Source organism: Phoca vitulina, unplaced genomic scaffold (genome assembly GCF_004348235.1).
Source record: "Phoca vitulina isolate PV1807 unplaced genomic scaffold, GSC_HSeal_1.0 scaffold15, whole genome shotgun sequence".
Taxonomy (NCBI): Eukaryota; Metazoa; Chordata; class Mammalia; order Carnivora; family Phocidae; genus Phoca; species Phoca vitulina.
This window is the reverse complement of record NW_022589718.1, coordinates 15,070,726-15,214,904: the sequence shown is the minus strand read 5'-3', so window position 1 is coordinate 15,214,904 and position 144,179 is coordinate 15,070,726. Positions and strand designations below refer to the sequence as shown.

Here is a 144,179-nt window from a genome sequence, read left to right as displayed (position 1 = left end):
TGTGGCCATATTTTTTAGGGACACGGGAATCTTCACAATGGGTCAGACCCAAGTTCAAAAGTCCAAGGAGGCCCCAGGCCCCATTTCAGGAGGACAGAATTGTCCTCCCTGACAGATGTCTTCCAAACAGTTTAGGTTTGTGACAACAGCAAAACAACTTCCTATTCATGTGAATCTCTTTCAGTTTACAGAATTTTTCAGATATATTTTCTCTCTGGATCCTCAAAGCAGTCCTTTGAGGTTGATTGGCCGCATCGTATTATCTCCATTTTGTAGATGGGAAGACGGAGGCTTGGAAAGTTGCAGGGCTGGCAAGTGATGGAGTTCCCAGCTTTACCGTTACCCCTCCCTGTTCTCCCATTAGCAACCTCCTCCAGGGATGTGATTCATAAATACCTCCCATCATCTTTGGAATGCATTTCTATTTCCGATGTGTACTGCCTCTTGAGAAGCTGCATTGCTCACATATAGTCTTCCCTATTTGTTCTCAGATCGCCTAGTTGCAGTGTTAGTGGGTAGAGAATAGTTATAGAATTATATCATATAGGGGCGCCTGGGTGGCTCAGTCTTTAAGCGTCTGCCTTCGGCTCAGGTCATGATCCCAGGGTCCTAGGATCCAGCCGCGCATCGGGCTCCCTGCTCAGCGGGAGGTCTGCTTCTCCCTCTCCCACTCCCCCTGCTTGTGTTCCTGCTCTTGCTATCTCTCTCTCTCTGTCAAATAAATAATTAAAAATCTTAAAAAAAAAAAAAAAAAAGAATTATATAATATATAGTTAGCCATAAAGCATGGTGAGGGTGAGCCCGGTCATACCAGCAACCACCACCAGCAAACATGTTTGTAACCACCTTTCTCAGGAAAGTAAGATAGGTGTCAGGAAAAGCACCATTAGGGACACATCCCTGGGGTCAGGAGAATTTCTAGGACAGAACTGAGTATCAAAAGTCATTATGAAGATATGCGCTAAAAGAGTCAGAAGCAAAAGCTGAACTTGGCCTCTGTCTGAGGCCTCGAGGATGTATTTCCCACCCGTAGTTATGCAGATGAATCATTTGGGGATTTGGTCGAAACACAGCCTGGTTCAGCAGGTCTGGGGCGGGGGCTGAGATTTTGCATTTCTAGCTAACTCTTAGGTGATGCTGATGCCGCTCATCCGAGCCACACTTTAAGTAGCAGGATCTAGAAAACCACCAACTAGTGGGTTGGGAGAGAGGTTCCACTTGATTCTCATTCCACAGGTTGCTATTCTGGAGCTAAGTCAGTGACAACTCACTTCTGTGTTTCTTCATCAGCAATCGCTCTGTATTATCATGAATATCATTCCTTTATACAATTCTTGATCTTGGCTCTATATTCTAATCACCCGGGAGGCCTTTTAAAACTTGATTCCCAGGTCACGTGTGAGTAAAACTAAACCAGAATCTCTGCGGGTGTGCTCAGAATGTTTAACCTCTCCCTGGGACAGTGAGGAAGGCTGAGAAGATCCCCATAACTCTGGCTCCAAGCTATGCTGCTGACATTTTTAAGTCTGGGCCTTTCCTTTGCCTTTGTTAATCTGAAAGTCGGCTGGAAATAATTCCCTCAGAAGCCTATTTGCAAAGAAGTCACCTTCTCTGGAAACAGAGAAGATAATCATTTTAAATCCCTGTAATTGATTTAAAATTTTTTATTCTTATGATCCTCCAATTTTTTTCATAATGTCCTCATGATATAGGTTGCTAGTACATTTGTCCCCACTCAACAGGAAAAAAGTGTAAGACATTGACAGGGAAACAGCCACACCCAGGCTGAATAAAATAGCCTCATCTCAGGAAATTAGAGGAAGGTTCACAGTTCTGAGCCAATGTATTGTTCAGCCCATTGAACATGTCTAGTAATGACATTCACTTGATACCTGAAAATTAAGTTTTCAGAATTGCCCCAGAACATAAGCATGCATTCATCCACACATTCATTTAGCAGGTATTTACTGAGGGCCTAATACGTTCCAGGCACTATTCTTAGGTGCAAAATATGGAAGTCATAGCCCTTGGCCTCAAGAACTTAGAGGCCATTGGGAGAAGTCAACTTATAAACAAAGAGGCAACGTGATACAAAGATGAACTCAGATGCAGGAGTCAGACAGATGGAGATTTGAATCCCAGCCCTGCCACTTTCTTTCTTAGCTGTATGCTCTTAAGTTATATACAGCCTCAGTTTCCACATCTGTAAAATCGGGATAATAGCACCTATGTCAGAGGGTTGTTGTGAAGGGTAAATGATGTCTTCCACGTGAAGCCACTTAGCCCAGCGCCAGACATAGATTAAGCAAGCCAGGAATGTGAGGCCCGTACAGCTCACTGGTAGCTCAAAGAGGACAGATTGGTCCGACTGGGCGGACAGAGGCACTTCTGTATGAAGACCTTATGGATATAAGTAATACTGTGCTAAAGTCAGTTAGCCAAGAACGGAAGGGGGATATATCTAGAGTAGCTCTGTAGCCGTCGAACATTCAACTTACGAAGGACAGAGATACCCCATTATCTGAGGGGCTGAAATCAGAGAGGCTCTTGATTCGCCTTAGAATGTACAATAAGATTTGATTCTTCCTGTCTGCTTGTGAATATCCTGATTGTATATATTTCCTGTACATGCATATCCTGTAAGAAAATAGATACCATAATAAGGGTCTCATCAGCGTGTCATTACTGTCAAATCAGAAAATGCATGTGAAATTCTAAACAGTAAAGCATTGTACAAAATTCATGCCTGCACTAATTATGCAAGGCAAGACAGAGTACTCTCTCCAAGAAGCATGCCAGGCAGTCCTGATCGTGGTGACCATGATAGCTTTTCCAGAGCCTTCCAGCTGACCTCTGCTCTTCCCTGCCCCCAATTCCCCACCCCATCCAAATCTGAGTCTAAAAAAATCAGTCTTCCCACCCAGGGGAACTGGGCACAGCTGATGAAGAGAGGCCCTGAGAATAATGAGAAAATTGAGTAAGAAAGAATGAGTCAAGCAAACTCCACAGACTGGTCAGAAGTTAGAAAGGTCTTAGTATGCAAGGACCCATCCCCCTGGAGAGCAAGGGAAAACATGCAAGGCAGATGACACCTCCATTTGCCTAAGGAGGATGAGTCAAAGATTAGAAGATTAAAAATACACTTGACCAGGGGCGCCTGGGCGGCTCAGTTGGTTAAGCATCTGACTCTTGATTTCAGCTCAGGTCATGATCTCAGGGTCTCGAGATGGAGCCCCACATCGGGCTTCGCCCTGGGCGTGGAACCTGCTTAAGATTCTCTCTCTCCTTCTCCTTCTGCCCCTCCCCCTCCCAGTGCACACTCTCTCAAAAAAATTAATTAATTAATTAATAAAAATAAAAATATGCTTGCCTGAAACTATAAGATGGATAAATAGTAGCCAGAGTAACATTGAGCTAGGGCAGATGGGAACCCAAACCAAAGGGCATATGTTAAAAAGCTTGTACCATGCCGGGACTCAAACACAGATGGAAATCAGAGTGTTGACAGCCCCCCATGCGTGGGCACTGTCATGTTTTCCTGCCTGCCATCCAAATACCTCTGAGGAATCCACCATTCAGTGAGTCTTGGTAGGAAGGGAGATCCTGGGATTTGGAGTTTGGAACAAGGGAAACAAAGCAATAGGAATCTGTTCCCTGCCCCAGTGCAGGGACGTCCAGTGGCCGGTGGCAATAACAACATGTCCTAACAAGCCTACTTCTTTGGCTTGGCCTGAATGGAGCTTCTGGAAGCCAGCTGTCATCTTATCTGACCTGGGGATCCAGCCTGCTCATGGACTCAGATTCTAGGAGCTGGCTGCTTCCTCAGCCTTTCGCCAGCACCCCTTCACCTCTAAGGTGCATTTTTAGACTTTTTTTGTCCTGATCATTGCCCTGACCCCATGAAATTTTAATACCACAGATACTCAGTATATCTGTTTACATTCTATGGCCCTTTGTAGAGTGTCTAAAGACCATTGTAATATCTAGGCTTTTGTTTGCTTGGCCAAAAATAATGTTCACCTGTTTTCTGGTGGCCACCTGTTTTCGAGATTGCCCCCACCGAGAAGGCATGGAGTCCTTTCTCCTTCTTATGTGGACCAGAGTCATGAGCCCCATCTCTTGCTGGTAAACCCAAATCCATAAAGTTGATGTTATTCCCGTGTAACCTACATTAGAGCTTTATAGGATTCTGTTAAAATTTTGAAAATTTGAAAGAAATTAGTATTTAAAAAAATACCAATAATACATACCCTCTCTGTGTCTGCGCCAAGTATTTTACACATTAGCTAGTTCACTCCCCACACTACTCTAAGTACGTGTCATTAGCTCTGCTCTACAGATCAGAACCCTCGAGTTTAGGCAGGTCAATAACTTGGACAAGGTCACCCTGCTGGTCAGTGGCGGAGGGAGAAGGTGGGCCTTAAACTGCGGTGCAGCGTAATTTACACACCCTCCCTGCTCACATCGCCTCACGGGAAGTTTGCTTTGGAGCTTGAAATGGAGCTCTGTTTGCAGAGCAGTTAGTTGTTTTAAAAATATTCACTTGTGGGGCGCCTGGGTGGCTTGGTGGGTTGAGCCTCCGACTCTTGATTTTGGCTCAGGTCATGATCTCAAGGTCATGGGATCTAACCTTTGTCGGTTCCTCGCTCAATGGGGAGTCTGCTTTTCTCCTTCTCCCTCTGCCCCTCCTTCCTCTCTCTCTCCCTTTCCCTCTCTAATAAATAAATAAATCTTTGAAAAAAATACTCAATTGCCTTCCCATTTACAGCCCTGTATGTCTTACCTTCCCCTCTAGTCAGCGTGAGATAGGGAAATGGGGTGGGGATGAAATTTCATTCACTAAGTGGTAGTGCATGTACCAGGAAGGGAGTTAGGGCAGCAGCTAGTCGGCTACCATTATGGAAGCATTTTAATATTTACCAGCTGATAGAGTCATACCCGGCGTATGTGGTTATATGTGGATGTGGCATTTATATGAGGGCACTAGGAAAGTTAGAGAAGAATGCAAAGCAAATTAAGAGAAAGAAAGTAAATATTCAGCCTCTAACATTCAAAATGGCATTTTGAAGTAAGAAGATAGACTTGAAAACCAAAATCTGTTGAGGGAGATACCATTTTCTAAATGTCTTCCTCAAAAATATGGAGAACCAAGTCCACAGGACTCAGCGGGACTTTGTTTCCTAGTGCAGAGAATATCTGGGTTATGAAGGATGTCCCCCTAGGGTAGGAGGACAATAAAACCTGTTGAGAGGAAAGGAGCCTGAAGCCCAACCCCTCTAGTCCAGAAGGGTTTGAGGGGGAACAGGAGACAACGAGAAAGCAAAGAAGGCAGGAGCCAGAATATTCATCCACACCTTACTCTTTTCACCTAACCTTGGGGGGAGAGGGGGCAGATTTAAAAACATCAGTCTGAGTAAAGTGACTCCCAAAAGTAAAGGGGGTTTTCTCTGCTTCCCCTGCCTTAGCCTTGGCACCTCCAAAACAGTACAGGAGTGATGCTCAGAAGGTGGCAGTGGGGAAGAAAAGTAGATGAATAGTTCTGATGGTTGATCCTGCCTCTTCCCATGGTATAAAGTTGCCCAGAGGGGACCCAGAAACTCCAGGGCTAGAGGCTTGACAGAGGCCTGGCATGAAGACAGAGAAGCTGATAAAGGCAGCATCTTTTAAGATGTGGAGCAAATATTCAGAACCATGGGTGGTGGGTGCAGTTCCTTGTGGAAATGGATGAAGACCACCCAAAAGAGAACAAGCAGAGGCTATTTATCAGAGCTTGCTGTTGCAAGAAGTCAGCCACCATCACTTGCATTTTTGCAGAGCCTGGAAGACAGACAGAGGAATGGGGCCGTTTTATAGTGAGAAAAAAGGGAAGGCTTATGAGAGACGATGGACTCTGAAAAACAAACTGAGGGTTCTAGAGGGGAGGGGGGTGGGAGGATGGGTTAGCCTGGTGATGGGTATTAAAGAGGGCACGTACTGAATGGAGCACTGGGTGTTATGCACAAACAAAGACTCATGGAACACTACCTCAGAAACTAATGATGTAATGTATGGTGATTAACATAACAATAAAATTTAAAAAAAAAAAAAAGGGAAGGCTTCAGGTATGCCGTGATTGGAAGCTGTGAGCATGGGGAAGCTGTAAACAGACGAACTAGAAGGTAGGCATCATATGTGATTGGCTTTCTCTGGTTGGTCCTGAGTTGGAAGCAGAGACAAAAATTAGAGAATCTGTCAGTTATTAATGAAGCCCTGGCCATTTGGGGCTGATTCTTTAGGAAGCTATTTTTTGGCTTCCTGGATTGTTATTAGAGATAGCAGTCTGACCTCCTTCAAGTCTGACTTAGAGTGGGCTGGCTTCCTGGGCCGCTTATTGTATATTGGGGGTTTCCCAGGTGGTTCGGTGCATGTGGTGGGTCAGAACTCGATTCTTCTCTATGGCCTGGCCATTGTCCATTGTGTGTTCTGTCTTTCAACCTCAAACATAAAGGCCACATAGGACCAGTCATGTCTTATGGTCACAAGTTTGGATGAGGAGTAATCCACCTCTCCCCAGCAGAGATCAGTGAAGATCCAGTGGACCTGGGTAGAACAGAGAACACCCCTCTTCAGCCAATACACAGACTATAATGTGGAACAATGCCTTTTCAGAGAGGTAAGCGCCATAGGGTTGGCAAAATTGTTACAGAGACTCTGCCCCCCTTCTCTGTGTCCATCCACCTCTGTCTACCATCCCCTTTTAGCCATCGGGGTCCTGCTGTTTTCCTGCCTTTAGCTCAAAGGAAAGACTATGATGTTAGTCATTTGTACTTTATTTCAAATCAGGGTAGGCATTTTCCTTAATTTTTTAATCTGTACACTGTTTACTCTTTATTATTTTATAATTATTATTTCATTTAGTTATGAAACAGGCTATGGGTCTTTTTTCAGAGCTCCTGAAATCACAACACACAGGCTCTTAGCTGATTTATTAGGTTGACCCTTATGAAATTGCTGATATTCAGTCATTTTTATCCCACAAAATAGCAATTTCATAGAGTCCAACCAAAAAACAAACGAGTGTCATGAGTTTTACTCCTAGGAACCAACTGGGTGACTAGAAAATACTTAAAAAAAAATTACAAGACCAATTTAAAATTCTCGCTTTTATTTAGGAAAACTGCTAAGATGTGTGCCCCTCCCCGCTTCAAAAATACACACAACGGTAACTGACGGCTCCTATTATTTGTCTAAAGTGTGGAGGGAGAAACTAAAAGCACATCCCTCTCTCATGCAGCAGAAGGACTTAACCATGACAGGGGAACAATTTTCTGAACCATATTTTACTTCTTTCATTTATCTACTCCGGAGTAGAGACCTTATTTTAGGCCTCAGAATGATACATTTGAATTTCTCTCCAGGATGTGATAATGAATAAAATTAAATGTAATCTCCTCTGCAGAGAGTTGGTGAAGGGAAGGCAGAGGGAGGCTGGAAACCGTGTTGTTAGCCGGTAAAGAAATATAGATGCCAATATTAGGTAAACTACGAGCAGTTACACGTTCCTCCCTGGCTATCAATTAAGGGGAAGCCATCGCAACGCCCTGATGTTGAAAAGTGGGCTTGTCATTGATTTTCTAATGTGCTGGTGGAAATTTTGTCAGCCACTGTCAATTTAAAGCCCCATGTAATTACACTTCTTGCAAGAGAGATTCTGATTGTATTTTCTGTGCCAAAGCCTTGTCCCCAAATGCTGTTTCATGGTAAATCAAAAGGGCAGCGGCAACAATTGGTGTCACAAGGACCACATAAAGCTCTCTGAAGAATTTTCCTTTAATTAATGAATTAGACACTATATCCTTCCGATGGAGGCCATCTGAGTCATTTCTCTTTCCTACTAGAGTGAAAACCTTTCACATGTGGGACAAATTCAAGGTCGGGGAGTACTGCCAGTGGAATTCCTGAAGCAAAAGAGCTGTCTACCAGGTTATTTCACATTTTTGTTTATAGATAGAAGGATACTCCATTGACATAACGATAAAGTTTCGATTCCTCTTGACTCTGATTCTTTCGAAAATCACACCTAGCACATATGACTATTTCTTCCACTCCCTTGATACTTAAAAGCAGCCTTATGATGTATCTTATGTTGTTAGTTGTTCTTATGTCTCTTATGCTGTGAGTCCAGTGAGAGAAGAAGCCACGTGCTCTACCCCAGCGTGCCCATTTCAGTGCTGACCATAAATACGTATCTGCTGAGTAGTAAGGGGGCCTTCGTCTACACAAGCAGGACGCCGTGCAACTCTGGAACCCAGGATAGACCTCAGGCTAGCACTATTGCTAAAAGGTATTGATTTGAACCCTGGATTCAAATTCTAGGCATTAAAGTTTGACAGTTTTCTCACGATAATGGAGGATTTTGAGAAGCAAGTGGAAGGAAAGCTATTCTATGCGTGGACATTAAAGAGAAGCACATGGGAGCCTTAGCCAAGGTTAGATGATTTTCAAATGCAAGAGCCAAAGGAAAGCAGATAACTAACACAGTCTCCTGTGCCCTCCCTCAGAAAGGAGCCCTGGGGTTCTGGCCTTTCCACATCTCTCCCACTCACAATGACTGCTGTGTGCTACAAAACGGATTTTGCTCTGGCCCCTTGGCAAGATCTCTTCTCTCTGAATTCTCTAATAATGTCTCTACAAGGTTTCTGTACACCAAAGAAATACAAAACCAAAGATATCACAGGAAAAGTCAGAAAAACCTCACCCTCAGCTTCACCCCTGGGGGCCAGACATTCAATGTGAGAGTTTGGCACTAAAAAAAAAAAAGGAGAACATGTAAGAAAAACAAAACAAACAAAAACAGCCCCTTGATTCTTTGTTCCTGTTTGTTCTCTCTTTGTTTGAAATGAAAATTTCACCTTGGAAATCAGGAACAAAGAAAATGGCCAGAAAACATAAAATTCTCCCGTTTGCTTCCGGCACGGGGGCTCCCTGCACTGCCCATTGCTGTGTTTGCCAGATAACCCATTACAGGCGTAAAAACCTCCAAACCCCGGCAAATACATCATTCTGAAAGCTGGGGCTTCCCAAGGGTAACATCCGAGATTATCAGTCAGGCAGAAATGTTAACATCCATTTTCCCATCGCTGTGAAGGCTTTTGTTGATGCGGGGTTTTTTTTTCTTTGCAGAAAAGGCACAATGCCCTGCATTATGGGAACATTTTATGCAAAGCAGTTAGACTCTGTGAAGCGGCTCTGTGTCAGTCACTGTCCCCCAAGCAAATGCCCATTATGGAGGGATTTTCATCCCAGTGCAAAGTCACCTCACATAGCCCTCACATGAAAGGGTTGACACGGCTTGTCTCCACTCCCAGGTGAAAGGATCAGGCTTTGAGCTGACGGAGCTCTCAATGTGGCCCAGCCAAGGGGAGGCTCTATCCCACAGCAGGAAAGGGAATCTTCCCCCTCTCCATTCCTGAGGCTGAAAAGCAGGTCAGACCCTGGGTCAGTCTAACACTAGGAATCATGGGATTTCTGAGCTGGGAGCAAGATCTCATTTTATCTACTTACAGCCACAGAAAAACTGAAGCTTGGAAAAAGGGATGGGGTTTGCCCAAGGTGAGGGAGCCCATTCATAGTGAATCAGAATCTATATTTACTGAGCCACATACTGTCTATATGCATTCATTTCCTTAATAAGTAAAAATACTAAGGCTGGATCACTGTGCAGAGTTCTGAAGAGCTAATAATGAATAAGACACAACCTATGTCTGCAAAAGACACAGCCCAGAAGAGGAGGCAGAAATAAAGAGATAGACATGATGGCAAAAGATTGAACAACCTCAGTGCCTCTTACCAGGGAACTGGTTCAGTCAATTGCAGTACATCCATACCATGGAATAATAGGCTGTTGGGAAAACAGTCCTCGGCAGATCTTTAGTACCGATGTGGAAAGATCTCCAAGTTGCATGGCTGCGTGAAAAAAGCAGTCTGTGTTTTTCAAATGTAAAATGATAGGTTTGGATTTTTTTTAAAAAGTTTTATTTACTTATTTGAGAGAGAATGAGAGTGAGAGAGATCACGGAGGGAAAGGCAGAAAAAGAAGCTGACTCCCCCCTGAGCAGAAAGCCTGACACGGGGCTCGAGCCCACGACCCTGAGATCATGACCCGAGCCGAAGGCAGACGCTTGACCAGCTGAGCCACCCAGGTGCCTGGATGGGTTTGGATTTTATCAGTCGTTTTCTGAGCCTTTTTAAAAATTATGGTAAAATATACAGCAGAAAATTTACTATTTGATCCATTTCTAAGTGTACAATTCAGTGGTATTAAGTATATTCACATTATTGGGCAACCATCACCATTCTCCATCTCCAGAACTTTTTTCATCGCCAAACCGAAACTCTGTACCCACTAAACTTTAACACCCCACGTCCCCTCATTGCAGCCCCTGGCAACCACCCTTCTAGTTTCTGCCTCTGTGAATTTTTTTTTAAGATTTTATTTATTTATTTATTTGAGAGAGAGAGATTCTAGGAGGAGAGGCAGGGGGGAGAATCTCAAACAGACTCCCCGCTGAGTCGGAGCCCAACTTGGGGCTCGATCCCATGACTCTGAGATCATGACCTGAGCTGAAACCTAGAGTCCGATACCCAACCAGCTGAGCCACCCAGGCATCCCCTGTCTTTCTGAATGTAACTACTTTACATACAGTGTGTGTCCCTTGTGACTGGCTTATTTCACTCGACATAATGTCTTCAAAGTTCATCCAAGGTTGGTTGTAGCATGTGTCAGAATTTCACTCCTTTTTAAGGCTGAATACTATTCCATTGTACACACATACCGCATGTTATCTAGTCGTCTGGGTTGCTTCTTCCTCTTGGCCATTGTGAATAAAGCTGTTGTGAACACAGATACACAAATATCTCTTCAAGTCCCTACTCCAATTATTTTGGTTATACACCCAGAAGTGGAATTGCTGGATCATTTAGTAATTCTATTTTTAACTTTTTGAGGAACCATTATACTGTTTTCCAGAGTGGCTGCACCAGTTTACATTCCCACCAGCAGTGCACGGGGCTTCCAATTTTTCCATGTCCTTGCCAACACTTGTTATTTTCTGTTTTTTGTTTTGTCACAGCCATTCTAATGGATGTGAGGGATATTTTATTGTGGTTTTGATTTGCATTTCCCTAGTGATTAGTGATGTTCAACATTTTCTCATATGCTAATTAGCAGTTTGTAGATATTCTTTGGTGAAATGTCTGTTCAGGTCTTTTGTCTATATTTTAATTGGGTTATTGATTATTTTGTTGTTGAATTCCAACCTTTTAAAAATCTGTGGAAACTACTATCTTTAATGAAATTGTTTGTCTAAGCCCAATATACAAAACAGGAAAAGGCAGTGCGACTCTGGTTGATTTGTATTAATGTGGAGTGCCTAGAGCTCTGGCCCAGACCTTCCCAAGGGATTCTCATCCCAACTCTGTCCCCTCTATCCCTCTTGTGCCTCCCTCCAGCAGGAGGTGGCCTCTGGGACACCTCCATGCAAACCTCAGTGCTGGCAGAACTGAGAAGGTTTGAAAACCACTAGACTAGGTAACCTCTAGGTTATCTCTCAGGTAACAGGCTGTGTTTATGTGAAAAACTGCCAAAGCTTAATTTGCATAAAAGGAGAAGCTATTTAAAGTAAGGGAACCTTCACCAATACTTACTTTCAGAGGGTTTGCTGTGATGTTCACTTCCTTCCAGGAAGACCCTTTAGTTTAACATGTAGGTCAGATTTATGCAATATTTTTATGAAACTCTATGAAGGTTTTATTCATGTGTTACCATTATTGTAGTGAATCTGAATGCTCACCATGTCTTTTGGAGCACACTGCTTGGTAAGTCTGTTTGCAAAGTTCTTAAAAAATAATATGCTACTAGAAATATCCCTATAGTACGTGGATGGCAAATTTTCCTTAATTTTTTTTCTCCCTTCCCTATATCCACCCTTCTCCCACTTGCAATGTGACTTTGCAGCTCCCTCCATTAAGAAGTAGAGTCTGTTTTTCCATTCCCTTTGTCTGGGCTGGCCTTGTCATTTGTTTTGATCAATAGATCAAACAAAAAAGAGGTGGAGACTGTGTTGGGCCAGTTCTGAGCCTCATTTCTACTCTCATTCTTAGAATCCTGTCCAGAAACAGTGAAAACAAGCCTGGCCTAGCCTGTCTGATAATGAGAAACAAGTGGTTCTATCACTTTGTTGCCCCAGTTCACAGCCAGCCAATAGCTACACATGTCACTAAAACCATCCTAACCAATCCAGCCCCAACCACCCTACCCACCGACCCCAGATATTGAGGGAGCCCAATACAGATCAATAGAATTGCCCAATTGGCCTATAGCCCCATGAGTAAAGACGAATGCTTCTTTTTCTGGGTTACTGAGATGTTGGGGGGTTTATTACATGGTGATACCCAACTGATGTTATCACAACTACTTCTTATAATAAAACCCAAAGTGACAGAGAAGGTGGTACAAAAGAGGTAGCAGTTCTGAGATCCTTTTGGATCCTCTACAACTTAAATCTTTCTCTTAGTACCTTCTTTTTTTTTTTTTTTTTTTAGATTTTATTTATTTATTTGACAGAGAGATACACAGCGAGAGAGGGAACACAAGCAGGCAGAGTGGGAGAGGGAGAAGCAGGCTTCCCGTGGAGCAGGGAGCCCGATGCGGGGCTCGATCCCAGGACCCTGGGACCATGACCTGAGCCGAAGGCAGATGCTTAACCATCTGAGCCACCCAGGCGCTCCTCTCTTAGTATCTTATTCTTCAGCGGGTACTTTGCCTTTCACCATCAGAAAGAAAACACTACAAATTGAGTTTGAGGGGATTTGCACAAACCACAAAAGGGCCTGGAAAAAATGTCTCATTTCAAAATTCTCAGAGATGGATAGAAACAAGTAGTTGGGTCCACCAAGGAAGCATCCCTTGAAGGGGTTTGGTCCCCTACCGCCATGTGCTTGCACTTGATAAGCCACATTTGTATATGATATCCTCAAGCTTCACCAACATCATCTGAGGTCATTGCAGAAACAAGATGCATTTGTTTCTATTTGACTATAAAATGTTAAAAACAAAACCAAAAAGCAAGCAGAAATAACATTGTATCTAATGCCCTTTCCAGGTCAGAGAGCAGAGGGCCACAGTTGAGTCCCAAATGCAAAAGGGAGTGTGAATCCTGAAATATGTCCTCTCTGTAAGCAAACAAGGGGCCAGCCTTTCTGTGTCAGGAGTCGTCCTGCAGTCATTTCCATGGTTAATTTCAGGCCAACCCTCCCCAGTGTCAGATGGTCACTGCAGCTCAGCCTTCTGGCTCCCATCTTCCCAAAGGCTGGGAGGTCTTTCTTTTGAAAGCGAAGCAGGAAGAAGGAAAATGAGACTAATTTATGCAAATGTATGCCACATAAATCAGACTATGTCTGCCAGATAGCACAAATCGCAGACTTCCCCACTCTGCACAGAGAGTTCCAGACACCCGTTCTTTAGTTTGGTGGCAGCGTACCTGGGTCACCAACTAGGTTTTGCCACAGTAATTTGTTTCTTTACTTTCAAAGAATAAACAGGCACAATTCAGCCTAACATACAACTTGAATAAGTAAATCCACAAAGGGGACTTCAGTGTCTGGAATTCAGCAGGCCTGCAGAAATTTAGAACATTTTAACTTAAGATAAAGTAGAATAAGAAAGAATTTTAAAAAGGAAGAATTTGAAAAAGGAGATGAGAGCTTGGTCAACATTGACAAATATCTCGGGGACATGGGAGCTCAGGGAAACTCAAAAGAAGCAATGATTTTTTGTGAACTTGGTAAGCTCAATATGGTGATGGAAGCCAAATGAGAGTTGCGTTAGGAATGAGCAGGAATTGAGTAAAGATAGTGGGTGTGTTTATAGGAAGTTGAGGTAGGAGAGATAAGAAATGCAGATTTAGCTTAAGGGGCAGGAGAGGTCAAGGAAGGGATTGTTTTTGGTGAGCAGGGTAATGAATTGCAGAAGTGTGACTAACCCAGAGCTGCTAGCAGACAGAGATTAGCTGCACCAGAGAGAAAGGGGGCAAAAATACTGTCCCAAAATAGGCAAGAGAGAGAGGATTCAGACTGTGTTTAAGATAGAACAGGTTTAAAACTTATCCTTCAGGTGTTTACATGTGCAACTTTATCTCCTTGTCTGTCATAGAAACTAATTTAGCTTATTAGCCATTTCAACTCAGAATCTCTGTCACTTTGGGTTTAAAGTAGGGTCAATTCAAGGTTTAAACTCAGGTAATTGGATATTAAAGATTGTCCTCCCCTTTCTTCTCTCTTCCCCAGGAGGGATCTGACTTTCCACATCCTGGCACTTTGGCCTCCGCTGCAGTGTAGGGGGATGCGCCTGGTCGTGGGCATCACCATGACCTGACACATGCTGCTCACGTCCATTCTCCCATGTTCCCACAGTTTCTGCTGTCACCTTCCATCTTCTCTGCATTCTCCTCAACAGGACCTCACTGGGACGTCCGTGCTCAACCACATCCTTGCAGACAGGGGGCGCTTATCTGCCACATATCATGCTGAAGGGCTGCTCTCTGGCCCACCTACTCACCACGCCTCCAGCCACTGTCCAGCCAACGCACGCATATACACGTGGAACTTATCTATGAGTCTTCTAGAGTCCCCAGCTAATTCCCAGTACACTAAGCACTGGTCCCTCCTGTCTGGAATCCCTTAAACTTTTCTGGGGTACCCCCCCCATCAGCCAGCAGAGGGTAGGGCTACCACTTCTCAGGCAACCTCCAACCATTTCCCTTTCATCCTCCCTGATGGGCCAGCTGTGGGAACTTTCGTGGCCATTCCCAGTGGAGCAGATGCTGCTCTTTGGATTTGGGGGAAGATATACTCTTAATGCTTTTATTATTTAAAAATATTGAAAAGAACTAACTGTGAATTCCACTCAAGAATCTACAGCAGAGACCACAAAATAAACTCAAAGCAGACTGGAAATAGGCATTGGTTAAAAAAAAAACAACAAAAAAAAGGTAGCCAATATGTTCACTATTGATTCTCATGGACTTCCCTCAAATCCCACTCAGTAACCCTGGAGGCCCTCATCCTTCCTCTTCTAGAAAGTCATGTCTCTGTTGGCATCTCATCCATGTCAACAACTGTAGAGGGTCTGAAATTTTGCTCTCCTTGGAAGCTAACAAATTAACCCATCACAGTTTCATGGATGTTGGCAGAAGACAGGAGACTCGTGGGTCAGAGACAAAGAACTTTATTACAGCAATAGCAATAGCTAGAGCATTAGCATTTTCTTGCTCTGATTTTCTTGCTCTGATTCTCCAAGTCTCAAATGCAGTGGATTGACTTACGAGAGAGGAACCCTGAATTTAGGGAATCCAAATCTTTTATAATAAGCACTAGGCATGCCTGCCCTTTGTTCTGTAGGAAGACATTATCTCTATCTTTCGAAACTGTTTGCTATACAGTCTGGAAAAGATATTCCAGGACAAATGCAGCCAGTGCCTCTGCTCAGAAACTGTACAAAAATGCAAGAATCTCATGGAGAATTGTCTCCTAACAGGGTGGGTCCCTTCTCTGGTTTTCAGTAACCTAGAGAATGTTTATAATTACATTGTTTCATCATTTCACTAAGAACTTGGGAGAGAGAAAGAGCCAAGTGTGTGTTTGGAATGCCATTTTTGCCTCTGAAATCCTGAAATTTGCCTAAACTTTGTTATGAGCATGTTTTGCTCTCCTAACAGAAAAGATAAACTTAATTTATTTTAAAAAGAAATTTTTTTCTTTATGTATATGATAGAGTTTAACATGTTATGCAGGTTTTACCATTTCTTTCATTCTGTGTACTTGTGATTGCATTTTATCCACATGGCCCTAGTGAACATCACCCACCGTGTCTATTGCTATAGATGGAGGGAGAGGATGAGAGAAGCTGCTTTTGAGATTATGTCATATGCAAATAGAGTAGCCTTGCCTCAGTCATGCTATGGGAACTAATGTGTCAGATATCCCCATTCGAACCAAAGTTCTACAGGAGGAGAAAAGTTTCCCTCAGACAGTAGAAGCACTGCACTGATTTCTGGAGACAGAGAAAGGTGAATCTCTGCTTTGCTCAAGTTGCCCTTTCACATTTCTAATGTGGCAAAATCTTGACTAAGAGAAAAAGTGTGGGGCATCTGGGTGACTCAGTCGGTTAAGCATCTGCCTTTGGCTCAGACCATGATCCTGGAGTCCCAGGATCGAGCCCCACGTCGGGCTCCTTGCTCAGTGGGGAGTCTGCTTGTCCCTCTCCCTCTGCTCCTCCCCCAGCTTGTGTACGCACTCTCTCTTTCTTGCTCACTTTCTCTCTCAAATAAATAAATAAATAAAATCTTTAAAAAAAAAATTTTAAGAGAAAAAGTGGTTATGTCTCCATCATTCCTTCTGAAACCATCTTCAATGGTTTCTCCTCCAATATTCCTTTAATGTTAGGTTCCCTTAGTTCTCATATGCAGCCCTCTTTTCTTTTCACTCTTTCTCATTTTAGTTGGCCTTATCTATTCCCAGGAAAACAATTACCTTATAGATTGCTAGTATACCAATGTAGCTGCTCCCCAGAACAAGAGACCCATATATTGACTTTCCCAAGTCCCTCCTAGATCAGATGATCTACCAGGGTTTAGGTCAGTTTTATGATTTGCTAAAGGTTGTGTCATATAGCCCTCTCTTAGATAAGAGGAATTAATCTTTCATGTATGAACTTTGGCACACAATGGGCCTTTCATAAATATTTATTGGACAAGTGAAAGAGCTAGATAAGAAATAAGGGATGTAGACTGAAAATGGTTAATGATCATGTCTTTATTTGTAGATAGTACTTTTATATAATATAATTTTCAATGAACTGTCCTTCATACACATGAATATCACTGCTCCACTATTAAGGCAGTTCTTTCCTCCCATGCTGGTGATGAACTTGTAGTGAGTGATCTACCGTTACTCTTTTGTCTGGTCCTGCTTGTAAAATGAATGGCATGTACTAGTGGCCCGATAATAGAAGCTTCTACCTCCATGCTTCCTCCTTTCCAAGGTCTCCTTATACCTCTCACTCCCGCTCTCCTTACATACACCAGTTCAGCGGGGGATAGGGTAGTCTGGTTATGAAACAGAATGAAATTAACTGTGTCATATAAGGACTGAAATCAGGACCTCATGTGTATAACGCTTGTAGCCAGTGAAGAGATGATAAATCTTTGCATTTGTAAGAGTTAGCTAAATGTTCAGCTTTACATTATCTGCAGTAGACAAATTAGGGAAACAACCCAAGTGTCTATCAACTGATGAATGGATAAAGAAGATGTAGCATATATACACAAAGGAATCTTAGCCATAAAAAGAATGAAATCTTGCCACTTGCAATGACATGGATGGAGCTAGAAAGTATTATGCTAAGTGAAATAAGTCAATCAGAGAAAGACAAATACCATGTGATTTCACTCATATGTGGAATTTAAGAAATAAAACAAAGAGCAAAGGGGGGAAAAAAGAGAGAGAAGCAAACTATGTATAGACAACAAACTGATGGTTATCAGAGGTGGGTGGGGGGATGGGTGAAATAGGTGATGGGAATTAAGGAGGGCACTTGCTGTGATGAGCACCAGGTGTCATATGGAAGGGTTGAATCACTATATTGTACACCTGAAACTAATACTACACTGTATGTTAACTAACTGGAATTTAAATAAAAACTTTTAAAAAAAGAAAATAAAAATTTAAAAAGCCAAAACTCATAGAAATGGAGAATAATGGTGGTTGCCAGGGACTGGGGTGGGGGAAATTGAGAGCTTTGGTCAAAGGTAAAAACTTTCAGTTCGAAGATGAATGACTTCTGGAGATCTAATGTACAAAGGGATGACTGTAGCTAACGATGCTTATTGTAAACTTGAAAGCTGTTGAGACTTTAGATCTGAAATGTTTTCACCAATAAAATAATGGTAATCATGGGGAAAAAACAAAGTTCAGCTTGAAGGGACATGCCTTGGGAAGGGGCTCCCAGAGCTAGACAGGTAAATACACTAACTTTTTTACTTATAGCGAAATTTCTGAGCTTTATACGCATTATCAGTTGTAAGGAAAATCTTGTAATACTACTGCAATCACCTTGATTTCCTTAATCATATGTATATATCATATATCAGATGGGGGGGTGGGAGGGGAAGAATGTAATGAAACCGAAGCATGCATGCAATGTTTGCATCTTCTGCCTCAGAGGTCTGTGTCTCTTTTGGCCAAAATTACTTTCAGAAAATATGAGTCCTCTGTAGTCAGCTTAAAGGCTTCCTGGAATGTCATGGCTAAAAATGAATCAAATTCCTGGCTAATTTCCTTCAAGACAAGACAATACAAGATGATATTACACTGCTTGCTTCTGCCTGAAGTTCCTCCTATCTAAAAATAAATAAGCATATTTAACATGAAAGAAATCCTAAGCCTTAAAAAAAAAATCTTGATTCCACTGGTTACATGAAACTCTAGTGTGCACTCAAGTGGCTATATTTGTCCTCACTTTGTCGTGGTTTTAGGTGCTTCTAGGCATACCAAAGAGACATCTTGCTTAAATTACCAAGGTTCTGTGCTTTTAGGAGACACTGGATTAGGAACAAGGCGCCTCAGCCAGACTCTCCCCGGTCCCTCTGAGCATGTTCACAGCCTCCAGACAAGCCAGCTACTCTAAATGAATTTCAAGTATTTGAGTTGATCACCACCTCTTCACTGTTTTGTGCTCAAGCCTTAATTGTGAAGTGTAACTTCTTTCCCACTCCATTTTTCTATGTTTTATAGAAATACAAAAATATAGAAAACATTTTCTGTGTATTTATACATATTTGTCTATAGTTGTATATATTAATGAACTCTCCCTTCAATTAATTTGTCATGCATTTTGGGAAGCAAGTTGGTAAATGTATCAAAAGTCATAAACTGTTCATAGGTTTCCTCCCCGTAAATCCATGTGTGGGACTCTTTCCTAAACAAAGCACCCTAAACACATCTAAAACATTATTACAGTATTATAGCATTGAAAAGTACCCAAATGTTCAACAGGAGGGTGCTAATTAAATAAGGCATAATCATATTTACAAAGGGTTTTTAATAATATTGGCAAATGTCTGTTATTCTATTAACTCAAAAACTGGATGCAAAATTGTATTTTCTATATAATCATAGTATTCACAATGCAAGCACAATCCTGACAGATAGCATTTTATAAATATTTATGAAATGAATAAAGGAATGAATCACAATTATGTTAAAAAGAAAAGATTCTTAGGGCACCTGGGTGGCTCAGTCATTCAGCGTCGCCTTCGGCTCAGGTCATGATCCCAGGGCCCTATGATTGAGCCCCGCATCAGGCTCCCTGCTCGGCGGAAAGCCTGCTTCTCCCTCTCCCAGTCCCCCTGCTTGTGTTCCCTCTCTCGCTGTGTCTCTCTCTGTCAAATAAACAAATAAAATCTTAAAAAAGAAAAGATTCTTGCATAGAAAAAGAGACTGAAGCAATGTTTATACCTTGAAATGGTTTCTCTAGATGATGGAGCTAGGCATGATTTTTGTTTTCTGTATTTTAAAAGTTATTGTAATTTTTTGGAAGTTATGATAACACCTAGTAGGTTCATAACAGAAAAAATAAAATTTATTTGGTAAAAGAAATATGTTCAGGAGCATTTCTGAAAAGTTTAACACACAAGAGAAATTCAACTGTATATTTAGGCTTTCACTGTCTAATAACTTTTTTTTTAAAGATTTTATTTATTTATTTGACAGAGAGAGACACAGCGAGAGAGGGAACACAAGCAGGGGGAGTGGGGGAGGGAGAAGCAAGCTTCCCGCCGAGCAGGGAGCCCGATGCGGGGCTCGATCCCAGGACTCTGGGATCATGACCTGAGCCGAAGGCAGACGCTTAACGACTGAGCCACCCAGGCGCCCCCATTGTCTAATAACTTTTAAAAAATATGGTCTATAACTTTTCCATCTAAAGTAGTATTTCAGATACTAGTTGAGAAATGTCATACATGACATGACATCATTTATTTATTATTTATCATCATAATCAAACTACCGCTTATCGAGTACCTGATTTATATCGGGTGTCGAGAGAACGTGTATACCACTGTTGTGTGGGTCTCAGCCTATCGCTAGTGAGGCCGTCAGCTCCGAGGACCCGAGACACTCTCCTGGGCCCCTATTACCTGCAGTGTAGCAGCCCCGACAGCCATTTCCTACCAGAGCCGATGTGGTGGCTGGACTGGCTCTCGTGGTCCTTATCGTGATCACAGACACCTGAGCAAACACCGTCCGGGAACTCTGGAGAACAAGCTATTACACACAGCTCCCGGAGGGTGCATGGCACGCCTAAGGGCCACACAGCAAGGTCACAGGTAGAAGGGAACGCAGACCAGGGTTCTGCCTTTATTAGGGTCAAGGGTGAAGTGCCTAGGGCTTTAGGGTTCACTCTTTATTTACAAATTTAAAGCATAAAAGCAGGAATTAGGGAGCGGGGAGTAAGTGGGGATCACTCAAGTGATCAGTTATGCAGGTTACCCAGGGCTTTCTAACAGCGGAGCTTCATGGAGGCTGGGGGTGGGGGTGGCCTGGTTAATTACCTGGTCGTGCGGCTGGTAGCTGCGCCTACAGCCGACAATGTGTTTACTCAGATGGGTGTCTTGGAAATGGATGCTGTGGCAATCAGAAGTTTAATGTCAGGCATTTATACTACCACCATTTAATTTAATTTTACTTTTATTTTATCCCTTCATTTAAAACATTTTTTTGAGCACCGCTAAATCCAGGACACTGTTTTAAACACAGGAATATAAAGATGAATAACAAAGCGTCTTTACCATGAAGGAAAGTATAAGGAGATTTGACCTTATTCAAGGACAGCAGCACTATGTATGCTAACAGACATTTGCGGGGGCACGAAGGAGGGGTGATTACATCCGGGTCACAGGTGAGGGTCACCGGAAGGGCTGATGATTGAGCTGAAACTGTAGGATTAAAGCAAAGGCCCTGTTGCCTCCAGGCTGGAGGGAGAGAAGGCAAGCCCGGGACACAGGTCAAGGCTATAAGAGGAATGGCCTGGCTCCTTCTTCAGAAACCGATGGTCGGGTTTCCCCAGGTTCCCAAAGTTCCCTAATGCAGACATTCTAGACATCTTTCCATGTTCTAATGCGTATCTGTTTTCGTATTTTCGTGCCATTTTACGAAGAACATGCTTGCTTCTCTCCTAGTAATCCTCTAAGCTTCAATGCATATTCTTAAACGGCTATAAAACACCTGATCCTTTTGAGAATAAAAATAGCCCATAAACACTTGCTTCCATAATGATGGAAAATCTTGACTTTAGATCTTGCTGACAGGTTCCTGTTAGATATTTAAACCAAATGGCTTCCTTGAATTAAGGGCCTAGGAGAGAAAAGGGTAGAAGACAAGTGTTTCTGTAGATTCTGTCAAACACTAGAGCATAGTGGACCATCGTAACTTCTTGAGACCTGAGTTTATACTGACTACAAAATAGGTCTAGCACTCATCATAGACTCAAGCTCATTTGTTAGTGATGAAACCACACTACCTAACATTTTAAAGAACTATCTGAATGCCGGGCACTCTTCAAAATTCTTTAGACAAATTGCCTCCATTGAACCATCGTGCCAACCCCACAACCCCACAACCCCTTAGAAAGGTCTTCTAATCCTCATTTTACCAATGGCTAATTGTGAAAATTCCATTCATGTTAACTATTTTCATTAGTCATTTGCTGTCTGCAGTAAACAAATTCAGACATACTATAACAGTTTCTAAAGAAGTGATCTGGTTACAACCTTCTGTTTAAATACTATGGATTCTCCTCAAATTATCAGAATGCACTAACTCTTAGTTAAGCACTTACACATGGCAACTATAACATACCTTAGGCTAAGGACAAATTAATTGCATCTTTATATACTTATAAAATATTCTGCCTCGAAATGCACTGTACTAAAAATATTCTTCAATGATCTATCTTAAAATGACATGGTTCTAAGGAAGTGACTTGAATTTATTTAAATAAGGGAAAAGGAGGTAGAGGGCATTCCAGAGGGGGTCCCACCACTGCTGTTTGCATGGATCTTACCTGGAGGTCATCCAGTCACTAACTCTGGACTGTTTTTAGGAACTGCCAGGTACACAGAGTTCAGGGATCTCCTTCTTCCTATTAACTTGATTATAATGGTTTCCAGGATGAATAAACAAACTCAGAATTTAGCACAGGAAGCAGCTATATCATATTATAAATCATAATACCCACAACTTTGCCATCTAAATAGATAACGTATCTAAGTCAAGTATTTCTATGGGATGAAGTTTAATAGTCCTAAGCAGCATGGAATTTTTAAAGAGTAGAATTCCCTTCTTCTCAGGGTATTACAAACCCTTGAGACCTTCTCCGATTTTTCCTACAGGTAAATGAAAAAATAGTACAACTCTAAGGGTACTTATGCCTTATCCAAAGAATTGCAATTTTGACAGACAGATAGGAAACTGAGACCTAGGACCGTAGGAGTTAGGCTGCTATGGAGTGAATGGCTGATCAGCTTTGTTTCTTCTTGATTCTCTACACAAAACAGTTATTGACAAAGGAGAATCAGAATCCCTTACTCCCATAGCAATGTCCCTCTGGGATACCACACTAACTGGTAGGAGACAGAAGATGAAGAGGGGGTGTGCAGGCTTTAAACCTGGGCCTGAGAAGGACTTCGAACAGTTTTCTATTCAAAATCAGAAGCCATTTTTGATGGGCAAGCAGAAAAAAAAAAAGATACTGGTCTTACTTTTTTTTGTTTTTTTTACAGGATATGTGTTCTTGAAGAAGGGATAGAAAATAATAAAACCCACATGTGTCAGTGAGTGCTTCTTCTCTCGCCTTTACCTCCAAGAGAGTCTTTAATGCACAGGCATGAACAAGATGGAGGCCAAAGATGGAGTCTGTGCAGTCAGCACTCTCACAGTAGCCCTTATGGAGACCTTACCTTGTGCTGTATATGATCTTAAATTCTTTATATGCATTTTTTATTTAACCCCCATAGTAATCCCACAAGGTAGGTACTATTGTCATTTCCATTGCAGAGATGAGGTAACTGAGCCACAGAGATGTTAATTAATATATCACAACTGCCTGGGTCTCCTTCAGCATCTGCTCTCTAGACCCTCCTGCTGCTCTGCATATTATTAAGAATAATGAATACCTAACATGATTAAAATAATAGTATCACAAAACATCTTATATAACCCAAGGGCTTCTAAGCCTCTTCATACTACTATATTAAGTAATATTAAATAAAAGAATGCTCTAATACAATCAGAAAAGTCAGATCATCTTCATATTTCCTAATAAAGGAATTTGAATGATGGTCAAACTACTAATAATATGTAAAAATATCCAGAGGAAGAAGTCAAGGATTGAGGTGTGATTTACTTTTTCCTTAGACAGCCAAAGTAATCTGACAAAACAAAACCATCCAAACTACAAGTCAAGAGGTCTGACAAGCTCTTCCTGGCTCCTCTAAAATACAATTTTGGCAGCAACTTTTGACAGGACATCAATTCAAATACATAAATAGAAGGACATGGATTATTACAAAGAGGACAGGCCTGAGCTCAGACATTTCCTATTTACATCTAAAATGACTGAAAAGTTGTGATCACTCTTTGAAAATGTATGCCCTGTGGGCTCTTAATTTCTCTCTGCAGGTCCCTCTGTGAGGCAGAACGATTCCTGGTGGAAGGAACTATGACACAAGAAACTGAAGGCAAGAGCGTGCATGAGATTAGAAGCTTCAAGCATGGGGCACAACTGGAGGTTAGTGACTGAGAAGGGATGTGGAGAGTGGAAGCAGGGGTGGCTGCAGGGGACTTTATCTCTAGGGCAAGAAGAAGCTATTGAAAGGTTTCAGTCAATGTTAAGTGAATCTACTCTTTCCCAGGCCTGGTTTAAAGGATTCATGAAATCATATTTGTAAAGTACATCTGCAACCTTTAAACATGAGTATGAAGGAAAGGCAAGGTGTTTATAGCTCTTCTCCGAGATGGTAAATGCAAAACATCATCCATAAGATCTTGAGGAAAGAAACCCATGGATCTCCTTTTAATTGTGAAAGCAATCCCAGACATTTCCTCACACCAAATCCCAAGAAGCCAAAGTCACATATGTCTTAAAGGGCAAATCTCCACATATTTATAAACAGCTCTGAGAGAATTACACTTCCAAAGATGCTTTTGTTCATAATTCTCTGTAAAGTGGCAAAACCATCACCGGCCTGTGAACTAATTCTTCTCGAACACCTCAAGTCTACCCAGGTAACAACCACCAAAGATTCCCAAACCACCCTCAGTGATGGATTTCGGAGGCCCGCAACGAATGAGTAACCACAGCCCTGATCCAGGGAAAACTGTAGCAGATACTGAGCCCGTTAGAGAAAAGTGGAAAAATCCACTGTCAGAAAAGCCAGAAGATTAAAACCCAATTCCAGGACCCAGTGGGTCATGCCACAACATGCCTAGGTAATCACTACTTTGCCAACAGGGACACACAATAGGTACACATGAATCTTCATCTTTCTTTATCCCTTTCTAGCCTAAGGACAGTGATGGATGATTATGACCATCTCTCTCTGGAACTTATAATCACTATGCCTATTCATCCATTCAACAAATTTTATTAAGCTTCTGCTCTGTTCTGGGCACTGTGTTGGGCACCAGAAAAGAGAAATTAATAGAACCTAATCCCTGCCTTTGAATCGCTCACGGTGAGATGGTAGAAGTAGGCAGGTCACCATATTTGTAACTCCATATTTGTAACATAGAGTCAGGCCTAACAAGCATTGGAATATACCAGACTTTATTTGAACCTCTGAGATCTATGTTATCCCCAGAACCAGGGTCAGAATGAAAAATAAACAGGAATTCCCAGCTGCAAGGTCCTACCAAACAATCCCTTTTACCCAGGACAACAGTTAATCTCTAATAGGAAAACAGGAAGCATCCTATTCAAAATCCTGGCTGAAGGATGCAGGCTGAATATTCATTAGGATGGGGGTGGAGGGGAGCAGGAGTGAAAAAACAGCAGGAAGCCAGGAGCACCCAGGGCAGGAGAATTTCTCAGACTGCTGAGATGTGTTTCCTAAACAGTCTCCCCGGAGGAGGGATGTTGAAATTTTCCTATTGTGAAACTAAATATGACAATATCACCAGTTTAGATAACAAAATGTTCTTTAGTCCTCATTATGGTCAGTTCACAAACTCTAGATACATTTTTGCATTAAGGCACATGACAATAAAAGCATCCTTTGCTTTCTGTACTGTCACCTGAAGTCAGATTAAAGGAGTTTAGAAGACATATGAAATGATAATTATGATGTAGGGCAGCCAGGGAAGCTAACAAGAAAGAATACACTTTCTTCTTGTCCATTCTGTTGCTATTATTAAGCTCCTGCTTTCCTGCTACTGATAAATGCCCTCATTGGGTTTGGCTGAATGGGTGGTGAACAGGTAAGCCTAGAAGCTGACTGCCAGAGAGGGGATCATATATGTACAGTAGTGCTATAAACGCTGGACAATGAAATAGCTCAAGAAGAGTGAATGGCTGTCTTTTTCTCTCTCCTCTCCAAAAAAAAGGAAAGAAGAAATGCATATTGGCAGCATAATTAATAGTCAGCCTCCTTTCTGAATTGAGACATCATCACTGAACGCAGCTCTTCAAAGGGACAGCTCAGGAAATTTTAAAGGTGACCTAAAAAAGGGGGTTTTATTATAAGAACTGAAAAATAATTTGCTGGCAATATTTGAGTAGAAGCTAAATACATTTGGCTGTGCCACATAAAGGAAATCAATGTTCTCTATTAGCTAAATTTGAGGTCATTTGCGTTTGCTTTCCCAGCCCCTGAGAATTTATAAAATCAGACAACCCAATTCTTTCAGAGTGAGTCACAGCCTTCTCACCTTCCTTCCCCCCTCCCTCCCGCTGCCCACTCCACCTCCAGCACGCATCCTCTAGCTCTCACAAACCCTAGGAGCTTGGCAGGATCGGCCCTTTGTGTTCCTGCTCTTTCTCCCATATCTTCCTGAGGGAAGGGTCTGGGGCAGGGGTGAGAGCGGGCTGACTCCCTCACACTGCCACTCTGCCACCAGAGCCCCTTGTGGGTGTGCAGAGAACACCAGCTCCAGTAAGGGGGTCCCACGGAGGCAAATGACACCACATACTCTAGGGTCACCTCCCCTTCCCCCCTCCCCACAACAGCCTGCTGGAGGGCATGGTGGGGTGTTCAGTAAAGTGAGCAAGACTGGAAAAGGGAATTTTGATTCAGGTTGATTCGATTCGATTTGATCTGAGAATATAGGTCTTGTGGTTTGTTATTTGCACGTCTTTCAAGTTGCCCCAGCTCCTTTCCTCCCTACCACTCTACTAAGCTCCCCACCACTGCACACAAGCCCTTCCTTTCTTTTTTTTTTTTTTAAAGATTTTATTCATTCATTTGACAGAGAGAGAGAGCACAAGCAGGAGGAGCGGCAGGCAGAGGGAGAAGCAGGCTTCCCACAGAGCAGAGAGCCCATGTAAGGCTCGATCCCAGGACCCCAGGATCATGACCTGACCTAGAGGCAGGCGTTTAACCAACTGAGCCACCAGGCGCCCCAGGCGCCCTTCCTAAAGAAAGGAGGAAGCCTTTGGGAGGAAGGATCAGTGGTCACCTACCCTATAGCCAGGAGTTCTCTCCCCAGAAAATGAACATACATACATGTTTGTAAAAATACTTCAGCACTAGTTCTCTCCCAATCCTTCCCATGGTCTGCTTCTGCAAGTCAGAAATCCACCTCAGAGCTCCCCAGAGGAGGCCCCATCCAGCCCCTTCTTTGTGTGACCCCGCCAGGCGACACCAGGATGTTCCCTGGGGCAGAGCCACCTCCAAAATCTGAACTGCCCTCTCTCCATGCCTCAGATCCAACCGCCTGTGCTGCGGCATGACTTTGCCCTTTATAAAGCACTGCCATATATGTGATTCCATTGGAACCCTCTGGAACTTGGTGTGGTTTGTCATCCCATTTCAGGATGAGACACAAGGGCGTGAATGCATCTTGCCTGAGGTTGTACCCCCAGCGAGAAGGAGCTGGAACTCCAACCACATCTCTTGACTACAGGGCCCCCCACACCTCACAGCTTGTTGTTAGCATCTCCTATGTTAAGCCCTCATGACTGGGCACTTAAAATGAGATTCTGATCCAGATATTTGCCCAAGAATTTGGGAACCCAGGGAGTTCCACAATCAGAGTGAAAAATCCTTTTTTTTTTTTTATTTAATACATTCTTTGGCATTGCATAGCATGAAAATAAATACTTTAGTGTACACCCCTTGTCTATTGGCGGATTTTCCACAAAGGGGTCCTTCAACATTCTTGTGAGACCAGGCTCAGCATTCCTCTTCAGCGCTCCCTGATTTGCTCCTCATTTGTTCTCCCTCTCCAAGAACAGGGCATCTGAAAGGCCAAAACCTCAAGGTGGTTAGGAGCATGGGATGTGAGGTTAGCAGTTGGCAGACAATTAGCATGTTGCCAGAGCTAACTTTTCCCAGCTTTGTTCTTTTAAAAAGGGTTTCACAAGAAAGCAATTTCAAATAAATCGTTTCATCTCTCTGGGATAGAGTCTCTCCATCTATAAAATAGGCATGACCTGCTTGACCTTTCTGTATAAAGCAGAGGCGTAAGGAAGACAAGGAGCTCTTCCGCGGTCAGAAGGCTTCCGGGCTCCTTGGTGATGGCGAGTGCGTCAGTGTCGTAGGCTTGCCTTAACCAAAGACCACGCACTGAGTGCCTTAAACGACCAAAATGTATTGTTTCACAGTTCTGGAGGTTAGAATTAGAGATCAAGGTTATCAGCAAGACCATGCTCCCTCTGAAGACACTAGGGAAGGATCCGTTCCAGGCTTTTCTTCTGGCTTCTGGTAGCTTCTTGGCTTGCGGCAACATAATACCAGTCTTCACATGGTATTCTGTGTGTGTGTCTCACATGGCACCCTTTTCATTTATTTATTTTTAAAGATTTTACTTATTTATTTGAGAGAGAGAGAGCGCATGAGAAGGGGGGAGGGTCAGAGGGAGAAGCAGACTCCCCGCGGAGCAGGGAGCCCAATGCGGGACTCGATTCCAGGACCCTGGGATCATGACCCGAGCCGAAGGTAGACGCTTAACCAACTGAGCCACTCAGGCGCCCAATGGCACCCTTTTTATAAGCACACTTGTCATACTGGATTAGAAGCCCACCCTACTCCAGTGTGACCTCATCTTAACTGATTACATCTGCAATGACCCTATTTCCAAATAAGGTCACTAAATCAGGTGCTGGAGATCAGGACTTCAACATATGAATCTGGGGGGTGGACAGTGAAACCCGTGACAGCAAGCGATAATACCATTGCCCAGAGAGGACAGTCCTGTGTTGACGTGCCCATGTCTGTTACCAGTAATGGGTCTCAGTCATTCAAGGGCTATATTAGGGGAAGGAAAAAACAAACAACTTGCCCCTGCTCGTAAACTGTATGGCTGTGGGCCTGCCAGTGTTGAAGTAGGACTCCGACAACTGCCATGACAATTCCAAGTAGCCAAGGGGAGGTGACCAAATTCCGGTGTGGGGCCTTACAAGACAGCTGGCTTCGTTGGCTGATGGCCACAACAAAGGTGGGGCAGAGAGTGACCCCAAGAGGCTTGCAGGGTCCCAGTGAGAGTGTGGCATGAGGCTTCTGAGGCCTCAGGCAGACGGCCCTAGCTCACTGCCTTTACCGTGTGCAGGGGCTGCCCCTCACCCCACCAGTGCCCTTCGAACAGATTCCCGGAGGCTGACTCACCTCACACTCAAGCCCGCACACTGAGATACCAGCTTTTTATTTCTGCTGAAGGTTATTTCTTTCCAGTAACAAAAATGCTCCCATTTCTATCAGGAGCCCAGAAGCTTAACATCCTAACATGAATTAGAAGGATGCTGAATGAGCTGGGAGTGAAGTCCGGTGAAGCCTGGTGCATTTTCCTCCCCTAACCCACCACGGTCAAGGCCTTTCTGGTGGGGAACCCAGGGGAGGGTGCCTGTCTCCCTTGGACGTTCTGGGTGAATACTGCCAAGCTCTGCCCCTGCTGTCCTTTCTCTGCGCCCGGGGCTGGCCGCTTCCTGATGCTCACATGGTCTTTCTCCACCGAGCCTGCACTAAAGTCTTGTGAGGGCTCATCCAAATGTCCCCAAAGGAGCCCAGGGAGGGAAGGGGGAATGGGGGCCCTTTGTAGTCTCCATGGGACTAATGAGATCCTCTTTCTATGTGTCTGAGAAAATGAAGAAGGCTTCCTCTCTCCCCACCTTCACCAGCCCCCAGTAATCCGAAGGTCTTTTCAGCAAATCTACCTCAGTGAGTCATGTACCTAAGGATGAGCACAACTGCTTGGGGGGTCTGCTCCAGCATCCAGGCAGGTCAGAGGTCAGAGACACTCTAGGGACCACCCAAAACAAGGATACAGCAGTTCAGCTGCACCCTCTTCTCCCTTCCTAACACACACACACACACACACACACACACACACACACACACATACACACAAAGGTGTTCACTGGAGCTTTTCTTATATAATAGGAAAAGTTAAAAACCTAAGTGCTAGCATTGGGAAATGATTTTAAAACGTATATTTTATCCGTACAATGAAATATGAATCAGCTGATTTAAAAACAAATTCTTGCAGATTTTGCAATGTCTTTGGAAGATGCCCACAAAATAATTATTAAAAGAAAAAAGGAGGCTCTGAGACTGTATTAAAATAACATTCTCTAAAAGGCTAGTGGTATTTATCCTTAAGTTTTAGTATATAAGTGTTTTAGTTTTCTTCTTTAGTCTTTTTTTTCTTTTTCTTTTTTTTCCTTTAGGCTCTTCTGTATTTTCTAACTTTTCTATAATGAATATGTGTGATATATATAAACAGAAAAAAAAACAACAACAACAATAATGGACGCATAAGAAAGAACCCATGTCTTGTTCTTTCCCTGATACCTTCCCACCTGGACCCTGGGCCTTCTGTGGGGGAATTTCCCCACTTCTTCCTGTGGCCCCCTAAAAAGTAAACAGTGCTGGATCCAGATCCGATACCTAGCCCAGGTCAACCTTGCTTTTCTTCACTAGAACAAGTCACTCTCCTAAATTCCTCTCCTCATTTCTCCTCCCAAGGCCCTTGACACTCCCAACTCCAGCACAGAGAGAATCCTCCCAAACTTGGCAAACAGCAACCTGGTCTTCGCACCTTGGCCCTGCAAGCTTCCCTTTGTCCTAGCCAGAGTGAAATCCCCAGAGAGAGCAAGCAAAGGAAGGAGGGAGAGACAGAGACAGAGAGAAAGGGGGTGGGGGACAGAAGTTGACTCATGTGGCATTCGGCCATCTTGGATGGAATTTGTCCAGTTCGGACAGGATGAATGAGGAACACAGGCCCGTTCCTTCCCACATGTTTGGAACCCTGACCCCGAGCCCTGAGCCCAGCATTTCATTTATCCTCTTTGTGGGCTGAACAGATGAAATTGCTTTAGCTGAAGAAAGTGGCATGAATTTACTCATGTATTAGATTCACAGGATGCATCCATCATACCGACCTTTGGATCAACTCAAATCATGAGACAAGTACACACTCGAGCAGACAGATGAGGGCCAGGCGCTCATGCCTCGGGGCCGACAGGGTGGGCAGCGTGGCCCCCATCTGTGCACACGGGTCGGGGGCTGGCGGGCTGGGCCACTCCCCTTCCTACATGTAGGGTGGATTTAGCAACGCTCACGAGATCCCACAACTGGAGAGAGGAAAGACTGGTCACTGGGACTCCACTTTCCATCTTGCCGCCACTGTGAGACACGGGCTGGAGGCTCCACACAGAGCCTCACCCCCCCCCCCCCCGCCCCTCCGTCCTTCCTCCCACAGACAAGAAACCATTTAACAAAGAGCTTGGCCTTGTTTCGTCCCTCACCTGTTCTAAGACATCTTAGGCTGAAATGCCACAGGGCCCATCTCTGATGAATATTAATATTAAACCACTCTCCTTCCCAGCACCAAGCTCTCCTCCAGACCTCAGAAGGCAGCCCCCATCCCCAGGCACTCGGTGCTCCAATTGCCCGTTCTCACACCCCCACGATGGCTGCATTCCTCCCTTGCCTGCCTCCCTTGCCAGACAGAGGCAATGTGTTAACGTGTCCCCACCTGAGACAAAGAAAGGAGCCTTTGTTATACCTGCAAGATCCTAAATATTATCATCATTTAATTACTGCCATTCTCCCAAGCCAACTTCTTGGCAGCAGACGCTCCTTCGGTTAAATAGGCTTTTAAGTTTTCCCAGGGAGGCTGCTTCAGAGGTAATTTGTGAATGGAGACTAATTTGGGGTGTTGCTGCTGGTATAAAGAGGTGGTTCCAAGGTAACAGAGCCTTAAAACACAAACGGGGGACAGGTTAAGCATGTCCATCAGGCACAGATTACCTTTTGGAAAAGGCCACTCCTCTCAGATTCAAGGTCTCGGGCACAAACCAGTGGACTGCATTATTAACTGGCCCAGATTCAATTCTTTGTCTTTTTCTTTTTCTCTCTCTCTCTTTTTTTTTTTCCCAACACGAGAAGAGCTGGGTCCCATTCATTATGCCTTTGGTTGCCAGGAATTGTCTCTGGGTTGTGTGCTCGGGCAAAAGGACAACTTTACTTCAGTCTTCTGGTATGTGCATCAGCCAGGAGTGTCTGCTTGACCCTAAAAGGTGTCAGAAGCTTTCAAATTCTAAAATGCCGCTCCATCTGCAAATAGTACACAGCATTCCACATCTGAAAGGACAACATTCCAGGCAAAAATGGCCCAGACCTTGGAAATGCGAACCCTGATTTGCTGCAAGCATTAATGTGACCGTGGGAATTCAGACGCAGCTCACCCTGCCATTTCCTTATGACATTCTCATGGAGCATCTCTGATTATGGGTTGCTTTAATGCTCCCAGCTGTAGCAGTTCTTCAGTGGTACTCAGTTTGGGCCACCTAGGTTGGAAAGAAAATCAGCTCAATCAGGTCAATGAGATCACTGACCATTCTTGATGTCAGAGGACTGGAGCTAACACCCGCGTGCCCAGCCTCTCTCTTTCCGTCCTAATCTTATTATTATTATTATTATTGGGACATAAACGACATATAACATTGTGTAAATTTAAGGTGTACAATGTGTTGACTTTATATATTTGTATATTGCAATGTGATTACCACGGTAGCATTAACTACACCTCTATACATCACATAATTATTCTTTTTTGTGGTGAGAACAATTAAGATCTAGAGTCTTAGCAACTTTGAAGTTTATAATACAGTAATTGACGACTGTATTCTCCATGCCACGTGTTAGATCTCCAGTAATTATTTATCTATTAGTTGAAAGTTTGTACACTTAAATGACATCCCCCGGATCCCCCCAGCCCCACCCCCTGCTAACCACCATTTTGCTCTTTGTTTTTACCAAGTTTACCTTTTTAAAATTCCACATATAAGTGATATCATACAGTATTTGTCTTTCCCTATCTGACTTAACCTTACTTAGCATTATGCCCTCAAGGTCCATCCATGTTGTGGCAAATGGCAACACTTCCTTCTTTGTCACAACTGAATAATATTCCGTTGTGTGTCTTCCAATGGAATATATACCATCCCAATCTCAAAGTTAAGGGTAATTGTACCTTGCAAGTTCTATCATGAGAAGTCATTCTTGGAGCACCATTTCCTTCCAAACTCTGGAATAGCTAATGAAATTATAGCAACAACTAAGAAAACGTATGGTGAGGTCAGGGGAAAGTGGTCAAATTTGAACTTGGGTGAACTCTGCAGACAGAAATTAATGATGATATGGCCACAAAAGAAAAAAAAAGAGGGAGAGAGAGAATACACATCACCATGATGGCACAACTTTTTTTTTTTTTTGGTAGATTTTGTTTTTATTTTGTTTTTATTTTTTTTTATTATTTTGTTCAATTAGCCAGCATATAGTACATAATTAGTTTTTGAAGTAAAAATTTTTTTATTTAAAAAAAAATGAGATAGATTGCTCATCTATTATCTCACTATTTTTATCTCCTTAAAAGGTATATATCAAGATTATCCCTCACATGCTTTTATCCACTGTCAAACCCAAGTGACCATTCTTGTTAAATATGGAATGTAGGACAAGTCAAGAAGAGGGTTGAGGTGAGCATAGGGACATTACCAGAAATTGCACCCTAAGAGGCCCTGAGGAGAAAAGTGAAATGGGAGATTGGGGCCCTGCTTAGAGAATCACCCACTCAGAATCCTTAACGTTTCATTTATTTCATCTTGACATTGTCTTCTTGGTTCTGGTGTTGAAAACACCGTGCGGTGGAGGGACTCTGCGCACACCGCCTGGCAAGGTGTGCGTTTGTGTTTGTGCGCTTGTGTTCAGTGACCCTTTCTGATGCCGCGTGTCTGTGTCAGCCGTCAGGTGCTTTGCTGGGGTTCTGCAGTGTCCGCATCGTCATCCTCTTTGAAGAGACATGCAGCTCCTGGACAGCAATACCACACCCTGTCATCGCTGGGCAATGCAGGTAACCCTTTTCTCAAGGAAAAATACCCCAGTGCCCTTCTCTGCATCCCTCTCCTTACACTGAGAACATCAGTTACAGGACCACTCACAACCTGCCAAAATCTGGGATAAGTATCTTCCATTGACTGTAATATATCCGTATCATTTCATGTGTTCAGCTCACCTTGCCAGTTAGGTGTTATTATTCCCATTTTACAAATAAGGAATGAGCCTCTCAAAGTTAAACAAAACAGAATGGAAACTTTGTTCCAGGTCACTGGTAAGAAGTGGCAGACCTGAGATTTGGAGCTGTTTTTTTAAGTTCAAAACTCCCACTTTTTTTTTTTTTTTTTAATTCTTGGGAGAGCAGACAACTTCCTTTGGGCTGTGGCTTGCATCCCTTCTGTTTTGAATGAGGTTGAATGATCTGCGTGCAGATTGGGCATTTACCCACCGATGCCTTTGTGGGGGGCATCCCTGTATCTGCCTGGCCACAGGGAGCCTCTAAGCACCTTTGCTGAAAGTTTTTATTATTTTCTTCAAACGCCCTTTTATAGCACAGCAAAATAGCTGTGCCCTCTCTGAGGCTCGAACTCAGGACCTTCAGATTATGAGACTGACGCGCTGCCCTCTGCGCTAAGAAGGCTGTGGTGCTAGCCTTCAACATGAGTAATAACGCCTCCTTTAATGGCAGATTCCTTAAAGAGAAAGGTATCAACTCGTCTTTGTAGTTGAATCCAATGATTGAGTGGATTTGGAATAGCATCAAAATGTTCTTTTCCCACGTCTCCTCCCACAGCAGTAGATTCCTAAGTAATCTGGAAGATAACTCAGCACATGATACATGTACTTTGGAGAAACAAAAAGACCGCATTATGTTCACTGTAGGCCATAAGCAAAGGAACCAAAATGTATTAGGCTCATCTAAAAGAGTAGGTGTATAAACATACAAATATTAACAAAAATTAAACGCTTGTCAACTCTGACACAACTATCACTTCTTTCTTGGGTATTGGAAACTTATCCATTCTAGAAAAACCAGAGTCAAGGTGTAGACAGTTGAGTTGAAAAATTATTGAACAAGACTTCTGAGTGAAAATAGAGCAATGAGTGCACCTACCTGTGGCCACTCCTTCCTGAAGCCCTCATGAAATAATAACAATAAAAGGATTTTGAATGACATAAATGCGAAAGACAAAAGGAGAAAGAGAGGGGACAATAGCAAAACTTGGAAAATGGAAAGCAATGTCATGGAAACTCTGTCTTACTTTGTAGAAGCTTCCAGAAACTCAAGAGTAGCACCAGATACTTCTGAAACTGGAGGTAAAGATGGAGCTAAAGACAGAAAATTGGTCTACTTAGTTTGTTAAAAAAAAAATAGTGAGGCCCTCAGGTGACCTCCCCAAATCTAAGCACCAGGCAGATTCTCCTGCCTTCACCAGGAGCAGACTGGAAGTATATTCTCTACAGGGTAAAACAGAAGGTCTCTGGACAAGAAAGACCAGGCCCATGGAGGGTGGGGAGCCATGTTGAAAATGGGCCCACATACCAATGTAGAGCTTCTCTAGCCTTTTCCCCTAGTTGGCTCCCAAAATACTGGAAGTCAGGATTGGACTTCTGCTTAAAAGTTCATTCTCTGTGGAATATGACCAGCTCAAGAGAGGGAGAAAAAAAAGAAGGGTACTAACATCAGGAATCTCCTCCAAGAAAATAGTGCAGCAAGATCACCCTACAAGGAAGACCACCCACGAGCACAGGGTTCTAGCAATCAGCTGTTTAGTACCTCATGCATAAACATGAGCAGAAAGTCACGGATCACCAGACATTTGAGGAAATCATATAAAATGAAATACAAAGACTTAACCTGTATTTTAAAGGTAGTTGGAAGAAACAAAGATTATATGGGGGTAAGAAAAAAAGTATTTAATTAATATTCTTGGAGAGATAAGATATATTCGGATCCATAAAGCAAGAATAGATGATGCACAAAATGAACATTTGGGATACATAAATTGCATTCTATTCATACGATAGAGTTAGAAAAGGCACTGAGACTGAATAATTATTGCTGTGTATTGTGATGAATCTCACAAACATGATGTTGAAATTAAAAAGCCAGACACAAAAAAAGTATGTATTCTGTGATTTCACCTATATAATGTTCACCCAAAAAAGGCTACAATGTTAAAATTCAGCATGATGGTTACTCTGGAGAGAATGTGTGGGGAAAATCTTTTCAGTTTCCAATACAAAAATAAAAATAAAACAGGTTTTATACAAAGAATCGGAGTCAGAGTAATATTGAATTTCTCAACTGCAACTGGAAGCTACAAGGTAATAAGCGATGCCTTCAAATTTCTGAAGGAAAGTGATGTCCATATCCTGCTAAATTATCAATTACTTGTGAAGTTACACTAACGATATTTTCAAACATACAAGGTCTTTCAAGATTTACCTTCCTTTTACCTTTTTTCAGGCAAGCAACTGGAAGAAATATACTCAGGAAAAGGGACACAAGGGATCCAGGAAATAGATGCACTAATGGAAGAAAGAAGCAATGAGAAGTCCCAAGATGGCAGCCAAGGGGGAGCCCAAGGTGACAGGTACGCAGCAAGCCTAGAGAACCACAGTACAGTGATGTCCTCAAGATTCATTGACCCACCACATAGAGAGAAGAGATGTACACAATTAGGGAAAGTTTAGGATTAAATATATGTATATTAGATATATGTACTATTGTAGGTGTATATAATTAAATGGCATATGTGTAGTACTGTAACTAATATATTATGCACATTATGAAACAAAATGTAAATAAGAAAGGATGAAATAAAAATAAATACAAATAAGAATTCTATTGTTTTCTTCCCTTACCCTGGTTAATATCGGACACACCTCCTGCTTGCACCCCACAGTTCATCTCTAATATAAGTGATAACTTCCTTGTGGTGGGTGATCGGATTAGCCAAGGAAGATGGTGCCTTGAGGAAATGGGCCACAGAAAAGGTAAATGTTGACACCTGGGAGAGAAGATCAAACACTGGTAAATGCCAACCTCCCCTGTGGTGGGTCTTGCCAGGTACCACAAGCAAGCCCCAGCCAGCATGAGGTCCTAGAGCCTCAAAAGGCCTGGATCAGAGAATCATAAACTCTCAGAGAAAGCAAATGCTTTTAAGACCACCTCAGTTATAGTTCTCAGTTTACCAATGAGAATAATTTACACTTCAGAATCTTGCCTAAATCTAGTTCTAAATCCACTTAACATTTCTACATTTTATGGATTCCCAAATGAATGTATGAAAAGAAAATATAAAGAAATTTGTTTATTTTTTTTTTATTTTCAAGTAATCTCTATACCCAACATGGGGCTCGAATTTATAATCCCAAGATCAAGAGATGTGTGCTTTACTCGTGTGCTCTACCTACTGGGCCAGCCAGGCACCCTGCAAATGTAAAGAAATCTTATGTGTGTTTAATTTCCTGTCCTCATTGTCTTCCACCGCCTAACGGGGCTGCCAACTCTCCTGTTTGCCATGATCCAGAATATGTGCTTTCTCCTAATCAATGCCTCTGCAGCTCCCATCAGGCTCTGAGCCAGAGCTAGGCAGTTTCTTCAGAAAACATCCTCAGAGCGCCTGGGTGGCTCAGTTGGTTGAGCGGCTGCCTTCGGCTCAGGTCACGATCCCAGGGTCCTGGGATCGAGCCCCACATTGGGCTCCCTGCTCAGTGGAGCGCCTGCTTCTCCCTCTCCCCCTGCCTGCCGCTCTGCCTGCTTGTGTTCTCTATCTTCCTGTCAAATAAATACGTAAAATCTTTAAAAAAAGAAAAGAAAACGTCCTCTGAAATATTTTTTAAGAGCTTCACAGAGCCCTTGTTATCTAATAAATAGACCAAAAATCTGACTGCAGGCATGTTTTCCTTTTCTGTACCATCAAAGGAAAAATAAAGATGAAAAGACTTTTTCTAAGTGCTTATGTCTTATTAGGACATTTTTAAAGTAAATACCTTTAGTCATAAATGTTAGAGGCAATCTGCCTGAAACAGAGGTATATTTAAGTGGCTAGATTTAATAAATTCCAATTTATAAATTGAACTCACTGACCATAATTGGTTGCAACAGTTGGCTCTAAACAGAGAGATTAGCATAATTGTGATTGCAACTCTTATTAGCATTTATAAATATAATTAGAGCCAAGTATTGGGCTGTGTTGGAAAGATGCCATTGCAATTTCTCTTGTAAAGACGTGAGAAGCACATGTTCTTCCACCAGGAGGCAGCATCATGATTAAAGGATGGATTGGTCCCTGTGACCTCTAACCTCTCAGCGTCTCATTTTCCTATCAGCAAAACACTGTGTTTCAATATGCATTTAATATGCATTCAGTAGCATGGTAAAGAGGCATTCCATTCAAGATGGAGTAAAAAGGACAGATTTTGCCTGCTGCCTGAAAGAAACAGATGCACAAACAAAAAGCAAAATATATGACACGACAGTTTTCAAGATACTGGCTATCAGGCAATGGAGGACATTGGTCTCTGAAAGACAGGAAGCAAATTTGGAGAGCTTTACTATTGTCCCAGCTTACTACCTTGAGAGAGTCTCCAAGCTATGGGGTAAGAAGGGGGAGTCCAAGCAGAGCCTGGTGGACTCTTCTACTACCTAATGCCCGAGGAAGACACAATCTGATAGGATCGGGTAAAACCAGCCGGCACTCTCACAGGGCCAAGAATATAGCCTGTTCCTACAGTCAGCCTGGAAAAAAAAAAAATCAGACTTTTCAGGACATTGGGCAGAATACTTATGACGGTGCCTCAGTAGTGGGAAATATTTAGACCCAGACCAAACACTGACCCAGATCCACCTCATAAATCAGAGGATAGATCTGAAGAGCTCAAACTATTTCCAAGTAATTTAATGGCTTCCCAGAGCAAAGCTCAAGAATGGCTATAGGAAAACAAAATATCTCACATCCAAAGAAGGTAATAACACAATGGCTGGCATCCAATCAAGGATTGCCAGACAGTGAAAGTATAAGGAGAATATAACCCATAATGAGGAGAATAATCAATCAATCAAAACTGACTCAGAACTGAAATAGATATTAGAATATTAGCTATCAGGCAAGAATATTGAAACAGTAGTTATAACTGTATTTCAGATATTAGGAGTTAAGTATAAACATAAAGAATATTTCCAGAAAAGCACACCCAACTTGAACTTTGACAGATGAAAACTGCAACATCTGAAATGAAAAACCGATGGGATTAATAGTAGATTAGACTTTGCATAAGAAGACATTTGTAAGCTTGAGGGGAACCTGAGTGGCTCAGTCAGTTGAGCAAAAAGCTCTTTTTTTTTTTCTTTTTAAGATTTTATTTATTTATTTGACAGAGAGAGACACAGCAAGAGAGGGAACACAAGCAGGGGGAGTGGGAGAGGGAGAAAGAGGGTTCCTGAAGAGCAGGGAGCTCGATGCAGGGCTTGATCCCAGGACCCTGGGATCATGACCTAAGCTGAAGGCAGATGCTTAACGACTGAGCCACCCAGGCACCCCAGCAAACAACTCTTGATCTCAGCTCAGGTCTTGATCACATGGTCGTGAATTCAAGCCCTGAATTGTGGAGCCCACTTTAAAAAGGAAGGAAGTAGGGAAGAAAGGAAAGAAGGAAGGAAGAGAAAGAAGAAGGAGAGAGGGAGGGAGGGAGGAAGGGAGGAAGGAAGGAAGGAAGGAAAAAAGGAGACATTTGTAAACTTGAAAACATGGCAATAGAAACTAAGCAAAATAAAACCCAAAGAGAAAAAAATCTGAAAAAATGAAGAGTATCAAGTGGCCTAATATATGTGTAATTGGAGTTGCCAAAGGCAAGGAGAGAGAAGAGAGATGATGGAACAAATATTTGAAGAAAAATAAGGCCAAAAATATTCCTAATTTAATTAAAATTATGAACCCACAGATCCAAGTTCAACCAGCCCCCAAGCAAAATAAGCATGAAAAAAATTACATCAAGACCTGCCATAATCAAATTGCTAAAGAAACCAGTGATAAATGGAAAATTTTAAAGCATCCAGAGATAGGGATAAGATATTACATAAAAAGACACAAAGATAAGGGTGGGAGCAGATTTTTCATCAGAAACAACGTAGGCAAGAAGATATCTTTAAAATACTGAAAGACAGGGGCGCCTGGGTGGCTTAATCGTTAAGCGTCTGCCTTTGGATCAGGTCATGATCCCAGGGCCCTGGGGTCAAGCCCTGCATGGGGCTCCCTGCTCAGCGGGAAGCCTGCTTCTCCCTCTCCCACTCCTCCCGCTTGTGTTCCTGCTCTCGCTATCTCTCTCTCTGTGTCAAATAAATAAATAAAATCTTTAAAAAAATAAAAAATAAATAAAATAAAATACTGAAAGACAAAACTGTCAAACTAGAAGTTTATGCCCAGCAAGAATATCTTTCAAAAACAAAGGTGAAAAAAAAAGGTGAAATAAAGATGTTTTTGTTTTTTTAAAGATTTTATTTATTTATTTGTGATAGAGAGCAAGAGAGAGAGCGCACAGGCTCAAGTGCGCATAAGTCGGGGGAGGGACAGAGGGAGAGGGAGAATCAGGCTCTCCATTGAACAGGGAAATCCATGTGGGGCTCAATCCCCAGATCCTGGGATCATGACCTGAGCTGAAGGCAGATGCTTAACCCACTGAACCACCTAGGTGCCACAAAGATGTTTTTAGACAGACAAAACCTGTAAGAATTTACCAGCAAACCCACACTATAGGAAATTTTATTTTATTTTATTTTTTTTTTTTTAAAGATTTTATTTATTTATTTGAGAGAGAGAGAATGAGAGAGAGCGAGTACATGAGAGGGGGGAGGGTCAGAGGGAGAAGCAGACTCCCTGCCGAGCAGGGAGCCCGATGCGGGACTCGATCCAGGGACTCCAGGATCATGACCTGAGCCGAAGGCAGTCACTTAACCAACTGAGCCACCCAGGCGCCCCACTATAGGAAATTTTAAAGAAAGTCTTTTGAGCAGAAGAAAAATAGTACCAGATGAAAATATAGATCTACTTAAATGAGTAAAAAGCACCAGAAATGGTAAATATTATTTATTCTGATTAAATCTCTTTATATGATAATTGAGTATTTAAACAAAAATTGTAACAATGTATTTTGGTGTTTATAATATATGTATAGATAAAATATATGACAACAATAGCATAATAACCAGAAGGAGGAGATGGAAATATTCTATTCTATACATGCATGAAGTGGTAGATAATTACTAAAGACAGTGATAATTTAGAGCTGTATACTACCTTATACACTGTACACACCATATTTTAGCAGCCATTAAAATAACAAAACAAATGTTTATAGCTAAGAAGGCAAAAAGGAGGGTTGATGGAAGCACAAAAAAAAAAAATCAGTTAATCCAAAAGAAAGCCAAAAATAAGACAAAGTGGATGAAGAAGACATGGGACAGACAAAAACAAATAGCAAGATAATAAACTAAACTAACTATATCAATAATCACATTAAATGTAAATTATCTAAACACCTCTGATTAAAAGACAGAGACTGACACATTGAATAAAAAAAACAAGTTGCAAATGAATGCTATCCATAAGAAATGTGCTTAAAGTATAAAGTATAAGTATAAAGACACAGGTCAAAGTGAAAGGATAGAAAATGATACACTATGCTAACACAAGTCAAACGAAATCTGGAGTGGCAATATAAATAACAGAAGCACATAATAATAGAACTTCAAACTACACGAAGCAAAAACTGACAGAACTACAAAGAGAAATAAATAAACCCAAAATTATAGTCAGAAATTTCAATAATTATCTCTAATTGATAGCACAAGTAAAAAGAAAACCAGCAAGCATATAGAAGATTTAAAAAGTCACTCTTAACCAACTTGATATAATGGACATTTATAAAACATTCCACCTAACAATAGCAAGATCCACATTATTTTTAAGTACACACAGATCATTTACCAAAATAGACCATATTCTGGACTATGAAACAAATTACAATAAATTTTTAAATGTTCAAGTTATACAAAGTATATTCTCCAGTCACAGTGGAATCAAATTAAAAATAACCTGTGGAAATAATCTCTGGAAAATCACAAATTTTTGCCTAATGGAAACTAAATAATACACTAACAAATACTAAGTGAATTAAAGAAGAAATAAAAAAAGATACTCGAAAATATTTTCAGTGAAGTGAAATGAACATATCAAAATTTGTGAAATGCTCTTAAAGCAGTTCTTAGGGGAAATTTATAGTACTAAATGCTATATACTTAAAGCAATTACCTCAACTTCTACCTTAAGAAACTAGAAAAAGGAAGACCAAATTAAATGCAAACTTTACTTATAAGAGTCTTTGAGTTTGCTTAACACTTATGAATTTTTTTATGATCCCTGCTTTAAAGTCCTTGTCAGAAAACTCCAATATTATATCATCTTATCATTGGTGTCTGTTGATTGTCTTTTCCCATATGCGTGGCGGTTTCTGCAGTTCTTTATATGTCAAGTAATTTTGGTTTGTGTCCTGGACATTTTGGTATTATGCTATGAGACAATCAATCTTATTTATATCTGCTACTTTGATAGGACTTAGAATTCTGGGCTTCTCCCCAATCTGCCTGCTGGTTTATTTTTCAGAGTTCTCAAACAGCTGTTCTAGCATTCTGTCCAGATTTTAAAGTTGAGCTCAGTAGGAAATAAAGGGAGATGTGTGTTAATTTCACATGATTCATAGACTTCTAAGATAGGTCCCAAAATTCCTGCCCCTCATGTAGATGCCCTTCATAATCCCCTCCCCGTGAGTGTGAGCAGAATTCATAAATATAATGGCATATCACTCCCATGATTATGTGACTTTATTTTTTTTTTTTTATTTTGATGTAGTCCTATAGTTCTTTGTATTTTTTTAAGTAAGCTTTAGGCCCAACTTGGGGCTTGAACCCACAACCCCAAGGTCAAGAGTTGCATGCTCTACCAACTGAGCCAGCCAAGCTCCCAGATTATGTTAGTTTATATAGCAGTAGGGATCTTGCAAATGTAATTAAGGTCCCTAATCAGTTGAGTTTGAATTAATCAAAAGAGATGATCAGATCAGGATGTTCCTGATCTAATTAAATGAGCCCCTAACAGCAGTCAAAGAGGTTCAAAGCCAGATAGGCTTTCTGGCTAACCTTGAAGATACAGCTAGAATGCAGCTGAATTCTGCAAAGCTGCGAGGAAATGTATTCTGCCAGTAGCATATGCATTGAAAAGAAGCCGTCAAGCCTCAGATGAGACCACAATCCCAGCTGCCACTCTAATTGCCATCTTGTGAGATCCTGAGCAGAGGATTCAGGTGAGCCCTGCCTGGACTTCTGACTTAGAAGAAACTGGGAAACTGACCCAATCAGTAGTGTTGCTTTGAGCCTCTGTGTTGGTGATAATGTATTACACTACAAAAATCTAATATACTTTCTCTTACCCGCTACAGTGTTGGAAACAAAGTGCTGGCACTCTATGAGCAAATGTTATTCCAAAAGTGTTGATTATTTCTCAATATGTTTTTAACAAAGGTCTTTGTTGGTTTTTCTTCCTCTGAATTCCCAGTATAGTATTAGGAAAATAGCTCAACGTTTCAGATCTGCTCCATATCAACTTTCTGGCAGAGTTCAATGTAGCAACTCATCTGCGTGCGATCATAAGCTGCTTTGTTACTTTCATTTCCTTCGCTCCTCTTGGCTTATGAGGCTCACTGAGTTTTAGGGAAGAAAAGCTAATCTTATTAAATTATTGTATTAATTATTACCACATGAATCACCCAACAGGGACAAATAGCAAGTCTTTTATAATTAGTAAACTAGAAGTAGCCATTTATAGCCACCCATCAGATATGCCAAATTAAGGTCACCATGAACTGACAAGTTTTTTCCCCAAAATTTAACAGCTGTCAAAAGAAAGCATGATCTCCTGGTGAGAGATGAGAAGTGTCATACCCATCTAATCCACATATGGGGGGGACATGGGACACATAGAAACAAGACAGCGTATCTTTTGGGATACTCCTTGAGGAAAAAAAAAATCTCTAATCAAATATTTGGAAAACACTGAATACAAACAGCCCCTCTAATAGATTCACAACACTTAATAAAGACAATCCAGGACCTGTTTAACTTGGTTTATGCCAGCATTTCTCAAATTTATGTATTCTGTCCAGGTTTTACAGTTGAGTTCAGTGGGAGGCAAACAGAGGTATGGGTTTAATTCACATGCTAGGCAGAGTCATTTCTTTGGCACACTTATTATCCCCTAGACACTCAAACATTTTACATGGAAAATATTTTGGGAAATGTGGATCTACAGATTTAAATTGATCGTGTGTTTACTTATCCTATCGATGATACTCCACTCCAGGCCAAGTGTTGATAGCATGTGAATTGGTGGGGAAAATCCCTAGCATAACTACTCTCAAATAGAAATTGCTCCCCAGCCTCACTTCAAGCTGATGGAAAGCACCGATGCTCCTGAGATAAAAGGCATCCTCTGGAACTCAAAACTATCACACCAAAGCATTCACCAGACGTTTGCTAGGAACCGACTTTGGGCTAGGCTCAGTGCATTCCTAGCATGCCAGCAGGACCCTGGCTTTGCAGGTTCACAGGGGTGTGGCCCTAACTCACGGAACCCCCAGAGGCTCCGGGGGGAAGAGGATGAGCAGCCAGGCTGGAAAGTGACATTCAGCCCCAGTACAGAGAACCTCCAACAAGGTGATGGGGTGACTGCTGCCGTGACCTCTCAAGCAGGGTCTTGGATGGGACCGGATGGGGTAGGGAACTCACCCCCCCCAAAAAGCAAAGCCAATTTCCAGCAGGCATTAGGTTAAATCAACCCCTGAAGGAAATTTCTTCAAATTAAGAGAGAGAGAAGGAAAAAAAAGAGTAGGAAAGAAGGAGTTAATTTCCATTTTGCACTGATTCTAAGATGTGCATTTTTTTCATATTTTAACAACTCTAAACTCTGAAATCAGAGTACATCTTGTGATGCAGAGCATCTTACAATCGCTGTCCTCCAGGCATCAGCGCGACCCCGTTGGCATCGCCTGGGTGTGCCAACTCGTTCATAGGCGTTGCTGTTGTCATCACTTCAACAAGGATCAGTACCTTGTGGTCCTGATGCAGGACCCCACTGCCCAGGGTCCCACTGCCATGTAAACTGTCTTCAGAAAGATTCCACCGTGATTCAGGACTGAACGGAAAGCTTCCGTGTATTCACGAAGGCGAGGGGACAGAGCAGTGGGGCATACATCTGTTATCTGTGAAGTGAATGTTCCTTAGAGGAGAAATGCTTGCGATTCCTTTGTTGCTTGCAAAGCAAACCAAGTGTTTTACCCGCGCTACTCAAACTGTGGTCCACGGACCGGCAGCATCACCTGGGACATGGTGAGATGCCGGATCTCGATCTCTACCTTAAACCTACCGAATCGGGATCTGCATTTCAGCAAAATCCCCAGGTGACTGCCCATAAAAGTTCAAAGAGCACTGCTTTAAAGGACATGATGTGAAGCTCAGTCACATTGAATTATTGAGATACATGCAAAGGAATGCTCGTCAGAAGCCAAGCGGTGCAGCCGAAGACGGGGAGATTGTCAAGTCCTTCAGAATGGATGACAGAAGTTTCAACACAGGGAGAGGCACGTGTGACCATTTCACGCACAGGGAGGAATGTCATTAAGACACTGTCACAGCCTCGTTGGCGGGTTTTTTTTTTTCTTTCCTCTCTTTGTGGTACATAAAACAATGGTATGACTTAAAATGGAGGGAGGGCATTTTCGATTCAATTAAATGTGGCATAGAGGGGCGCTTGGGTGGCTCAGTCGGGTGAGCGTCTGCCTTCGGCTCAGGTCATGATCCCAGGGTCCTGGGATCGAGCCCCGCATCGGGCTCCCTGCCCAGGGCGGAGTCTGTTTCTCCCTCTCCCTCTCCCCCTGCTTGTGCTCTCTCTCTCTCTGTCAAATAAAATAAATGTGGCAAGTAACCTTACTCCAGGGCCATGTGAGAAATTACAATAAAGACATTTCCTTCAGTGCAGGGGCACCGGCAGGGCGCAGAACAGGGGAAATGGAACTGGAAATCTGAGAGAGAAATCTGAACCTGGCAGGGGAACGGAGGCTCGGAGGCCCTGGGGGGTGCGGCTGAGTGTGAGCCATCCCACCGGCATGGTGGGTTCCAGGCTGTGCACCATCCTCCAGCTAATGACAAAAATGACATCTGACTCCTTATCTTTTCAAGTAATATTTACATCCATTATTTTGTATTTTTTCTTTGATAACTCTTATTGGGTTTTAGCCCTTTATCATGTCCTTGAGTCTGACAGCAATCCCTGGTGAGTTGCAGCATGAGCTGGAAGTGGGAAGGTTGGGTGTTATTGTCCTTTCCAGGGTAGAGATGAGGAAAATGGGTCCAAGATTGCCCTGTTGGTAAATAGCAAATTGGGATTAGAACCTCAAGCTTCTGACTATACTTTGAAAGTTCTAACAGGAAAGCAAGTATTGTTGGCCTTTTGTGCAAGACAAAACAGGCTCAGGAAGTTCAAGTGTCACCCACGCATGAAACTGTCACAGTTGGGGGCTATCACCCAGTTACCCTGGCATCTAACTTAACAGCTGTTTCTTCTACTCCCGACTCCTTGGCAAAATCCGCATAGTTGTTCATGATTTGAAGAGCTTTCTGTTAATGGCTACAAAGAAAAGAGCAGAATGATTATGTTAACTTCACCAAAGAGCATAGGTATTATTTGAAGTCCTGAGGCATCGCACTCACATGTATCTTTGAGTGTCGCTGGGGCAGAGCCTACACCTGCCACAGCTTTTATGCCAAAGCCCCATCCCCTCCCGTCTGATCCCAGAGAACAACAGAACAAGGCCGGGGTACTAGAGCCAGGCCATTCCTGCCCGGTGGAGGAATCTTCTGATGGTCAGTCCTCGCTCTGGGACTCCCCACCAGCCTGGCCAAGACTTTCTCAGAGAGGCGATGTGGACCGAGTGTCCTACCTGCTCCTCTCATGTCAGAGCTGCATGAGGTGTGGAGGTCTTCTCTGCCCGCTCCCGCTTCCTCCCTCATAAAGCCCCTCTGCACATCTTCCTCCGAGAATTCTCTTGCTTGTGTATTTCCACCTTGGCACCTGCTTCTCAGAGGACCTGAATGAAGACACTGCCTTTTAAAAGGAAACTTCATAAATGAATATGATTGTGTGCTATTCGCAATAGCTCAGACCATTTTATCTGTGTTCCTCAACTTACCTTTCGGTTCTTCCGATTTTTTTCACTAATTTATTAAGAAATCTGTTTTTCCTCTCTACATTTCTTCCTTCGTAACCATTGGTAGACAGTAATATTAAAGGCTATGGAAAATAAAGGTCGAGAGGGATAATAAAAGATAAAAAGTGAAAAAATTGCTGTGATTCCAGAACCCAGTGTTATTCTAGCATTTTTTAAAAGATTTTATTTATTTATTTGAGAAAGAGAGTGAATGAGAGAGAGAGAGCGAGCACAAGCAGGGGGAGGGAGAGGGAAAAGCAGGTTCCCTGCTGAGCAGGGAGCCCCATGCGGGGCTCAATCCCAGGACCCCAGGATCATGACCTGAGCCGAAGGCAGATGCTTAACCAACTGAGCCGCCCAAGCACCCCCTATTCTAGCATTTTCTAAATTAAATTTTTAATTTTAAAAAAATTATAGATTCTCACACAGTTGCAAGAAATAATACAGAGAGCTCTTGTGCATCTTTTACCTAATTTCCACCAGTGGTAACATCTTGCAAACCCATCATACAGTATCACAACCAAGATATTGACATTGATATAGTCAAGACATAGAACATTTCCACCACAAGGACCTATGTGGCCCTTTTATAGCCACACTTCCTTCCCACCTGCCTCCACTTCAAGAATGTTATGTAAATGGACGCATGAAATGATGGAGCTTTGAGGGATTATTGGTGTGTTTTTTTTTTTCCACTCAGCATAATTTCTCTGGAGATCCACCTATGTTGTTATGTGTATCAACCTTTTGTTCCTTTTTACTGGTGAGTAGTATTCCATGGCATGAATGCGGCACCATTTCCTTAACCATTCATGCATTGGAGGACATCTGGATAGTTCCAGTTTCTTGCAATCACAAATAAAGCTTACTATAAACATTTATCTACAATCTTTTATGAACATAAGTCTTTATTTATCTGAGATAAATGTCCAGGAGCACAATTGCTCAGTCATATGGTAGCCACATGGCAGCTTTTTAAGGAACTGCCAAACTGTTATCCAAAATAGATGTACTATTTTATATTCCCACCAGCAATGGACAAGTGACCCAGTTTCTCTGCATCTTCACCAGCACTGGGCATTGTCAGGGTTCCAGATTTTGGCCATTCTAATAGTGTAATGGTATCTCACTGTTGTTTTCATTTGCATTTCCCTGATGACATATGGTATGGAGCATTTTTGGGGGTGCTTGTTTACCATCTGTACATCTTTTTTTAAAGATTTATTTATCTGAGAGAGAGAGTGAGCGTGCCCAGGGTGGGGGGCAGATGGGGAGGGAGAGAGAGAGTCTTAAGCAGACTCCACACTGAGCATGGAGCCCGACGTGGGGCTCAATCTCAGGACCCCAAAATCATAACCTGAGCCAAAACCAAGAGTCAGATGTTTAACCTACTGCCCCACCCACGCACCCCCCATATGTACATCTTCTAAGGTCTCTGGCCCATTTTTTAATCTGGTTATTTGTTTGCTTTTCCACTGTTGAGTTTCGAGAGTTTGAAAATATATTTTAGATGCTACTTTTTTGCCAGAGGTTTGATTTGCAGATATTTTCTCCTGGACGGCAGCTTGTCTTTTCATCTTCTCAACATTCTGCTAAAGTTCAGTTTGTCAGTTTTTCCTTTTATGGATCCTACTTTTTTTGTCATGTCTAAGAATTCTGCACTTAGACCTAGATCTTAAACGTTTTCTCATATTTTTCTCTAAAAGCTTCACAATTTTACATTTTTACATTAGGTCCATGATCCCTCATTAGTTAATTTTTTGGTATGAAGTGTGAGACTGAACACTGAGGGTATTTATTTATTTTTCAGCCCATGGAGATCCAATTGCTCGGCATTATCTTTTCAAAAGACTATCTATCCTCTGTTGAATCTGCACTTTTGTCAAAAATCAGTGGGGCGTATTCACGTGTGTCTGTTTCTGCGTTCTCGCTCCTATCACATGGACCTATGTGTCTATCCTTCTGCCATTACTAGTTTTGATGATTGTTGCTGTAAAGGGCATCTCAAATTTGGGTAGGCTGATTCCTTACACTTTATCCTTTTTCAAAGTTGTTTTAGATACTTCCGTCCCTTTGCCTTTCCATGTGAATTTTAGAATTTTGGCATCTACAAAAGTTTCATCTTGCTAGGGCTTTGTTAGAAACAGCGTTGAACCTGTAAATCAATTTGGAGATATTCACATCTTTACCATATTTGGTCTTCCAATCTATGAATCGATATATCTCTCCATTTATTTATGCCTTCCTTGCTTTTTTTTTTTTTTTTTTTAAGTAGGTTCCACACCCAGTGCGGAGCCCAACACGGGGCTTGAACTCACGACCCTGAGATCAAGAGTTGCATGCTCAACCAACGAGCTGCCAGGCACCCCTACCTTCTTTGCCTTTTTATTAGCACTTGTTGTTTTTAGCATACAAGTCTTATACATGTTTTGCTAGATTTCTACCTATTTTTCTCTTTTTTTTTAGCAAATGATAAATAGTATTGTCTTTTTAATGTCAGTGTCCACCTGTTCATGGTTAGTACACAGATATACAATTGCTTTTTGTATTGTAATCTTATATCTTGTAACCTTGCCAAAATCACTCATTAGTTTTAGTACTTTGTAGATTTGGGGGAATATTCTATGCTAGACTTTCTAGCATTATGTTGAATCTGAATCCTGAAAACCAACATTCTTGCTTTGTTGTCTCTTTCTTCCTAGTTTTCCAAATTTTATTGTTTTACCTTTTCTTTCATGTTTGGAGAAGTTCCTTTAGCCACTCTTTGAGGGGAAGTCTGAACTTATTTTACAAAAATCAGAGCAGAGCCCTGGCCATTTCTTCACATAGTGTCTGTAGCTGCCTTCCTCCTGGAATGGCACATTTGAATAGCTGGAGGCAATGTCCACGAACTTTCTTCCACTCCATGCGTCTCGCCAAATGCAGACATTGAAGGCCTCGATGTAATGTTTTCTAATTCTTCTATACCCCTAACACTTCTGCCTTTCCCACATTTGCCAGGTCGGAAAGTTTCTTGCAACTCCCTGAACACCTATTGTGGAATGGAGGAGAGAGAGATTACTGAGGAATCTCAGCCCAGGTAACCACACCGCCCGCGTCCTGGGTGCCATGTCGGGCAGCAAATGGCCTCTCGAATCCCCTCCGCAGGAGGCCAAAAGCTGGTTGCCCAAAGATGTCAGGTTCTAATCTCTGGAGCCCGCAAAAGGTTACCTTATATGGTAAGTCTTTGTAGATGCAGTTAAATTAAGGATCTTGAGAAGGAGAGATGACCCTGGATTATCTGCATGGGCCCTACATACAAACTCACGTTTGCCTATTAGAGAGAGGCCGAGGCAGATTCTGCACGCAAAGGAGTAAAAGGCAATGTGACCCTGAGACAGAGACTGCAGTGATGTGGCCACAGGCCCCAGAATGCCCCAGAATGGGGGACAACCCTGCCAGACTTCCAGCTTTCAGACCGCAAGAGAATCAACCTCTGTGGGAGCTTGTTGGGGCGGCGACAGGGAACCAATAAACCCTTCCTTTACTTATCTGTGCAGAGGCTAGAAGTCAGGTTGTTAATATAAATTGAGCTGTTGTCAGCTGACGAAGTAACGATGAGGAGAGGCATTCGGTCATGTCTCTCCCCGAAATTATTTCCTAGTACTCTACTTCTAGAGTGCACTATGGAAGTAGAGAAGTAGAGAAGGCTAAGGCATTCTGGGGGCACCTTATCCTGAAAGGTCGGTAAGGGTTTGTCCTCATCTTTACAGATAAGTTAGCAGGGGCTCAGAGTTTAAGTCATGGAAGTACCCGAAGTGACAAAGCCCCTGAAAGATTTGCCCTGATATTTACCCCCAATCGCAAGCCATTTCTCAAGGACAACACTCTGTCTCTTTAGGGAGGCCATAGCAAACTCCGATAGAGGCCCTCCTGGTAAATCACTACCCATTTGCTTCATCCCTCTCCCCCTGCCCCCATTTGGGGCAAAAGACTGCATCTTGGGACCGTGTATTTTACTCCCTGAGATTTGCTGCCACCTGCTGACAAAGGGAAGAACAGCACAGAATAAAGACGTTTTTGTAAAAGGACCCCAGCGCAGCCCCGCAAAGCCACCGGGCAGAGGCCGATGTAAACTTGCCCGCAGGAGACCATAAGAGAAGAGAAAGCACTAGAAAAGACACCAGGAGCTCTGAGCCTGCCCACCGGTCTCAGACCAAGCAGATAGAGCCACAGGACTTCCCGTTGCGCCATATAAACACTCTATGGTCTCAGAGTTTGTGTGTCCTGGTCTGCATGTAATTAATAGGGGTTCATTTCTTGCAAGGCAAGTATTGAACTCACGGAGTCACGGTGAGCAGATCCCTGCAGTTCCTTGCCTCTGCTGTCCCGTGGCACCATATGAGACACATCCTGGAGATATCCTAACTAGCCTCTTACTGACACAGGTATGTTTAGATAAACACCACCATGAACAGAAACACACAAACGCCATCCCCTTTACAATTGGGTCTAGAGACAACCACCGCGTCTGGGCTTTTAAGACAACAAAATACCACTTTTTTCCACTAGGGAGAGCCAAAAGATCAGCCGAAGCTCATCCTGGGTCTTGACAAGTATTTTCCAGCACTTGGCAGTTTTAAATTTGGTGGGATCAGTGAACAAGGTTTTAGGGAGCCCATAGCCATCCTCATTTATATATCCCCCACATCAGCCATCCTTTTATGCATAACTTACTCTTCCGCCAAAACCCAAAACCACCCCCCTGTGTATAGATGGGAGCTCTGAGCTCCAGGCCTTGCCTCCCTCCTGGGTACTCTCACCCAGTACATCTCTCTCTAATCTCAGCCCTAAAATTGGCAAATCATGCTATCAAAATACCAAAATGTTCCACCTCGCAGATGCTACTTCTTCCTCAACTGTACTGACCAAAACAAACAAACAAAAAACAAGGAAAGAAACTGTTGAGTACCTGCTGTATTTCAAGCATTTCCACATGCCATCCACAGACGAATGGATAAACAAAATGAGCTACATACATATAATGGAATACTATTCATAAAAAAGAATGAAATTTTAGGGGCGCCTGGGTCGCTCCGTCGGTGAAGCGTCTGTCTTTGGCTAGGGTCAAGGCCCCAGGGTCCTGGATGGAGCCCCGCATCAGGCTCCCTGCTCAGCGGGGAGTCTGCTGCTCCCTCTCCCTCTGCCTGCCACTCTCCCTGCTTGTGCTCTCTTTCTCTCTCTGTCAAATAAATAAATAAAATCTTAAAAATTAAAATTAAAATTAAAAATAATTTAAAAATAAAAAATAAGGAATGAAATTTTGATATATACTACAGCACGGATAAACCTTGCAAACATTATGTTTGGTGAAATAAGCTACACACAGAGGACAAATATTATATGATTTCACTTACAGGAGATGCCCAGAATCGGCAACTTCATAGAGCCAGAGAGTAGAATAGAGGTGACCTGGGATCAGGGGCGGGGGGAGTTATTGTTTAATGGGCACAGAGTTGTGTCGAGATGATGAAAAGCTTTGGAGATAGATAGTGGTTGCACAACATTGTGAAAGTATCTAATTCCACTGAATGGTACACTTACAAATGGTTAAAAGGATAAATATCATATTATGTATCATATAGAGGTACGTATATTTACACAATTTTTTAAAACATGTCCTTACTTACATGCCTACCTCACCTACCAGATTGCAACTTTCCAAAGGACCAGATTTTACTCATGTTGGTATCCTCAACCCCAAGCCTGGACCCTGCCACACGGAGACAATAATGGGCATCAGAGTAAAAATACACAAAGAAAAATCATAGATTTTAAATTCATTCCAAAAAAAAAAAAAAGGACAGGAGAAACCAAATCTATTGAACGCTTACTGTTTATTAGCATTTTAAAAGTCTCACTCACTCCACGCCCATGTCACGAGCATGTCCTCTGTGCCAGGCCCAGGGATGTATCGTGAGGAAGATGGATTTCTCTGTCCTCACAGAGTGTGTATTTTACGGAGAGGAGACATACCATTGATGCGTAAGGAGATAAGTAACGAATACACCATCAGATGGAGCTGGATTCTGAGAAGAGAGGAAAATGGGGTCACAGGGAAGTGTTGGAATGGGGTGGAAGCCTCCCTTTGCCCGGCACGTCAGGGACAGCCTCTGAGAAGGAAGCATCTAAGACCTAAATCATGAGGAGGGAGCCCCTGACAACCTCAGGTAGAGAAGGTGCAGAGGGGCCAAGGGAGGAGGAAGCAGGACGTGTTAGAGAGACAGAAAGGTGATCACTGAAGCTGGATCCGGATGGACGAGGAGGAACTGCTGAGGATTTAGGTGGAGAACATGTCGGGCGTCGGGTCATGTTGCAACTAGAGGCTGGGCCACGGAGTTTGTATTCTATTCTAGTAGCAACAGGGGCTATTGGGAGGTTTCGAGCAGGAGGGTGGTGTCATCTGATTTAAGCGATCACTCTCGTTTCTGTATGGAAAAGGGATCGTCAGTGGACAAGACACCGGGTAGAAACCCAGGTGAGTAATCAGGGTGGTCTGCATTCCAGTTTTAGCCATGGAGATGATGAGGGTTGGATTCAAGATACATTTTGGAAGCAACCCCAATAGAACCTTGATGGGTTGGACGGGAAAAAGGAAAGAATGAGGTCCAGGATGACTTCTAGTTTTTTTCCCCCTAACCATTAAATGGAAGGTAGAGTCACGGAGTCAGAAAAGGAAGACTAGTCAAGAGGTGGAGGGCGATGAAGATCGGGGGAGGTTCAGTGGGGCTGAGGTTGAGGTGCCTATGAGACTTCCCGGTGGACAACAGCGCCACAGGTCATTCCTGAGATGACAGACCAAGAGTCATTGGCATATGCATGAGATGGCCTGATGGCCTAGGCAGGGAGGGGAGAAGAAGAGAAATCTGTCCCAGAGCGGGGTCCTGGAGCACCCTCACACTTAGAAACCCACAACGAGAAGGGAACTACAGAGACATGAAAAATGGACTGTGCCGTGAGAGGAATTCCAGACAGCTGTGAAGTCTCGGGAGCCTGGAGAAACGTGTTGTCAGAAGGATAGAGTGCTCAGCCCTGAGACACTGCTCGGAGGACAGAAGACTGAACATGAGATAGCAGATGGAAGTCACTGGTGAACTTCACAGGAGCCATTCCCGTAGAATTCTGGGGACAGAGACTGACTGGAGTGGGGTGGGGAGGGACAAGGGTGAGAGGGCAGGCGCAGCAGCAACTCCTTTGAGATTTACCCTGGTAGGAAGCCAAGTCCTGCGCCAGTCTCTGAAAGGAGATATAGGAATCAGAGGATGAAAGACAGCATGGTGCACTATACTTTCTCAGTTCTTCTCATCAAATTATAGTACAGATATTGTTGTCTTGATTTCATGCATGAGAAAACTGAAAAAAAAAAGTTAATTTCCCACCCGCCAAAAGTTTAAAATTAACACACAGCAAATGCCACCGTTATATAAGACCCGAATTATTTCCACTAAACCCTGTCACCTCCCATCAAAACAGAAAAAAGCAAAGGTTAAGAACCTCTGTTTTCCTGCTCAACACAATGACCCAGTTGAATGCCAAGCAGTATAAATGGCTATATTTTTTATCTTCCTGTTATTTGTTTACTTGGAATCATTCATTAAATACAGAAAGGTTTTGGTCACATTTTAATCACTATCCCGTGTTTGCCTTGATCAAGCCTAAATTTGGTTTCCAAGCCGGCAGTCCTCCTTCTAGCTTCACCTCTCAAATCTTTTGTGGGAAACAACACAAATTTTGAAGGCATCAAAAAGTTTCTTGTTATATTGCTCTTTTAATTCTTAAAAGTAGTAATCTTAGTTATCCTCGAGATTTTAAGGCTTACCAAGGCTTGCAAAGTCAAATGTCATCTTTAGCCATGACAGATTTCCCTCATAAGGCATAAAATCAATTGCTTATTTTGCTGAGATTAATATTTATTTGTTTGTTTGTTTGTTTGTATAGCATCCACTGTGTACCAGGTATGGTGTTAGATGCGGCTGGAGGAAGACACGAAGGGAGCGCCTATTAAGAATGAGGCAAAGTCCCTGCCGAGGTCGAAAAGGGCAGAAATACATAATAACCTGTTCCGTATGAACTGAGCAGACTCTATTCTTGAATTCCTATGCAAAACAATAGATACATTACACACAGAAGGCAGTAGTTTTTTCACTTGTTTGGAATTGTCCTAGAATTAGTTTTTTTTTTTTCCTAAGAGTTTTTCTGTTTTAGATTAAATATTATATACATATAATTATATATAACACAATATACAATCTACATCTATTATATAAGTATATTTATATTAAATGGTTTTAATTTTAGATCACAAACTTAATCAGTCGTTCTTGGGAAAATGCCCCAAACTGTCCGCGCGGAATTCCGCCTGACCGTGACTGTCAAATGAGATCCCCCTGGGCTCCTGGCCTCTGGCCAGGGGCGCAGCGCCCATTGCCCTGTACGACTGGCGACCTTGCGTCTCGGTAGCTCGCAGAGACGGGGTGCGCTCGCCGGGAGCCGCTCTGCGCAACGTGCACTTGAAGAGCGATTCCGACCAATGTCCATTTTGCAGGCTCTGTAAGAAGCAGAATAGGGGGAGCCGGGGCTGGCACCGTGTTTCTGATGTATCTCACATATTCCTTTTCTTTTCTTTAAGATTTTATTTATGTATTTGTCAGAGAGAAGGCACAAGCCCGGGGGCCGGCAGGCAGAGGGCGAGGGAGAAGCGGGCTCCGCGCTGAGCAGGGAGCCTGATGCGGGGCTCGATCCCAGGACCCCGGGATCATGACCTGAGCCGAAGGCAGACACCTCACTCACTGAGCCACCCAGGCGCCCCTTTCTGATGTATTCGCATGGCACCCTGGCATCCCTTGCTCCTTTCTCTGTCTCTGCTCTGTCCTGAATTTTTTTTTTCTTTCTATCAGCTCAAGTCAAATGGTCCACATTTATACAGTGAAGATTCTAGGAGGCATAACCAACATAATTCAGGGCCAGCAATGGGAAGAAATCCCTTGTGTCTTGGTGGAGAATCTGAGAATGCTGGATGCCAGCAGCTGGCACAGGCTCCCAGGAGAAGGCAGCCTTCAGAGACAACCTGAGATTTCTCCACAAAAGTGCCCTGTTTGGGGATTCTGCTTCCGGGTGGCCTGGAAACGTAACTGAGTGTTGCTATGGGTTGCGTTGTGTCCCCTCACCCCCACCACCAAAGATATGTTGAAGTCTTAAACCCCAGTATCTCAAAATGTGACCTTATTTAGAAATAGGGTCCTTGCAGATGTAATTCACTGCATGAAGATGAAGTCAGACCAGAGTAGGATGGGCCCTGAATGCAATATGACTGGTATCCTTCTAAAAGGAGGGAAACCTGGACACAGACACACAGGGAGAAGGCCACATGATGATGAAGTCATGCAGCCACAAGCCAGGGAGCTCTGGGCTGGGGCCACCAGAAGCTGGAAGATGCAAGGAAGAAGCCTTTGCTCAACTTCAGAGAAAGCATAGTCTTGCCAACACCTTGCTTTCCGACTTCTGGCCTCCAGAACTGTCAGAGAATACCTTCCTGTTGTTTTAAGGCACCGATTTGTATTACTTTGCTACGGCAGCCCTAGGAAACTAATGGAGGTGTGAACTGAAAACTAAACAAACTCCAAATGCCAACATCGCCCAAGAGCAATACAAGAAGGAAAGGGGAGGGGGAGTTCATAAGCTCGCTTCACAATATCCTTGCATTCCTTATTCTAGGCAGATATTCATAATAACACTTCTTTTCCACTTATTTACTAGTTTACTTATTTAATATTTACTAGTTCAGATGGGAAAATGGACTTTTGCGGTTGTGGGGTATACCGAGCCTTTGCTCCAAACTCTGGGAACCGAAAAGGACACATGTGGAGTCCAAGGGGTTTTGGTTTTTATAAGAAATAAAACTCGAGGGGTGCCTGGGTGGCTCAGTCAGTGAAGCATCTGCCTTCGGCTCAGGTCATGATCCCAGGGTCCTGGGATCGAGCCCCGCATCAGGCTCCTTGCTCAGAGGGGAGTTTGCTTCTCCCTCTGCCTGCCCCTTCCCCTGCTTGTGCTCTCTCTCTCTGACAAATAAATAAATAAAATCTTTAAAAAAAAAGAAAAAAACAAAACAAAAACTCGAGCTATCCTGAACCATACAACAGATTGAGTCTGACATGCTTCTAAAGCTGTCTTTTAGAACACAGCTTTCTATTCCAGCATAAAAATGCGGAATGACAAACTCAAGTCCTGATTTCTCTCAGTGGATTGTTTTTTCCACTTTGTCTCGTGTAGCCTGGAGGCGGGGGACGGGTGATGGTAGCAGAACAGGTTCTACAGCGATGTCTGGCATCTATTGTTCTCCAGCTTCGAAGACTGCCAAATACATGGGGGATTCGGAAATGTCACATTTAACCTCGCGTTACAAAAGCATAAAATGAGTTGGTGTGAGCTCAGGATTTTGCACCATGCTGGCACACTGAAGTCGCCCAGAAAATGCAAGCCATTATTGTTTCGTCATGAAAGATACATAAGCTCAATTTTATACTCGGCAGAACAGTTGCTGAAGGTCGCCAAAGTCTTGAACCGTACCCATAATCGGAAATTCCACTTCCAGAATAATAAAGTTTTCATGTATCCCACTGCTTCAAGGCTCAATGAATGGGGATGAAAATGCTATCAATCTGAGCTTCCCAATGCTTCAAGGAGACATTTAGAGAAGGACAGAGTAGGCGGTAGTTGACCAACTCTGCAGGGCACAGACCGGAAAGACGTCCCAGTGTCTATTACTTCCCACTATATGGGAAGATGGGAAAAGAATATTGAGAGAGGAAACACAAGCGGATAAATACGAGCTATGGGTATAAAGGTAAAAACAGAGTATGGAAGGTAGGAGAGCTGACAGCTCTATACTCTTCAAAAAAAAAAGTATTGTTATGTTAGTCGCTTTTATTTCCAAGTGGGTTGACCTGTATTGTATTCAATTTCACTCTAAATATTAGAACAGTCCATTTCAGCCGATGGTATATATTCATCTATCAGTGGGCACTTGGGCTACTTCCATAATTTTGCTTATATAAATAATGCTGCTATAAACATGGGGGTACATGTAACCCTTTGAGTTAGTGTTTTTGTATTCTTTGGTAAATGCCCAGGAGTGTGATTACTGGATTGTAGGGTGGTTCTATTTTTAACTTTCTGGGGAACCTCCATACTGTTTTCCAGGGTGGCCACACGAGTTTGCATCCCCACCAACAGTGCAAGAGGGTTCTTTTTTCTCCACATCCTCACCAAAACTTGTTGTTTCTTGGGTTTTTTTTTTTATTTTAGCCATTCTGACAAGTGTGAGGTGATATCTCATTATGGTTTTGGTTTGCATTTCCCTGATGATGAGTGATGTTGAGCATATAGAATCTGTTCGGTTTTTTTTTAGCTTCCAAAGTATCCAAAGGCAAATTCACCCACACTCACGTCCACAAGCCCTAGCCCTCCTCCTTCGCCAACACCTAAGAGTTACGAGTCCTTATCTTAACTCTTGGACGTGGTTTTCACCATTCATCCAGACACCAGGCTAAACACCACCCCCCACCTTTCCCTCACCACGTTAATTTTGCTTTTCTCTTCTCCAGTACAATCGCTTCTGTCCAAGTCTGACATCTGTCACCTGAAGCATTACAATAAACAGCCTCCTAGCCAGTCTCCCTGCCTCCCACTTCTCTCTCTCCTGCTCAAGAGATGGCTCAAAACCAAGTCAGAACATGGCGGTGCCTTGCTTTACAACCGCGGCACTTCTCTTGTCTGCGGAATGAGGGCGCCCCTGAGCAGGGCAAGTTCTTTCAGAGCACGCGCGGCGGCCGCCAGCTGGTGCTGCCGAAGCAGCCGGCCATGAGATTGCACACGCACACATTTATACAAACACACATTTGCTGATTATCAAGAACCACTCCGTGGTTTTGCTCCTACAGGTTCCTCTGCCTGACCCCCTTTCCCCTTTATCAGCCTGGTGAAGTCTCATCTCCCAAGGACCAGTTCACCCTGTGTCCTCCCGCTGGCTTTCCTCAAGCCACCCCCTGCCCCCTCCCATCCAGGAAGGGGGTCACCGCCCTGTGTGATAGGTGGGCATTGTTCCTCCTGAGGATCCTGCCCAATACCCGGCAGAATCAACGTGTGCGCCTAGGATGGTGGAGACGGAGGGTAGATGATGCCACTCAAGAAAATCAAAGCAACAAGAGGACATCGTTTTAAAGTGACAAATATGGAAGCAAACTAAATGAAAAGGCAAGAGTCACTGAAACGAGAAGAATGAAGCATGTGTGACAATGTGTCCATACTTTTAACTCACAAAATGAGACGACATGATTCTTTATTTTCAAGTAGCTTGGTGTGACATTTTGTCCAAGTTTACTTTAAGCACTGGAATAGTACAATGCAGCCTTTAAAAAAAAAAAGAGCCATTTATTTCCACATTCACCAGGAACAAGTAATTTGGCAGGTGCTCAGAAAAGATTCTGATTTCCTTAATAGTGTCAACAGCACAACTTGTGAATGAGGATGGGGGTGAGTCAAGATAAAAACAATATTTGACATATTTTTTCCCTTTTATCTACAGGGATAAACAGATTAGCTAGACTACAGACTGGAATTTTAAAACTCCCAGGAAACACATTTCCTTAGTTACATAATGAGACAATGAGAAACATTTGAGTCTGGGCCACATTCCAAAAAATGATATTCAGATACATTGCATCAGGAAGTTCAAGGGCATGCTTTGATGAGAAAGGGGAGTGTGCTGGAACAGATCAGGGTGAATTCATAAGGTCTCATCTTCCATCTTCTGCCCAGAAGGAAATCAATCCATTCATTTCAGAAATGCAGATTATCTCCAGAAGGCGAGAAAAAAAGAATTTGACTATTGGGTCGCCCAGTGACCCCCTTAACGACAACACTGCGGTTGGACAATTGGCCCGGGGCGGAGAGTAGCACAGAAATGGTGGCTCCAGTATGAAGAAGAAGATCGACTGGTTTTCCTCCTATGTCCAAAAGTCCCTGAGGCTCTGGGCTCCCTATGGTGAGCTGTTCCGGAAGAACCACCACATAGAGCCCCGGGCCCCATCAGTCCCGATCAGGGGCGCCGGCCACCTGAGCCCTCACAGCTTGAGGTCCCCGAGGGCATCCAGATGTCCAGCGTCCCCCTCCACAAGCGGGACAGGGGTTACTGCGCCTTGGTTTTTGCCATTGGGGGCATTCGCACTTCGAGTGTCCTGGGCGGCCACGGAGGCCAGAGCCTTGGGAGGCTGAGCTGGCAACGCAAGGCTGCAACCAAAGTCTCAACCTTCCTCCTTAGCTTCTCTTCCTCACTCTCCCCTCAGTCCCAACTGTAAAAAATCTCCTGGCAGCTCGTTAGAGCATTTCTTGGGTCCCCTCGGGGCCAACAGGAAACTTTTGCAGTTTTTTCCAAGTATCTGGGGCCAACTGCATCTTTGAGAATGATCTTGGCCTCGGGAGAACCTGGGGCGATCGCTGTGTATTTAATGAGAGCCTCTCTCAATCTTTCTAGGAAAACCATTGGCGTTTTCTTCCTGAGTTTGGGTGGACAGTTAGCATGTTTACCAACAGACGCAAATATCCTTTACCAGAGACTTGGAAAGCTTTCTTAACAATTGCCCATGAAAACTTGGAGACAGACAAGATTAACCACCATTTTTTACCAACAGACCCAAATATCCTTTAAAGGCGCAAACCTATGTCCGGTAATCAATGCTTTAGCACTTTATCCTATTTGCAAAAGACCTAGATGTAATCCCATTGATCATCCAAGCAAAACTTTCTTAACAATTACCCAAGAAAACTTTGAGATAAACAAGATTAACTGCAGTTTTTTTTAAAGATTTTTATTTATTTATTTATTTATTTTAAAGATTTTATTTATTTATTTGAGAGAGAGAATGAAAGAGAGAGAGAGCACATGAGAGGGGGGAGGGTTAGAGGGAGAAGTAGACTCCCTGCTGAGCAGGGAGCCCAATGTGAGACTCAATCCCGGGACTCCAGGATCATGACCTGAGCCGAAGGCAGTCGCTCAACCAAATGAGCCACCCAGGTGCCCAAGATTTTATTTATTTCACAGAGAGAGAGAGAGAGAGAGAGAGCACAAGCAGGGGGAGTGGCAGAGGGAGAGAGAGAAGGAGACTCCCCTCCGAGCAGGGAGCCTGATGCCGGGTTCGGTCCCTGAGCCGAAGGCAGACGCTTAACTGACTGAGCCACCCAGACACCCAGATTAACTGCCATTTTAACGTGAGTTTATTTGACCTTCAGCAAACCTAGATAGAATCATTCCCAGTTCTAAACCTCATCAGCTTGGACAACTGAACAGACACTTTGGTTTTTTCCACCAAAGTGGAAATATGCAGTCCATGTCAGGCTGGAGAAGACAGGGAATTTTCTCAAAACAAAGGGAGTTTCAGGAGTTTTGTGGTTTTTTGTTTTTTGTTTTTTGCTTCCATCTTCCAACACATCTACCCTCAAATTTAGGCTGTTATCTAATTTCATTGCTTAGCCATTAGTCATTTCTTACCAATGTCCTCCCTTACTTTTACCTGCCTTATCATGCAGTTCAAAACTCACATACTTTATAGATCTCTCTCTCAAGAAACTTCCTCTTCTCCTAACCATTTATAGATAAGCACCCTTGCCTCCAGGAGGTGACTCTCATTGCCCCTACAATAAGCAACTTTTTCCAGGTGATGTGACTAACAAGTAGCGCAGCCAGGTTTCTGAATCCTAGGTCATTACTTCTCTTGGAAGTCTTCCAGCTGACTCATCCTCCACAGCCAGCCTCCTCCCAATGGGATCGGCAGGGGTTCCCCCAGCAAAAGAGGGAGCACATCTTCCAATTAATCAAATCTGTTATTTATAGCAGAGCCAGCAGCCAAGTAACATCATGACTAGAATTGTTTATGAATTGCACTCTAGTAAAATCAATTGCCCAAGAAATTTAAAACATATTTATTTTATTTAAAGATTTTATTTATTTATTTGAGAGAGAGCACAAGCCAGGGGAAGGGGCAAAGGGAGAGGGAGAAGCAGACTCCCCGCTGAGCAGGGAGCCTGACGTGGGGCTCGATCCCAGGACCCTGGGGCCTTGACCTGAGCCAAAGGCAGACGCTTAACCAACTGAGCCACCCAGGCGCCCCTTAAAACATATTTAAATCAAAAACACGAATAACATGTGGCTGGGGTCTGATAATAGCATAATAGCATAGGGTATCAACTGGCCATCCTTCTAGGTATCAGACAGAAAGTTTCCAATTCTGATGTGGTCCCTTTCTTTTGATTCACTGTCTTCCTCGTTATACCAACGATATTTTGTATATCCTCAACGAAGTGTTATTCCAATTTAGAATTTACACGTGTATTGTCCAATTATATATAAGCATTCTACTTTCAGAAATGTTCTACTACATTTTCAGTGACTGAGAGAAAATATTTTTAATCAGCTTTAGAGTTCTGTATCAACACTGGCCAGAACCAACTTCTAAGATTTTTATGTATCCCCTTCTGCAAAATGAACTGAATTTTTAAAGTATGCAGGTTTTCAACACTTGAATTTGCTTTACGGAATGAATAACTGAAATCTGAAGATAAATGGAACAAGAGCTAAGGACTCAGGTTGTTGTTAATGCTACATTGGTTTGTAGACTGGACGCACTGGTTTTAATGCCACGGCGTCCCATGCTGTCTCTTTAGCTTATACCCCATAGCTACAGAAAACTAGATATACCTAAATATTGCCTTTTATTTCAAGTCACTACCACATCAGCAACATGAACACACAACTCTCTGCTATGCCCTTGAAACTTACAGATTCCCATCTTTGTTATATTTTGGAAACATTATAAAGGTTAACTCATTCACCTTTATAACAATCTGGTTGAGCAGAGACTAACTGCTCCGTTTTATAAGGTAAGATTCTGGGAATCGAACTTGCCCAAAGGCAACCAAAGCGTGGCAGCGCCGGACTTAACTCTCACATCAGTTCAGCGTCAAAGCAGGAGCTAAATACCTTCACTCCATAGACCTGAAAGTCACTTCTCTCCGCACCTCTGAGTCCACATCAGGAAAATAAAGAGGCTGGAACCCCCTGAAGGTCCTGCCAGCCCCAACATGTGTTTCCTTGGACACACCCTGGTAGGCTTGCCCCTTTCTCCGTTGCTGAGTTTCGTCTGGGGGGTCTTTCTGATGTAGAACAGGGTCAGGAACTGAAGTGCATCTGGTCAGTCATTAACATTATGTGCGGTTATTGATCCAGGGGAACCGAAAACTGGTAAAATGCCTGGCTGATGGCATCCAGCTTCGCAAACAACTGACGAGTTTTACGAGTTTAACAGGTTCTGTTTGGAATTGCTTCTACAATGTGGAGGTGGAGAAGAATGCTGGGCTGGCGAGAAAGGGGTCTTTCTCAAAAGCTCTGGCTGAGAAATGGCACTCTGGTATGGCATTCATTTGCCAGCTACTAGACTAACCAAAGCCCACACCAACTGGAAAGGGAGTAATAACACATTTCGGCAGGTTTCTCGGTGATGTGCTGGTGAAATCACTATCCAGATATCAGGGATATAAAACCCCTCTGTTTCTCATACTCAAGTTGTTTCAGTGAAATTCCCCCCAGTCTCTGTCTGTTAATGTGAAACGTAATTGTGAACGGGAACAAGACAGGGCAAAGAACTTTCCAGCGCAGTCTACACTGCAGTCTCCTCTTAGCGATGAGGGGCAGGGATTGAAAATGTGCAACTGTCCAGACAAGAGGGATTATCTTTGCTCTGAAAAGGAAGAAGACACATTTTCTTGTATTCCTTTTTCATTACCGAGTCCAAAGGATCCATCAAGCAAAACACCTGCTTGCTACATTTATTACCTTTTACTTTGTCCCGATAAATTACATCCTATGGGATAGGGCAATAGTTCCCTTTAAAGGCACTATAGTTCTGATATCTTTAGGCTAAAACTTCCCCTTTAGTCTAATTTAAACTTCCTAATTGAAGCCTATGGACTAGCAGTATATAGTTTCTGCCTGTTACTGGGTTCAATGCATTTCCCACAGGTATTCAGACGTAGCATAATATGGTAAATACAACACTGAGTCATTCATAGAATTGTATTATGTGCTTAGCAACCACAGGAAAGTGTATTCAGAGTTCCAGGAAGAAAAGGAGAGAAATATGTTTCTTAATATTCATAAGTATAAGCATTCACCACAATTACGAACATATCATTAAAAATGCCTTTCCAAAAGAAGAAATAACATAAAAATGAGAAAATGGGATGTATGGTCATTCGGTTAGGAGTGAGTTGGACTGTGAGGTGGATGGTTAGTCAGGCCAGGGTCCCCAACAAGAAAATATGGAGTCAGGACAGCTAAGATAAAACAGCACTGACATCCTGTTCTGCAGCTTAGACAGGACCCGCACTAACATTCTGCTTGCAGCCTTTGCAGAAATGACTTCTGCAAAATGTCCTAAAATAAGATAATGAACCACAAAGCATTTGTCAATATCACGGACAAGGGGCAGTTAAGACATAAGCCCCCAGATGTAAAAAAAAAAGACCATCTGCACATTGACATTAACCTAATACGTAGACAGATATATGACCAAAGCCCGGTTTGCCATGACTCAGCACACCCTGATTGCTTAAGATATTGCCTTTTATTTCAAGTCACTACCACATCATCAACACGAACACACTACTCTGCTATGCCCTTGAGACTTACAGGTTCCCATCTTTATTATAGATTATAGATTTGTTGCTATGTAAACAGTGTTTCTATATTTATTAATATATTATAGATTATATATTTGTTGCTGTGTAAAGAGTGTTTCTATATCATGTATAAACATGAAAGATACCTGGAAATATAGAGAACAGCACCCAATTTTCTTCCTGAAATAAGTGCATATCATTTCTTGTGCATGCATTTCTGAGAACAAGTCAATGCCACATCACAATAGAATTCAGCTCTTTCACTTTTCACTTAAGACTAGGCCTACTTGCGGCCAGAAAAGATGATGCATTCACAACTGTGAAAGAGATATTTGTGTCGTAAGAATATGGAACTTGACTTTCAAAGTCAGAAAAACGGGGGAACTTAACTGACCGTGAACTTTCAAAAGTTCTGTTTTTCAAATTTAAAAAAGTCTACAGGAAGGAAATTTTGAAAATTTAGAAAAGCTCAAAGAAAATGAAAAGCAATCATAAATCACACCACTTCAAGAACAGCTAACATTTTAGTATATCTCCTTCTAGTATCTTCCAATACCCACATACATCTTTTTAACATAATTGGTTTCATGATGCAATGCTATTTTATAATCTGTTTATTATAAAGGGTACTACAGTGAATATCCTTATAGCTAAAGTCCTCAGTTTATTTCCTTGGGGCAAATACCTAGAACATTTCAAAGAGACAGCACATATCTAAGGCTTTAAAAAACAAACTGTAACATTACCTCTACAATAAATACACGATTTACTTTCCCTCCAGTAATGACTTTTTCTCCAACTCTAGCCAAAATTGGGTAGCATTTTCCCCCCCTTAACATTTCCGGTTTAAGAAAACTGGTTCCCCCATGTTTGGCTTTGGATTTATGTGAATGAAAGAGTCACTTAATTGATCACCTTTGAACAAGGCTTATTAGATGTTTATTTTCTTCTGTGATTGTGCATTTTCTTTGCCCGTTTTTCACTCTTAAGTATTACTATTGATTTGTCACATAGATATGAAATAGCAACTGATTTTCTGCCACAAAAACTAAAAAGATTTGCCCAAATTTTGAGGAATTATTAAATTTAAAATGTTCAGTTTCCATATAGTTAAGTCTATCAAATTTTTTCTCTATAATTGTCATCTTTGATGTTTTGCTTAGAAAGTCTTTCCTCAGCCTATATATTCACCTCCCCCTCTTCTTCCTTCCTCTTCTCTCAGGATTCCTTTTTCTATGTAACTCTGCAGCCCACCTAGACATTTTTCCCTTTGTTTTTCTACATATTTTGTGATGCAGAGACTTACATTTTTTCTTCCCCCAAAGCTCAGCAGTTGCCACAACACTACTGAATTTTCATGCCTTTTTCTACAAGCCGAAATCCCACTTTATCACATTTATAAGTTTGTACATAACTGCGGTCTACTTTTTGGTCTTGACTATATTTTATTAAGCCACCTTCCTATTCTAGTGCTATTTTCACACTATTGAATTATTACTTACAGCTTCGTAGCACATTTAACAGCCAGAGTGTGCATGCCCTTTCCATTTCTGTTGTCTCCAGAAATTTCTTGTGTATGTCACTCATTTATTTTTCCAAATGAACTTCGAAATTACCTATTTGATCCTAGCATGACTTTTTACTGCAATGGCATCGAATCTTCGCATTACTTTGGAAAGCATCACGATCATTAGTGTACTTGGTTTTTCCGTTTAGCAGTTTGCCACGGTTACCATGGATGATAAGTTTTTGGCACACACACGCGCACTCACGCACACCCACACAAAAACTTGTAAATAAAAAAATTCCATTCTTAAACTGAAAACTATCTCAAAGGCCTACAGGAACCTCGTCCGTGGCATGGCAAATATTTTTGATCTGCGGTGGACAGGGATGGACAGGGTTGGAGAGAAGCGAGTTCCGTAAGGCAGCCGGGGCTGCCTTTCCCTACCCACACCATGCAGCCTCATTTTTGCCCAGCAGCAGCCTGATGCTAAGGCAAGAAGGGTTTGAAGCCTTTATTTTTTTAAAAAAGATTTTATTTATTTATTTGAGAGAGAGAGAGAGAGAGAATGAGCCGGGGCTGGAGAGAGAGAGGAAGAAGCAGGCTCTCTGCTGAGCAGGGGGCCCGATGCAGGGCTCGATCCCAGGACCCTGGGACCATGACCTGAGTCACACTTAACCAACTGAGCCACCCAGGGGCCTGGGTTTGAAGTCTTTAGAAGATAAAACTTAAGCAAGCTTTTTTTTTTTTTTTTTAAGTGGCATGATACCTTCTGATATGTATGAGAGGGATGGCAAATAGGTTCTTGCTTTGGGTAGGCAATCACCATGCAGAATGAAATGGAATCAATTAGAAGTGATATGCCATCATAGAACCATTCTTCACAAAAGCCAAAAGGTGGAAACAACCCAGTGCCCATCGACAGATGACCGGATAAGCAAAATGTGGTATACACATACAATGAAATATTAGTCAGCTTTAAAAAGAAAGAAAATTCTGACAGATGCTACAACGTGGATGAACCTGAGGACATTATGCTAAGAGAAGTCAGTCATGAAAAGACAAACAGTTTATAATTCCACGGATATAAGTTGCACAGAGTAGTCAAATTCATAGATTTTTTTTTTTTAAGATGTATGCTGTGGAGTGCCCGGGTGGCTCAGTTGGTTAACTGACTCTTGATTTTGGCTCGGGTCATGATCTTTGGGTGGTGGGATCGAGCCCCGCGTCGAGCTCGGCGCACAGGGGGAGTCTCTCTTTCTCTCCCTCTGCCCCTCCCCCCTCTAAAATAAATAAATAAATCTTCTGTATGCTGTAACTTCCTTATGTGTTATTGTGTGGACATTTTACAAAACTCCTTTCATCAGTTTAGTACATGTTTACATATTGCAACGACTGAGTACTCACTATGAGCTAGGCACTCTTCTAGGTGCCGAAATTACAGTCACAAACAAGACCAGCAAGGTCCCTAGTGTTTGGAACTTAACAAAGCTGTGGGAGAAACAGACTATAAATAGGTCAATACATAATTAATAAAACAAAATTTTGGTAGTGGTAAGTTTCATAAAGAAAATAAATTAGGGTGATGTGATACTGAGCTGACTGGGTGCTCCTTTAAATGAGATATCAAAAGTTATTATTATTATTTTTTTATAATATGAGGCACAAAGACTAGCAAAAGAGCTGTTGGGCTATTTGCCAACAAGGAAAGCTAATGTTATATTGAAGGGACTTTGTTCAATGTTAGCTGTTTTAATGCTGTTTTAAAATAGAGAATGAAAAACAAAATAATTATTATAGTTTAATTTTTTATAATTTATTTTTTATTCTATAACCTACTGAATTTGCCATTGAAAGACTAACGACAGTGTTTAGGGCCAATGTAAGGACCTTGCAGAGCGACTCTGAGGACACCTCACAAGAGCACACTGATGAGGTGGGCCCCTTGGGGCCTGCCGAAGTTTGTTGTGTGACTTCCAAGATAAAGTCAGTGCAGAAGACTGGAATTGTGTGCTCGGTGTTATCTGTGACCCAGCCTGTGAAGGCTAACAGGGGACCTAGCCTTAGTCCCTTTAGAATTAGTGGCTGGGAGCTCACTCTTCATCTGGAAACCTAGGGCATTGTAAATAGATTCTTGTCTTACAATAGGACCCGTCTTCAGAAAAGAAAGCTATTATAGGGCCTGGGGATCAGCTTACACTGACAGGTACTAATCTTAGCAATAATTCGTTCCTGCCGCACTATGATTCGTGCTTTGTTTCTCACTCAGCCTTACAATGAACTTGGAAGCCCATGGAACAAAGAGAGAGAGTGATGCAGGTCTACAATCAGATGCTGCACTTGAGTGCAAACTTTTCTTTCTCTTACTACCATAGAAAGTTAACCCACAGGGCTACCCTTCTTTGTCAGAAATATCTGGAGCTAGCCTATTTTTCATTGTTTTCTATGCTGATGAACACTAAGCGCTCATACAACAAACAAGCAAATTTGTTTACTGAGATGCAGTAACAACCTATTTTGGCCAGGCAGTCATCTGGAAGAGAAGTCTGCGGATACTGTGGGGAAGAATGCAGGGCAGAAGGAGATACAATTGGGTTGTTGAGTGGCTACTGTGGCCAGGCCCTAAGATGGATTTCAGGGCAGAGCAGAACAAGACAAACATTACCCCTGCCCTCAAAGAATTTACAACCTAGCCAGACAACCAGGTAGTTCAAGTAACGAGAAATTGTGGCAGGTGCTATAGTAGAAGAGAGTGGATGGCAGGACACAACAGGAAAAGTTAACTCAATCCAGGAGATTGAGAAGCCCTCCCAGAGAAAATAGTATTTAAAGCAAAGATCTGAAGGGTGCCTTGGGGTCCGGAAAGGGTAGGCAGGACTCCAGGAAAAGAAACAGCATATGCAAAGATCTAAGGATGAAAGGGAGCACAACACTTTGAAAAAAAAATGAGAAAAAAATCCAGGTTTTTGGGGTAATGGTGTGGAAAAAGAGGTGGGCGGGGGAGGTGGGCAGGAGTGGGTAGTTCGGGCTGGGATGTAGATGGCCTTAAAAGGGGTTAATGTAAGAGCGCCTGGGTGGCTCGGTTAAGCATCAGCCTCTTGATTTCAGCTCAGGTAATGATCTCAGGGTCTTGAGATCCAGTCCCAAGTCAGGATCCACACTGGGTGTGGAGCCTGCTTAAGATTCTCTCTCTCCCTCTGCCTCGCGCCACCCCCTCCCCCCCCCCCCCACCGCAGGTGCTCTCTCTCTCAAAAAAAATTTTTTTGAAGGCGGTGGTTAATGTAGGCACAAGATTCAGTTTCAGTTTTACAATGGCAGTTCTGAGGGCCTGGGTGGCTAAGAGAAAGGGAGAGAGAGAAAGCGTGAGTGTAGGAAACCAGTTAGAAGCCTGTTTAAGGGGAAGATGGTAGAATGTCATGGGTTGAGGTAGAGGCAAAAGGGAAGAAGGAGATGTGCAAGGGCAGGAGACAGATTTAGGAGGCAGAACAGAGCAGATTCCCGTCCTCCTCCCAGGTCACACTGCCTGGGCTTCATTCATTCCACGCAGGACTCTACATGGGAAAAAGATTCAGATCCCATAAAGTCTTTACGAAGTCTCTCTGCTGTTCTAAACAACAGTAAATTAGAGATAAGCTGTGAAATGCATTCAAAGGCAAAAGTGTCCTTTCAGAACTGAAGGGGATTTCAATTGTTTTTGCCTACACTGGCTTTGTGTCCCATACTTCTCTAAACCTAAGAATCCCCTGGGGGCCTGCAAACCCTCAAATACCATCACACTGCCCTGGGGAATCCCATTGGGTGGGAATCTGTATTTTCCCTAAGTGGTAGCCCCAGCTGATCTTGAGTTCAGACAAATTAGGGGGCTGCCGGACCCGAGGAGACGCCGATGGTCTCTTGTATGCCGTCTACATTGTCTGAGGGCGCTCATAGAAAATTCTAGAAAGTGCAAACCAATGTATACTGACAGAAAGCAGATCAATGGCTGCCTGGGGATAGTGGTTGCCTGGGGACCTTGGGGATAGGCAGGGAGAGAGGAGAGGGAGGATTACCAAGGGCAGAAAGAAACTTCTATAGGTGATGGATGTGCTTACCGTCTTGATTATGGTGATCGGTTCGCAGGTGTTATGTATATATCAAAACTTAGAAAATTTAATGTGTGCACCACATTGTATGTCATTTATACCTCATTAAAAATATATACAGGTCAGTAACTTCAAATACTCAGAGAGTGTCTTAGATCGAATTTCAGAACACATTCATCAACAACATATTAGCAAGCAGGTGCAAAAACAGTCTTTGGATCTGTTCCGTAAATTTGGCGAAGTCTCAGTTCTCTCTGTCCATTGAGGTGCTCCAAGAGCATCTCTCAGGAAAATTCACTGGAAGCAATATTCTAGCAGCAGGATTAGCTAACCCTCGGGCTGGGGTCAAGAGAGATAGACTTCTCTGAAGCAGCCTCTAAACACAGGGTAACTTATAAATCAAGGCTGGGGCAGTATTCTTGCAGGTATTGGGTGTCTAGATTCTAACACCCTGTTCCTGGAGGGCCAAGAATGCCTTGCTGGTATTTCTAGCCAATCCACAAATCTCAGACAGGAATGACTTCGCCAGTGAAAGAGCATTAGTAACAGGTATTGTGTTCATTATCAAAGTACCTGGTACTGATTGGAGACAAAGATGGCTGAAGCCTGTAGTTTCGGCTTCTGGAGTGTGACTTTTTGATTCAAGGCTCTGAAATGTCACCTAATCACCCATACAGCAACTCAGAAGGTGGGAGCAAAGTGTGCATCAAAGGATGAATGGATAAAGAAAGCAAGGACATTCTGACACATGCTACAACATGGATGAAACTTGAGGACATTTTCTAAGTGAAATAAGCCTCATAAATACTGTATGATTTCACTCATATGAAGTATCTCACGGACTCAAATTCACAGAGACAGAAAGTGGGATGGTAGTTGCCAGGGTCTGGAAGCATGAGGAGTGGTGGTGGAATGGGGAGTTATTGGTCAATGGGTAGAGTTTCAGTTTGGGAAGATATAAAAGTTCGAGAGATGGTGATGGTAGCACAACAGTATGAATGTGCTTAATGCCAATGGGCTGTATACTTAAATATGGTTAAGACAGAAAATTCCATGCCATGTTATTTTACCACAATTTTTTTAAAAAATGTTTTTAAAGACAAGGGTAGTGATTCCTATACCTGGTTATTATCCATTCTAGAATGTTTTATTTCAAATCAACACAACTTTGATTTTTAGAAATAGTTTTCAGTTTAACCAATTATAAAGGTAATACACTTCCATTGTAAGAAATATGGGAAAATGAGAAAAATATTAAGAATAATTTTTAGAAAAATGTAAGATCATGACTCTCACACAAATATAAAATGAACATGTGTCAAAGATTGTATTTAACTCATTATTAATAAGGGAAGAGGTGTGATGTTACAACCAGTTCAAAGAAGAATGCAAAGAACACATTTACAGGTAAACAGCTAAAAAATTTACAAATCAATGTCAAATTGGTCAGTATCCATTGGGCAATCATCATTTAGGTTCTACTGACTCAAGTTCATTTGCATTTCCTTTTTTTTTTTTAAGATTTATTTATTTATTTTAGAGAGAAAGAGGGGAGGATGTAAGGGGTAGGGGCAGAGGGAGAGAGAGTAAGTCCCCAGCAGACACCCTGCTGAGTGCAGAGCCCCAGGCTGGGCTTGATCCCACACCTGGAGATCACCACCCCAGGGTTCCGGAATCAAGAATCAGAGGCCCAACCCACTGAGCCACCCAGGCGCCCCTCATCTGCATTTCTGTGAACAAAAGTCACTGGCCGTACTATAGGCTTTCTACAATTTACAGAGGTATAAAGTAGCTCAAAGGCGATGACCAGACACTGGGACCCTATATGGTCAGATACAAGTGAAAAGTGTGCCACACAGGACATCCTGTAACACCCTTCCCTCTTTTGGCCTCTTCAAAATTTTCCATGGGGCTAATGATGATGATAATAATAATAATAATAATGATAATAAATCCTCTGGAACGCCTCATCCCAGAAAAACACTCCCTTCGATTCTTTCGAGTCGAACTGGCAGTGGAGTACGGAGCTTTCACTAAGCACGCTGAACAAGGTTTCCGAAGCAACCTAAGCGCAGCATCCCGGGACGCGCTACTCGACGGGGACCCCGGGCGCACACCTGCCCGGCGCATCGCCCGCGGCGCAGGGAGCAGCGCTGGCGCCGCCCACTCGGCCGCGAGTGGCCCAAAGTCAACCGCGCAAAACTTGGAGCGGACGTCGGACCCGCTGGGAGTGGAGCGGGGAGAGGCTGCCTGCGCCGGGCGGACGGGCGGGGACGGAAGAAACTCCGGCAGAAACTCAGATCCGCCGCGAAGCAGGGCAGTTGCGCGGCCACCGAGCCAGGTGCGGCCGTCCGGGCGGCGCCGCCTCTTCCCTCTCCCCCCCTCCCCCCCGGTCCCCGCCCAGGGCCGGCCGGGGCGCGGAGCCGCGCGAGGAGCAGGGGCGGGGCGACCTTTGCTCGGTCCCGGAGAGCCCCGGCGGCGCGGCGCGGTGTGGACGCCGCCCGGAGCCCGCCGCGCGCGAGCTTCCCCGCCGCCTCTCCGCTCGCATCCACCCCCCACCCCCACCCCGCCCTTCCCACCCGGGCGGGCCGGGCCGCGGCGGCCGTGACCGCGCGCTCGCGCCTCGGCCGGCGGTTTCGGTCACACCCGCCCGCGAGCTGGTTTCGACTGGGGCGGCGGGCCGGGCGGGAGGCCGGAGCGGCAGGGGACGCGCGGCGGAGCGGGGACGGTCCCGCGGCGACTTGGGCGAAGGCGGCAGGTGCGCGGCGAGGCGCGGGCGCGGGCGCGGGGCGCGGAGCCCGGGATGCGGACGCCGGTGGTGATGACGCTGGGCATGGTGCTCGCGCCCTGCGGGCTGCTGCTCAACCTGACGGCCACGCTGGCGCCCGGCTGGCGGCTGGTGAAGGGCTTCCTCAACCAGCCGGTGGACGTGGAGCTGTACCAGGGCCTGTGGGACATGTGCCGCGAGCAGAGCAGCCGCGAGCGCCAGTGCAAGCAGCCCGACCTGTGGGGCTACTTCGAGGCCGAGCCCGTGCGCGTGGCGCGGGCACTCATGGTCACGTCGCTGGCCACCACGGCCCTGGGGCTGCTGCTGGCGTCGCTCGGCGTGCGCTGCTGGCAGGAGCGGCCGCGCTTCCCGCTGGCCGGCCTCTCGGGCGTGGTGCTGCTCGCCGCCGGCCTCCTCGGCCTCGTGCCGGTCTCCTGGTACAACCACGTCCTGGCCGACCGCACCGTCCTGCCCGCCGACGCCAGCCCCGTCACGGTGCACGTCAGCTACAGCCTGGTGCTGGGCTACCTGGGCAGCTGCTTGCTGCTGCTGGGCGGCTTCTCGCTGGCGCTCAGCTTCGCGCCCTGGTGCGAGGGCCGCTGCCGCCGCCGCCGCAAGGAGCCCCCCCGGCGGCCCGCGCCGCAGCAGCATCAGCACGGTGCACGTCGACTGGCCCGAGCCCACGCTCCCGCCCGCCATCAAGTACTACAGCGACGGCCAGCACCGGCCGCGGCCCGCCGAGCTCGGCGCCGCCCGCAAGCCCAAGGCCGGCTTCCCCATGCCGCGGCCGCAGCCCCGCGCCTTCAGCAACCAGCTAGACGTGCTCCGCGGGGAGGACGCCCACTGCCCCGGCGACTCCTTGGGCAGCACCGGGTCCTGCCACGCCTCGCTGCCCTGCGACTCCGACCTGTAGACGGCGCCCCCGCCTCCCCGCTCCGCCCCCACCCCCCAGGCCTGCTCTGGGCCGGTGATGCGCGGACCAAGGACTCGCCCTACCGTGTCCAGCCTTGAACTTGCCTGTTACCTTGCGGCTGGAAACACCTGACTCGGAGTCCGAACCCGGGACGCGTTCCTGTAACTGGTTTGGAGGGTGATCTTCCTTTCTTGTGGCTAAGCTAGACTTCTTGGACGACTAGGTCAGGTTGGGTTTGGTTTTCTGTCTGTAGAATTTAGTTTTCCTCCCCAGAGGGATGAGGATCCTCTTACGGAGTGACGGGCTTTTCATACTCGAAGCTGAAAGAGATCTAGAAAGGGCGCCTTTGCATCGTGTTGACACGGGACGAAAAGTCAAAATCAGCAAAAAGAGGCTCAGAAACCATGTTAACACCTTGAAACAGTATCCGGAAATGCCAGCGAACCTTACATCAATATCATGTTTTTTCCGTTGTATAATTTATTCTCCTGCAGGCTCTCAAGAGACCGATACACTGGCCATGTTTGATTGAAGCTCTTAAAATAAACGTAGAGCCATGCACACACCAGCAGCTTCTGTGGCTTTTGTGGAATAACTTGATTAACTCTCATTTACATTTCTTCAAGTATACACAGGATTTACCTTTATTACTTATTTTTGGTGTGAAAGTTGAGGTCACTGCCGTTTCTCTCCTAGAAGCCAGGTGGGATTGAACAGACTAAACTCTATACTGCTCTATTCCTTGGCTACCTCACACTGGACATAGAGGACCATAAATTAAATATTTGGTACAGAATGGAACCTGTAAATCACATTAGGTTAAAGAACATGGGCATATATCTCTTATAAATAAAAGCTGAACACAAGAGTTTCAGTACACACACAAAAGCTTTTTTGTCTCCAGTACAAACTTTGGGAGTTTACTCATCATTACTAACTTCCCTGGCTGCCTGGGCACTGTTTCTGAAATCTGGCACTCAGATCTTTGCCCCTCTTTAGCATAAGATTACTAAAAGGAGCCAACGGGCCCCACTTAAATCCCTGATTGCTTTATTTTCAAGTTCGTGCTGTTTTCTGGGCAAAGCCAAGTCTATTGTTGAAAAAACTAGAAGCACCAGTTTCCAACATGAAGTGAGACTGGAAATCTTTTCCTCTTGTAAACAGTGGAGCCTAAAATCACAGGTAGGCAGCTCTGTGTTCCAGAAGGGGACTAAATCTCAGGCAGGGCCCGCTCTAATTTCAAGGGGTTGGTTGATTTACGCGTGCCTTTCACGGAGTTGAATTTCATCTTTGAAAACCTACCATTGGCAGCCAATGCAGAGGTAGGAACGTTCAGTTCAGTAAGCACCGATAACAGAGAGCTATAGCAGAACTGACTGAAGAGCACACGCTACTCATTAGCAGTGGAAGGAATAGTACAGATACACTATTATTTTTACACGGGAATCACCTGTTTCTACCTTTTCGCGACCAAACCCTAAAGTGCAGACGTATCACCCGGTGATCTCTTTCAAATGCAAATTCTCATTGAGTAGGTCTGCAGTGAGGCCTGAAACTGATTTCCTAGCCCACTCCCAGGAGGGAGCCAGAGCAGATGGTTCCTGGCCCCCACTTGGGGCTGCAAGACTTTCCTTGGGACGTGCTTCGCTCAAATTGCAACCCCGACTGGCGGCAGAGAATCAGACCTTTGAGAGCTTGCCGCCTCGATGAGCTAGGGCACTTGCTCCAGGGAACAGAGCCAGATGGAGAAAAGGCAACCCTGGTTTCTCAGTTAACACCTCCAAAGGCAGGGATAGGGGGTCTGGGAAGTCAGGACCTAGCCAACAACAAACAAAGAGACTGAGTTCCTAGCAAGTACTGAATCTACTGAATCTTGTCTGCGTGATACTTCCAAATATTTCTCAGGGAGGCCTGGGTAAAAACAAAACTAGTGTTTTGTGTGTTTTTACTTTTCCTCCCTGCCCAATTATCCTCTTGTGGCTTATATTCAGAACACTCCGCCTCTGCTGATTAAGGATTTGTTGTCAAGAATGAGAGCTCTGTTTTTGCCCTAGCAACAGAAACGAAACCAAAACTCCCTTAAAAAATGCAAACTGGTTTTTGCTATAAAAATACTCAAGACAGCATGGCAAGGCACTCCTGCGTCTGGCTGGGGTCTGTTTTGGGCACACGGGTCATTCTGTGCCCCAGCAGCACAGAGACACAATGACTTTGACACGCAAGACGCTGGACCAGGCGGGAGCCTCCGGAGCCTCTCTCGTGGGCGTGAACTTACCCTAAACTGAATACCGACTAGCCGGGCAACCTCCCCACAGGGAAGACACTGATGGGGAAGAGCCCTGCCCCCTTGCACCATCACAACCTGTCGTTAGTGATCCCAATCACATACAAAGTATGTGTCCCCAATTAATGGGCGAAGTCTTCTCAAGATTACTCAGATTGTGCCTGCAGGGACCGAGGAATGTGTGAAAGTAGGGCAGACTCCGCATTCACAGGGTTCCTGCTCTGCCTGTTAGCCAGTCTGGCTCTGATCTAGAAGCCCTCACTAAGGAGGGGTGACGTTCTTAGCACCCAAGCTGTTGAACCTTTGCAGACGCTGGTAGGAGCTGCTGCCAGAGATGCTTCCCGACCCCTCTCCTCTTCACTGCATAGATCATCCAACCAGTAGGTATGGGGACACCTGTCGTTTTGTCAGCACATTTGTGGACACCTTGGGAAGCCACCATTCCAGCTCTGCCTTTGGGGAACTTACACGCCCCAAGCACAGCCTGAGAGCTATGTACAAGGAAAATGATGAGTAACAGACCAGGGACAAGGGCTGGAGGAAAAAAGCATGGTATTTTAGGAAAGGTGGTCAGGAAGGAGGAGATGCTTGAGCAGAGAATGGAAAGAAGGGAGAGGGGCACATTCCAGGCCCAGAGAACAGTGATGGCGTGGCAGGCCTGGCACCAGCAGCATGTTTTGCTTCTCCTGGGCTCTAGAACTGGCTGCTAAGGACTGGAAGAAGCTAGCCGTGTCTTTGAGTGTGGCTGGGAAAATCTTCCCCTCTACCCTTTGTCAGGCTAAGAGCTTCTTGAGGAGGGAATGAAGTCTGGCACAAACTCAGCCTTTTATAGAATGTTTTCGGAATCAAATATAAACAATTTGACTTGTGACTACCTCATGAGGAACATCCTATTCTGTCAACGTATAGACAGCCCACGGTGCGGTAGGCAGAGAAATGCAAATCTCCAGGCCTCATCACATCCCCAGAGTTGTGGATCTCGCCCCCATACCCACCCCATACGTTCAATCCCACCTTCTGAAAATGAAGGCCTGTCAATCATGTCTTTAAAAGCCTCAGGACCTTCCTTACGTGTCATCCACTCTCAGCTCAAGTGCCATTCATGGCTTGGCCAAGGCCTATGTTATCACCCCCACACACCCTAAATGGCTACTTTCTCCCATCAGCTTCGAGGGGTCATATTGGAACATATCACTCCCATGTTCAAGTGTGGCATTTTCTTGATGTACTTTCCTGTTTTACCTCTAGATTGAAGGTAAGGGCGTGATGGTTTCTATGTATCTTTGTAGTCCCAAAATGGGTATTAACACTTGTTCAGGGCCCGTTAGAATTTTCTAAGTTAAAATTACCTCTAAAATCTGTTTCTGTACCCTAAGTGCCTCCTCGCCTTATACACAACTTGTACAGGAAGTCATTCGTGGCCTGAGGCCACGGGCCTACGGGGGTGGAGGTGCACTGACGCAGGGTGTGGGGGGAATGGGCCACAGGAGCAGCTTTGTGAACTGGGCTATGATCGGCTGGCAAAGACCAGTCCAACGCAACTGGTGCCAACACATCACAGAAGAGGTTTTCTCCATGTGAGGGGAACAAAATAAGAGACACCATCACGACTTCAAATAAAAACTTGTGTGAGGGGCCAGGGACGGGGAAAAAAAACCAAACTTGTATGCAATTCTCATCCAATCTTCCCAATGGCCTCCGCGTACATTCCTCTCTTTCCTCACTGCGCGCAGCTAAATGACCCCCTCCAGCAAATCTCCATCACACAGGCCTGAACCCAGGAAAACAAGGACCTTTGTCCAAATCAAGGAAACTACAGACAAGGCTTTTGGGGTGGAGGGTGTGGCGGGGGGGCAAGGCTGACGAGGGGCTTGCTTCTCCAGTTTGGCGTGTGTTGAGGAGGGTTAAAACCCACGTTAAAGACAACTCCACCGCCCTCTGGTCCCACCGGCCTGTCCAACACCTCCTCGGACAGGCAGGTGGGCGCAGCCAAGCGCATAAACCAGCGTGAGGTCCAGGCAGGGACCAGCAGGTGCACTCACAGGTACCCAGCGCCTCTGCTCTTCACGCGACAAATGCCCCCGCCATGGCTCTCTCCAACCACCACCGGTGCCTCCCAAAGAGCTGCCACTCATCACAGGCCTGAGGGCCACTGCAATTTCAGAATTTGGGGGACAGAGGCTTTCTAATAGCGGAAGCCCTGCCCTTGTGGGATTTCAGTTTTCTCATCTGTACAAGTGGGAAGACGGGTTAGATGTGGTCACAGGGCCTTTCTAAATTTAATATCTTGGGCGCCTGGGTGGCTCAGTCATTAAGCGTCTGCCTTTGGCTCAGGTCATGATCCCAGGGTCCTGGGATCGAGCCCTGCATCGGGCTCCCTGCTCAGCGTGAAGCCTGCTTCTCCCTCTCCTACTCCCCCCTGCTTGTGTTCCCTCTCTCGCTGTGTCTCTCTCTGTCAAATAAATAAATAAAACCTTTTAAAAAAAATAAATTTAATATCTTAAGAGTGAAGTTTAAGAATTAGATGAGGCTGAGAGGAGAGAAGTAAATGTGAACAGTGAAGGCTGAGGAAGCAGACTGATCTGTAAATATAGTAACTGATCTGATGGCAACAAACTCCGAGTTCTAGATCCTGGTTTCTCTGAATTTCACAAGCCTTCCAGCAGTTAAAATAGTAGCAATGTGGTGCATCTCTCCCATCATCAATGATCTCTCCCCCATTTGTTTCCTAAAACGAGTAAGTATCAAGAGTTTAACTGAATTGCTAGCTAGAAACCTAAAAGGTCAAGTTTTGCATAGGGCTCTTTGAACCTAAAGCATGAACCCATGAACTTTTCTATTTTTTTTTTTTTAAGATGTTATTTATTTGACAGAGAGAGAGAGAGTGCAAGCAGGGGGAGCAGCAGAGACAGAGGGAGAAGCAGACTCCCCCCTAAGCAGGGATCCCGATGTGGGGCTTGATCCCAGGACCCTGGGATCATGACCTGAGCCAAAGGCAGCAGCTTAACCAACTGAGCCACCCAGGTGCCCCCACCAATGAACTTTTCTAAAGCTCCTTGTCCCTCTAGAAGAAAACCCAGACCTACCACCAGGTTACAGATGTTGAGTTTCTATAAAGAAATTCAAATTTTACATCTGCTATGGGGTTTACTGCTTCATCTATTTAGGTGGAGAGAAATTAAGAAATTAACACCTGATACTGAGATCATCACAAAAGAAGGTTCTTACAGTTAACATGCCTTTGCTCCAAACAGATAAGATTATGTAACTGACATATGAAAGCCAATTTTGGGGTCAGGGGTGCCTAGGGATTGTTAATCTTATGAATGGGTACTTCACATTTATACTTAAGACTTTCCAGTGAAAAGGACGTTCAGAGGTGTCTTATAAATTCTTGAATTGGGGAAGCATAACAGGATGCATTAAACTACATTCAAGTGGGATAATACTTAGGCACACATTCACAGGACACCAAGGATAGGGAAAGACATAACTAAGCCAGGGCAGGAAGTAGAGGGAACGGGCGCCTACGTGACCCACGGATTTGGCTGTTCCCCGGAAGAGGAAATGGTGACTATGTCTGGGGTCTAACCAGGAGGCGGGGCTTGTGGAGTAGAAGGTGGGGCGGGGCCTGCGGGAGCCCGGAAGTCGGAAGTCGGAGCTAGCCGGAACTCTAGCCTTGGAAGGCTGGTGGAGGCTTAGGGTGTGAAGGAGGTGAAGGCGAGAGCTAAAGTGTGTCCGGACAAAGTGATAATGCTGCTGCACTGTCATTCGTGCGTGTTTTCAAGCGAGACTCGCATGTCTTTTTTACTCACTTTTCCACAGATGGAGGGAGAGCCTTTCCAAGGGCCAGCTTGGCCGGGAGATGGTTCTTGGGAGAGGTGGCAGGGGAAACCAAAGAGTCCCTCTGTGGCGAAGAGGGGTCTCGGGCGCTTCGGTGCTGAAAGGGTTTCTCTCAAACACAGCTAAGCGCGGGAGGAAGCTGAACTCCCGGTCGTGTGTCTCCCAGCCTCAGGAAGGGCGGAGCCGCCAGCATTTGTTTTTCCGGTCACGTTGATCTGTGCTTGGGAATTTTTATACTTGACTGCAAAGCACAGTCGATTTTACGTACCATACCTACAGTAATAAGCTTAGGATTTCTCTTTACGCCTGGTAGCCTACACAAACGCATTCTGCAAGGAACTATGAAGAGTCTAGAAAAAATCCAAGCAAGAAAAGACTTCCAAGTCAAGTCGTGCTTACAATTTGGACTTAGGTTCTCAGCCTCTGGTCCCATGCACTAAGCAGTGCACAGGCATTTTTGTATTTTCAAGCAATGATCCATTGGCTTGATGTAGGTTCTGTTGATCCCCTTGTTATCATTGGGGAAACAGTTTCATGATTAAGTGATTTGCCCAAGATTGCTATTGAATTTTAGACAACACTCCTGTCATCCATCTCCCATCACAAATTCAGTGCCCTTGATTCCTTACATAAGAGTATGAAATAAGATGTCATCTGGAGGGTCAAAGGGAGTCTGGGATCTAAGTAGCATCTGCGTGTTTCCCCAGCAGGCAAGAGCTCATTAAGATGAACCCCAGTCCATACCTGCAACGCTATGTTGAGGCTCCCAGTCTCTACCCACTTTACTTCAAGGCTTAAACAAATCACTTGTCTGAGTTTCTGTATCAGTAAAGTGGATTCACCTGCACAGTTGATCCTTGGGCAGACGGGGTTGGAGCACCCACCCACTGCAGTAGAAAATCCACATATAACTTGACTCCCCCAAAACTTAACAGCCTACTGTTGACCAGAAGCCTTACCCATAACAGTCGATTAACACATATTTTGTATATGTATTATATGCTATATTCTGACAATAAAGTAAGCTAGAGAAAAGAAAATATTACTAAGAAAACCATGAGAAAATACACTCACAGTATTGTACGTACTGACTGAAACAACCTGCACAGACGTGGACCCATGCAGTTCAAACCTGTGTTGTTCAAGGTCAACTGTACTTAGTTTTAGAATCAAATGAGAGTGTAAGAAAAACACTTTTTATAAAGTTCCAACAGAAGCGAGTACTAACTTTGTAATAAAACGTATCTAGAGGGAGTGATAAAAAACTAATACTTGAACACTGGCTACAATGCAGAAACTTGACCTTTACCTGAGAGGTAAAGATTTAAGAGAGATCATTCCCTTCTGTAAGATGAAGAAGCCGGTTCAGAGCAATTAAGTACACCTCAAAGTTAGTGACAGAGCCAAGATCCAAATCCAGCACCTCTGACTAGCACTGGGCCAGGCAGGCTGGGCTTCGACAGTTTCCGCAGGTGAACCCTCACCTAAATCACACGGAGCCTGGGCTGAAATCGGACCCCGCCTGTGACTATTCCGTCACCCGGATGACCTCCTCCCATTTAAAACGCAGTTATTTTAATAAGTTACCATTTCAGCACATAGTTACAGACGTTAAAACAGTACACAGTGCAACGTCTAAACAATTTTTATTGAGATGTTTCAGCTCCTTTTTTATCAGCTTAGTCACTTTGTAAAGTTAACAATTCCTGTAGGAAAAGAGATTTGAAGTTAGAGAATATGCACTACGATAGTTTTTTTGGTTTTGTTTTGTTTTTAAAGATTTTATTTTTAAGTAATTTCTATACACAACATGGGGCATGAACTCACAAACTCTAGATCAAGAGTCACATGCTCCACTGACTGAGCCAGCCAGGTGCCCCTTAATATATATATATTATATGTATTATAATATATAATATATATATAATATATAATATATATTATAATATATAATAAATATATATATATATATTTTTTAAATTCTTATTTATTGATTTATTTTTTTAAAATAAGCTCTATGCCCAATGTGGGGCTTGAACTCATGACCCTGAGATCAGGAGTCACATGCTCTACTGACTGAGCCAGTCAGATGCCCCTGAATACACACTACATTAAAACAAAGCAAAACACAGAGGTGGTTGAGTGACGGAGAGGTTAGGAGAGATCACAGGGGGACATAATTTTAGGGGTAACTCCAACTAACCCTAATAACATCCCACCCCACCATAGGACTGAGCCCCTTGTGGAAGTTCACCAAAAGCTGAATGTCTTGATTACTATTTCATGTGCATTTCACTTTGGTTTGAACTAGAGATTGAACAGAGTCTAAAGATAAACAAGTTACTGAACATTCATTTGATACACATAATAGCATCATTCACCCATTACAAAAAGCTCTGTAAGTTAACACTGCCTACTTTCAACCAGCTGGGATTTTTCAGAAGGGGCATTCTTTAGCTGTATCTCACAATCTGTTTTCCTCAAAGACACTTCCCAGGCATACCTGCTCATCATAGGCTTCGTTGACAAAAGTCTCACTATTCATTAGATTCTCCTCTTCTTGGCCATTTTCTTCATGGCGGGTCGAATTTTTTGATGCTGCTGCACGATTTCTAAGAATCAAAGAAACAGAGTCAAAAAGAGTTGTTCCAAAAAAAAAAAAAAAAAAAAGAGTTGTTCCTTGAGGTTGAAGCTGGGATGGGTGGATGGTTGGAAAGGGCCAACTCAACCCCTATCAAAGGCTATTGTTATGGGAATTATGTTCTGTCTTTTGAATGAATCAAATGACCTAGAATGGGTGATACTTGAGTCAATTATGATTTGTTACTAGGCATTCACTTAACTTCCAAAATAATACATCTTCTCAACTGGGGGACTCTACTAATTGGGGTCAAGCAGAACAGAATCCAAGGACAAGTTAGTGGCGATTGGATGCAGGTGAGCTAAGAAAGCAGATTAATGTGGTAGAGAGACCTGAGGTGACCATCAAAACCCCACGGGTAGCATTTCAGTCAGTCTTAACATTAGTAATCTATTAACCAGGGTTACCTTGGGCAAAGATACACCATTTCTCCTCGCCTTTTTCTTCAGTCTGTGAGTGCTGGACAGAGACATCTCTCTATTTCTTGATACATAGGCTGCTTAATGTCCCTTCTCAGCATATGAGTGGACCCTAACCAGCATGTGTAACCTAATCAGTGTCTTCCGTTACTATAATTTCTTATACTAAAACCACTTTTGTCATCATTCCTACTCTAAGCCAGCATTTTGTTATTCTTGTTTGTTTCTTTAATCTCTCTTGCTCTCGGGCAAAACTTAATGTGTTTGCTTTAAATCTTTCCCGAGTTCATTTCACCTCCTGCTATGGGCTGAGTTGTATCCCCTCCAAATTAGTATGTTGAAGGCCTACTCTCGAGTACCTCAGAGTGTAACCCTTTTTTGGAGATAGAGTCTTTAAAGAGGTAATTATGTTAAAATGAGTTCATCAGTTTGGGCCCTAATCCAATATGACTGGTGTCCTTATAAGAAGAGATTAGGACACAGCCATGTACAGAGGGAAGACCATGTGAAGACACAGGGAGAAGTCTGCATCTATAATTCAAGGAGAAACCAATCCCACAGACACACCGATCTCAGACTCCCAGCATCCAGAACGAAGAAAATAAATCCGTTGTTTAAGAAACCCAGTCTGTGGTGTTCGTTATAGCAGCCCCGGCAAACTAACCCATCTCTGAATTTTTTTCTCCAGTCACTGGCACGAACTCTGCCTCGTTGGTAAAGAATCCCATCACTTCATCTGTGATTGAGCCACTGACTGCTGCTGGGGCAGATTTTACCTGCACGAAGGCCTCCTATCCCTTACAATAGCATTTGTCCCGGGGCTCAAAGAGGTGGCCTCTGTTGTCTCTCCGGGTCATCTGCTTCATCCCCTAAATCTTTCCTCAGAGGACAGGTTCTTAGGGGAAGAGTCATACCTCTAACCCCACTAATCCTATAAGCCTTCTTTGAAATGAACTCTCCCATGAGGACATTAAGAGCTGCTCACCTTTTTAATTTGCGTTCCCTTCTGAAACAGACAAATGCTCCCAGAGCGACTAGCACAACTGGTAAGACAATGGTTAAGCTGAGGGCGATGTAGCCAGGGGCAGGTCCATGAGCTGGCTCTTCACAGAACTCCCCGCCATATTCCATCAGACAGCGGCACTTCCTCAGCTCGCCTACCATTGTGCAGATTCCCCTCCCGTTACAGAAATCCGTGCTACAGGGCAGATGTTTTGCCCTCTGTGAGTCCTTGGGCTGCACAAGCTCGCCTTTTTCCTTGGTTTCTGGGGTCTTGCTTTCTCTAGCAGGAATTGGAGGGATTAATGTTTTTCTGACAGGATAACTCATCCCTTCTGGACCCGGATATCTAGCCTTGGTGGACTTGGTAGCTTGGAGAGGTAGGGCAGCTTCTGGAGTCGACCTTTTTCCAGCCTCTGCATTTTTAGATGTTGGTGTTGAATGGGTTTTATCTGGATAGGTACCTACAGAAACAGGTATGAGTGTGGGTATATACACATATTTGTCAGTTAAAAAGGATTTCGGAAGAACAAGAACTCTAGAAGACTTAACCAGATAAGTTTGAATTTATGAAATCATCAAATCATTACCATTACCTTTTGGCCAACCAAAAAGCTATTAAAAACATATTTGAAAAAACTGCATATCCTAGGGCACTTAAAATGTTTGGTTTCGGGACCAGTCTATCATACCACTCTATTTTTAAATGATGGTATGCCCAGTTTTAGCCATGGCAGATTCCCTCAGCTACAAAAATATTTTCTTCTATAAAGCATAGTATGGTAGGTCCAAGTGGTAAATATCTAGAAAGATTTTTAAGATGTATGTTTATCTGTAAATATAATTTTTTTTTTTTTTTTTTTTTAGTCCAAGTAAACTGTTGGTTTCACAAGATCTATAAGCTGCAAATCTTGGACCAGATTTGGTGGCAGTAATGGGCAGGAGGGAGTAGGCAACAGGATGCTTCTAACCGACAATCTGAAAGTTAGGTTTGCGTGTAAGACCCTATCTCCCATCATTGTTGGCACAAGCATCGTTCCATACGGAAATACCAAAGACCAAACTACAGGGAGGGAAGGCAGCGGTGTTACCAGTAAAACCACCCGCTGCCTCTGCCTCAAGCTGGTGTTACAGGAGCGTTTCCACTGCTGGGCAGTTTGGGGTCCTTGACAGTTGGGTATATACAGAGGAAGGCAGTCTAGCTTTATATGCTCAGTACCATCCCCCCCAAAAAAGTTTCATGTACAAGTCAGCGTGAAATACTTATTGAGGAGTAGAGCCAACTCCTGGTCATCAGGATGGGAGAGCATGTGAGGGTGGGTTAGGCTTCCGGTTTAGTTCTAAACTAAAACCAGATGGGGACGGCGATCCATTTCTCACTCACTGACCTGCCTCCTAGAGTCACTATAACATGGGGCTTCTGAGAAAACCACCCTCATTCACGAGAATCAACTCTGGGAATCGAAATCTATTAACTTTTCTATTTAAGATGAAGTCATTAGGGGGAACAACTTGTATTCCAACTCCTCAGCTTTGAGGAAGATGAGGATTTAAGTTGAGAAGTCGGTAAGCACTCTTCACTGTAAGATTCCTTTCCCAGTTTGTTTCCTTACTAGTTATGACAAGTCTCAGGGCTGAGCCCACGGTTTCTTCAATTCCACGGCTTACGTGACTTGGCTACCGCTGGAGTGGTGTAGAATTTGAGGATAGTGACTACCAGAGAATTGGATATCACAGTTGCTCAGCTGACTGGCCATGACAACACCCCTCCATGAAGGCGGTATTCGGCAGCAGCATTTCTGTAACAACCATCTACTAGCCAGCATTTAGGAAGTCACTTGACAATGGTATGTGCTAATATGGCAGTTTTATTCACACTCTCTTGTATTCCGTAACTCTTTGAGTTAGAAAGTGCTATTTCTTTTTTTTTTTAAGATTTTATTTATTTATTTGACAGAGAGAGATAGCGAGAGCAGGAATACAAGCAGAGGGACTGGGAGAGGGAGAAGCAGGCTCCCCGCGGAGCAGGGAGCCTGACGTGGGGCTCGATCCCAGGACCCTGGGATCATGACCTGAGCCGAAGGCAGATGCTTAACGACTGAGCCACCCGAGATGCCCCTAGAAAGTGCTATTTCCATATTAAAAAAACCAAGACAGGTTAAATCATTTACCCCACCCCCTCCTCCTGGGCTATGCTCACTATGTGATCAGTTTAAATGGACAGAATCAAATCTAGTTAAATAAGTGCTACTTCAGACAACATACAAACTGTTGAGCCCTTTGGAGCTATCATATTGCCCATTCTAAAACTGAATCAGAGAGCACATTAGCTTTCCAGAAGGCGTCCATGTAATCTATAGCCAATTGCCCATAGTTAGAAGTTTTATGTTGTTCAGTTTAAAAATGCCAGTAATAAAAGGCAATGATTAAGAGGATAAAAGCTTCAGGAATATTATATAACTAGATACTAAGAATTAGATTGAGATATTAAGAATTATTTCATTAAATATTCAAAGTATGTCATATATGGTGATGAACAGTGGGCTCCTAGATAGGAATTACTCACAGCTCAGCTCATCAGATCCATCCAGACAGTCAGCATGACCATCACAAACTTGCTCCATGGAAATGCACTTCTGACCATCCTTACAGGACTGGGACGGCTCAGAGCACGGGACAGCTTCAACACATTTGCTTATGTTAGCCAAGTAGTGCCCACTGGGACATTTACAAGTCACTCCTTCAGGGTTGGGTAAACACATATGGCGGCAGCCTCCATTGTCTTTTGAGCAGCTGTTACTACCTGTGGATTGACCCCCAAAAAAACCCATTGATTTAGATGGTTTCAGAAGGGTCTTTTGCAGATGTTCTATAAATACGCTATCAGAGTTACAGGACCCAAATGTTTTTTCCAGAGTGGATAGCTTTTCAGTTTAACTCCTTTTGGTCAACAAGGTACCAAGTGATCGGTGATTCTTCTTCATGGGTAAGGATGGCTCTAGAAGGCTGGGATTTCAAACAAGGGACCAGCTTAATAAAAATTGAGCTGAACTCTGGCCCATCCAAGACCCCATTGTGAGTTCTCCTTTCCCCTCATACCAAGCACCCAACATCAAAACTAGAAGGGTCTTAGAAATAAAGCTCTCTTTAGGTGAAAACATGAAGGCTGTGGTGTCTATTATCCCTAAGAATCTGAGTAGTAAGTCAGCCATAAATGTATAGCTGACCGTGGCTCTGCAAGGCTCAGATCTTTAACTTCTAGTAAGGTCTTATTTTGAGATATTCCAGAAATTGTGGAATAGGTATGTATACAGCGCAGATAAAACAGACCTCAAGAGTGGCAAGGACCCTCCTTCTGCCTCTCAGAACTAAGCCACAGATTATCATCACTTGGATGATTAATCACACTGAAGAAGGTTCTCTCCGAAAAGCCAAGACTTCAGAAGTTTAAGCATGACTAGCACTAGTTTACAAAGCTTAGCTTTCCAAACAAAGAAATGGAGCAGCATTCACTTAAGACCAATATACTCTACATGGCCGTTAAGACCAATATACTCAACATCCATGGTAGTGGTAGATGTGGTTAACATTTGAGCTCACATTGTTCGTGTTCATCTCGACTAGGAAAAGACTGTATATTGTTACTTTAACTAAGCCCATCATCACTCTACTCAAACATTGGAGAAAAACATCTGAGTACCCCCAAGTTGGTATTTCAAGGATTAGTTAACATCACAAGTAGATACAAGTGACAATAAGTAGAATAAAGACTAGTTCCACCGCAGAGCTGAGAGACGATTTCAATTATACCACAGATGAATTCCATCTACAATAGAACTTAAAATTATACCAAACTCCAGCCCCAAATATTTACCACTGTTTTGTCTCCTAGAAAAGTAACAGAACTCATTACATACCAGAACTATACTATATATAACTGCATAAAGACAAGAGAGTTATGCAGATCTGTAAGAACTTGCCAGAGAAATAATTTAGTGGGAAATACAAAGCCATTTCAAGGAGATATTGCAGGAGACAGAGGATCCCCTTCACGGGGAAATTCAGCAGGCTTCAGTGTTGTTTTAATCATTGCAAAGTTGCTTACCCTGTTGACGAAGTTTACTATAAACTTTTAAATCCACAATCTCCTGGTCTATTTGGAACCACTGGTTTTCTGAAAGTTCTGCCTTGCTGTACCAAACTTTAGTGATCTGGGCTGAAACAAAAGCCAGTGAACAATCATTAAGAAAAGCAAATTTTAAATACTTTTAAGAAAAGCAAATTTTAAGACAACTTCCTGTGCAAAGAAAATTGCTCACTATGAAAACCGTCACCCATCTGCAGAAACTCCAGTTGAATAACAAGGGTTTTACAGAAGAGAAATGTGTTTTTCTAAATTTTTTTTTCTGGGAAGAAATTTCAAGACAAAGAAAACTAGTTCTATGCTTTCCTCTAAAATAAAGTCAAGTGTAAGTTATGTTGAGCATTCATATACATCCAGATATACAAAGATAGATAATTAGGACATGAGACACCTAAATGTAGTCCATGCAAATGATGGGTAATGATTTTAAACATTGTTCTAGAACATATATGAAAATGGCTTTCTGCAATAAGTGTCACCAGTGGATTTTAAAACAGTTAGCAAAGGTCTCACCACATACCTAATAAATTAGCACCTCTGGGGGTAGGATCTGACAACTTGTTTTTGCAATTGTGCCCAACTGGTCAATGGACCAGCATTTGGAAATATTAAAGAGATAGATTTTAAATAGCATTTTCCAGTTTCACCAAATCTAGACTCTAGCCAGAAACAACATACTAGAACACTGTTGTTTAGGCAAATCTCTTTAAATACTAGTAATACCCTGCAAGTACAGAATATTCTGTAGTTCACCTAGTACTTTTATATGTACTGAGTCAAGTGAGACAGGTACTGTCCTCATTTTACAGGTAAGCTGTTATAGCTACTAACTGACAGCGCAGTTACACTACCTGGTTCCAATTCCTGGCCCAGTTCTCTCGGTACCACATCACAATGTCTAAAGAAGAGCGCCTCAGATGAAAGCCAGAAATCTCAGGCAGAACAGGATTAAGCATCTTCATAGATAAAGAACGACCAAATAAGTCAAAGCTTCCCCAAGTCATAGAATCCCTGTTACACATACTTGTTAGATTAGGGAAGTTGCTTAATTATTCTTCCAGAAGAAAGACCTTGCCAAAGATCAGTGCTAGGCATTAGCAGATTCGCTTTAGAGACCCAAGAGTAAATTCAGATCACAAAGACAATCAGAAGTTGAATAAGACCTACCATCATCAATTGTCATCCAGAACATCATGCCTTGGCCAAATGTAAAGAAGGTAAGGCCCTCAATTCCTCTGCGGTCCACTCTGTATCTAGAGCCATCTTGTTGAATACTCTCTATGAGTCCTCTCCCTGGAAAGAGAGGCTCAGTTAATTTCACTTAGCCTGCACAGCTCCACTCTATCCTACAGCTCTTTGCATCTTGTCTTGCCTCCCCTCCAGGAGGACATTGTCTACCATGTGTTTTCTGAAGGACAGTTCTTCATTCACTCTACTCTAACAGTGATACACCAAAGATTTGCTCATGCACATTTGTTAAGTTCTCGATTTTATTCCTTCGCAAAGGGACACCTGTATGATTCTTCGGGCTATTACATTCTACTCAGAATGGGGAATCACTGGGTTTGTTTGGAAGGTGGTGTAGAATATGTAAACTCAGACCTAAAAGCTGTTCAAAGTCATGGCTGAAGACCAGAAAGCAGAATGTCACTATTTCACTCTGGTCAAAGTCCTTCAGACTCACGGTTAGGGTGTGTTATAATTGCTTACCAGTATCAGCCCAGTAAACTCGGGTTCCCGAATCTGAAAAGGTCAGGCCCTCAGGGACCTGGGAGTTCTGCCACAGCACCTTCCTCCTGCTGCCGTCCATGGAGGCACATTCAATGCTGGACCCACGCCTACCATCATCCTGGGCACCCAGGTCCACAAAGCACATGACTGCAGAGGGTGGGTGCAGCGCGACAGAGGTTGGGCGGTAGAGATTTTCACTGACCAGAACAGTGGGATACTGGCCTTTTGAGGAAGCTACATTGATGTGAGGATTCTCACTGTCAATCCAATATATGTTTCCACTCAACCAGTCCACAGCAAGGTCGATCACTGTTCCCTCCACAGATATGATTTTCCTCCAAGAGAGTTTTCCAGATTCTTTGAGCCTCAGTAGCCTGATATCACCATTATCCAACTCTGAAAGGTAGAGAGCCTTTTCCTGGACTATGTAGTCCAGGGATGCAAGCTGTTTCACATTGGTAAAGGGAAGTATCCTATGTTCTGGTAAAGTTGGTTGTCCTAGTAAAGCTTCTAGATTTTTCAGATAAATCTATGGGGAAAAAAATTAGGTGGATGGCACCAGCTGAATCTAGTGTAATTCTTCATCTTGATTTTGCATTAATGTGACAATATTTAGAATATATGAAAACCTGAATTTATCATCTAAAAAGAGATAGCCATTATTTCTCTCCCTTCCTGGAGTTTTAAGCACCCAAAAGTCCTTGAATCCACATGTTTCAAAGATTGACTCCTTTGTTAAATGCCCTCCCCTTTCTTTTGTAAGTGTTTAAGCTATAATTGACATAATAACATTTGTCTAAGTTTAAGGTGTACAATGTGTTGTTTGGCTACATTTATATATGAAAGGCCCTCCCCTTTAAATGAAACTCTACTAGTAGTATCTTACTGAAACTGAAGTCAATCCTCCAACCCCAACATTTGTCATTTTAAAGTGCCCAAGTTGATAAATCCTCTATATAGTAGAAGTTAGAAGTGACTTGTTTGTTGGTATCTCCTATGACTTAAGAAAAGTTCCCTCATAAAATGTACTTCCCCCTCACCAGGCTAGGAACCCAGCTGAGTTGCTTGGATTTAGAACTACTCTATATCATCAGTGAGGTGCTTGGACAACTACACTAGATGAACCATATCTCATATCCCTAACCTAGCTCTGGCATACTAGTTCTCAAGGAGTCTTTAGCACATAGCCCCTTTATTTTGGTCACGATAGCTCCCAGCACACAGCAAATACTAAAATTTAAGTTGTTTTTGAAGAATATTCCGGGGGGGGCCGGGGGGGAGCGCCTGGCTGGCTTGATCAGTAGAGCATGCAATTCTTGATCTTAGGGTCGTGAGTTTGAGACTGACGTTGGGTGTAGTGATTACATTAAAAGGATTAATTAAAAATTAAAAAAAAAAAAAGACTACTCCAAGGGCCAGGGCCCTTACTATATATCACTGTGCCTGGAGAATTCTAATTACTCAGTTCTGAAACAGACCACAGCCCAGGCACAGACATGTGAGTAAGGCTACGGAACAGTACCTGCATGATAACTGTGGGCAACATGAGGAACAGAAATGCAGACTCCTCGAGCGGAACACAGGTGATGCCGTCATCCGCCAGCAGGAGTCCCACTGGGCAATGACAGCTCCCCTTGGATCGCGGGCTCAGAAGGCACAAGTGAGAACAGCCAGCGTCCAGACAAGGATTAGGAGACTTGGGCTGGAGCACTTCGTGCATTATCTGCAAGAGAGTAGCTGGATGTCACTATGCATTCCTGAATCCTTACAAACAGCAAATGAATAAATCTTGCTTTTTAATCATGATGGGAGGAGGTCACTACAGTTTGTACTTGGGAAGCTCATACACGTAGCCTTTTCAGGGAGAATTAGGGGGATATTTTGAAGAGTACACAGTAGACCTTGAGTCCATGAGGCTGTTGGGAATGCTTGATGAGGACAGCTCTGTTCTTGCCTGTGGTCTTCTTCATGCGCTGTACTGTTCTCGTCTTCATCTCAGACCAGAAGACTTCATCTTCGAACACAGCGACTGAAAAGGGGCGCTTGATTTGCGTTAGCTGCAACATCTAAAATGGGGATGATGAGGTTTCTGGGATGAGTTTGTACAGGCATAAGACATCACACACAGCCTAATACCAAGGAATACTTACACGAACACCAGTACCATCTAGATTAGCAGAGCCAATACAGTGAAATTTGTCATCAGACCAGAATATCTTCCAGCTCAACCGGTCGAGAGCTATGCTGGTTGGCCAGCCAAGACCTTGACTGACGAGGATTTTTCTGCTGCTACCATCCATCCCAGCTTGTTCTATTTGAGGTTCTCCTCCGATTTCAGACCAGTACATTAACCTGTGTGGATAAAAGTCAGCTTTAAAGTATTACCTCACAGACAATATCGATTCATCCCTTAAACCACTGATTTCTAACCCAATTATTTTTTCCTCAGACTTGGTCTATTCCTTAAGTGAAATTGTGAAGTAAAAGAGAGTTTCCCTTGAAATCTTATGATGCTTGTTTAGTCATCACTTGGGGATAAAATATCATGACAGTTATAAGCAGCCAAGGAATACAGTAGTTCCTGGGCCTGGAAAATAGCCAGGGAACCTGCCAGTCTCTCCTGGGCTAGAGAGAGCAGGCTGGTTCTATGGGAAGATGTGCACCTCGGACCTTAATACTGGTCACAGCCAAGGCCATTAGATGCCTCAGAAACTACCGTCAATTTTCTGAGGACCATGGTAACAGATTCCTGGTTGAAGGTATTGAAAAGGTGAGAAAAGCAGATAGAGCGTACCCAATCTGGGTCACCTTTCGGTCCTAAGTTTTGCTCCATCTTGTTCTTACATTTGATACACACATGGCCACGCCAATGAGGGCTTGGCTCTGACAGCTAGGAAATGTTGTCTCTAAGTTCCTGGCCTTTTCCAAAGAGAAAGGACTCTGGATCAAGAACCTAGATTCAACCACAACACACAATTATTTCCACCACTACTACCAAGCACATTAGTGTAAATTAAACACTACCCTGGGGCGCCTGGGTGGTTCAGTCAGTTAAGCATCCAACTCTTGATTTCAGCTCAGGTCATGATCTCAGGGTGGTGGGATCAAGCCAGGCGTCGGGCTCTGCACTCTGTGGGGAGCCTGCTTGAGGATTCTCTCTTTGCCCCTCCCCCTGCTTGCACTTTCTCTCTCTCTCTCTCAAATAAATCAATCTTAAAAAAAAATAAATCCTATCCCTAGTTCCATTCTCCTTCCTCCTGCCATTTAAAGCCATAAAAAAATATACCTCTGAATGGAGAATTATTTTCACAGAAGAAAGTACAGGTGGGCCACCAAGTGAGAACACCTACATCTCACCTCACTGAAATAAAGAACTTTTATCAGAAGCTTTTAAGATTACTATACGTATGGTTGACCCACATCACCATAAGATTTTAAAGTCAAGTCAGATAGGTTTTTTTTACTCATTCTGTGTTGAGGGAACACAACCAAAGTAGCACCAGACTTGACTGGCATTTTGACCCCCAGACTCACCCATTTAGGGGATCTAAAGCCAAAGACCGCGGTTGAGTCAAGTCATCATCTAGGACAATCGTGTGCTCGGATTTTCCTCTCCACACAGCGGTCAGCTGAACTGCCAAAATCTGGCCAGCTGTCCCATCCACCCAGTAGAGGTTCCTCCCAATCCAGTCGACCGCTATACAGTCTGACTTCATCCCTGAAGAGAGAGCGGAAACCATTCACCATGTGGATCTAGGTTACATTATGGCTTTTACTAGGTTTCAGCTCATAGGCATCAGACTTGAATACCATGTTAATTCATTTTACAACTAGTATACGCATCTCCATCAGAGCAATCTTTAAGTGCCTCCAAGGTTCTATTTGTAGAGGAAGATGACCATTAGAAATAACGGCCACTGGCTGACAGTTTGGCTGGCTCGCGTGGTCTACTGAGGTAACAATGCAGCTTTCCATTTCTAGCCCACTAGCAGGACTTGGTCCCTTTCAGTTAAGAAGATTTCACTGAATCAATGTTTAGAATGTTAACGGCCATTTTTCATGTTATGCGTCATTCATGAGGGCAGGATGAAGCCCACACAGGGGACATACCCTTCACCACGGTCCCTTTCTTCTTTGTGTCCATACTTATCCACTTAATGCTTTCTGCACCGAGATCAGTCCAGAAGACTTTCTGCCCCACTAAGTCATAGTCAATAGAGAAAATCATCACGTTCTTGTCTACAGTTGCCAGAATGTCTTCCTTCAAGCTCCTCAAGCCATAGAGGAGGAGGTTGAACTGAAGCGCCACCAGCAAGATTGGTTCAGTACCTGCCAGATAAGAACTGTGTTCAGCATGTGGCCTTACGGAGCCTGAACGTTGAACTGAGCCCTGGCTAAGGAGTAAGAGAACAAAGTAGTCTTTGCCTTCTCACTTCCAGACCTGGGACACCAGCCGGCTGGTGCTTCTCCCCTCGATGTGATGCTTGTGCTAATACCCACAGTTTAAAGATACTTAGAATCAAGGCATGAGTAGCATAAATTGGAGAAAAAAAAAAAAAAAAAAAAACCATTTCTAACTAAGTATGTAAGTGTAGGCGGGCTGGAAAGAAGGGCTTATCAAGACTTCTGACATTTATTCTAACTTGAGGTAAGGCTGACCTGTGGCTACAGGGACCAGAGTCGTGGTTCTGTCATCATGATGGCTTATCTGTCGACACCTTCAGATCTAATTCCATCTGAACTGCTGCCTTTAAAAAGGGAATCTGGAGAATGTGCTAGGCTTGCTCGGCAGACAGAAAGCAGGCGGGAGCATTTAAGACTTGAGAAAGAAGGGTTGCATTTGTATTCCTGGGAGATTCAGGACTTCGAAGTTCCTGACCCAGGGCTTAGGAGATATCCCGGTTCCAGCTTACCTGTCGCTTTACAGGTGTGGCCATCGGGCTCCAGCGAGTAGCCAGGGTGACAGGTGCAGCTGTAGGAGCCCTGGGTATTGACACAGGTCTGACTGCAAGGCTCACTACCCGGCTTCTCGCACTCGTCCACATCTTGGCAGACCTGGCCACTGCTCCCCAGCTCGAAGCCTTGCTCACAAGCACATACCTGAATGGGTTTCAAAAACATTAAGACTTCCTGAAGACACTGAGACATAACCTTGATGAAAAGGCCTGACCTTGCTATTAAAAGCACATGGCGATGAGCTTGATTTCAGCAGCTCAAAACAAAAAAGTTCTTAGAACCGATTTCACTTAAAATACCATCATTCTCTCGGTCTTGTCAACGCTGCCGCACACCTCACACCCTGGCCACCACCGTGGGTCCTGAGTTAACGAAGGGATCCAAGTTCAGCCCAGGACACCTAGAACCCCAGCAGAATTGATAAGAGGCGAGGAGACTGAACTGAACGGGCTGCCCGCCAACAGAGACGTTACCGTGATCAGACGTGAGAACACTGTTTCCTTCTACTTGCCCATCAGAGCTAAGTTCATGATGTTCAGCCAGCTAATAATGCTAGACCAGAACATGGGGCCAGTCCTCGATTTAAGGGCAGGTCACATTCCAAATACACATACGGAAGAGACGTCCACAAAAACGTGTGGCTTAGTCCCAAGTGTCGCCCGGAGCTCACAGCAGCAGGGCTTCTGGAGGCTGGGTGGTAAAGCTCCAGGAGACACGACACAGGGAAGGAACCTGACGGGACTCGGAAGGAGCCAGGAAGGGCTCCGCGGACATGAGAGGACCGATCAGGACAGCTCAGCCACGTAAGACTCAGGGCCTCACGAGCAGTGGGGGCCAGCCTGACTGACGAGGTTGCCCCCGTCACTAAACCAAGTTGACAGCTGCTGGTGAGCCCGGCCGCATGAACTCACAGGCCCGTGCGGGGACTGGTAGCAGGCGTGGGGACACCGCGCCCGGCGGCATGCTGACGGCGAGCACGTTCCACCTTCATCGGAGCCGTCGGCACAGTCCTTCTTCCCGTCACACACCAGGCGGAGGGCAAGGCAGCCATGGGAGCGGCACTGGAACTCAGAGCTCTGGCACTTTGCGGGGGGGCCTGCAGAGGATGACTTTCCACTTTTACAGTCTGCTCCCCGCCACCCTGAACATCCCTCCCGCGGCAAGGATGGAGTCAAGGCACCTCCATCCTGGTCAGGGAAAGGATGTCAGGGCCGGTGGCACTTGCTGGCTGAGCCGGCTTCTCAGGCCTAGAGGAAGCAAGCAGCCCGCGCCCCTGGAAGCCCCCTCCCCTCAGTGGGCGTCCCCGCGCTTACACCCAGCCTCGTCACTGCCGTCCTCACAGTCTCTCTGCCCATCACAGCGCCACATGCCAGGCACGCACTGGTCTCCGCCGGCACAGGACCACTGCCTGGGGCCACAGCGAAGCTCCTCCGGGTCACAGTCCTGAGGGGACAGTGACTGGGTCAGCGACACCCGCACTCAGAGCCCAGGATGGGGTTCTCGGAGGGAGAACGAGCCTGGCTTACAAGACAACGCTCGAGTCCCTTCTGCAACAAGGCCAGAGAAAGCCCCAAAACTCAGAAAAACGTTTTCAGCAGCCAGAGTTTAGGTGAGGAGGTCTAGGTAAAGCGAACCTGGCTGTGAAGTGAAAAGAAAGGTCTTATTTTGTCAAACCAAGACGTCTTCATTTAAGAAATCTAGGCATAAGAATGTGCTCTTGGAACCCTTCTTTAGAATTCCTTTGCCATTTGGGGGCGCCTGGGTGGCTCAGTCGGTGAAGCGTCTGCCTTCAGCTCAGATCATGATCTCAGGGTCCTGGGATCGAGTCCTGCATCAGGCTCCCTGCTTCTCCCTCTGCCTCTCCCTCTCCCTCTGCCCCTGCTCATGTGCGCTCTCTCCCTCTCTCAAATAAATAAATAAAATCTTAAAAAAAAAAGAATTCCTTTGCCATTTCAAAACCGCCCCTAGCACATTAAACGTTACGGCATCCTTCGCACCTCTCCTGACTTGGACACTCAGCTCTGGGGCAGGATGTACTAGAGGAGGGGAGGGGCTATCTGTGCCCCTGCTAACAGCCCCGAACCTTTAGATGCATTCTCAACCCCTCAGGCACCACGAGGCCTATCTCCTACCCATTTGACAGATGAGGAAGTAGAACATGAGGGAGTTAGTACTTTCTTCAGGTCAAACGCAAGCAGCAGGACTCAAGCCAGGCTGCATGTCCCACAGCGTGGCAGGGTCAGCGCACTTCTCAGTGATGGGGAAGCAGAGCTTCAGAGCAGATCTCTGGGGGGACATTTACACCACGGCCATGAAGACCTAACCCTTGCAAACCTACAATAAAAACCTCTTAAACGTTTGTCTTTCGACAAGAGCTCTTATCACTCTGGACACTTTGTTGTCATGACGAGTGGTTTTCTGGGCAGTAGGGATGAGAGCCTTCTCTGTTCTTGGGTTTTCTCACATTTTCTATAAGGAAGGCACATGTTGCGGTTGTGAGGAGAAATCAGTTTTTCTGAAGAAGGGTGCGCTACCTGCTCATCGGTCCCGTCTTCACAGTCGAAGTCCCGGTCACAGAGCCATGTGGCGGGCACGCACTCTCCACTCCCCCGGCACTTCACCTCCCCCAACGGGCACCGCAGCGGCCAGGCCCCAGGACAGCCGTCCTCGTCGGAGTGGTCCACACAGTCTCGGTTCCCATCGCAGCGCAGAGAGTTCGAGATGCACTGGCCGTTCTTGCATCGAAATTCCAGGGCGCTGCATTCTGCATGAACTGGAAAACAAAGCTTTAAGTAAGAACTCAGCCAGATGTGGAAGCCATCTGAAGGCATGTGAAACGTTGTGAAGACTCTCCGGTCTTCTGCTGTCACCTGGGGAACTAAACCCCAGCCCTCAAAGGTGGTTTGAATAGTGTTAGGCCAGAAAAGGCCTACTAAGCTAGCCCAGAAAAACCCCATCTTGGAGAATGAGGGCGGCGGGGACACACGAAGGACACCGGGATAGGGTGAGGAGTAGGGCTCTTCTCCAGGACCTTAACATCATCCATGAGGAGAGAAAGTCTCTCATGACATCCAGCATACCCTACATGTTATGTTCTTGGGCTCAGTTCCTACAGACAGAAGTTGCTTGACTTGGATCAAGAAAAAAAGCTCAGGTCCTAGGCAAAACCATAAATACACATTGAAAAGTAAATTATCCTTGGGGTTCCCTCCTGCCTCTCCTCCTGATGTTCTCGTAAGTCTGAGTGCACTGATATTGTCTGGCTACCCAGTGGCCTCCGTATTCAAATCTATCATGGTACTTCACCCAGCCTCCTCCTCTTCCCACTTCAACTCTCCAAATTCTCTCCTCTACCCTATTCCTACAATGTGATTAAGGTTCTTGAAGCAGGTCACTGGGAAGACTAAAAAGAAAGATTGAGTATCCCATTGACAAGAGGGGAAAGCAATCACATCTAAAAATAAGGACGGCCCACCGCATGAGAAGACCTGGATCAAAATTAAAATCTTCAAGATGGTCGATTCTAGCTCAAGAAACATTGTGTCAAGTAGACTGGTTTTCCACTAATGGGAATCTCGTTACAGAGAGGGAAGTCTTGTACCATGATCTCCAACAGCCCTCCAACTCAGACCCTTTCATCCCAGTCTGCTAACTTCGTGGTAAGGACAGTCCATCTTCGTTATCTGCAGATTCATTATTTGCACATTCACCTACTTGCCAAAATTCGTAACCCTCCCCCCAAATCCATGCTCCCACACTTTCACGGTCATTTGAGGATAAGCATACACAAAGCAGCAAAACACTTGCGTTGCCTAGCGCATGTTTCCAGTTGAGATGGAACAAGGCAACACTCTGCCTTCTCGTTTCAGTCCTCACACTGCAAACAAGTGTCCTTTCTGTGGTCTATTTAGAGCCATACTTCCCATGTTGTACTTTAGGGGGATTCTGCAGTTGAAAAGGGCCCCCAAGGGTAGTGCGGAAACGCTCTCTCGCGTTCCTAGTGCGAGATGCCTGTGAGCTGCCTTACAGAGCAAATACATGTGTTAAGCTTTGTTCGGGCAGGAGTTATAATGCTGTTGGCTGTGACTTCAATGTTAATGAGTCAACAATACGTATATCAAGTAGTCTTTAAACAGCAATACACCTAAAACAAGATTATATGTTGATTAGTTGACAAAAATATCATCACGAGAGATTCTCAGAAACCTCACCTTATATTTTTCCTATGAGCAATGATGTGATATCTGTTCATTCAGGGTTGGTGGCAACCCCGTAGAACATAACCTACCACAAATGAGTTGCACGGTACTTACCGCATCCTTGCTCATCTCTCTTGTCAGAACAGTCTGCATTGCCATCACACAGCCAGCTCTTGGGGATACAGCGGGTCTTGTTGTCACAACGTAAAGAACAATCTTCAGTGGGCTTCCAGCAGCCCAGCTCATCAGACCCATCCGAGCACTGCTGAGCCCCGTCGCAGTGGTATTTCTCCTCGATGCACTGGTTTCTGTTCAGACACTGGAAGACCCCTTAAGTGGAAAGGACCAAGGGCTTGTGCCATCTACTCAGTCCCACTGAAGGTTTAAAGTTAGATTAACTCACCCTCATCCTGGACTTTGAGGGGTAGGCAGACTGCATCCTAATTGTTCGAGCTCTATAGCTTATCTAATCCATAAACAAGCTTTAATAAAGTGCTCAGGTCAATTAAATTCGCAAGCTGAACGAGGTTGTTCAAGCAATAAGGGCTCATATTGGTTTGGTGACTTTAACAGCTTGTTGAAAAACACTGCCAAATCTGTTCTAAGTGGTCCATTCAGGTCGGTTTATGGCTCAGCCTTTAGAGAGGCAAATATTGGAACACTTAAGCGAATGTGAGGAGGCAAGGAAGCAATAGTTAAAAATTACACCTGGTAAAACATCTGACTTAACTGTGATAACACGGACACTGGCAGAGTCTGTAATCTGACAGACTGGGACCTTCAGCTACGACAATTAAGGAGAAGCGAGGGTGATTGTGATCAACGCCACGTGCCCAAAGCTGAATCAGCATTCCTGGCACAGAGACAGACCTGGTCTGTTGCAGAACCGGAAACAGTCCCCTTCGTCCGAGCCGTCCTGACAGTCCGGCTTGCCATCGCAGAGGTACTCCTGAGAAACACATCCCTCCCCGTTCCGACAGGGGACAGAGGATGGGGTGCAAAGCAGCGGGAGTGCTACGGGAAGTGCGGGGGGAGGACCGCCTGCAGCCGCCTCTTCAAGCTCAGGATCTACAATAAACGGTGGCTTCAGTGAGGCAGGCCCCGCGGTCTCGGCACCAGAGATGGGCTTCTACTGTCCCCCTCCTCCAAAAACCATTTTGGGGCTGGGCAGCTACATGTATCTACCTCGTAGGAAGAAAAAAGTGAAATGGCCTCAAAGCCTAGATCCTTAGGTGAGATGTGGTCCATCGGCCCATCATCTAATGGCTTCCTATTTGGGCAAATCGTTTTCTCCTTCAAGCCCAATAACTTCTTCTCACTGCCTGATGCTATCTGCTAGGAAGGAAAAGTAAAGTTTTGGGTGCCTGGGTGGCTCAACTGTTAAGTCTCAGTCTGCCTTCAGCTCAGGTCATGATCCCAGGGTCCTGGGATCAGCCCCCATCGGGCTCCCTGCTCCACGGGATGCCTGCTTCTCCCTCTCCCACTCCCCCTGCTTGTGTTCCCTCTCTCGCTGTGTCTGTCAGGCAAATAAAATCTTTAATAAATAAATAAATAAAGTTTCTGCAGACAGGGACTTGTTCTGTCTGGCTTCCTGTTATACCCTATAACAAAGCCCCCCGGATCCTGTGATAGGATTTCTGCTTTGTCTGCCTCAAGATCCAGGATCCGATTTTTTGGCGCCAGGCCAAAGGCTTATGTGAAGAGGGAAAAAAAAAAAAAAGCAGCTGTAAGCAGGGTAATCTGAACTACGGGTGCAGCTTCAACAGCCGGAAGGACTGCTTGTCCTGGTTGGTATCCACAGCCCCAGAATGGTTTCGCAAAGGATCCTCGGCGAGATGCTGCTGCATCTCTCTAAGCATCTTCTATCCTTGACCTAAAACGTTAAGACCGTGGGGGTTCCTCGGTAAAATCTGTTCGGGTAAGTGCTTTAGACAAATTAAATGGATCTCTTTACCATCAGATTAAGAGGTTTAAGGTGCTAACATGCGAGAGGGCTCCCCAAAGGGGTTATGGTGGGCAAACTTCTGGGAGTTTTGCCTGGGGTCTTGTGTCATTTAGCAACTTTGAGAAAGGTGTCCGATTCTTACTCCTCCAGGATAAGGCCAAGTTAGGGAAAAGGCCTGCTGCACTGTGGCTCAGGACAACTGCCAGTACAAAGATACCCAGGATTTTATCCTCTGAAAACACACAGGCGAGAGGCAGAGAAAGTGGATTTCAAAGAAGAACCCCACAGAGGAAGACTCGCCTGAAACCTGCTGATTCTCTGCCAGGATGATCATTTTCCTCACGTACGGCTCTTTTGACACCGCGAAGGGCTCCAGCGTCCTCCTGTCCCACAGCAGGAGGGCTCCCCTGTGCACGGTCACCAGGTAGGGCTCGTGAGCCGCTATAATGCCGTCACTCCAGGTTTTGTTCAAAGTGTACGTTCTATTTTTTAGGAGACTCAGACTTTGCAACCCTAAGGAAGAGTCAAGTGCTTACAAGCTGACAGAGAACAAGTGACCCGTGACAGGGGGCATGGGTAGCCCTCGATTAAGGGTCAGTGAGCCCCACTGATAATAAGCACAGATTCTTCCTATCGAGTTTTGTAGGTTTTAGTTTTGTAGTTAAAGATAGTCCCAGGAAGTGTTTAAAGCTCCAGGAACGTGAGATCTGCCGCGTGGAAGCGTCAGGCGTGCCGTTCCTGTCTCCCAGGCGGTGTGCCAACACGCTCGGTCACCTGCACACAGCCACCAGCCATTGGAGGTGGCTTCTGGAGGAGACCATCAGGGTAGAAGTCGTATCTGATATCCAGTGCACCTAAAGCACCTCTGTTTCATTTGCAATGCAAGTTTGGGTCTATTACTTCTACTCATGGAGACAGAAACACATTCCGAACAAAAAGCGACTAAGTATATGTTAGCTCTGCAGTTTTCTACCTCTCAAGTCAGAAATCTAGACTTACAAAGGAAACCGAGTTTGAGCTGAGGGACGTGTGCCCAAGCTGTAACTATGAAAACCAGATTTTGAGCCGAGGTCTAGCTAGTTCTAGGACCGACAGCGATCCTCATGCTGAAACGAGCCTTACCACCACCACTCCCCCAGCTTCTTCCAACCGCACTGCTCTGTGTCACGCTTACCTGACCCTTTGGTCGTCCAGAGGATGCTAGACGAGCCAAGGTCTAAGGCCATGTGGGTGTCCGCCGTCCAGGTGCCTGTCCAGACTTGCTGTCTGGTTTTGCCATCGAGAGTCATACTTTGCAAGTGTTTCCCACTTTCTACCCAGTAGAGCACTCTCTTTGGCCAATCGAGAAGAAGAGGCAGTATAATGCTGCCTGTTCTGTAGAGGGTCCGGGTGTCTGGGCCAGGGATCCTAGTCTTCTGGATAGCGCTTCGGTCACAGGGCACCCAGTACAAGTTCCCCGTGGGTATGTCCACATTTGCTGAGCAGACTGTGAGGGGAGAAAGGAACTCCCATTAGAAAGGACATTCAAATACATTCGTGCATGGTCTTAACGTTTTGGGTCAAGGATAGAAGATGCTTAAAGAGATGCAAAGCCTGGTCCCTAACAAGTCTACATGCCTCATTCACATGAGGAGTCCCATCATGCTTACTCTGGTTCCAGCACCTTATCTCTCATACGAGCCCACGTGATCCTCACAACCAGCTGGTGAGGGAGATATCCACCGCCTTTTAGAAGTTAGACATCTAAGTGGCAATGCTTACGTTTGCATGCAGACCTGCAACTTTGGATTCACCTCCCTTTTTGTCAGTTAAGTATGAAAATCAATCAATGATATGCCCAGTGGCTAGAACTGAAATTGCTATGGGAAAGCAGAGACTGGGTAAAGTGTCACCACAACAGTGGTATGAAAGGTCACCGGTAGAGTGGATGGATAATGAGGAGACCTACAGCCAGAAGACAGAGATAGGGTAGGGACCAAGTATGTGAAAGCCACAAAGTGGTAGCTTTTAAGTGTAACAGACGTGGGCACTAACCCCCCAAGCACTCCCTACTCCCATCCTGGCCCACTAGAGCTGCACAAGTGGGTCTCAGCTACGTAGTACCTACCCTGGGGTGTGCTATAGCATAAAAGTTAGAGCAGTATTAGGCTAGCAAGTCAGATTGCCATTTTTGAAGCACATTCCAAAATAAGGTGTCAGCTAATTACTATGCCTCAGTTTCTGCAAATGCCTGGTTGGGACAGTGCTTCTCTCAGTTTTGAGGATTAGAGTTCGTACCTATGAAGAGCTTAGGAGAGCATCCGTTATCTTAGAGCGATGTGCTGGAATGGCCAGTTGTTAAATTCAGGAATGCTGCAAGCTTGCTGTCCGGTATAATCATTATTAAAACTAGATTACATCAACTTAATCGCATTTGAAACGAAAATACTCCAGTCCTCACATTCCTGCATTTTGCTACTGCACACCCCTTCCTAACCCCACGTAAAGTGACATTACATTGGGAACTTGAAACCTGGCACTGTGGGCGTATTTTTAACCAGAGCCATTGGCAAACACTCCATATCAGGGCTTGATTTGTTTTCGGTTTTGTTTTCTAGACCAGGGACTGACAAACAATGGCTCTTGGGCCAATTCCAGCCTGCGGTGTGTTTTTGTAAATTCCGGGGGAACACACCATGGTCATTCGTGCACATATGGTCGCTGGCTCCTTTGCAGATACAATGGCAGAGTGCCCGAGTAGCCTGAAATAGTTAACTGTAGTTACTGTCTGGCCTTTTCTAGAAAGAGGCCGACAACCCCTGGCCTGGACTTAAGTGGCAGAGGAAAAATGTTAATATTGCAAATTAAACTCACCTAAGTCCCACCTATGGCCATGACATTTTAAAGACCACAAAAGTTGGGGAAAACATTTTCCTAGTATTTGAAAACAATTATCCAAATCGACAAATAAGTCCTTTGGGTCAATAAACTCATTCCAATTAGTTTTCACTGGTGCACTTCTCGCTTGTTTATGGAAACAAGTGTCAAATAACATTACAGCAGGACTGTATTCGCTCAGCAATGGCAGCGACTCCTTGCCAAATCAGATCGCAATCAAGCATGTATTCATGGTTGGATTTTGTTAAATTTTGATTGAACTATAAACTGCTTTTTTATTCTGAATTCTTGGATCTGTAGCCAATCTGAAAATCATGTAGCTATATGAAATTTACAACAAAGGACGTTGTATATTTTGTTATTTGTAAATTGTTACAACCTTTATATCAGTAAGCTTTATTACAAACATATATAACGTATCTATGCGCACATCCCCCACCCCCCCAGAGAGCTGGGTCTTAATAGAATACCCTGTAGTGTGCTGGGACCTATTTCAGAACTCAAATGTTAACTACGAGGGAGGTGGACAAACAGACGAGGCACAAAGCTGGGGCATGGGTAGCAGAATGGAGAAGTCTGTGCACACAGGATTCGTGTGTTCTAGTTCTTCCCACTGCCTGAGTGTTAGGGTGGGAGGTCTTACTATTCCTCATGTTTTCACGTGGAGGAACTTGCACAGAGTTGTCCCGCACATTCCTTAAGTCACTCTAGGAAAGAAGGGACTTGAGGTTGGCCAGTTAGTAAGAACGGACTAGCCACACCCAGTTCAGCTTCTCTCTTCTCCTTTGGGCTCTGTCATCCGCACAGAAGACAAGTTCTCCCTGGCATTAGATCTCACTAGTGCTGTGCAGATTCAAGGTTGAATGGCCAGTTGTCGGGACACAGAATGTTCTTTGAGCAATTCTATGCAGGTTCTTAAAGACATGAACTCTTGCCTAAAACAGAATTTTGAAGTCCTCCCATTTTTTATTAGCAACCTCCTCTGTATTTCCCAGCTACACTTTTCAATGAGGACAAGATTAACTTATTCAAGAGGAAACGCCAGGGTGCCTGGATGGCAGAGTCAGTTAAGCATCCGACTCTTGGTTTTGGCTCAGGTTGTGATCTTGGGGTCATGATATAGAGCCCCACGTCGGGCTCCATGCTCAGAACAGAGTCTGCTTATGTATCTCGTTCCCTGTGGCCCTCCCTGCCATGTGTGCTCGATCTCTCTCTCAAATAAATCTTTTTTTAAAAAAAAAAGAGAAAACACTGATATTAGCACCCTCTAATATAAGGATAAGCTGAAAGCTGCATGCTCATGGGTTGTAAGGAGGTCCTGAGATCTGCAAACAGGTCCTGGTAGGTAGTAACCAGCCTGATCCCTTCTGTGAAGGGCCTGCCTGGCTTTGTCAAGCTTTCAGCCACTGTACAGGAAAAAACACACCCGTGCGGCACCTTTACTCCTCCAACACTTCTGACACCAGATGTGGGTGTGTGGGGGGGTCCCCACACCAAGCAATTCTGCAACACTAGCCAAATGTCCCACAATTCAGTTCTGACCCTGTCCTCCTAGAGCTGGCATCAGAGCCCACGGGTTCTGTCCCAAGACTGCCCCCACTTCTGATGCCAACCACAAGTCTGGTTGTCACCTGCATTCTGATCTACTGGCTCTAAATCGGGGTTCCTACAAACCCCTTGAGTTTGAGGATTTGCTGCTCACAGAACTGAGGGAAACATATTTACTGGTTGATTTCATAAGAGATACAGATAAACAGCTGGACAAAGAGATCCACAGGGCAACATCCAAAGGGCCCACAAGTAGGAGCTTCTGTTCCCATGGAGATGGGGAATACCACCCTCCCAGCATATGGATGTGTTCACCAACCCAGCTCGCTGAACCACCTACTTTGGGGATTTCATGGAGGCTTCATCACATAGGCATGGCTGATCACTGATTCCATTTCCAGCCCCTCTTCCCTCTCCAGCGAACAGGGTGTGGGGCTGAAAGTTCTAAGATTCTAGCCGTGGCTTGGTCTTTCTGGTAAACAACCTCCCAGGGTCAGTGGTAAGGTTTTTAAATTTGTTCTGGCCTTAAGTCTGGATAATGTAGAAATGGACCTTAAATTCAATTTTGCACTGCACTGCAGACCCCACCAAAATTGCCTCATTCAAACCAAGCTCTTCCTATCACCTAGAAAATTCCAAAGGACTTAGGGGAGCTCTGTGTCTGATGCTATCACTTAGGAAGTTACAAAGGTCTTAGGAACTCTGTGCCAGTAACCAGGGACAGAGACCTATATATTTTCTATTATTTCAGAGCCACCTATCACAGGGACTCAACATTCCACAGTAGAAGCCAGCTCAAATGAAATTGCCAGTCCCTTACAAATCCTTGATGTGATCACTGTAACACAGAAACCTATTGGCTAAGATTAGCCAGTGGAGTGAAGGTGGCATTTTAATTGGTGGGAAGAAATGGGAAGAAATTCAAGATCACGAGTTTCCTCAGACAGCCATCAGATGTATTTCAAGAACGCTGCCCATTTCACTTTTTCCTGAAAGTTCTCCGGGACGGGTATTGGAAGTTCTTAGGTGCCAGGCATTGTGCTTGCCCACAGGACTCGGTAGAGTCTACTGCTCTGAAGGATGTCTCAGGAACACGCATTTCAATATGGCGCTTCTTGTAGTAAAGCATATCACTGGTACTTAGAGTACCCAGGGCCCAGACATTCAGAAATCAAATTACTCAGCCTAGAGCTCTAGCCTCATGTTCTCTTTTATAAAGTAGGTGTTTGCCTTTAGGTGGAGTACAGGGCGATAAGGGTGGGCTGTGCCATTCAGCAGTGTGGGAGAGGAGAGAAAGTATATATTACCACAATAAGAAGATATCTTGCTAGTTCCCTCAGAAATCTGCATTGCAAATCACTTCTAAATTAGTGCAAGAAAAATCTGCAATGCAAAATTGAAATATTTAAGGTCTATTTCTATCCTACCCAAACTTAAGGCCAGAAAAATAGAATTGAATTTCAAAAATTTACCACTGACCTTAGGATTTCCCAAATTATGGTAGCCTTTTAACAGCCTGTGCACCTTTTGTAAGTAAAAGGGTAAGTCAGATAGTTCATATTTAAATTACTTTAAAACCATTCTTTGGCATTAAGGTTGATTCAGATCAGGAACAGCTAGTTTTTTGTTTGTGGTTTTTTTTTTTTTTTTTTTTTTGGCTCTCATTAATTTTAGAGCCAGAAAATAAAGAGGAAAATCCAAAATAGCCACACAGCTTACCTGTGTGCTCTGTCCAAATCTCTCGCTTTTCTCCTGAATAGCCACTTGAGCAGAATAGCTGTCCCTGGGCATTTGTCCAGTAGATGAGGTTTCTTTTCCAGTCAATATCCAGTAAATAGATGTTCCTAGGATGCTCTTGAACTAGGGTTCTCTCTATAGCAGTTCCCATAAAACCAACTTTCAATAAGTAGAGACGTTTGCCAGAAGAAAACACTAGCTTTAACTCTACCAAGAAAAAGGAGAGATTTACTGTTTGGCCATTTGTCAGATAAGCCCCATGCTCCTTTCTTGAGCAATCTCTCCAGCTGAGGTACACTTCTAAAGGGGTCTTATCAAATTCCCTTCTGAAACACATATACAACACCAATGCCCTAGCTTCCTTGGAGAAGGGAGTCATTTGGGCAAATGAAGAATTGCTCTGCTTTCCCAAGGCACTAAGTCTTTCAAATTTCTGCTGAAAGTTTAACACAGAACCACAAGGATTAGGGCTGGGCGGTGCCCCGTTTGATTCAGTAATGTCCTTAAATCCTTGCTCATGGCACACAAGTCTCAGTAGAAAGAATTTTAAATTCGATTGCCTATTTAAAGGAAAGTTACTTGGGTATTTAACTCTATATATAATGTTCAAGATACAATTTAAGCTCAAGTCCTGAGTTTGGCACAACAGCCTATTACATACACCATGATCACATTCAGTGGCTACCCCTGAGAATTATGTTATTTAAAGGTAGTTAGAGCATGAACGTATTTACATCATTTATCCTTATCCTTAAAATCTGAGTGTTCTTTAGCAAAAAGTAATTGGGGGGGGGCACCTGGGTGGCTTAGTCAGTTAAGCACCCGACTCTTAGTTTCAGCTTAGGTCATGATCTCAGGATTGTGAGATTGAGCCCTGCATTGGGCTCCATGCTCAGCGGGGAGTCTGCTTGAGATTCTCTCTCCCTCTCCTTCTGCCCCTCCCCCTGTTCATGCTCTCTCTAAAATAAATAAATAAAATCTTTCAAAAAAAAAAAGTAATTTGGATAGAGATGCTCAATGGAGCTTATAAGCCTCAATATTTCAAAGACAAATCAATTAACAATACTGAAGTAGACCCTGCTTACAAACCTAAGTCAGAATACACAATAGTCATAAGACTACGGAGAATTTCTTTTTCATACCAACTTAATTTCTGGGTAAAACTGAGAGGTGTTAGCTATTTTTTCCTGCTTCAAAAATCAATCAAACCCAAATATTCATTGATGGATGAATGGAGAAACCAAATATAGTATAAATAAAATGATTATTCAGCCTCAAAAAGAAAGGAAATTCTGACACATATTACAACATGTACGAACCTTAAAGATAGTAAAGTAAAATAAGCCAGCAACATAAGGACAGATACTGTAGGATTCCACTTATATGAGGTTCCTAGAGTTGTCACATTCATACAGAAAGCAGAATGGTGGTTTAAGGGTGGGGCTGGCGGGAAAAGAATGGGGAGTTATTGTTTAATGGGTATAAAATTTCAGTTTAGGGAGATGAAAAAGTTCTGGAGAGGGGCACCTGGGTGGCTCAGTCAGTTAGACGTCCAACTCTTGATTTCGACTCAGGGCGTGATCTCAGGGTCATGAGATCAAGTCCCACATCAGGCTCTGCGCTCACTGGGGAGTCTGCTTGAGTTTCTCTCCCTCTCCCTCTGCCCCTCCCTTTTGCTCACACTCTCTCTCTCTAAAATAAATAAATCTTAAAAAAAAAAAGAAAAAAAAGAAAAAGTTCTGGAGATGGATGGTAGTGATAGCTGCATAAAAATGTGAATACACTCAAAGCCACTATACACTTGAAAGAGGTTAAAATAGCAAGTTTTATGTTCTATACTTTTAACACAATAAAAAAAAAAAGAACCTAATCAAGATCTTTGGATAACAAAACTTATCAAAGTAAGGTTGTCAGTGTAAAAGTGATCCCAAAATGGAAACTACATTATTTCCAGGCCTACCATGGAATGTGCCTCCTTGAGCCAAGCCCATTTCGCCCAGCACACTTACCACTACATATCCCAGAAGGTAAAAGGAACATTCCCTCTGGACAAACACACTGATAGCCCTTGGGATGGACGGGGGACAGGAGACAGAGGTGGCTGCACGAGCCCGGAGCGCATGCTGGGTATCTGCCTATTTTCAAATAGAAATAGGTTAGATATGATCTCAGAATTCTCCATACTTGTTCAAAACTTAATACTCAAGGGGAGTTAAGTTAGTTTTGCCTTAAGAGGAATCCCAGTATACTCGTTACCTTCTAGGTAGGCATGCTGACCTTTAAACTCCCATGACCCCCTTCCGGATAGTAGCAATTACTTATCCATATTAAGCTCAGGCCAGTAAGTCTTCAACTAACAGCATCTTCTGCCCTAGAGTTAAGGCAAAAGGACTGCCTGGTTGCTGATAGGAAGACTCCTCTAGAAGTAAATAGTGGTCTCGGCTCTCTACTTCAGTGAGTCTCTCGGACCCACTTAAGAAGTATTATCTGAGTTGAATCTGACATATAATTTCTGATTAACAAAAGCTTTTAACTCCTAGTCAATGAATATTTGACTTCCTTCTGTAAACAGGATGCTGGGCTTTCTTCAATTTTCTGTCAAGAACTGAAAACTTTTACGTCATCAACAGTTAACATGTCAGTGACATACCCTTGGGCTGTTGGGATTTGTGGAGGACCGAGAAAGCAGATATGGAAGCATTGAGCAATACCACTCTCTCCTTTGGGGTGTGGGGCGAAGTGTGAAACAGCCGTATTTTATTTGCCCAGAAGAAAGAGTTCTCAAATACAGCTAGTCCTATTGGGTCGTCATCTTCCAAGAAGATCTCAGGAAAGGTGTGCCTCCCACTGCCATCCACGTTTACTGTCTCTATGGACTGAAGGGTAGAGTCATGAGAGCCGGGCAGCATTAGCCAGAGGGGCCGACATCAGTGCGCCTCTTGCGTGGATACCGATTAAACATCTTCACACGCTATCAACTTGACAAAGATGAAAGCATCTTAGAATTCACGGAGGCTAATGCCAAAGCCAGTGGTTGGACTGGCTGGGGTCACAGGTACGTTGTATAAGTAGCTACCATATCTTACTGTCTGCATCCAGAAATTGTACCAAGTCCTTTCCCTACATTCTCTAACTGCTATCTGAGATAAACAGAGAGGGCAATGGGAGCTCAAAGAGGTGCCATAAATTGCCAAAATCACAGCTGAAGTAACAGACTTAAAAATACCACTCCCGGGGTCCCTGGCTGGCTCAGTTGGTATAGCATGCAACTCCCAAAGTCAGGGCTGTGAATTCAAACCCCAATTTGGTTGTAGAGATTACTTTAAAAAAATGGGGGCATCTGGGTGGCTCAGTCGGTTAAGCATCTGCCTTCAGCTCAGGTCATGATCCCAGGGTCTTGGGATCGAGCCCCACGCCGGGCTCCCTGCTCAGCGGGGAGTCTGCCTCTCCCTTTCCCTCTACCTCTCCCCACCATGCTCTCCCCCAACCCAAATAAATAAATAAAATCTTAAAAAAAAAAACAAAAAACCAAACTCTTAGAAAAAAACTATGACCCCCAAGCCTATGCTTTTAGCCACCATGTCATATTGGTCTGTCAGTTTGATGTTTCCAAAAATAAGATAAAATCAACAGTAATATTAAGACCTAGAAATAGGAGTACAAGTAAGTACTAAGTAAGAAGTACTTAACGACATGCTTTCAAGGAGGCAGCCTGCCATCTTAAAAGGTTTTATATCCTGGGTAACAACATGGAATATGACCTATACTACCAGGAAATTCCAGTGTTAAGTTTGACTGCAGTGTTTGAGAAAGCCACACTAAGTCTCCCAACCTATGTTGATCTGGTCGGGCTCCACCTAAAGATACTGTGCCATCATAGTTTGCTTTTCTCAGTCTGCATGGCCAGAAGACACCTTGCAGTGTTGATGCGAGACTTAGGAGAACTTTGTAGTTACCCACAGTCCTACCAAGCCCCTACTAAATGTTTTTCTTCCTGACTTCTCTCCAGTACCTCTTTATATTCACTGATCCAGTAGAGCCGGCCGGCCACGTAGTCCAGCGTCAGTCCCACAGGCTCCTCCATGTGGACAGCTGCGAGCACCTTCCGATCCGAGCCGTCCATCCCTGCAGCTTCAATAGTTCTCGTGCCTTTCTTACCACGATTTACCCAAAACAAGGACCTGAGGAAAGAAAAAGCGCAAAGTGTTAACAGTAGCCCCCCCAACCCCGGACTGCACATACACTGTCCTGAACAGCCAGGCCCCCTTAGCGCTCTTGTTCAGGCCCCAGGTCACTGCGCAGCTAAGAATGCAGGAGATTTCTGCCCTCAGACTCAGTGGGCTGAAAAGCTGCTCTCCCTAGGATTCCATTTAGACTTAAAATGAAGACATTTTTGGAGCAAATGAGACCTACGTTGAAAACGTGGAAGGGCTCCCTTATCAACTTAAATATCTAAGATAACCAATGATTTGGGATATATTCTCAAAGAAACACTACTTACTTCCTCGTGGGAAACACGATCAGCTGCTCTGGCACCAGATCCTTTTCCAAGATCCTGACGTAGCCTCTGCCATCACTCAAGCCAGCACCGATGACCCTCGCGAAGCTGCTAGCCCAGTACAACTGCCCCGTGAGCCAGTCCAAAGAGATACTGTCCACGGTTTTAAGTTCTGGGGATACACGAGACAGGATTATGCTCCCGTATTCTTCTACCTTCTTCCTACCTTGGAAAAAAGATTCGGACTAAACTTTTCTACATCTTCTGACTTCAGGCTGTATGAGGCAGCAAACGGGACACAGGGAAGGAAGACCAGAGATGTGCTATGTCCAATATACAGTGGGCAGTAGGGAAAGAGAAGGACCTTAGCGGGAGCAGAACCAAGAAATCCAAGAGAATGCAATGACCTCAGTTTGGGGCAACAGCTATTGCAGAAGTCTCAGGGGAACTGTTAGGAATTGCAACTCTTAACTGCTAGCAGAGGATTTCTATGTGCCCAGGACAATGCCAAGCACTTCCTCACATGTACCATTCGTCTTGAATCCCCCCCTGCTTACCCAATGAAACAAGGGCTATCCCTTTCGTCTTACTGAGCGTGGCTCAAAGGAGTTAACAACTTGCTCAAAGTCACATACCTAGTGGTGGAGCGGAGACTAACCTTGGCCTGAGGCCACATCCCCAAACTTTCTGTACTTCTTTAGAGTGATCTCATTCTCCGGTTATGCTCTACCAAAGCTCCTGTTGAGCCAAATTACGTGGTCTTATCTCAAATCGGGATTGTATACACTCTCATGATTCACGACAAGTGAGTCCACAGACGGTGTCCAGATAAATACATAGGTTGCTTATACTCTGCTGAAGTAGCTTTAAGAAGTTAAGGCTCTTAACGTCAAGAAATATACCTGGATAGAGAGGAACCGAGTTTGGCTGCCCAAGGACGAACACATGTAAGACTTCATCCACCCAAAAGTACATGCTTCTCTCAAGATCATAGGCAACAGAAGCAGGCCTCGATTTTATAGGTATCAGGGTCTCATAGATGCCTGTTCTTCGATCCAGGACACCAAGTTCTCTGTCTGCCGCTATAAGAATTTTAACAGCATCATCTGCAATAGAAGGTGGAAAAGGAATAGTGACACATCCCTTTGACACTTTCTTTCAGGCCATTCTCTTTCACCAAAGATGCTGTCCCATCTCCCATGCTAAAATCCACTTATCCCTGAAGTCTGGACTCTGGTGTGTCCAGAGATCTAGCTGACCACCCTAAGTTACAATTCCTCCTCTGAAGTCCAACACTTTCCAACTCATCTTTGGAACTTTGGGCCTATTTGATTTCGATGCAGCCCTTCCCCTACCTAGACAGAGGTCCCCTGCACCATCACCCCCACCTCGTACACAGCAGCCAAATGGAATTCACCATTCCATCATCAAGGCAGAGCAGGCCCAGTTAACATTTTATCGGGGCGGGGGGGTCTCTGGAGCACCTAGGTGTATAGACTACAGAATAGCTAAGTCATTTTATTTTATTTTTTTTTTATTTTTTTATTTTTTTTTTATTTATTTATTTGAGAGAGAGAGAATGAGAGACAGAGAGCATGAGAGGGAGGAGGGTCAGAGGGAGAAGCAGACTCCCTGCCGAGCAGGGAGCCCGATGTGGGACTCGATCCCGGGACTCCAGGATCATGACCTGAGCCGAAGGCAGTCGCTTAACCAACTGAGCCACCCAGGCGCCCCAGTCATTTTATTTTTTTAAAAGATTTTATTTATTTATTTGAGAGAGAGCATGAGAAGGGGGAGGGTCAGAGGAAGAAGCAGACTCCCTGCCGAGCAGGGAGCCCGATGCAGGACTCGATCCCAGGACTCCAGGATCATGACCCGAGCCTAAGGCAGTTGCTTAACCAACTGAGCCACCCAAGTGCCCTAGCTAAGTCATTTTAAAGATACTTAATATGGGGGCACCTGGCTGGCTCAGTCAGGAGAGCATGCAACTCTTGATCTTGGGGTTGTAAGATGTAGCCCCATGTTGGGTGTAGAGATTACTTAGAGAAATAAAATTAAAGAAAAATAAAGACACTTAATAGCAACTGATACTTGATTTGGCCAAGGAATGTTGTAATGGCAGCTTCTTTATGGAAAGAATAAAGTCACCTCTAATACTAGACCCTAAAGTGAATCATCGATAGCACTTCTATCTATAATTACCGCTAAGGACAGAGCAAGGGCTAGGCTTTGCTTAGGGTCGTGAAACTCACCTGTAACTCGACAACTGGTACCATTGTAGAGCTGGTGACCTTGAACACATGCACAGGAGTAAGAGCCTGGGACATTACGGCATAGCTGGCCACAGGGACCGTAGGCCTTGGAGCACTCATCTATATCTGAAAGAGAGTCAGAAGTCAGAGATGACCAGGGAGCAATCTTTTGAGTGTTTTGGGACCATTGGGCCCCCTTTCCGATGCTCACTGGACATGTATTATGTGGAAATCCCTGTGCTGGGTGCTGGGATGGACAGTCCCCGCCTCTATGGAGTTGCCATACAAGTAAGTGTAATTCAGCAGGAACGTCAGTGTGGAGACCCCAGATGTGTGGCCGGTACAGAATCCAGATGGAGGTTACCCTAGCAACACTGTTGGCGGTGTTGCTGATTCAGAATGAATGGTAAGATGCCTATGCACTGCCGGGGGGAATGTCAAGTGGGGCAGCCCCTGTGGAAAAGAGTTTGAAGGTTTCTCAAGTTAAACGTAGAAGTTACCGCATGATACGACAATTCCCCTTCTGGTGCGTACCCCGGAGTATCGAAAGCTGGGATTCAGACATATGTACACCAGTTGTCCATAGCATTGTCCACGATAGCCAAAAGGTGGAAACCACCCAAATGCCCATCAACAGATGGATCAACAAAATGGGGCATATACGTAGAATGAGGTATTTGGCCTTAAAAAGGAAAGGAGAGTCTGACACCTGCTACAACATGGATGAACCTTAGTGACAGGCTAAGTGAAATAAGCCAGACACAGAAGAACAGATACCACATGACTGCACTTACATGTAGGACTAGAACAGGCAAATTCAGAGAGACAGAAAGTGGGTAGAGTTTCCCAGGGACTGGGGACAGAGTTATTGTTTAATGGGGACAGACTGTTGGGGAGGATGAGAAAGTTCTGGAGATGGATCGGGGTGATGTGTACACCCATTGTGAATGTGGTGGAGGCCCCTGAATTACACCCTTAAAGTGATTAAGATGGTAAACCGCATGGCATGTATGTCCCGCTGCCATAAAAACTTCGGAAGATGCACCAGATGAACTCTGACCTGCACAGCTCTGCCCGTCCGGCTGTAACTGCCACCCAGCTCCACACGAACACTGGACTCCCCAGCTGGTGTCACTGCACTGCCTCTCACAGCCCCCATTGGCCAGGGAGCAGTTCTTCCCTGGTAGAGACAGGGCAGCGGTCAGGAGAGCTGAACACGGTACGGATCAAACGTGGTGTTACAGCGCCCTACACGGTGTGAGGACTAAGCTGTGGTGTTACAACGCCCTACATGGTGAGAGGACTATAGAGGACCTCTGAAGAATAACCTTTGACCCTGCCCTCTGACCTAGGAATGTGGAGGCTTTGGGGAAAGACCGTAGAACAGGGAAAGTGAGGAATCACGGAGCAGGGGAAAGGACTTTTCTAGGCAGACAGTCTGGATAATTTCAAATGCTGGTATATTGCTCACCCACGGAAGGGCCAGCAACCTCTTCCCTATGTTCTCTAGAAAACAGAAGTGGCCAGGACCCTCGCCTCAGGAAGCGATATAGTAATTTCTTAGTCTCAGCGAATTACCTCTATAGCACCGGAAACCTGTGCTTTGTCCCACTGTTCATGCTTTCAGTGTCCTATGCGTTCCTTTCGTAGAAAGCGGCTTTCACAGCCCTTAGCAGCACTACAAAGGTCTCATCATACACATCTAAGCCCAGATTTAAGGAGGAAGTGAGACAGATGACAAAGTGACCTGGGGACAGGTGCTCCCTCCCCCCCGGCCCAACTTGAACCAACAGTGATTTTTATAGTGAGAATCACAAGGTTTTAAAGTTTGAGATGCTTGCTCAGGAGCCTCCATCCTCACCAGGAAACAGTCTTCCTCAGTCCTTCCTCAGTTAAATCCTTAGAGAACTCACCATATGGTCTTGAACACGTGATTTGCTTCTCAGTGGCAAAGTCTATGTTTTTTTATTCCAGAATTTTCGGAGCAATGTGGTTTGAGGCGTTTAGTCTATTTAGCCGTTACGTGAGGAGAACTCGCAAAGTTTTACAGCTCAGGTAAGCTTTGCACACACTCAGGAGACCAGAGTCAAGGCCCGGAACTTGTAAGATGTGGGGGACCCATCACGGAAGGATGACTGCTGACGTAGGGGTTTGGTCCAAGCATTCTCTGAGAGCATGGACCCCCGTGATAACTAAGGCATTGGCTGATGCAATCAGAGTCTCCCCACCCCCACGTGACACCCGGCAATTGGGTCCTCACCACACGTAGTGGGCTCATCAGCACCATCCGCGCAGTCTGCCTCGCCATCACACATCAGGGATTCCAGGATGCATTTCCCTTCATCACATCTAACCGTGCCTTCTGGACAGGAGGCTGTGTAGGAAGGAGAGCCTTCTTTTCCAACAGCACGTGGGGGAAGGGGGAGCCAAACAGACGATCATTAATTATAGTAAGGTGGCAGGATTGTCAGAACCCAAGGCAAGTCTAGGTAGGAAAGAAAGTCTTATCATTTTAAGCAGAGTTGTCAGGGAACTGGGACTTAAGACTTGATAACGACGAAGTCACGCAAGCCACTTGGGCACTGGGTTGAAATAATACTGAATTCGAACTGAATTAGTATTAAGTAGTTGTAATTGAAATGGTGTTAAAATCTGTCAACATGAGCCCTAAAGGAAGACCCTCTTACAAAACCAGTTTATACATGATAAAAATGTTAGAATCTGAATATATTCAATATTGCAGATTTAATTCTAGAAAGATCAAGTGGGATTGTGGTTTACTGTGAAGTTGGAGGTTCCATTGCATTGTATATGTGGGGTAAAGAAAAGGAACGTGGTACTCATCAAGTTCTTTGCAGGGGTTGGGGGGCGGGGGAGGGAGTCCTCTTTTAATGAGAAATTTCCCCCTGTCATTGACTACATAAGGACGTGAGGCATCCGTTAGGAGGCTTCCTTCAGATATGGATGCTCCGGGGTTCTGAGCCATGGCCATACTGCCTAGAGTGTCCAGCACAGAGTTACTATTCGAGCACTGCTCGATGCTTCCGTGGACAACTAACTACGTCTTGGTCATTGCTAGGAAACACCCTATTTTTAGATATAGGATGGAAGTCTCGGTTATAGGAATGAAAATGCAACTTTTAGAAAGCAGCCCACGTGGTACAACCGTCCTCTTTAAAGGACAGGCCGGGAGGGGTGAGGGGAGGGGCACTCACCACAGGCGTCCTCGTCCGAGGAGTCCCCGCAGTCATTGACCCCGTCGCACCTCCAGCTATCCGCAATACACAGCTTGTTCCTGCATTGCCACTGGCCCGCCAGGCAGCGGCTCGGGGAGCAGCGTGCTTCATCGAGCCCATCTCCACAGTCCCCAGGGACGTCACAGAGTTCCCAAGCCTCGCGACACTGAGAATGTCCCGGACACTGGACTTTCTGGCCAGGGCATGCCATGGAGACCTCTGTAAAAGGCAGGCGTTGGCTCAGTGCGGTGGAACGGCTGAGCTGCAGGCTTGTGTATTTGGGTATTCACAGTTTGCTCATGGATTTGTTCTCCGCAAAACCAAGAACCGAACGGGATGCTGGCCACTGGACATGTGGCCCCAACTCTGTACACTGAAGTTTCACCCCCAAAGCAGCTTAAAAAGCCAAAAGAGGCAAGAATCTTTTAGGTGATTTTGCAAAATGCAGAAGTGGATAAAAGGTCACCTGTCATCCCGGCGACAATCGAACATGTGGATTTAGCCCCCGTCCGGCAGAAGGCTATCTAGTGACTTGCTGGTGTCCCTTAATAGCGTGGAGGTTCATCGATGTGGCTAACACAGAGAGAACATGTCCGAAGAGAAAATAAATTGTACGTACCACAGTTAACCTCATCAGAGCCGTCCAGGCAGTCCCCTGCGCCATCACAGAGCCAGCTAACAGAAATACACTTCCCGTCATCACACTGCCAGGCCTGTGGGTGTCCACGACACACTTCCTCTGCAGGCAGGGGGTAGTGTTCGAGAGGCAGAGAGGAAGAGGTGTCTGTCAGGGCGTTGGCAGCTTTTCAATTCGGGTTTCGTATGAAGTATTTTCATTAGCAAAAGAACAAGTAAGTCCCGATCTGCCACGGAGTCCATCCTAAATTTGCCTGTCCTTTCCGTGTCACCCCGAACAACACACCATACCCCTGCCTTCCAGCTTCAGTACTATTTAAAATGTTTTATCCCAGTTTCAGTACTTGTCACATGTTTAAGCTAGACTTGAAGGTGAGAAAAGCCAGACTTGTGCTGGATTTTCTATCCCAACTAGCCCTCCACACTTGTCTTGAGAACAATGCTACCAACATGTACATCCCCAGACTTACCTGCTGAAAGGCTGCAACAACCCAGCACACCTAATATTCCTGAATACCCCCTAGGAGGGAAAACCCTAAGACCTGACCCCGTCAGCCAGGCACACAGCACTAAGGGCCATTCTCATCCATGATGAGAACACAACAGGGCGAGGAGTGCTCACCACACTGCTCATCAGTCCCATCAGGGCACTCTTGCCGTCCATTGCAGAGCCAGGTCACAGGAATGCACCTTTCCCCACACGCAGCTTGCCTCGTCATGTTACACCTTACTTCATCTGCATTGGATGAACAAAAAGCAAATCCATGCCAGTTCCTGGCTTCCTTGGGTACAAGAGAACACCTTTTCATGAGAAGCTGCGGTGAAAAGGTCATTCAGAGGAAGGTCCTTCAACTAATACCCACAACACTAGGGGGATTCAGTACCATAAAAATCCATAGGACTTCCGCAGTAATGATCCTTGGAAACTGTTCTTTCTGGTGGTGTGGAGTTGGGAAATTGCCATTCGCCTCCATTTTCCCATTCGAATGGGGTCCACTTGCACTGTTCTCAAAGAGACCCAGCTACTGCTCCAGATCTGGTTTGATCTTAAAGACTCTGTATGAATAGTTGTGCATTTAGAAGTCTAAGCTCAAAGTTTGGGCTCCAGTTTACTTTTTTTTTTTTTAAGATTTTATTTATTTTTTTTGACAGATAGAGACATTGAGAGAGAGGGAACACAAGCAGGGGGAGTGGGAGAGGGAGAAGCAGGCTTCCTGCTGAGCTGGGAGCCCGATGCAGGGCTCGATCCCAGGACCCTGGGATCATGACCTGAGCTGAAGGCAGACACTTAACGACTGAGCCACCCAGGCGCCCGGACTCTAGTTTACTTTTAAGCATGTGCAGACACATTTAAAAATTAGATTAGGATTTTGGGTCCTACATACTATCTTCATAAGAATGACTCTAATAAGTTGGTTATAAATATTTAAGGTTTCAGTTATTTGCATGAGACTAATTTACACTATCTGTTTTATTCAAGTCATGAACTTGTGTTTATCAACCTTGAATGATTAATGCTCAAAAATAAGCCTGTTATGGAATGTGGTCCTCAGAAGGAAACACCAGGAAGGGCTGACTATACTGAATTTACTACACTGTCCTAACTTTCAAAGAGAAAAAGCCAATCTTTAGTTCCTAGAAAAGATAAACCACATGGCCTGTACTAGAAGTCTCTGCAAGATGCAGTGAAGAACCCCCCCTCCATGGTCCTACTCCCAGGAACAATTTGTACATGGAATGGAAAGTGGTACACAAGGTTGTGTAATGGAAATTGACAAATGGAAGGCCATTGTGTAGACCACACCTTCGTTGGTAAGCGACCATTTGTTAGTCTTACTTGTATCCCTCTAAGATAGTACTTTTAGCTTAGCTACTCAAGGTTTGATTTTGTTTTAAGGCTGACTTATAAAAAACATTTTAAATAAAATATTCAGAAAGTATTGGTTACTAACGGGTAGCTAACAACTCTGCCATCTACTCAGATGCCATGCAAGCAATCTCACTTAGCTTGACCAAAACCATTGAAAGCAGGTGATATTGGCATTTTAGTGAGATCACTTACTAACAATATGACCTTGGGAGAGTTACTTCCTCTCTCTGGATCTCAGTTTTCTGTCTATAAAATGAGACTAGTAAATAAGTGATCAGAAGAGAAAGATTCATAGATTAAATGGCCACAAAGCCACTTGGCCCGCAGTATACCCACCATATAAATCTTCATAAAGTGTTAACTCTTTTGCTACCACTTCTGGAAGGTCCTTCCAGAAGGATCCCAATTAGGGCTCCAGTCAGCCCTCAAAGACTCACACTTGCAGGTGAGTCACACCTGGAACAATATTTTGCCCTGGTGATTCTCAGTCTGGAGACCAAGTGTGCATATAGATTCTACACATCTGCAGAGGGGTCTCAAAACATTACTTCTCACTTATGTAGATGCTTCCTGTGAATAAATCAGATATATTTTAACATATTTACTTATATGTTAAGTATAGGGTAGCTTTCTCATAGTCTGTTAATATGCCAAGTAGGGTGATCACATGCTATTCTAGAACAGACATCCTAAAGAGGGCTGCATGCCATAAGGCTTCGGTAACCGCTGCTTCGTAAAAAATGCAAGTAGCTGCAAAGGTGCTTCAGTAGTGATGCGAAAAGACCACACAGAGCAAGGGCTTCTCATCACTGCAGAGATGCCCCACCAGGTGAGGCAAAAATCCTGTGGGTTAGAATCCCTCCTGGAAGACAAACAACTCAGTTAAGTGGCACCTCCTCCAAATTAGTTAACATCCCCTTGACCAAGAGTCTGCATAAGTTAAAATGATATAAAACCAGCCCTCAATCTATGAGGGCCATTGAGGAGCACCTGTCGGGAGAGATCCGCAGGCCAGATGGTTTGACAAATGCTAGGCGCCTCCTAGACATGGCTAAGCCACCAACCGGCCACCCACCACTTGGGAACTGTGGGTGTCTCAGTCACCCTGGGGCATGTACTCAGCTCTCCTCTGCCCTGGGGTCTGCCTAAACCTGAGTGGTAGATCAACAAGTGCCACAGAACTGCACCTCAGACCCAAGCCCCATTTCCCCGTGCTGTTTCTGGAGTGAGGTTATGTCTTCCCGAGGCCCGGGGCCTCCACCCCGGCTAAATCTGCTGCCTGGTGAACCCTGAGCTGCGGGTCCCCTCGGAGACCAGGGCTAGAAAGCGGATCCCACTAGGCCAGGACGTTGGGGGAAGGAAGAGGGTGCGCCCTGCACTCAGGTGTGCGGAGCTCTCTCCCACACGCTTGGGGAAGGATGAAGGAAAGACACCGAGGGTGTCCGCGGAGCCCACCTACCCTTCCACCCACTGGGCAGAATGGGAAGGAGTCAAGGGCAGAGAAGCAGGGGACCACGCGACTCATCTGGCGCCCCCCCCAGAAGGCCCGACGTCACCCTCCTCTGTGGAAAGTCACTGCAGAACGGGGGGTGGGGGGGTCGCGCACGCCAGCCAGGGTGCCCCAAGCTCCCCTCCCGCCCCTTGCAGCGCCCCCCAGCCCGCAACCCCTGTACCCTGCGAAGCGGGCTGCAGTCCCTTCCAGGGCGCCCCGCCCGCGTCCCCACTCACCGGTCCCGGAGCCCGCGATGCCGCCGAGCGCGGCCAGCACCCGCGGCAGGAGCAGAAGGAGCGCCCGGCGCCCCATGGCGGGGAGCGGACTGGGCGCCTCGGGGCTGGCGTCGCGCTCGCGGGAGGAGACCGCGGGCGGGAGGACACCGCGGGCGGGAGGAGCGCGGGCGGTGCCGGCGGCGGGCTTTCCTCGGCTCGCGCCGCTCATTGGGCCTGGCTGGGGCCGTGGGCGGGGCGTGGGGAGCATCGGCTGTCGGGGGCACCGCGCCCGCCTCTCCGCAGGTCTCCCCTCCTGCCGTGGGACAGCAGACACTCGCCTAACTCGGGGCCTGGCCATTGCCACGCTGAGAGGCAAAGTGGGAGCGCTCAGCCATGCTTAACCAAAGGATTCCCAAACTTTTAAGAGCACAGGAATCACCTGGCCCTCTCCTTAATAGGCAGACGCTGATCTTGCAGGTCTGGAGCGGGGCCTGAGAGTCTCTAACAAAATCGTCATCAGGTGATGCCTTTGTTGCTGGTCCTCAGACCTCACACTGAAACCCCAGGGCTTAATAGCTTCCAAACTAGGGCAGCACTGTGACCCCAGGTCTCAGGAACCCTTCTCTGCCAGGACTCCCGCCCTGCCTCCTGCCTTCCCAGCGCACCTTGGCGGAAGCAGGCCCTCCTGACCTGGGTCTGTGCTGATGGCTCTGAGGTGTGAGCCCTGAAAAGCACCAAAGCCCTGAAAAACACCATTCCTCTTTCAGACTGTGTCCCTGCAGGAGTGGAATGCTCTCATCAACCATGGGACACCGACATGGATTTGGTGGGTGGAAATCCCTGGAGGGTTGCAGACTTCTAGGACTGGAAGGATTCGAAGGTCATTTTATCCAAATGCTGCCATTCGGGGATGAGATTATGGATAAAAATGAGAGTTGGTGACACATTACCAAAGACATAGACCACCTTTCCATCCCCTTCTTTAGCTAAGCTGTGGCATTCCTTCTTTCCAGTACGCCCGGAAAAGTGAGTGTCACCTTCTTGCAGAGAACACGACCAAGTTAGAATTTTAGAATGTAAAACTGGCAAGGAACATTTATAGTGTTTGGGAGTGCAAGGCAGCAATAAAACACCAGGAGAAAAAAAAAAAAGAAACAGAAAACTGAATTGCAAAGTGCCTTCTTAGATTTTATTTGCAACACAGTACTCCAACAGCTTTCTTTTAAATCATACCTCCTCTTCATGTTCACTGCTGGTCCCACCAAACCACACTTTGAAGATATCAGAATGCCATATGCTCTGAAGTTTTCTTTAAATTTGTTGTAGGCTCTGATTGCATAAGCCACTTAAAAAGACCCCTCCACTTTTAACAAAAATCTCCTAGTATATCATATTGATTTCTGCTGAAACATTGTTGCTTTAGAAACAGATTATCTCAGATGCTTAATGGTCTTGAGTGACACAGTAGAGCAACTCAGAGTTTTAAGAATATAGACTAGTCTTCCTCCCAGAAAGGAATTGAAGCTAGGGGTGAGTACCTGGAATTGAAGTGTGGGAGACCTGGGTTCAGCCTCAGCTAAATGAAGTGATATGTGGATACAAATGGTAGCTATATTGTTATGAACAGCCAGTGTCGGCTCTTAATAACCCACACCAGCTGAAAAAAGCCACACACATGAGTGACAGAAGTAAAAATTTCAGTAACATTTATATTTGTCTTTAAATCCTTATATTCTGACTCGTTCTTAGTGACATGTGTTGTCCTCTCCTAGGTCTGTCCCCACATTTCACCTTTTCTTTTTTTTTTTTCAATTTTATTATGTTATATTAGTCACCATACAATACATCATTAGTTTTTGATGTGATGATCCACGATCCATTGTTTTCGTATAACACCCAGTGCTCCGTGCAGTACGTGCCCTCCTTAATACCCATCACCGGGCTAACCAATCCCCCCTCCCCCCTCCCCTCTAAAACCCTGTTTGTTTCTCAGAGTCCGTAGTCTCTCATGGTTCATCTCTCCCTCCAATTCCCCCCTCCCATTTTTCCCTTCCTTCTCCTAATGTCCTCCATGCTATTCCTTATGTTCCACAAATAAGTGAAACCATATGATAATTGACTTTCTCTGCTTGACTTATTTCACTTAGCATAATCTCCTCCAATCCCATCCATGTTGATGTAAAAGTTGGGTATTCATCCTTTCTGATGGCTGAGTAATATTCCATTGTATATATGGACCACATCTTCTTTATCCATTCATCTGTTGAAGGGCATCTCGGCTCTTTCCACAGTTTGGCTATTGCGGACATTGCTGCTATGAACATTGGGGTGCATATGGCCCTTCTTTTCACTACATCTGTGTCTTTGGTGTAAATACCCAGGAGCGCAATTGCTGGGTCATAGGGTAGCTCTATTTTTTAATTTTTGAGGCACCTCCACACTGTTTTCCAAAGTGGCTGTACCAGCTTGCATTCCCACCAACAGTGTAAAAGGGTTCCCCTTTCTCCACAACCTCTCCAACATTTGTTGTTTCTTTCCCTGTCCATTTTTGCCATTCTAACGGGAGTAAGGTGGTATCTCAGTGTGGTTTTGATTTGGATTTCCCTGATGGCTAATGATGATGAACATTTTTTCATGTGTCTGTTAGCCATTTGTATGTCTTCTTCAGAGAAGTGTCTTTTCATATCTTCTGCCCACTTTTGGACTTGATTATTTGTTTTTTGGGGGTTGAGTTTGAGAAGTTCTTTATAGATCTTAGATACCAGCCCTTTATCTGTAGCGTCATTTGCAAAGATCTTCTCCCATTCTGTGGGTTGCCTCTTTGTTTTGTTGACTGTTTCCTTTGCTGTGCAGAAGCTTTTTATCTTGATGAAGTCCCAAAAGTTCATTTTTGCTTTTGTTTCACTAGCTTTTGGAGATGTATCTTGAAAGAAGTTGCTGTGGCCAATGTCAAAGAGGTTACTGCCTATGTTCTCCTCTAGGATTTCACCTTTTCAATCGGCTCTGTCAGCCTGTGGTGAGCAGAATAGTGTCCCACCACCACCCGAAAAAGGTAACATTCTAATCCCCAGAGCCTGTAAATTGTGATTTATTGTTGTTTTGGTTGCAGGATATGAAGAAAATCTGGCCTCACAGAGAGGAGTGTTGGCTACAGAAGAAGTAACAGCCTTTCCAGTTAAGTATAGTTATTCTTTGATGCTGTTATTGGTTTGATTTTCTGCCTCCCAAAAAATATGTTGATGTCCTAACTCCCAGTACCTCAGAATGTGACCTTATTTGGAATAGGGTCTATGCAGATTTACTCAAGTTCAGAGGACGCCATTAGAGTGGGACCTAATCCAATATGGCTGGTGTCCTTATAAAAGAGAAATATGGATGCAGATATATATAGAAGGAAGATAGTGTGAAGAAACACAAGGAGAAGGTCATGTGAAGGTGGGGACAGAGATAGGAATTATGCTTCTACAAGCCGAGGAGCATCTGAAGCTCCCAGAAGATGGAAGGGGCCAGGAGGATTTTTCTGCTAGAGCTTTCAGAGAGAACATGGACACCTTGATTCCAGACTTATGGCCTCCAGAACTGTAAGGCAATACATTTCTGTTCTTCTAAGCCACCTAGTGCTGGTAGTTTGTTATGTCAGTCCTATGAAATTAGTATAGATATGAAGACCAAAATTTAAGAAATGGTCATTTCTGAAAGGTTAACTGCAGTGTGGAATCCGAAACCACATCAATTTCATACTGTTCTTGTTAAAATCCATCAGCCTAGGGGCACGTGGGTGGCTCAGTCAGTTAAGCGTGTGCCTTTAGCTTGGGTCATGATCCCCAGGGTCCTGGGATCGAGACCCTCATCGGGCTCCCTGCTCGGCGGGGAGTCTGCTTCTCCTTCTCCCTCTGCCACTCCCCTGGCTCACACACACACACACTCTCACTCTCTCTCTCGCAAATAAATAAATAAAATATTTAAAATAAAATAAAACCCATCAGCCTATTTTGTACTTTGAGTGGATCTTTTACCCATGCATGACTTTGTAACATCATGCATTGATCATTTGGAAAATAGGGGTTCGCTAAGTTACGCTGATATTCCAGATGTTGACACCTTCTATCCTACAATATTTTAAAAGTCACCTTTGTGAACATCCCTACTGCTCTCATCAGAAAAGGTTTTGACTGGTGGAAAGCTAGTAAGCGCATGAGGGTGGACTCCAGTTTCCAAAAACTATAATTTTCCTCGGGCGCCTGGGTGGCTCAGTTGGTTAAGCGACTGCCTTCGGCTCAGGTCATGATCCTGGAGTCCTGGGATCGAGTCCCACATCGGGCTCCCTGCTCAGCAGGGAGTCTGCTTCTCCCTCTGACCCTCCTCCCTCTTGTGTTCTCTGTCTCTCATTCTCTCTCTCACAAATAAATAAAATCTTAAAAAAAACAAAAAACAAAAAACTATAATTTTCCTCAAAAGCTCAAATTATATCATTGGTAATAGATACTGCCAGTTGTTTTCCTTGAAGGGACACATATGCACCATTCATTTTTGAGGATCGTGTCTGCCAAGTACCCGAGCCTGAATAACCAGATGTCTATCAGTCATTCTTTCCTATAAAAATGGTATCTGTGAGAAGTGGGGCTCATTATGCTTGCAACTCAGAGGGTGGCACAGGTGGTTTCCTCCTCTCTGGTACACAGCAGATGGGCTTAATGCAAACTCCCCATTTAGTAACAGAGAATATTAAAAAGCTATGTACTACCAAAAAAAAAAAAAAAAACTATGTACTACCAGGCTAAAATTTAATAAAATCAATCATTTTTACCGCATGAAGTACATTCTTAAGTTTTTTTGTTTTGTTTATTTTTGTTTTTTAAAATTTTTTTTTTAAAGATTTTATTTATTTATTTGACAGAGAGAGACAGTGAGAGAGGGAACACAAGCAGGGGGAGTGGGAGAGGGAGAAGCAGGCTTCCCGCCCAGCAGGGAGCCCGATGCGGGGCTCGATCCCAGGACCCTGAGATCATGACCTGAGCCGAAGGCAGACGCTTAATGACTGGGCCACCCAGGCGCCCCGTTTTGTTTTGTTTTTTTAAAAGGCAGGTACCTGGGTGGCTCAGTCATTAAGCATCTGCCTTCGGCTCAGGTCATGATCCCAGGTCCTGGTATTGAGCCCCGCATCGGGCCTCTGCTAGGCGGGAAGCCTGCTTCTCCCTCTCCTACTCCCCCTGCTTGTGTTCCCTATCTCGCCGTGTCTCTCTCTGTCAAATAAATAAATAAAATCTTAAAAAAAAAAGGCATATTTTAAAACTACAAGGATGTGGCAGTGCAGAATATACTGACCACAGTACAGTACAGTTTGGTACCACTGCCTTGATTCATGGTAAGGAAGCAGCAGTTCTACCCACCATTAGTGTTTGTTTGTTTGTTTATTTGTTTACCATCAGTACAAATGTCAACATAACAAAAAAGGCAAATATTATTTTGAAAATAGTTTTGGCCTTGCAGACCCACAGGTATCCATAGACCATCTCAGAAAGGTCTCATATCCACCATATATAGAGAACTCTTACAACTCAATAAGAAGCCAGCTGACCCCTTTCTTGCTCCCAGCCACCTTGGCAGTTGCTCTTGTTGGGGCTGTCCCTCACCTAAGGCAGGAAGATGGTGGCCACAAAGAAAACAAAAGTCTTTGGATTCAATAACTCTAGGCTCCAACTCATTATGGGAAGTGGAAAGTACGTGCTGGGGTACGAGCAGACTCTGAAATGATCAGGCATGGCAAAGCAAAATCAGTCATCCTTGCCACAGCTGCCCAGCCTTGAGGAAATCTGAGGTGGAATACTACACCATGTTGGCGAGAACCGGTGTCTACCACTCACAGTGACAATAATATTGAATTGGGCTCAACATGTGGGAAATACTACAGGGTATGAGCACCATCTCTCATTGATCCAGGTGACTCTGATATCATTAGGAGCATGCCAGACAGACCGATGAGAAGCAAATCACGCAAAAGTTTTCTTTAATAAAACTGGCCAGAGCTTATTTTTTAAAAAAAAGCTAAATGACCAAAATTTTTAGCTGGTTAAAGATTGGAACAGCCACTTCACAAAAGTAGGTATATGAATGGCCAATAATACATAAAGAGATTTCTATACTTGTAATTGTCAGAGAAATACAAATCAGAACAAATTAGGTAGGCACAGCTTTATAAGCACCTAGATAAGCTAAAATAAAAAAAAAAAAAAACACACAGTAACTTGATAATACCAAATGTTAATCAGGATGTGGAGCAACTGGAACTCTCATCCATCGCTGGTAAGATGTAAAATACAACACCCAGTTTAGAAAAACAGTTTGGCAGTTTCTTATAAAATTAAACATCTACTTAATATATGACCCAGTGATCCCTCTCCTAGATGTTTAATGAAGAGAAATGAAAGCATGTGTTCAAAAATAGACTTTTACGTGAATTTTATAGCAAATTTATTCACTCTAGCCCCAAATCGTACTAATGCAGATATTTATCGACAGTGGGTCAACAGTGTGTGAGGTATATCCATACAATAGAATATTATTCAGCAATAAAAAAGAACAAACTACTGAAAGGTCCAACAACTTGGATAATTCTCAAAACCATCATGTTAAGTAAAAAGGACAAACACAGAAGAGTACATATTGTATGAATCCATTTATATAGAAGTCTAGAACAGGCAAAACTAAGCAACAGAATGGAATTCAGACCATGCTTGTCTGGGGCGGGTGACAGGGACTAAAAAGGTATAAAAGGAAACTTTCAGAGATGATCTCGCATGGGATGGTGGTTGCACAAGTGTGTTCATTTGCTAAAACTCACTAAACTATCCTCTTAAAATGAGGGCATTTTATTGTAAACTATAGCTCAATAGATGCTTTTTTTTCTTTTTAAGTGTTAGGCTCAGGTGAGATTTTTTTTTTGCCTAAGATCTAGTTTGCTTTTAAAGGAAAGATAATTTGGAAGCTATTAAAACTATTACTGATCAGAGAAAATTTTGGAAATAACTCCACTTTATCTTATGAAATTAATATAATTTTAATACTTCATAACAGACATATTATATATGAAAATGGAGGCAAAAAGTCTAAACACAGTAAAAGTAAATTGTATCAAGTAGTTTAAAAAACAATACTGAATAACAAGTATGGTTTATTTTGGTAAGGCAAAGTTCATTTATCATTAGGAAATCTTTAATATAATTAATTAACTCAAAAATTAAAGGGTTAATGTTATATTATCCATATGATTTGTAAATATATGCTCAAAAACGTTGATAAAATTCAGCAGCCATTCCTGTAAGACAGGGAAACATAATAGACAGTATAAATAAAATGTATTATAAAAGAAAGAAAATATTTTATTTACCAATGCTGCTATACCCAGAAAACTTAATAAACCCTAAGTTAAACTAAAATTAGTAAGAGAATTTGCTAACATGGGTGAAAACAATATAACAGTACCTTCTCTGAAAGCAAAAAAGCAGTGGAAATGGAAATGCAAAAAAAAAAATTAAAAATAACAAAATCTAGGGCGCCTGGGTGGCTCAGTTGGTTAAGCGACTGCCTTCAGCTCAGGTCATGATCCTGGAGTCCCAGGCTCGAGTCCCGCGTCGGGCTCCCTGCTCAGCAGGGAGTCTGCTTCTCCCTCTGACCCTCCCCCCTCTCGTGCTCTCTCTCCCATTCTCTCTCTCAAATGAATAAATAAAATCTTTAAAAAAAAAAAAAACAAAATCTATAAAATACTTAGAATAAAAAAGATATAGGACATAGATTGAAACTATAAAAACTTACCAGATTTTATTAATATTAAATATATGCTAAATATAATATATTACATATTATAATATTATAATATTTCTATTAATATTAAAATAGTATATTATAATATTTCCTAATACTATTAACACAAAGATACATATGTTTCTAGATATAAAGACTTTAATTTTTTTTTAAGATTTTGTTTATTATTTGACAGAGAGAGAGATCACAAGTAGGCAGAGCAGCAGAGGGAGAGGGAGAAGCAGGCTCCCCTCTGACCAGGGAGCCTGATGTGGGACTCGATCCCAGGGCCCCGGAATCATGACCTGAGCTGAAGGCAGATGCTTAACCAACTGAGCCACCCAGGTGCCCTGGTAAGAACCTTTTCTTAATCATCTTTGGGCTCCACCATCTAGCACATTTTTGGTATAAGTGAAAAATCTATGATAGTTGTGTGGGTGAGTAACTTCTAAAGGAGAGGACCCAACTGTTCTGTTCTCTGCTGAAGACAGCGTCCTTCTATAACAATGCTCCAGAACCTGGTGGTCAAATGCTTAACTGGCTTTTGGTGTGGCCCAACAAGACACATCCTGCAATCATCTACAGGGGCTAACTGAACCGGTCATGATAGTTAATTTTATGTGTCAGCTTGAGAGGCTAAGCGATGCCCAGGTAGCTGGTAAAACACTATTTTTTGGGCATGTCTGTGAGAATGTTTCTGGAAGAGATTAGCATTTGAATCACTACACTGAGTAAAGAAGATCCACCGTCGCCAGTGTGCATCATCCAATCCATTGAAGACCCCGATAAGAACAAAAACATGGAGGAAGTTGTGAATTCTCTCTTTCGTCTTGACCTCGGACATCTGTCTTCTCCTGTGTTCCAACATCAGAGCTCCTGGTTTTCCAGCCTTTGGACTCCAGGACTTACACCACCAGTCCCCCTGGCTTCCTGATTCACCCGCTTTCAGATGGCATATCGTGGTATATATAAACCCCTATAATCATGTGAGCCAATTCCCATAATAAATCTCCTCGTATCTATATATCTATATCAATGTCTCTCTTTATATATCCTATTGGTTCTGTTTCTTTGGAGAACCCTGACTAATCCATCAGTGTCATGAAATTTGAATGAATGTCATCCTAAATTTGAACCATATATAAAACCAAAATCTAGACTCCAACCCCTGGGCCGCTCGAGTTCTATTAGGTAATTTTTTGGCATGTTCAAGATTCTGTCTGGAAAAATCTTATATTAGTTCTCCTATTTTTATACATATCTTAACAGGAGATTTGCATTTATGGTTATGCCCCAAAATTTCAACCCATATAAGGAAAACAAGACAGAAAAATTATGTAATATAATCTGCAATGCTGAACTCTCACAATTGGGATCTATCATGCAGGTATCCTGAAATTTTATATTTTTACTTTTTTTCTGAAGTTCCATGTCTAGTGAAAATGAAGCGATATCTTAGTAACCAGTGTCCTGCCTACACGATATACATGATAAATGTTGAACCAAGTTGAACTGCTCTTAATGATTGTTCTGCTGTTAAGGGTTTTTTTCTTATTTTTGATTTTTTAATTTAATGCCTCAGCCTTCTGATCCGATCTAGAAAATACAGGTTGTTTTATGAAAACTAAAGTGCTTTATGAATTTAGTTGATTAATATTAATAAAACAGCCCTCCCTCTGAGCTCTGGTTGATTTAAAGAAAAAAAAAAATGTCAGGAAGTGAAACTCTGCACTCTATGCAGTAGGCTCTTATAGAATTTTATGGAGCACCAAGCACTGAAGATTCAAAATAATTTAAGATATGTGTCCTACAATTTACAGCAGTGATAACAGCCTAGCACACCAATGGCTGCAATAGGATAGGACAGTAGGATAAATGTAACAGCAGGAGCACAGAGGTATGTTATGGACACAAAGAGGAGACAGGGGTTGGCCTGGGAGATGCACAATCAGATTTTTGAAAGACGTGTTATCTGTGTAAAGAACATTCCAGGCAGACAGGGTAGAATATATGAAGACACGGAGGCATGTTCTAAGAAATTCCCATTAATTGAGGATTACTGGAGTGAAGGGTTCTCATGAGGTGGTAGCAGGCGAGGAAGCTGGACTGTCTAGGCGGATCCTAGAGCATGAGGTGCCTGATGAGCTAAGCTGAAGAAAACTTTGGACATCCACATAGGAGTACAAAAATTCAAACTAGACCCAGGTTGAGCCTTCAAGAGGTAAAGAGGAGATCCAGTGGGGAGGGGACGAGGTGGTGAACAGGTTGCAGGTATAGCCATTCTAGAAGTTCTAACCGGATGGAGCCATGGTCCAGCAACTGGAAGTAAGAAACCATATCCAGGGGCGCCTGGGTGGTTCAGTCGTTAAGTGTCTGCCTTCGGCTCAGGTCATGATCTCCAGGTCCTGGGATCGAGCCCCGCATCAGGCTCCCTGCTCAGCGGGGAGTCTGCTTCTCCCTCTCCCTCTGCCTCTCCCCACTGCTCCTACTCTCTCTCTCTCTCTGTATCTCTCTGTCTCAAATGAATAAATTTAAAAAAAAAATTCTATTTAAAAAAAAAAAAGAAAAAAAGAAACCATATCCATACTGCTGGATTCCCTCTCCCTGGCCCCTTGGAGAAGGGTAGAGTCACCGACATGGAATCTGCCAGGAGAGGAATGGTCTGGAGGCAAGGATGGACAACAACCTTTATTTCAAAATCCATTGGCCATAGATTCTTTAATAACATTGAAGTTCATAATTAAGATCTCAAAAAATCTTTTGAACTATCAAAGATATACTGAAATGTAGTGACATGGCAAAGAACTTGGAGTGAGTAGACCTGAATATTACCATACAGCAACACTTTGCTGATTTTTTGGCCCCTTGGGATCTGGGCACCTTCTTAAGAGCACCTAAATTGCTTTGTGGAATTACCTCCTCCCTGCTGTGGGGGCATCTTGGTGGGAGCCTAGCCCCTGCCTCCCCCTAATGGCCAGGGTCAGATTCTTTCTCTGTCCTCTCCAGTAGGGTAAGGGAGCAGGCATGTAACCCAAACATGGCTGATTCATCTCCCCTGGGACTTTGAATTTTGAGCCAGCAACATTCCCAATCTTGAGGGAAAGCATTCAGACTTTCTCCATTATATAAGATGTTCACTATGGGTTTTTTTATAGACGCCCTTTAACAGGTTGAGAAAGTTCCTTCTATTCCTGGTTTGTTCAGTATTTTTATCATGAAAGGAGTTAGATTTTGTCAAGGGCTTTTTTTGAGTCTATTGAGATGATCATGTGGTTTTTATCCTATTTTCTACTAATATGATATATTATATTGATCTACTTGCAGATGTTAAACCAATGTTTTGGTCTGGCCTCAGCCTGTCAAGTAGGAATGCCTGGGGCGCTCACCTGGGCCCCACTACTCACTGCAGCCCCCACAGACATTTCCCGACCAAAACTGTGGCCGGATCGGCCCTTGCGGTTCTTATTATGATTGCAATTAATAATAAAATGACGGGGCATATTGCTACAAAGCTTTATACCAATGATTGATACTAAAGTTATTAATTTGCTGTTACAAGTATTTTATCTTCTAACTGTGGGATTTGCTAATTTGTATATGTTTAAGCATCATGAATCTGCGTCAGTGAGCTGATTCACCAATACCTTATACTCTGCCAAGCTGGGTAGCAGAGAACCGTGTGGGTGTCCACGTAAGTCTCAAACAGCCAAAAGGAATAACTGTTGAATGATGATGTGCCAAGAGATATTAGTCTGGAAAGATTTCATGGAAGAGGTGAAATTTAAGCAGCCATTTGAAAGAAAAAAGAAACATGCTACAGAGGATCATTTATGTAGCAAGTCAGATCTGTGTTAGTTTCCCTAGCGTTGATTTGGCAGCATGGCAAGCTGAAGCAGGTTGGAAGCACCCATCTGTTGGAGTATAAATACCAGAGAATCACCTTTTCCCAGCCTCCCTTGCGGGTGTCCATCTGGGCCATCTGATTACAGATTGCTAATATAATCTGGTGTGACATGAGACATTTTGAAAACGGCCACCTGCTTCTCCACCAATGACTTTAACCATGTTTCTTGGAGGAGTCTCCATTCCATGGATGCATTTGACTTCACTCCTTGCCCAAATCTGTGTCGTTGGATTATTTCCATTTAAAACACCGCACTTTCCATTTCTAAAGAGTCATTCCAATGTTATTGTCACCAGTAAAAATGAGTCATCTTAACTCTTGCCATGTTTCTCCAAAGAGCATGCCCAGGGGCACTCAACCTAAAACGCAGAGAGTAAAAGATCTCGGAGTTGTAGAGCAGGAAGAAATAGTAAGTCCCGTACTGGCATTTCCTTTATAGCATTATTAGTCTTTATCTTAAAAATACTGGCAAATGTCAGCATGGAATCATCACAAGCAGGGACCACAAAAGGTACAGATACAGCAAGACTTCAGAGCTGCAGCCGAATGTTTGGGGACAGTGTCCGTGCCAGCATGTTCTATTTACATATTAAGTTTCTAACAAGAAAAGCACTCGTGGGCACCTGGGTGGCTCAGTCGGCTAAGCATCTGCCTTCTGCTGTGGTCATGATCCTGGGGTCCTGGGACCAAGCCCCTCATGGGGCTCCTTGCTCAGTGGGGAGCCTGCTTCTCCTTCCCCCTCTGCTCCCCCCCATGCTCTCTGACACTCTATCTCTGACATAAATAAAATCTTAAAAAAAAAAAGAAGAAGAAGAAAAGCATTTGTTAGTGAATTTCCTCTATACCCTAATAACAGTTGCCTTGTTGGTTCCATCAGGTATTCATCAGGTCAAATAATTCCACCTATTCTACCTGGTTCTCCCTCTCACGTCACCCCCCCTCCTTAGTCCCCTGGCCGCACCCCAGCTCTGGCCCCGGGGGCACCTCCCAGGTGCCCTTCTCAGAGGTTTGCATTCAGTGTCTGTGCTCCGCACCCGCGTGCTTGGTTGCTGTTCATGTCCCCGCAGCAGGCTGCTCTCCGACGTGGCCACAAGCAGTCTTATATTCCATGGAATACAGATCCTACTGTATCAGAAATTTTCTTTCTCTGTTTCTTTTTACCAGATACTGCAAGATCGTGACTAAGAGAAAGATAGAGCTGTCTGATTGTATTAGACTTTTGGAAGTGCGGCTTGTTATTTCATTTACCAGATTTTTTTTTCTTTCTCCTCCTCCTTCTTTCTTTCTTTCTTTTCTTTTTTATCTTTTGTGGTGGTGGTGGTGGTGGTGGTGGGTTTTGTGGTCTTGATTTGGTTCTAGTTTAGGTGTGTCCTGATAATATTTGAAGATCATACTCATTCGTTGATAGAACATTGATAAAAATTATTGCCCAGGAAGATCTGGGTGGTGAAGTGGGGAAAGAAAGCCATGGTCTAGAAATGAAGAGACCTGAATTCTTCCCCTTGCCCTGCTGCTGATTTGCTTGATGACGTTTATTAAACTTTGGAGCCTCTTTGGACTTCACGTATAAAATCAGATGATGGAAAACCGATTCTCTTCCAGATCTTTCTAAACTTCAACATTCTATGAATTGAAAGCCAGATTGTTACAAACATCTAAAAACACTCTTGAAAACCTATAAGGATGGAATTCTGACAAAATGTCAGGTTAAGTGTACATTTCTGGACCTTCCAGCCTCTGACCTCCTTTCCAAGGCCACCCAACAACCAAGATGACTATGATGCGCCAGCAGGTGTCCATGGCTGGGGGCAGTGGCCCAGGGCATGATTCTTTTATACTTTAAAATATGGACAGATGATCTAGGGATCTTGTTACTATGTGCATTCCTTTTCAGTAGATCTGAGGGGGGCATGGGAGTCTGCATTTCTAACTCCCAAGTAAGGCTGCTTCTGCTGCTGGACATGCATAGGTCCCTCAAGGGGTTCTTGAGTGCATCTGAGGATTACATTCTCCAGGCGCTGGACAGGTGTGGAGACTGACTTTGGACATGCCTGGTGGAAAGCAGAAAGCTTTGCATCTCCCACAGAGAGGCTTCAGGACACAGACTGCAGATGCTGAGGTGGTCTGAGGAAGCCCAACTGAGAGACTCCAGTGGATCTTTCTGGCACTCTGCGTGTTTGCTGCATGTGGTCCTGGGGAAGACTGCACAACCTGAGCTGAGCCACATAAGGAATGAACTGCTCCCCACCCACCTCCAGAAGAGACTTTCCCTATAACACTTCCACCCAATGTGCATGGCTTCCCCGTTCCTAAAACAACAAACTCCCCCATCCACTATCAAACTAATTTGCCACAATGTCCTGCCGGTTCACCACTTGCCATGGCTTTCCACAGCCTCACTTTGGTGGGGGCTGAGGGACCCCCCCCAGCCCATTAGCAGGCAGTGAGTGAGGAAGAATGGGCAGGCTGGTTGAGAACAGGGGGCTTCGGTTGAGGTAGAATCAGCACACAAGACAGGAGGACATTTTAATAAATACATAAAAATAACTCTTTGGAGATTTAATTGGAGCAAAAAGAAGACTTTCAGAACTTCAAAATACGATTTATGGATTTAAAAAGTCAGCAGACATGAGAAGTACAGCGGTTACTGCCGAGAGCCGAACTGGGATTGGGAGAAGAAATGGAAAAAAAGAGCAGAGCCCATTGAACAAAACACAAAGAAATAGAAAATATGAAGGAAGAGATAAGAATGGGTCTTGCCTGGAGATTTATTATGTGAATAATAGAGTTTCTGAGGGAGAAAAAGCACTAGAGGGGGAAAAATTAATGCTTGTATAAATATAGAAGAAAATCTCCCTAAGCTGAAGAGAAAATGTTTTCTGTCAGAAGGTGCTTGCCAATTCCCAGGCAAACTTAATGAGAACAGACTTCTATCTGGCCATACATCACTGAAATTGCTGAACCCCGAGAATGGAGAAAATACAATGTTTCAGACAGAGAAAACAGTACTTGCAAAATAAGAGAATCTAGGCTAGCAGCAAACGTCTCATGTGCAGACTTCTGGTAGACAAGGGCTGTGATCTGGGAGCCGTAGACAGAAACATGCCATTCAGATGCGAGGGCAGAAGAAGGAGATTTGTAGACATTCAAGAATTCAGAAATGTATCACCCTTGTTCCATTACCAAGGAAATCACACAATACTCCAAAAAAAAAAAAAAAAAGAAAATTTAATTCAATTCCAAAACCTAATGACCAAAAAAAGTGAGAATACAAAAAAAAATTGTGACAAGCATATATATTCCTATAAAATGTATAAATTTAAATTGATAAGGCCAAATGCAAATGAGCACAAACGATATAAAGTTGTGCCGTCTCTCCCTCTTCCTTCCTTCGTTTTTTCTTTAAGCCTGTATTTATATCAACATGACCTGAGTGATTCTTACTTTATGCTTTCTGTCATAATCCAATACTACTTTTTATTTTTATTTTTTTTAGAATAACAAAAAATATTTTACTAAAACACAAGATTTATAGAAGTTTCCAGATAAGCCATACAAAATGGTCACAAGCTTTTTCTTGAAGGAAGGATTCTACACAGTCACAATATTACTAGTGAGGGCTGTGATGTTTGTTTAACGTTCCCATTTGGGTTCAAACAATCAAGTTTGTCCATCTACAGCAACTAAATAAAGTTAGACTTGGCTAGAGAACATATTCTAAAGAACTGGTTAAACTACTTTTAACCAATGCAATTAGATCACCATAAAAGGGGGGAAAGGAGCTCATAAAATTAAAATAAAACTACCTCTCTGCTGCAAAAAAAAAATAATTAAAAAAATGCCCGCACCCCTGCATCTAACCCTGACAACTACCTTCATGCACAGTGCTTTATACTTAAACCACGATGGGGGAAGTGAATAAAAGCAGAGAAGGGCCACTGCTTTTAAACGTTTCACAACAATCCAGATGGTACTTCTAGCCTCTCTCATGCTTTACAACAGTGAATCAGGACAAGACATAGATTTGCTAATGTGCATTTAATCACCAAAGAACTGAAGATGTCTGGGCTTTTATTCTGTAATGTTTCTAAGACTGTGTCCATTAAATGCAAACAAAAAAGGAGGAACTCTTGGCCAAACAGGAGAAGTGATGCACACTTGATGATCAGATCAATTTTAAATATTATTCATGGCATATAGCCTAGTCCATGCTCTAGCTCTATGGCTTGGGCTTCATTGGTCTTCCACTGCTCCTCTCCATCATTTGCTAATGGATCATCTGGATTGGGAGCACTTAAAGCCTGGATCGACAGCAGAACTGTGTGGATCTGCAGTGCTGGGGACCACTTATCTTTCAAAATATCTAAACATATTCTTCCCAACTTGTCTACAACAGGATGATAAATTTTGGTCACGAAACGTACTTTAGGGGCTGCCATCGGGTATTCTTCTGGTAGGAATAGTTCAAGCTTAAAAGTCCCTCCCTCAAAGGGAAATCCTGGGGGCCAGCAATGACCACATGAAAATAATAGGCCTTGCTCTCATCTGGTTCTGCTTTAATGCCAGGAACTGGTTCTGCCAGCAAACGCTGGGTTTCCTTGATAATCCTGTGGGGCAGCCCGGCCATCTTGTCAGATCCCGAGTTCGGCCTCTGGTCTCGATTCTCCCAATACCACTTTTTAAACATCTCTTTGCTCAAATTGTTATTGTGTATGTGTGTACAGGAAGGAAGGAAGGAAGGAAGGAAGGAAGGAAGGAAGGAAGGAAGGAAGAGAAAGAAAGAAAGAAAGAAAGAAAGAAAGAAAGAAAGAAAGAAAGAAAGAAAGAACCAAAGAATCCAAGTACCTTGTGAACACAGTATGTGCCTACATTGCCTCATTCTGGACCATTGAGGTGGAGGAAGAATTGAAAATGAATCTTGAGCTCTTTTTAGTGATTGGCTTATTTTAGCAGCATGGACAAAGTAATTCTGAAACTATTTTAGCTGAATTAAAGGACTGAGCAGACTAAACGTGCTGATTGTTGGGAGCCAAGTTCTCACTGCAGAAGAAGGGACACACAAATATGACTCCCACTGCCAAATATGACACAATTTGAGTGCCAAAATAATGAAGTACAGTACTGAATTACAAACCATTAAAAATATTGGGATTAATCAGTCCGTGTTAATAGATTAGATCGATAGGTAGGTAGGTCGGTAGATAGATGATAGATAGATAGATAGATAGATAGATAGATAGATAGATAGATGATAGTTGATGATAGATGATAGATAGATGATAGATAGATAGATAGATAGATAGATAGATAGATAGATGATAGATAAAATAAGGGCCCTTATTTATAGCAAAATGCCCAAAGCTAATTGGTAAATGTGCAGGAAGTGACAAAGCTGGAAAATCACTATTTTGCAAGCATCATAAGTAATGACTGGATCAGGCAAGAACCATCAGTGGATGATAAATCTAGGGGGGAATTTTGATAAGGAGCAGGATAGTTGCATGGAAATGAAGTATATCAGTCCGGACTGCTTATTAGTGGCAAGGGAGAAAAAGAAAACCATAATGACAGAACAGAGAATAAGATAACAGTCTGCATGGGTGATCAAACTTCACATCAGCAGTGGAGGGCAGGTAGGTATTGTGTGAGGGTAGATGAGATAAATTAAGGGAGACCCAAGCTCACTTGATGAGAACGAGATGAGGATGAATAACCTGAATTAATCATGATGGAACAATCAGACAAGCACAAAATAAACAACCTTATATTTTTTAAATGTCAAGGGAAACTCTGCTCTTATAAAATGTGAATGTTTTCCAAGAAGACATCCAGATGGCCAGCAGACACATGAAAAGATGCTCAACATCACTCATCAGGGGAAGTGCAAATCAAAACCACAAAGAGATATCACCTCACACCTGTGAGAATGGCTAAAATCAACAACACAAGAAACAACAAGCGTTGGCAAGGATGTGGAGAAAGGGAGCCCTTGAGCACGGTCAGTGGGAATGCAAACTGGTGCAGCCACTGTGGAAGTCAGTATGGAGGGTACTCAAAAAATTAAAAAGAGAAGTACCATATGATCCAGTAATTCCACTTCTGGGTATTCACCCAATAAAATGAAAACACTAATTCCAAAAGATACAATTCACCCCTATGTTTATTGCAGCATTATTCATAATAGCCAAGATTTAGAAGCAACCAAAGTATCCATCTGTAAGTAAATGGAAAAGAAGAGGTGGTAAATACACACACGCACACACACACACACACACAATGGAGTACACTCAGCCATAAAAAGAATGAAATCTTGCCATTTGCAACAATGTGGATGGACCTAGATGATATAATGTTCAGTGAAATAAATCAGACAGAGGAAGACAAATGGATACTCTCTTACAATGGAAATTGTAAGAGAATATCACTCTTCTTAGGAAATACACACAAAGTGTTTAGAGATAAGAGTAGATATTAGGGTATATATGTAACCTACCCTCAAAAAATAATTATATCTGTGTGTGTGTGTACAGGAAAGTAAATGATAGAGGACATTGGGGTAAAAATGTTGATAGGTAAGTCTGACAAAGGGCAATGTAGATGTTCTTTGTACCAGCTTTCTTTTTCTTTTTTTTTTTTTTTTAAGATTTTATTTTTAGGTAATCTCTATACCCAACATGGGGCTTGAACTCAGAATCCTGAGATCAAGAGTCACACGTGCCACTGACTGAGCCAGCCCAGGCATCCCTAGTTTTGTTTTTCTAATCATAAAATTGTTTTCAAAAAAAGTTAGAAGAAAGGATCCACAACTACGAATTCTAATTTTATGAACAAAATATAGAGGTCAGGAAGGGTTGGCAGGAGGACAAGGATGATGTTAAATCTTTAGAGGGTCAAGGGGACACTGTGGTTTCAGCACACTGATGGGGACTTCCAACCTGAAGGATGAGGTAAAACATAAGAGCTATAGAGTAACAGGTATGTTGCCCGGGATGAAAGAGGACAGGGAAAAGAATTTGAAAAATGAATGTCCCGATTAATCTGGAAGAAATGTGAAAAGGGGAAAAGCATGAACAACAATAAATATAGCAAATGGTAAAAGTAAAGTAAGAAGGAAGGCAGGAAATCAAACTACCATAAGAGAGGGGAATGGGGTGAAGTCCAGGATCAGATAACAGGGACTCTCAGACTGGGTTAAGATACAATATGGAGCTCTATGCTCTCTACCAGACACATACTATACATTTTTTCACAGAAAATTTGAAAATTACGAGATAGGTAAATATAAATCAGGCATATGCAAACCAGATATCAGATGAAAGGAAATTCCAAGGCAATCATTTTGAGATTACCTATAGGAGAGCCACATGGGTTTACAAGCGATGAGAAATCATTTTACACTGGGGCGCCTGGGTGGCTCAGTCATTAAGCCTCTACCTTCGGCTCAGGTCATGATCCCAGGGTGCTGGGATCGAGCCCCACACCGGGCTCCCTGCTCAGCGGGAAGCCTGCTTCTCCCTCTCTCTCTGCCCCTGCTTGTGTTCCCTCTCTCGATGTCTCTCTCTCTCTGTCAAATAAATAAATAAAATATTTTTTTAAAAAAGAAATCATTTTAGACCTTGCCATCTTCTCTCTACCCGTCGGAGGGTCTGCATTATTTCCACAAGGGAGAACGTGTGGGGTGCCTCGGGGGCTCAGTCAGTTAAATGGCTGACTCTTGGTTTCGGCTCAGGTCTGATCTCAGGTTCGTGAGATCGAGCCCTGCGTCATGCTCCATGCTCAGCACAGAGTCAGCTTGAGTTCCTCTCTTTCTCCCTCTGCCCCTCCTCCTCCTAAAATAAATAAACAAATCTTTTTTTTTTTTTAAAGGGGGAGAACTGGGGGCGCCTGGGTGGCTCAGATGGTTAAGCACCTACCTTCGGCTCAGGTCATGATCCCAGGGTCCCGGGATCGAGACCCACATCAGGCTCCTGGCTCAGCGAGGAGCCTACTTCTTCCTCTCCCTCTGCCTCTCCCCCTGCTCATGTTCTCTCTTTCTGTATCTCTGTGTCTCAAATGAATAAAAAAAAAAAAAAAACTTAAAAAAAAAGGGAGATCTTGTCCCACCATGAATAACATGAATGATGGCTGTCACGGGCCATAAGTTGGAAGCTATCTCTCATTAAATGTTGAACTTCACCTAATAGTGCCCTATTGCTGAAGACATTCTGATTTTCTTTTTAACATAAAGAACCACAGGGGCGCCTGGGTGGCTCAGTTGGTTAAGCGACTGCCTTGGGCTCAGGTCATGATCCTGGAGTCCCAGGATCGAGTCCCGCATCGGGCTCCCTGCTCAGCGGGGAGTCTGCTTCTCCCTCTGACCCTACCCCCTCTCATGTGCTCTCTCTCTCTCATTCTCTCTCTCAAATAAATAAATAAAGTCTTAAAAAAAAAAATAACCACAAATGCATGATTTGGGGGAGTTTGTACAAATGACCTCAGATATCTTCATTCATGCTGAAGAACAGATAAGATAGCTTCAAATGGTGTGTCAGATCTACAAATTATGGATGTTACAAGCTTCCAGGTCTTTTATATAAATTACTAAAAGCAAGTAGCAGACCCCCTACAGGGCAGTTCCATCGAAGGCTTTATGGACTGGTTTTTTTCCATGCCTGAGTTTCTGCTGCCACCTACAGTCTAGTCTGAGCACAGCACTCTGCCCTTGCGCTATTCCTCACTGTTGCCGGAAGGTCCCTTAAACATCCCTGTGTGCGGCATCTGGCACAATGATTATGGTGTGTATCCAGCACGTATAGACACACATCTATGTGTCAGGGAGAAAATGAAAATGACACAATTAATTCATACTAGGAACATCTTCCCTTGCCAGCCCTGAGATGACCCGAATGTAGAATCCCAGGGTCACACATTCTCAGCAGGGAAGTTCCACTTAGTCCACACTGACCCATGCTCCTCCCCTCCTGAGTTACCCAGAGGTAGAGACGAGGCCTCAGCCCACCCACCCCGGGACTCCAGTGCGAATAAGAAACGATATTCACAAGAAACCCCCACATTTATTTCACTCTTCCTCTGTGCCAGGCACTTCGTCTGTGCATCATCCCATTTATTCTTCACAGTACAATCAGACAGTTACTCTTATCCCCTTCTTTACAAACAAGGAAACAAACCAAGGCTCAAAAAAATCAAGTTCCTTGTCCAGAAAAATAATACAGCTAGTAAATGATAAGCCCCAGTTTCAAACCCAAATCTTGGGGTTCAGAGTCAACAACATAAAGAACCACAGGGGCGCCTGGGTTTACGGTACGACATGCTTGATTCGCTCAAGTATGTGGGAAGATCACCACCACGGCTGAGCAACTGGGACAACCCTCCCTGCCAAGAAAGATAAAATGTTAGTTCACCATGAGGCTTTTCCATATTTTATTTTCCTGATGGTATCTAGAGAGAAATGTCTCATTCAAAAAACCTAGAGTGGAGCGTCTGGGTGGCTCAGTTGGTTAAGTGACTGACTCTTGGTTTCCTGAGTCCTGAGATCAATCCCCCCCGGGGGCTCCTCACTCTTGGGGAATCTGCTTGAAGATTCTCTTGCTCTGCCCCTCCCTCCCAAATAAATAAATAAATCTTAAAAAAAAAAACAAAAAAACAAAAAAAACTGGAGCAACTGGGCGCATGAAATTGCTAAGTTCTTAAGAAGTCAAATTAGTAAGGGCGCCTGGGTGGCTCAGTTGGTTAAGCGACTGCCTTTGGCTCAGGTCATGATCCTGGAGTCCCAGGATCGAGTCCCGCATCGGGCTCCCTGCTCGGCAGCGAGTCTGCTTCTCCCTCTGACCCTCCTCCCTCTCAAGCTCTCTGTCTCTCATTCTCTCTCTCTCAAATAAATAAATAAAATCTTTAAAAAAAGAAAGAAAGAAAGAAAGAAAGAAAGAAAGAAAGAAGTCAAATTAGTAAAATGGCCATATTAGGTGACCACACTAGCTTCAGTGAGCTGTTCATCTGGTAAAAATGTTGCCAGTCCTTCCCTCCCTCCCTCCCTCCCTTCCTTCCTCCCTTCCTTCCTTCCTCCTCCCTCCCTCCCCTTCTTCCTTCCTTCCCTCCCCCATTCATTCATGTCAACAGGTGTCTGGAGCTGCCCTGGCCACAGAAACCAAACCGGGGTACAATGCAGTAGTTACACCAACAGGGGTGTGTGGGGCCCACGGGGCACAATGTGATACACTATCATCTGTCAGCATTCATCTCGAGTCAATTACCGCATTTCCTTCTTCAGATACCTTCTTCATGAAAACTGTCTGATATCTTCTTCAAACTACAAAGGTGATGCAAACCTTTCTTTTTATTGCTATGGGTTTCAAAGTTTACATTTTCTTAATTTTTTCCACTTTGGTGCAGTTTTCCGCCTTTTGCTTGGCTTGGCTTCACTCTATCTTCTCCCTCCCCCACGTTCCTCGGGATAGCCCCCACGTAGCAGGATAACACATATTGCAAATATTACGTTTTTTCCTCTATGTTTATATATTCACATGTGGACATATAAATCCTTACACCTTTGGGGGGAGAAAAGCCAAGAAAACACTTCTTTCTGTGTGTACCTATAAAGTGTGCAAAGCTATTGTTTGGCTGTTATCTTTCACCTGCTCAGCTTCCATGCACTCTTGCAGCTGGAAGGCTCCAGAACCCAGCTGCTTCAACCCCTGCTTGTGGCAAGTGATAGTCAAAGCCTGCACCTCAGATTATTGTCCTCTTGAAGATCTTCCTGATCAAAGGCTCAGTGATGACCCCAGGCAGGTGAACAAACATGTCTGTGTTTCATCTTTTAGGGCAGATACAATGTTTTCTTACATCTAAGTAACAACTCTCCAGCTTCATTTAAATCCACTTTACAGAGTAAATATTTATCCGATCCTTTGTTTCTAAAATCCTTAAAAGTTATTTGAGGAAACAAAACCTGCCC

General features: G+C 44.0%; 2 protein-coding genes, 1 non-coding gene and 1 pseudogene across 7 annotated transcripts; 1 reads left to right on the top strand and 3 right to left on the bottom strand.

Annotated features, from left to right (window-relative positions):
• Nucleotides 1-34,214: 34,214 nt before the first annotated feature.
• TRNAM-CAU lies at nucleotides 34,215-34,287 on the bottom strand. The gene has a single exon. It is a non-coding gene; the product is annotated as a tRNA-Met (tRNA).
• A 38,838-nt stretch (nucleotides 34,288-73,125) lies between these two features.
• Nucleotides 73,126-74,002, top strand: CLDN23 (claudin 23). The gene is given in 2 exon segments (XM_032413246.1): nucleotides 73,126-73,707; nucleotides 73,709-74,002. Coding segments are annotated over 2 exon segments (876 nt in total).
• Nucleotides 74,003-81,588: 7,586 nt separating this feature from the next.
• LOC116637878 (low-density lipoprotein receptor-related protein 1B-like) lies at nucleotides 81,589-121,681 on the bottom strand. 5 transcript variants are annotated; one of them, XM_032413492.1, is made up of 33 exons: nucleotides 121,546-121,681; nucleotides 118,570-118,683; nucleotides 117,931-118,050; nucleotides 117,291-117,530; nucleotides 116,336-116,449; nucleotides 115,136-115,255; nucleotides 114,076-114,201; nucleotides 112,726-112,929; nucleotides 111,827-111,995; nucleotides 111,338-111,506; nucleotides 109,976-110,201; nucleotides 109,335-109,460; nucleotides 107,308-107,532; nucleotides 102,338-102,649; nucleotides 101,464-101,676; nucleotides 100,089-100,286; nucleotides 99,333-99,548; nucleotides 97,554-97,792; nucleotides 96,333-96,462; nucleotides 95,931-96,115; nucleotides 94,977-95,163; nucleotides 94,174-94,392; nucleotides 93,598-93,781; nucleotides 92,214-92,415; nucleotides 91,965-92,129; nucleotides 91,586-91,786; nucleotides 90,043-90,592; nucleotides 89,500-89,625; nucleotides 88,294-88,404; nucleotides 86,755-86,991; nucleotides 84,175-84,652; nucleotides 82,633-82,741; nucleotides 81,589-81,835 (listed from the first exon to the last, which is right to left on the bottom strand). In XM_032413492.1, the coding sequence occupies exons 1-33, from the start codon at nucleotides 121,619-121,621 to the stop codon at nucleotides 81,809-81,811; spliced, it is 6,318 nt and encodes a 2,105-aa protein (XP_032269383.1). In that variant the 5' UTR covers nucleotides 121,622-121,681; the 3' UTR covers nucleotides 81,589-81,808. The 5 variants fall into 5 exon arrangements, with proteins under 5 accessions (XP_032269383.1, XP_032269384.1, XP_032269382.1 ...); XM_032413491.1 differs by lacking the exon at nucleotides 121,546-121,681 and having other exon boundaries at nucleotides 81,590-81,835; nucleotides 118,570-119,095; XM_032413493.1 differs by lacking the exons at nucleotides 101,464-101,676; nucleotides 121,546-121,681 and having other exon boundaries at nucleotides 118,570-119,095.
• A 15,723-nt stretch (nucleotides 121,682-137,404) lies between these two features.
• LOC116637686 lies at nucleotides 137,405-137,855 on the bottom strand (annotated as a pseudogene).
• Nucleotides 137,856-144,179: the final 6,324 nt, after the last annotated feature.

Bases quoted from the DNA above. Each gene is read 5' to 3' on its own strand.
- LOC116637878 (XM_032413491.1), bottom strand. From the start codon at position 118,780: ATGACCTTTTCACCGCAGCTTCTCATGAAAAGGTGTTCTCTTGTACCC. The intron at 111,996-112,725 runs GTATATTTCTTG...GTGTATCCCCAG, and splicing joins CTCGGTTCCTCTCTATCCAG to AACTTAAAACCGTGGACAGT. The intron at 96,116-96,332 runs GTAAGCGCGGGG...CATCCTCTGCAG, and splicing joins CGGCAGTGACGAGGCTGGGT to GCCCCCCCGCAAAGTGCCAG.